A 134,217-nucleotide genomic window follows, 5' to 3' on the forward strand; every position below is an offset into this window, starting at 1 on the left:
GGATCCATGGCCTGGCATGGGGAGGGTGGAGCAGAGCTGGACTGGGCTCAGTGAAGGTCCTGTAGGGCCACAGTGGCACCAGTGGGGACTTGTAGGATGGCAGCGCTGCAGGGGGACAAGGGGACAGGGCTGGGGGTGACAAAGCTGCAGTGGGACAAGGGGACAGGGCTGGGGGGTGGCAAAGCTGCAGGGGGACACGGGGACAGGGCTGGGGGTGACAAAGCTGCAGTGGGACAAGGGGACAGGGCTGGGGGGTGGCAAAGCTGCAGTGGGACAAGGGGACAGGGCTGGGGGTGACAAAGCTGCAGTGGGACAAGGGGACAGGGCTGGGGGGTGGCAAAGCTGCAGTGGGACAAGGGGACAGGGCTGGGGGGTGGCAAAGCTGCAGGGGGACACGGGGACAGGGCTGGGGGGTGGCAAAGCTGCAGTGGGACAAGGGGACAGGGCTGGGGGGTGGCAAAGCTGCAGTGGGACAAGGGGACAGGGCTGGGGGGTGGCAAAGCTGCAGGGGGACACAGGGACAGGGCTGGGGGGTGACAAAGCTGCAGGGTGACACAGGGACAGGATGGCAGGGTGACAATGTGATACAGCTGCAGGGTACGGTGTGATACAGTGACAGGGCTGCAGGGTGGCAGCGTGGGTGCAGGGCTGCAGGGTGTCAGGGTGACAGGGCTGCAGGGTGTCAGGGTGACAGGGTGACACTGTGACAGTGACAGGGCTGCAGGGTGACACGGTGACAGGGCTGCAGAGCTGCAGGGTGACAGGGTGACAGGGTGACAGGGTGACACGGTGACAGGACTGCAGGGTGACACTGTGACAGGGCTGCAGGGTGGCAGCGTGGGTGCAGGGCTGCAGGGTGGCAGGGTCACAGGGTGACACGGTGACAGGGCTGCAGAGCTGCAGGGTGACAGGGTGACAGGGTGACTGACAGGGTGACACGGTGACAGGGCTGCAGAGCTGCAGGGTGACAGGGTGACAGGGTGACAGGGTGACAGGGTGACTGACAGGGTGACACGGTGACAGGGCTGCAGGGTGGCAGGGTCACAGGGTGACACAGTGACAGTGACAGGACTGCAGGGTGACACTGTGACAGGGCTGCAGGGTGACACGGTGACAGGGTGACAGGGTGACTGACAGGGTGACACGGTGACAGGGCTGCAGGGTGACACGGTGACACGGTGACAAGGCTGCCTGGCCGCAGGGCCAGGGCTTTGTGCCCTCTCGTGGCCGCCGCTCGGGGCTGCTCGGGGCCGCCTGTCCCGCAGCGGAGCCCGAGAGCCCTCCCAGCTCCGGGGTTGGTGCCTTGGTTTGGCTTTCCTGTTCCTCGGGTTCTGGGCTGCATTGGTTTGTAACTCTGAACTCCATTTGAAGTGCCAGCAAGTTCTCACAGCTCAGTCACACAGAGCAATCCTTTTCCAGCTTGACCAAGGACAATCATTACAAGGTTGTCCAGGCCCAAAAAGTGCAAACAACAGGGAATTAAAGAGAGAAAAACAAGGAGGATGGAACTTCATAACCTAAAGCTATAACTGGACAATTAACCCCAATATGCAAACGGACCAAAACTTACAGAAGTAGGAGACCTCGTGCATTTTGTGACCATTTTGGCTCATCTTGGTGTAGCCCTGGCCAGGCTCTTGCAGTGCCCAAGGTGGATCCATGGAGGCCTTTTAATAAATCCCTGCTTTATCCTTTAACTCTGCCCAGCCTCTGCTCTAGCTCAGCCTTCTGGAGGTGCCATCATCAGAGCAGTTCCATCAGCACAAACACACCCGCACCGTGCCACTGGCCAGCTCGGGCTGCCTTTCCACGAGCCAGTGGAAGCAGGAGCTGCTCCAGCTCCCTGTTTGGGTTGGGAAGGGGAATGTTGCTCTTGGAAAATGCCAACTTGTCAAAATGGAAACGTTTGGCAGGAGCAGATCCGTCCTGACAAACTCCTGTCCCAGCGCAGCCAGGGAGACTCCAGGAGTGTGGGAGGGGGGAGCAGGGCACTCACTCTTGGCGTGGGGGCTGGCAGGGCTGGTGCCACGGGGCCTCTTGGCACCGCCAGCTCCCCGCAGTGCAGTCAGAGGCTTCCTTTCTCACCTCCAAAATTTGGGAAAAAGGCTTAAAACACGAGTCTGCGGTCAGGGCCAGGCGCCGAGGGCTTGGGACGCGCCCAAGGTCACCCCAGCCCCGTGTCTGGAAGGGCTGGGGGGGGCCCTGCAGGAGGGTCCCTGGACTCAGGCCAGACCCCCCCCGGACAGGCAGCTCAGGCAATGGAGGATGAGCAGCTCACATGCAAGTTTTAGCAAAATCAGGGCTTTTTGATTGAAATAAATGAGTTCTGCAATGTTCTCCTCGTGTTTGGTGTCCTTGGCTGGCAGTGGCCACGCTCACACCCCCGTGGCCACCCAGGGGTGGCTGTGCCAGGCCCTCACCACCCTCGATTGTCCCCTCTGAAGCACAACAAGGGTTGTTTTTTCCCTCCCTGGGTCCTGGCAGGAATGAGCAGTCCTTGGGCAGCCCCAGGGCCAGGCTGGTGGCCCAGCAGCTCCCTGGGAGCTGTGGCCACGGGCAGGGAGATGCTCCATGGAGGAGCGTGGCCAAATCCTGGGCAGAGCAGTGGGATCAGCTCTTCCCATAAACCCTGCTCCTGATCCGGGACAAGTGACAAGTGCCACCAGGGGCCAAAGCCAGCAACATCAGCACAGCACCACCTGAGCTCCATGCTCCACCCTCCCCCCCCATCCCAAAACCAGCAGGGTTGGGACCCCTGCCACCCCGCTGGTCCCCCCCAGCCCCGTCACCTCCTCCAGAGCCCCCCGTGCCCACCACCACAGGCAGGCGGGAGCTTCCCCGAGTTTGTTACTACAAAGAAAGAAAGAAAAGGGCTCGGGGGATCAGCGGGGATGGCAAATGCTTTAGAAACACGGGGGATCATTTAGCAGGTCACCTCCACGGGCAGTTTGCCGGGCTGATAAAGGCGAGCGAACTTATCAAAGGCGTGCACAGCTTGATTGGAAGCGGCTGCCAATTAGCCCAATCCAATTAGGGCGGCTGTTTCCCTGATTGCAGCGAGTGTTGCACAAACACAGCGCAACTGCTCGGGTTCAAAGAGCAGCCCATAAAAGGCAGCTCGGGGAGAGGCGAGGCAGCGAGGAAACCCCATCCCGAGGGATGTCCCTAAAGCCACACGGCCCCGCCAGGTCGCTCTCCGCTGTCCCCACCACGGGGTCATCCACACAGGGATGTCCCCAGGAGGTTTGGCAGTGCCACCACCCCGCTGTAGTCCCATCCCAGGGGCTCTGCAAAGGCTTTTCCCCAAGCTTTTATATCCAAAAATATAAAGGGGTTTTGGGGGGGAAAAAACGCCATCGATGTCACGGTGCAGGGGGATTCCTCCCGGTCCTGCAGTGGGGAAAGGCAGGATGGAGAGGGAAAAGCCCAAGTGGGGCCTGCCAGAGCTGATGACAGAACCAGGAGCAGCAAGGAGCAGGAATGGATCACGTCTCCTCGTCGGGATCACGAGCGCAGCACATGGAGCTGATCCCCTCCACACCCCCTTCCCATCACCTGGGGCAAAGGGGACACCAAAAACTCATCAGCCAGGATTAAAAACCGAGCCACAAAGCCCAGCCTAGCTCCAAGGGGCTGGGCTGGGCTTGGGGGCTGAGCCCCAGCTCCAGCAGCACCGCAGCCGCTCCAAGGGGTTGGCTCCAGAATCCTGGCACGCGGCCACCGCTGGGGTGGAGCCCAGCCCCTGTTATTAAAATGTGTGACAGCAGCTCAAGATGGAAAGTGAAGTTGTACATTCTCCATCTGAAACTCCGGGAGGAATTTCAAGCAGGGGAATGCAATTTCCAGCCTGGAGGAGAGCCAGCAGCGCCAGGGCGAGATTTTTCTTAATATGGTTTTGCAAAACTCCAACACAGAGAATTGCCCGTGGCTACAGCGATTCCGGGGAGCTGCAGACAGCCCCGTGCTGGGACGAGGAGCAGAAACACCCCCGACTCCAGCAAGCTGCTGTCCCTGTCACCAGAAGGGGCTTTGGTCACCTCAGCTCCCCGCCCCAGCCCCGTCTCCGCTGGGATTTGGGGGCTGAGCCACGCGGAGCCTGCGTGGACAGGACAAACCCATTCCCCCGGCTCGGGAAGGCAGCAGCATCCCAGGAGGGAGGGTTTTGGCTGGGGGAGCTCCAGCAGCCCAAAAAGGATGTGGGTGCACCAGCTGCCTGTTCGTGTCCTGATGGGGTTTGGGACGGTGACCTGCAGGACCACGGGAGCCCCGGGCACCCCGAGGCTCCAGCAGCCAGGGCTGGCTCCCATCCAGCTGGAGCCACAAAAGGAGCCTCCCCCCGATTTCTGCTTTTGATTTGAAATCATCCCAATAAGGGGATAAGGCAGCCAAACCCCACTGGTTTGTTGTTTTTTTGTTGTTTTTTTTTTTTAAAGCTTCAATTTAAAAAATAACATACATGAAATGTGCAATTTTTATTGGGGCAGGCAGAGCCACAGGGCTCAGAGCAAACCCCATCGCTGGGACTCTGACACTGTCCCAGCCCTGCCCTGAGCCCAGTCCCCTCCTCATTTCCCATCTCACACAGACTGGGAGCAGTTATTCCCTCAGTGGTGGGGACACAGATTTCGCCTCATCCTGGGAGTGAAAAAATTCCAGGGATGGGAGGAGGCACAAAAGTGCCATTTTTTGTGTTCAATTTGCTGTAACCCAGCCAGCGGGCACGCAGGTCTGTGCCATCAGAGGGATTTGTTTCTCCTGGCTGGACGTGTGGAGCACCAAGGGCAATTCCAGCAGGAAAAGTCCCCTTTGGAAGGAGCCAGGGGATGGCACACACGGGATCAGCGTTTGCAGTGGGTGAGGGACGCAGCCAAAGGTGAGGCCTGGAGCCCATCCAGCTGCAGGCCACAGCTGGATTGGGGATTCCAGAGTGGCTCTGATGCCCTGGGGGATGTTAGAGCCCCAGGGATGAGGCAGGTTCAGTCCCTGAGGAGTTACTGGGGCCACTCTGTCTTTCCCGGGCCAGGGCTCACCATCATCAGCCTCTCCAACCCCTCTGATCCCCGCAGTGATTCCTGTCCCTCTGCTCCAGGAGCCTCAGTGGCCGGCCAGGGCTGTCCTGACAGCTCCTCACCTGCTCTTCACGAGCTCGGCGACTCCTGGAGCCACAATGACATTTGTGTTCATTGCTGATCTCATTTAGGGTTAATTACACGGCAAACAGACACCTCCCTAATGAGCTTGGAAGCATCCCAAGAAGGGCTGGAGCAGGGATGGGAGTGCAGGAATTCCTGCTGTTCCCACACCCGCTGCTCACCTGAAGCTCCAAAGCAAAAATGTCATTTGGGGTGGGAGAATGAGGCACCAGCTCAGCCCCAAGGGAGGAGGGGAACGCCAGGGAACCTCTCCTGGCCACAGCAGGTGAGATCCAAGGCCAGGCTGGACACTGGGGCTTGGAGCACCCTGGGATGGTGGGAGGTGTCCCTGCCCATGGCAGGGGTGGCACTGGATGGGCTTTAAGGTCCCTTCCAGCCCAAACCTCTCGGGGGATTCCTGATTCTCTAATTTCTTGTTTAAAATACGTCCACAACAGGCTGCCACCAGGGTCACTGCGTGGTTTAATCACACGTTTTTAGACTAAAACCTTGTCCCTGGGGCGTATTTCCCTGGTGCTGGGCTGGGGGCTGTGCCAAAGGCACTGGGACAGTGCTGGTGTGGGACTGGGGAGCCCGGAAGGTGCAGCAGCACCCCCTGAAGTGACAGAGGACGGCAAAGGAGGGGTGGCAGCCCCAGGAATGCAGTGGGAAAGCCAGGAGGAGAGGCAGGACTGGCTCTGTGCTCTAAGACAGGCCCAGCTCATCACCTGGGAGGGCAGGGCTGGAGAATCCTGTCCCAAGCCATCCCCAAAGCAGGCGGGAATCACGCAGAGCTGTTCCCAATCCAGCAGCGAGCAGCTGGGACTCATCCTCCTTCCCCTGAGTCACAGCCACGAGCTCCCCGTGGCCGTGCCCAATCTCTGTGGGAAATGGCTTTTTCCAAGCAAATAATTTACAAGTTTCCTCTTTTTTTTTTTTTTTTTTTTTTTTTTTTTTTTTCAGAGGGGAATAAAAATTCAACCCACTTAGGAGCAGGGGGTGTTTTCCTTGTTTGCCATTAAAAAAATCCTGTTGCCAGGTGCAGATGGCCACGTTTACGAGTCCGTGGAGGTCTGGCATGCCCCGTGCTAATTCCATGCACAGGTAGGGGGGAGCTTTCTTCTGGCTTGGGTTCATGCAAATATCCAGTGGCCAAAGGGAGAGAAAGGTGTGGGATTGAGGATTGGAACATCTGGAACGGAGCTGAGCACAGTGAAACACAAGTGAGGTTTGAAGGAGAATGTCCCAGATGGATGGAGGGGATTCAAAAGGCTCCCTGGAGGCAGAAAAGGAGGCTCCCAGTGTCCTTCTTTCAGGTGTTGGTGGGGTTGGGAAACAGGAAACAAAGAGGGACACAAAGCCCAGCACTGGATCAAACCCTGGCCAGCTGCAGCGCCAGCCAAACCTCCTCAGTGGGCAACGCAGAATCCAGAGTTTAATGTGTTAAAACACAAATGTCAGAAGTAGCAGCAGAGTCAGGCCAGAATCCTGAATTTTCACCTCCCCTAATTCAGGGATGGTCCCACTGCCTGAGCTCCCATCCCTGGAAATGTCCCAGGCCAGGGTGGTCAGAGCTTGGAGCAGCCTGGGACAGTGGAAGGTGTCCCTGCCATGGCAGGGGGTGGCACTGGGTGGGATTTAACCCGACCCAAACCAGTGACTCTCATTTCCCCAAGCAGTGGACGCAGCCTGAGCTGCCAAACCAGGGCCCCGCAGGCAGCAGGTCCTGCTGGAGCCACCACCCCTCGTTCTGGGTGAAAAACACCCCCTTTTGAGCAAAGCCTCGGCAGGCAGGAGCAGAACGGGAGCTCGGCAGCGAGGGCAGGGCCGGGTCCGGCCGCAGAGCCGCGCCCAGCCGGCGGGGCCGGTGCCGCTCATCTCTCATCATCTGCGATGCACATGCCGGAGCAATCAGCAGGGAAGGGCTGGAAAGGCTCCAGAGCGTGGGGCACGCTCGGCTCCCCGGCCCGGGGCTGCAATTCCTCCTGCTCCACCAATCCGGGATGTCCCACACACCTCCGGCACCGGGATCTGCCCCCGGGCAGCCCTCACCGCCCGCGGAAGCCCCAGCAGGGGCCGAAGGCTCCAGGGGGTGCGGATCCCCTTCCCCGGGGCTCTCGGCGTCTGGGTCCCGCGGGACCGGCCCTGCGGTGACCCCGTGGGTGCTGTCCCCTCCCAAACGGGCAGGTCAGAGCTCGCTGGGGCTGCGGGAAGGAGGCAGGGCTTGTCTGGAGCTGGGCTGACACAGAAGCCTGCAGGAACACCCGCAGTGGAACCTGAGGCTCCTCAGCCCGGGAGAGCCCCCGGGAGCCCAGGGCAGCATCCCGTGGCCTCCTGGTACCCACCAGCATCCCTCAAATCATCCAAATACCCGAGTGACACAGTTTCTCCTGGCACTCCCCACGGGAGGCAGCCGGAGCAGTAGGTCCCGTCCCAGACCTGGCCCATCCACCTGGGACCTGCCCCAGCTCCAGCCCCTGCCCCATGGAATCTTCATGGATAAAGGCCTGGAGCAGGGAAGAGCCAACAGCCCTCTCTGGAGGGAGCACAGCACCAGGAGATGGCTGTCCCCACCCTGGGTCTCAGCCACCAGCAGAGCCAGCTCCTGAGCACAGATAAAACCAGGAGAGCCCAGAAATCCAAAATGCTGGGACAGGTTTCAGGATCCCACCGTGGGGGTGAAACCCTGGCAGACGCTTGTCTGTGCCAAATTCCCTCCTGCACCAGGGCTGGTCCCCATGGCAGTGCTGAGGGACGGGAGCAGCGTGCCACGGGGGCCCAGGATGTTTTCCAGGCCTTTCCTCAGGATCTCATGTGGCCACAGACAGGAGAATTTTGGAGACAGCAGGCCAAAGGTGGTCAGGGGCTGAAACGCAGCCTGCCATGCTGGAACTGGGACAAGGCTTTGGGAGCTGCCCCGATGTGCATCCCAGAGCACCCCTGTCACTCGTGTCACCTCCCTCTTCCACTCTCATGGCTGTTGGAGCTCCTCGGAGCATCCTCTGCCTCCCCAGAGCATCCAGGGCTGCCTGGTGGGGTCTCAGGGGGCTCCTCAGAGCCAGGAGCAGCCCCAAGCTCAGAGCAGGACCCGGGGCCAGCCCCCCCCCCCCCCCCCCCAAAACGGGCCCATCCCGGGGCTCACGGCAACGCCCCGTGGTCATCCTGAACCTCAGATCTTCGGCGTTATTAACAGCACACGTGTGGGTCCGGCCTCCCCCGGGGGACAACATCTGGGGGAGAACATCTGGGGGACATTCATCACGGCCACCGCGGGCTGCAGCCCCCGCCCCCGGCCGGGGATGGGTCACATCTGAGCGCTTGATGTGGAGTCATTACCATCACAGACTTCCAGCCCAATTACTTGACGGATGAAATCAAGACCCGCTGGCCTCATTGTTCGCATCTGGAGCCGCAAACGCTCGCCTGGTCCCCGCCTGGCCGCGGCGCTGCCAGCGGTGGCTTCATCTGGAGGTCGTTTCCCCCGGCCTGGCACACGGGAACACATCAAACACGCCCTGAGAACGAGCCCAGGCCCTCAGCTCTACCCTCCAGAGAGGAGGAGATGCTCATTTCCCATCCCATAAACTCCGGGGAGGTTCCCTCTCCCGGCCATCCCAAGCCCAGGTGGGTCCCACCCCAAACCTGTTTGCAGCTCCAGTTTTGCAACCGAACTGCTGCGATTTTCCCCGACTGATTTCACACAAAGGAGCAATTATGCTTCGTTTCTACCCATTAACGCATCGCGTTTGCTTTAGGAGGGGAATAAAAGGAATTGCATCAGAAATATTTGAGGTGCTGAAGTCAGCACGCAGGTGTTGGGCGACTCTGCCAGCGCCAGCCCGAGCAGAAAACTCCTAATCCCGGCGATTGCAACACGTAAACACGGGGGCGGGGATGGGGCTCACACCCCGGGGTCAGCCCGGCCCCGGAGCTGTTGGTTGGAAGAGCAGAAGTTTATTTTCCTCACGGGTCCCTCGCTTTGCTCCGCTCGAGGAGCGGCTCCACTGCGGGGTGGGAACCAGGGATCTCCAGAGGGACCCCGAGTCCTCCAGGGCCACCAGGGTCAGCCTTGGGCAGAGCGGGGATGGCGCTGGGTGCTGCAGGAGCACGGTTCTGGTGTCCTCACGGTGTTTGCCTGGCATGAAAGATGCCCATCTATCCCATCCATCCCATCCATCCATCCATCCATCCATCCATCCATCCCTCCATCCATCCTTCAGCACAGCCACAGCAGGGACGAGGCAGGGCCCTGGAGGCAGGCACCGAGCAGCAGAAGGAATTCGGGTTTCTTTTTTCCCCCCCTCTAACCCATCTGTCCTTAATTTCTTTGGGGGTTTCACTCCAAATTCCTCAGATTCTGCAGCAAATGCTTTGCAGTCCTCGGCGGCTGCCCAGCTCGGAGCAGAGGGAAGGGAAAACCCCAGCCCTGCATATTCATATAACCCGTGCCCAGGGGTTATTTGTTGTTCCAGGGTTTTTTTTTTTTGGTTGGTGATCTGCTGGTCCATCCCCCTCCCTGTCCTGGGGGCTGTGCCAGCCCGTCCCTCCGCGCCGCAGCAGGGGACAAGAGATTTGGTGGCAGGGGACAGGGTGGCGGTGAGGGCTGCCCGGGGCAGATCCCGGTGCCGGAGGTGTGTGGGACATCCCGGATTGGTGGAGCAGGAGGAATTGCAGCCCCGGGCCGGGGAGCCGAGCGTGCCCCACGCTCTGGAGCCCCCCTTCCAGCCCGCATGTCCCCGTGGCCGCCCGGAGGCAGATGTCGCCTTGCCAGAGCTCTGCTGGGAGGTGTTTCCATCTCCTCCCGTCGTTTGTAGCAGCAAACCCCCTTGTTTTGCCCTAATTTCGCAATGCCGAGCTGGCGGCTCCGGAGCTGGGCTGGGCAGCGCAGCCGGCCCCGGTGCCCTGTACCCTGCAGTCGCTGCTAATTAGCCGCTAATTTTACAGACTGCTTTATGGTTTGCAGTCGCTGGGGCTTCCTCGTGGGCTGCAGCGCCGCGGGCAGAGCTGTCCCGGGAAGCAGCAGCGCGGCTCGGCCGCAGGTCCCCGGGGAGAGCCGGGCGGCTGGGGCAGGACCGAGTTATCTCCGCAGGATGCTGCGAACGGCCTGGGAAGCATCGGGAGGCACTCACAGCCTGGCCGAGGCTGAGCTCAGGTGGCCGCAGCTCCCTTTGGATGCTCCCGCTTCCCCGGGATGTAAAATATCCCCCCCCCCCCCCCCCGTTCCCCACCATCCTGCACAAACTCAGCCCCCGCACAACCCTGGGAGAAAACAACCCTGCCCCAACAGTGACCCACAGAGAGATTCAATCTGAGCCAAATTTTGCGGATTTAAATGATGCCTTAGATTACCGGGAGAGCACAGCTCCCCCCCGGAGCCTTGGTCCAAGCGCCGGGTTTGATAAGCATCAGGACACGGCGCTGGCCTCAAACGGAGAAATTAAACAAATGCCTCACATATTTGGGCGACTCACACACGTGAGCAGCTGCAGTTGAAGACAGGATCCGTCTCGCCCTGATCGCTCTCGCCCCTCGGCGGGTATTGGCAAATCCCAGCCCCTCCTTGTTCCCGTTTAATCCCCGCCTGGCACCGCCCCTCCTCTCTTTTGGGGGGGCTCTGCCCGGCTTCCCCAGCCCCTGACCCCTGACCCTGACACCCCTGTGCCCACCAAGCCTGCCCCCGCCAGCCGGAATTCCCGGGAAACCAGCTCAGACAGCAGGGGAGCTGCGGGGGTCAGCGCCCCACACCTGGACAGACCGACGGACAGACAGACAGAGGCAGCAGCTCCTGCCTGCCTTACCCCCCTGCCGGAGCCTTGGTGCTTCACCCACCAGAGGCAGCAGCTCAAATTAATCCGAGATTAAGTAATTTGGAGCCCAGCTTTGGGTGGGATGCTGCGAGATTGGGTTCAAAGCAGGGAAGTTGATTTCCAGCAGGGCTGTGGCGCTGCTGGCAGGAGCAGCCCCGGCCATAAAATCCCAAGACGTCAGAGGGGAGCAAAGATAGACTGTGATGCAGAAAAGATGCTCAAATTTAAAATAATCTGGGAGGAATGAGCACAGCCCTGCAGACACATGGCCCCAGCATCGCTCCCAAGTGCAGCTTTTCCTCTTTAAATAAACTCCACCACTTATTCCCTCCTGGTGGCTTTCAAGCCTTTATTTTTCCACCTAATAATGGTGCAGTTTAAAATCCTTGTACCCTCCCAGGTGCTCTGGGAAGCTCCCACCTCATCCCAAGCATAACTTGGAGGTCACCTCTGAGCACCCGGGGCAAATGTGGGCCCTGCAGAAATTCTTGGCAGTGTTCCCACAGCTCCCCTACTCCTGAAATGAAAGGATCAAGCCCCAACAACCCCTGCATGTGAATTAAAACGGGCTCTATTTACTGCTCAGGCTAATTGAATTCGATGAACTCCAGGCTGGAGGATAAGCAGAGCCTGCCCCCGTTCCTGGGTTTATTCTAATTTACCCTTCTGGCAAAAACACCAGCGTGGCTCCCAAGCACAGCAATTTGCTCCTGGGCTGTTTTCATCTGCCCTGACAAGGCTGGCTGGGAATTCGGTGGGGTTTTTGGGAGTTGTGCTGTGGAAGGGGTGGTGGATCCGGTGCAAAGGCTCCCTCTGGAGCTGGCATGCAGAGCCCCAGGGCAGTGGCAGTGCCAGGCTGGGGTGGCAGCGCCCGGGGTGACACCAGTGTCACACGGGGGTGGCACCAGCGATGGCAGCAGCTTCTCAGCCCAGTCCACACCCCACATCTCTGCAGGGCAGGACCCTCAGCCTCACCCTCTGGCTGCTGCGGGATCCGTTCCCCAGTGCTGTCCCCGCTGTTCCCACCCCGTGGGGGCACAGCCAGGGCAGGAGGGAGGGAGGGCACAGCTCCCACCCGAAATCTGGGGCAGCCAAGGGCTCCATGAGGGACAGGACAGAGGCGTGGGTGGGGAAGGAGAGCACAGCACCCTCCCTAACGCCGTCAAGACAAACTTAATTCAAAAAATTCGGGCAGGAGGCTCCAATAAGCCCGGAGGACCCTGCCAAGAGTCGCACTCCCCACGTCCAAGAGCACAAAAGCTGGACATGTAAGACATGAAGAAAGCACTGTCAGGGCAGGCCAGTGCCAGCCAGCAAATCTGTAACAGTGGGAACATGAAATATTAATCACTGGTGCATAAAACAATAGGAAAAAGCTGCCTTTTGGGGCAGCCATCCATCCTCACTCAGCAGGGAACATCCAGAGACACTAATACCAGACAGGTTCTGCTCAAATATCTGCCTGCCCTAATGGTCACGCAAGAAGCATTCGCTTTGAAGTTGAAAATAGACTGTAAATGTCTTTTGTGTGAGATGAAACATGATAAGACATGAAACCAGGAGGCTAAACTGTAGTTAATCACGGCGGCTTTACAAGCAACAAATCATTACTGCAGACAGTCAAGGGGATCCTTTGAAAGAGCAGCCACGTGGGGAGAGAGCCCCGGCGGGCATCGCCCTCCGCCAAGCCGCCGGGGTTTGTGGCACACCGGGGTGGCCACGGGAGCGGCCGCGGGGCTGGCTGGATGCTCACGGGGCTGGGATGATGCTGACGTGGGGCTGGAGCAGCGCTGGGAAGGCTGGACTGGTGCTGGCAGGGCTGGATTGGTGCTGGCAGGGATGGATTCATACTGGCAGGGCTGGATTGGTGCTGGCAGGGCTGGATTGGTGCTGGCAGGGATGGATTGGTGCTGGCAGGGCTGGATTGGTGCTGGCAGGGCTGGATTCATACTGGCAGGGCTGGATTGGTGCTGGCAGGGCTGGATTGATGCTGGCAGGGATGGATTCATACTGGCAGGGCTGGATTGGTGCTGGCAGGGCTGGATTGGTGCTGGCAGGGATGGATTGGTGCTGGCAGGGCTGGATTGGTGCTGGCAGGGCTGGATTGGTGCTGGCAGGGATGGATTGATGCTGGCAGGGCTGGATTGGTGCTGGCAGGGATGGATTCATACTGGCAGGGCTGGATTGGTGCTGGCAGGGCTGGATTGGTGCTGGCAGGGATGGATTGGTGCTGGCAGGGCTGGATTGGTGCTGGCAGGGCTGGATTGGTGCTGGCAGGGCTGGATTCATACTGGCAGGGTTGGGCTGGTGCTCTCAGGCCAGGCTGATGCTGGCACAGGGCTGGATTTATACTGGCAGGGCTGAACTGGTGCTGGCACAAGCCTGACCCAGCACTCCCAGGGCCAGGCTGATGCTGGCAGGGCTGGATTGGTGCTGGCAGGACTGGATTGATGCTGGCAGGGCTGAACTGGTGCTCTCAGGGCTGGAATGATGCTCTCAGGCCAGGCTGATGCTGGCAGGGCTGGATTGATGCTGGCAGGCCTGGATTTATACTGGCAGGGCTGAACTGGTGCTCTCAGGGCTGGAATGATGCTCTCAGGCCAGGCTGATGCTGGCACAGGGCTGGAGTGATGCTGGCACAGCCTGGAACTCCTTCCCCGGTGGGTCCTTCCCCAGGGCCACGGGGGGGGATGTGGTTTGGGGTCACCCAGCTCCACGCTGGAGCAGGGGAGGGCAGTAGAGCTGTGACATTCCCGTGCTGGCTCTGTCCCATGGCATGGGGGGGGATCAGTCCCACCCCAGGCAGACCCTGGGACAGCCACAAGGAAGCCACCCCCAAAAACTTGGGATGTGCTGGGATGAGGAGGGAGCCTGTGGTGGACACGGCTCTCCAGGCATGGAATCATGGAATTGTTAAGGTTGGAAAAGACCTTTAAGCTCATCAAGTCCAACCAGCAGCACCAGCGTGGTCACCACATCCCCAAGGGCCACATCCACACGTTCCCGAACTGCTCCAGGGCTGGTGACTCCACCAGCCACTTCCAGGGCTTTACAGCCTCCTCCAGGACAAAGTTTTCCTATGATCCCACCTAAAGCTCCCGTGTGCTGCCCCGTGCAGCCGGTGCTGAGCACAGGAACACGCCTGGGACAGGTATTTCCCACCTGGGACAGGTATTTCCCACATCAAAAATGAACCTCGCGATTCCAGGCGATGCTCACTTGGGAGCAGGAGATAAGACCCCAAAGCAAGTGTCTAAGTATGACTGATTATCAACTAAACCCTCACTAATTGCCTTAAAAAGTCACATCTCAACAGCCAGGCAAGGGGTAAAAAAAAAAAAAAGGATTAAAATTTTCCTCAGGCTAAACATTTTTCCGGCGTGCTCAGACTCGCTCTGGATGTCTCCAGTCATTATCTCCCTAATTAACACACACCACAAACCGAAAACAAATTTCCCCACCTTGTGGCTCTGGGAGGTTCAGGGGGATTAACCAAACCTGGGGAATGGGATCAGCCAGTGGCAGCCCCAGAGAAGGGGGGTTTGGGACAGGGAGATGAAGCTGTTATTGCTGAATGAACTCGAATAAAACTTGGATTTTCTCCAAGCCCCGGAGGTGGAGCTGGAGGTGCTGGGGACAGGTGAGGTGGTGGGAGGCTCCTCTCCTCCTGCCAGCCCCGTGTCACTGGGAAATCATCATGGGGTAGGATATTTTAAATTTTCCATCCCTCTATTTCCTGTAATTAACACAACACCTGCATTTTCACAGCCCCCAGAAAGAACCCAAATAATCCCTCTGAAGCAAAGTGATGCCAAAGGCCACCAAAGGGATGGGAGCTTGGGATGAAGGCAACCTTTGCTGGGAATGCCAGAGCATCCCAAATCAGGCTGTGCTCCTGGCCAGAAGGATGTGTAACCCCCCCCCAAAAGTGCTGCTTTGGGGTCTTGGCCTTTTGGAGCGGGAAAAACAGTGGATCAAAGGATAAAATTAAATAAAATCACACAAACGTGAAAGGAGCCATCCCTGTGATGCCGGGCAGCCACTGGAAACACGGCTGGGAATTCCAGGGGTGCAGGAGGAGCAGGAGCAGCCAGGCACTGGCTCCAAGGACCAGCGGTAATTGGAGCTTCCGAGTGCCTCCAGGTCATTTGCCTTTTCCTTGGATAACATAATTTCTATAGGGCTTGTTGTCTTATTAGAGAATTAATCTAAATCTCGGCGGGCTCTGGATGCTTTGCCGGCGGCTGGAGCCATCCCAAGGAGGGTCAGGGGCAGGTCCCGTGCGTGGCATGCGAGGAAAAAAAAAACAAAAAACCGACAAAACTCAAAAGGGAGGTCAGCTGGAGGCTACGGGGGAGGAAATGAGTGATTTCTTAAACAATCAGGGAAGTTTGTGTCGGCCTGGAAACGTAATTTAATTTGTGTCGTTAAAGCCGGGCCGGGGCGGCTGCTCCCGACCAAGCAAAATCCTCTCGTTAAGGCAGAATTGTCATTAGTGGGATAATGAAACGAGGGGGAATGGCAGAGGGAATGTCCGGGCCGTGGAGTGAGGGGGGAAGAGCAGAATTCCGAGTGCCCGGGAGAGGGAGGGACCGTGTGTGCCCAGGGCTGAGGGTGCTCGGGGGGATGGGATGGGATGGGATGGGATGGGATGGGATGGGATCCGTGGGATGGGATGGGATCCGTGGGATAGGATAATGGGATGGAATGGGAAATGGGATGGGATGGGATGGATGGGATGGGATGGGATGGGATGGGATGGGATGGGATCTGTGGGATGGGATCAGTGGGATGGAATGGGATGGGATGGGATCCGTGGAATGGGATCCGTGGGATGGGATGGGATGGGATCTGTGGGATGGGATCAGTGGGATGGGATGGGATGGGATCCGTGGAATGGGATCCGTGGGATGGGATGAGATCAATGGGATGGGATCCATGGGATGGGATAAGGGGATGGAAAATGAGATGGGATGGGATCCATGGGATGGGATGGGATGGGATAATGGGATAATGGGATAATGGGATGGGATCAATGGGATGGGATCCATGGGATGGGATAAGGGGATCCCTCCTGCAGGATTGCATCCTGAATCCTCAGCACCCGGCGCTGCCTGGAGCTCTCCGCCCTCAGGTCTTTAATATTCCCACTAAAATCCCATCTCCAGCCAGATTTCCATGAAAATGCCCCACCCCTATTTAAACCATCCCCGAGCGTGGGGGGAGGTTTGCCTCCGGGGATATTTCCTTGTCGGTGTAGGGGATCCCACAGGAGCATCCTCCTCCTTCCCTTCCCTCCCTGGAAGGGTTGGGAAAGGCTCTTGCACCCTCCCGTGCCTGCATCCACAAACTGCAAGGCAGCGTGGATTCCTGGCTGGATCCACTGCGGCACGGGCAGGGCTGGAGCAATCCCAGCTGGATCCCCCTGGCACGGGCAGGGCTGGAGCAATCCCAGCTGGATCCTCCTGGCACGGGCAGGGCTGGAGCAATCCCAGCTGGATCCCCCTGGCACGGGCAGGGCTGGAGCAATCCCAGCTGGATCCCCCTGGCACGGGCAGGGCTGGAGCAATCCCAGCTGGATCTGGATCCCCCTGGCACGGGCAGGGCTGGAGCAATCCCAGCTGGATCCCCCTGGCACGGGCAGGGCAGGGCTGGAGCAATCCCAGCTGGATCCCCCTGGCACGGGCAGGGCTGGAGCAATCCCAGCTGGATCCCCCTGGCACGGGCAGGGCTGGAGCAATCCCAGCTGGATCTGGATCCCCCTGGCACGGGCAGGGCTGGAGCAATCCCAGCTGGATCCCCCTGGCACGGGCAGGGCTGGAGCAATCCCAGCTGGATCCCCCTGGCACGGGCAGGGCTGGAGCAATCCCAGCTGGATCTGGATCCCCCTGGCACGGGCAGGGCTGGAGCAATCCCGGCTGGATCCCCCCTGGCACGGGCAGGGCTGGAGCAATCCCAGCTGGATCTGGATCCCCCTGGCACGGGCAGGGCTGGAGCAATCCCAGCTGGATCCCCCTGGCACGGGCAGGGCTGGAGCAATCCCGGCTGGATCCCCCCTGGCACACGCTGCCCACCATGGGGAGGAAGCTCTGCTGTCCCCTCGCCACTGGCACTCCCAAGGTTTCCTCCCATTGCAGCATCTCAAGGGAAACCACTCCAAAAATCCCTTCCCTCCAGGGCTCACGTGGATGTCACCTGACCTGGAGAATCCTGGAATGGTTTGGGTGGGAAGGGACCTCAAAGCCCATCCAGTGCCACCCCTGCCATGGCAGGGACACCTTCCACCATCCCAGGGGCTCCAAGCCCTGTCCAACCTGGCCTTGGGCACTGCCAGGGATCCAGGGGCAGCCCCAGCTGCTCTGGGCACCTGTGCCAGGGCCTCCCCACCCTCCCCCAAAAAATTTCTCCTTAATGCCCTAAAATCCAAGGGTTAATCAGTGAAAAGGCAGATTGGACCTTCAGACTGGAACCTGGTGAATAATTAGAGCTGGGGGTTGACCCGAGCTGAGGGCAGGGGGAGGAGAGCTGGCACTGGCTCCTGAGCTCCAGAGGGGACTTCACCCCCTTGGAGCAGGGAACTGGAGCCTAGCAAAGCCCAGCTCAAGCCTCCAGGGATCTGGGATCCAGCTCCAAGGGGGTGGAGATCCCATGTGAGACTGAGGGTTGTGGCTTCCAGTCCTGCAGACTTTGTGTGGGGAAGTTCTGGTGAGAAACTCATCTCCCTGTGCCCAGAAAATCCTGAGAGCCCAGGAAGTACCAAGAACACACTCAGAACAAGCTAAAACCAGCTTCATTTGGGAAAAAGTGCTAAGTGGAGAGAAAAGGAAACCTTCCCAGGGGGGCTTTGGCTCTGGGGATGCCCAGAGGCCTCCCACGCCTCAGCAACCCCCTTTCCATGGCAAACCTGGGGAAATGGGAAGAGATTCCAGGTAAAAGCACACACCCCCCACCCCCCCAGCCTCCCCAGCCCTGCAGCCAGGGAGCAGAGGAGGAGCCCACGGCGCTGGGATGCCATTCCAGCCTGTTCAACACTCCAACACAGTGAATCAGTGCTTTATTTCAGCATGGAGACCTGCAGTGAGCTCCAGGGAGTGAGCTGGGGTTGGCAAACCTCCCCTGGTGCCCTCGGATCCGTGGGACTGGGGGAAAACACGTGGAGAGAAAAGCCCCCAAGGTGTCCCCGAGTGCAGCTGCACCAGCAGCACAGCCCCTCTAAACCCCACGGGCCAGCAACAGCCTTTTCCCTCTTTAAAGATCCTCGTGTATCCATTCCAGAGGGGAATTTGGCTCCTGGGCCAAGGAGGGAAGGCCAGGAATGAGGCACTGAGTTCAGGAGAATCAGTGTGGCAGCCCTTGGGAGCCACGATTCCGGAGCCTGAGCGGGGCCAAGCGCAGCTCCTGGGCCCAATTCCAGCCTCCCCCCCAGCAGGGCAGAGCCAGGAGGAACCCTGGAATTTATTGCACAGTGCTGAATCAGGTGTAAGGCCAGGGCAGAGTTGAGGACCCTGGTGTGGAACCGTCTCTGCAGTGTGGAAGGTGGGCAGAGGGGGGAAACACCTGGATGCTGCCCAGAAAACATGTGGGACCATAAAACATCCTTGCCCCAGCACCCTGGGGTTTATATAGGGCAGTTCATACCATGATCCCAGCCCAGAATAGCTCCAGGGATTAAGCCTGGCCCTGACCTGGGCTAATCCCGTGTTACTCCCTGCAAGTGCTAGCAGAGCTTCCCTGGATTGCATCAGTGCCTGCCTGGGGTCTGGACACTGTCAGCAGCAAACCCTCCCCAGAGCTCAGCACGGGCACAGGAGCTCCTTGGATGGAGCTGGAACAGCCCCAGGGAGGAACTGGACCAGGGGAACCAGGAGAGAACCGGGACAGGGGAACCAAGAGAGAATTGGGACAGGGAAACCAGGGGGGAAATGTGACAGAGAAATTGAGGGGAACTGCTACAGGGAAAACAGGGGAACCCTGGCAGGGAAATCAGGGAATAAAACCTTGACAGGGAAATCAAGGGGAAACCGTGACCAGGAAATCAGGGGAAAACTCGGACCAGGAGCTTCCTTGGGGTTGCTCCTGCTCCTGTCCTCTTGGCAGGACAGTGCATCCCAAGGAGTGAAGGCAGGATTAGCCCAGGGCAGTGCCAGGTGCAGCAGCTCACTTACTTCTCCTTCAGGTCAGCTTGACCTAAAAAACAGGGGAGGAGCAATCAGGGCTCGTGTTTCTTCCTCCAGAACCACCAGCCCTTTTTACTTGGGGGTTTTGCTACAGAACATCATCACCATCGCAGCCTGGCCAGCAGGACAGCAGCTCATGGCTGTGCTGCTGCCTGGAATTTGGCTTCCTAAGGCATTTCCTCGACAGCCTTTTCTTCAACAACTTCCCCAGGGAGTGGCCAGCAAACGCCCCCAGCCCCTCAGTGCCAGCACAGAGGCTCCCTGCCCTCGCTCTGCACCCCCAGAGAAACCCCCCAAAACTCAACCCCTCAAACCCACGGAGACCCTGGGTGCTGGTCACAGGCAGGAGCCCCAGCTGAGCTCGGGGAGCCTGGAGCTGAGCAGGCTGAGCCAGATTTATCCCCGGCGTTATCAGCACGGCCAGGGCCGCCCTGCTGAGAGCAGCGCAGCACTCGCAGCGTGCCCAGAAATAACTCCCCGGGCTGGGACAGCTGCCAAGCCACAGCCGGTACCTTTCGGGAGGAACTTCAGCGAGCTGCTGAATATTCAGAAGCGGGACTGGCCCCTCTTGGGCCCATCGTTGAGGAACTCGTGGCCCAGCCCGTTGCCACACTTGCCACACGTCACCTGGAGAAGCAAAGGGAGGGGTTGGCAGCAGTCTGGCTTCGCACGGGCTCCTGGCGAACCAGCCCGGGGGGGTTTTTTGTTACAGCCCAAGGGTTCGGGGATCCGCACCTTTAACGCCCCGGGGCGCTCCTCGCGCTTGGCCACGCTGTCCCCGCGCAGCGTCTCGGTGAACGCCGGCCACGGCGACGAGTGCTCGTACTTGGCCCGGCTGGAGAACAGCTCATGGCCGCACTTGGCACACACGTAAATACCTGCGGAGGGCACAGCGGAGGGGACACGCGGGGACGCGTCAGCGCGGGGACACGGCACAGCCGCGGCACCCGGACCCCGGGGCAAGCAGGGCAAGCAGGGGGTGGAGAGGCAGGACCCCCACTCCCCCCACCCCCCGCCACAGGGCAGGATCCCCACAAGGGGCTCATACAGGAATCGAACCCCCGAGTCCCCATCGGGACCCCCCCCCCCTCCCCCATCGAGGAGGATTCCTCCACCGGGACCCCCGCCCGGACCCACGGCTGGAGGATGCTCCGCGGAAAGAAACCCCACTAAACCCCCGCTCAGCCGCTCACCCGGCGGGTTCCGCCTTGCCGGGTGACACCCCCTGCCCGCCCCGCTGGGGACCCCTCCCGGCCGCACCCCCGGAACCCGCGGGGAGCCCCCCCTCACCCGGCTGGAAGTGGTCCTTGAACACCTCTCCCCCGAGGAAGGAGCAGAAGGACATGGCTGCGCCCGCCGTTCCGTTCCGCTCCGTTCCGTTCCGTTCCGTTCCGCTGGCCCGGCCGCGCCCCCCGCCACGCCCATCCACCGGGCCACCCCCGTGTCCCGCCCCTCTCCGGGCCACCCCCGTGTCCCGCCCATCCACCGGTACATCCCCGTGTCCCGCCCATCCACCGGGCCATCCCCGTGTCCCGCCCTGGTCCCTCCTCCGGGCCCGCCCCAGCGGCCCCGCCCCGCCTCCCGCAGAGGCCGCTGCGGACCCGGCGGTACCGGGGCGGTCCCGGTACCGGGGGGGACCCCGCTCCGAACCCCCCTTCATCCCCCGGCACCGCCGTCCCGGCCCGCAGCCCCCGCGCGGCCTCCCCGGGGCGGCGGCGGAGCGAGGGCGGCCCCGGCGGGGCGGGCGGGGGGGCGCGGGGCGGAGCGCGGAGCCGGCTCGGGGCTGCGGATGCTCCGGCACCGCCGGTGCGAGCGGGGCGGGCGCCAGCCCGGCTCTGGGCACCTGGAACCGGCAGCGGGACCGCGACGGAGCCGCCGCTACCGGCTCTTCACCGCCGGTACCGCCACCGGAACCGGCACAGCTCCGGCACTGCTATCCCGGCACCGGCGTCAGTCCTTGGATCCCGGCACCAGGACCGACCGGCCTCACCGACCGGGACCGGCACCGGCTCTTCTTCCCCGGCACAAGGCCCGGTGCCCCCGGCACCGGGACTGACCCCCCCCGTTATCCTCCCCCGGCACTGGGACCACTCCGATTCCCCGGCATTGCTCGTCCTTCTTCCACCACCGGGACCGACCGACCCTTCCCGGCTCCCCGGGCCCCCCCGCCTGCCGCAGGTACCGGCGCTGCGGGGCCCCGGGGCGGGCGGCGGGGCCGGGCAGCCCCGGTTTCCCCAGCAGGGTTGGGGGCGGTTGGGACCGGGGGTCCCTCAGGGCTCTGGGGATGGCACAGCAGGGACCTCCCTGTCCCGGGAGCGCAGAGCCGGGGTCACCCGGGGGATGCGGGGTCTGACCGGGGCCCGTCGTGGGCGCGGGGAGTCCCGGGGAGGAGGAAGTGACAGCCCGGCATGTGGCGAGGTGAGGGCTTTGAAGGTGAACCTGGGCAGGTTCCAAAGGGGCTGAGCTGCTGCAGCTTCCTTCTCCTTCCAGAGATCAGCACCGCAAATCCCTTCTCGTGTAGTTTATCCAAAACCTCTCGCCCGGATGAGTCCCCGGGCTTAGGCTCTGCTGGAAGCGGCACCTTCCCTGGTGCAAGAGGGAAAGATCTTGGTGCCCTTTGGACAAAACCCGGCCTCTGGCCCTGCGGCCGCGGCCACGCTTGGATGGGTGCCCGCTCCCAAATGCCGAGGGACGCGCCCGGCGGCCCGGAGCTCCCCCCGGGGCTGCGGGACCCCGGCGTGGGGCCGGCGGTGCCGCTGCCCTCCGGATGCTGCCGCTTTGAATTAGGTCAGGCTGCATCCCGGGCGAGCTGAGCTCCCGCTGCAGCCCCGGGGATTGATGGCTCGTGGCAGGAGCCCGGGCAGGGGGAGGAAAGGGCTCCGCGCCGCGGCACCGGCACCGCACGGGAGGAGGGAGGGAGGGAGGGAGGGAGGGGGATGCGCTGCTTTGAAAGCACCGAGATCAGAGGAGCGGGATGTCAGGGAAAGCTCCAGATAGACTCCAGGGCCCCGCACACCTTAGGGGTGTGGATTTGCAGGCGGTGGAAGGAGCTGCAGCTGCCAGAAGCTCTCGGCAGCGTCATCCGTCGGATAACTGCTGCTCCCTGCGATTCCTGCCGTGAGGCTGTGCCGGCGGCAGCGGGATGGATGTGGGAAGTGGCTGGATCCTTCCCCATGGCTCAGAGCCCCTGTGGGCTGCAGGGGCCACGCAGCTCAGGAGACGAGCGGAGATTGGGAACGGCTGAGACACGGGAGTGAAGCAGAGCCCAGAGAAAGGCAGGGCTAGGCTCCAGCCCTGGGATGCACAGGGTGCTGGAGAGGCTTTGGGAATGGCTCCTGGGGCTGGCTGGCTCTCAGGCATTCCAAAGCCCACCTGGCTCCTTGCTCCTCCAGCAGCACAAAGCCCACTCCAGTATCCACCAGTAAAACCCCTGAGGTGCGGCGATGTGATGTGGAACTGGGAGCAGAGGATGGAGCTGGGATCCCACACGGCCCAGCCCACTGGCCAAAGTTACATCTGAGCTTGCAGAATTCCCTCAAAGCCACCCCAGGGCTCCCTGATCCCGGGATAATGAGGAATGCTCCAGGGACGGCGTCACAGCCGGGCTCTGTCACGGTGTTTTGTGCAGATAATTAGAGAGGGATTTCCAGCTCCTTTGGCTGGGTGAGGAAAGCGCTGCTGTGGTGCCACGTCCCCGCCAGCAGCGCCACTGCCACCCTAATTAACCACAGAGGGCTGAGGGAAGTTAATGAAGTTGATATTTCAATTAACTCCCTGATCCTACAACCAAAGCAAACACCGGGCAGGCGGTGCCCGCCCGGGAGCTGCCACCGTGCCAGGCTGTGCCATGCCACCTCTGCTGCCTTGGCCACGTGAAGGAGTGTTTTAGGGGAAGACACTCCAGGACACCAGCCCGAGCTGGGTCACAGCTTGTCTCTGTCAGGTCATGTCAAGCCCTGAATTTGAACCAAAGCTGGGAGCAAGGAGTGGAATTTTGGAGCTGGAATCCAGGGAGAGGCTCACTGATGGTCGTGGCTTTGGTGTGTCCACACACAGCGAGGGGGGACACTGTCATTAGGGGTCTTGTGTCCCTGCCCTGCACAGATGTGACCGAGCTGGGCTGGGTGTCCCAAGCACTGCTCCCCAGCAGTGATCCCACTCAGCCCCAGTCCTTCTCAGGGATGCCCTGGAAGAGGTGGGATCACCCCTGAGAGCTGTTTGCTGGCACCTCCAAAGCCACCATCACCCCGTGACCCCACCGAGCCCACCCAGCTGCCCCCATGACAACACTTTCAAGGACCTTCATGTGTGATTTATCCTGCAAAGAGCAAAAAGCTGCCCCTGATCCTGCAGGGCCACAGCCTGGGGACGAGCTGCAGGCTGGGAGGGGCTCAGTGCTGGAGCACCTCCACACTCAGTGCTGGCTCTCTGAAGCCTGAGGCAGCAGCAAAGCCTCCCCTGGGGCTGCACGTCCCTCTCGGGGTGCTGCTGGTCCAGCCAGGACACCCAGCAGGGTCTGTCCTGCTGCCCCCACCCTCCCCACAGGTGGCTGCAGCAGCAGCATAGCCCCCACTGCACTCACCATCCCTGCCAGAGGAGAACTCCCATACAAACCCAGGCTATTATTATCTCTGTCTTCCACCGTGCTAATGGTCTCTCAGGAAACAGACTTCTTTTTTTTTCCCTTTTTTATTTATTTTTTTTTTTTTTAGCTTTTAAAACCCACGAGTACGGGAGCACTGGCAACAGAGAGCTGGGCACGGTGGAGTGGAGCACAAGGAGCACCCAGGCCAGTGCTGGGGGGACACTGTCACCCTGACCTGGCAGGGACACGGAGCAGGGACCGGCCAGGACCCTCCGAGGACCAGCCCAGGGGTGTTCTGGTAGGAGCAGCCAGGGGTGGTGGGCAGTACTGGGGATACTGGGGATACTGGGAGTGGCTGGGATGGGGCCACCAGTGAGAGCCCTGCATGGTGAGGGGCAGTGTGTCCAGGCTGCAGTGCTGGGTGGGAGGTGGACAGGGCCCTGCGGTGTCAGGGGAGGGATCCCTCGGAACCACGGAACTTGGAATGCTTTGGGTTGGGAGGGACCTTAAAGACCAGCCCTGCCATGGACAGGGGCACCTTCCCCTGGAGCAGATCCCCTCTCAGGCCCAGCTCCACTGCTCATTTCCCCCGCTCACGCCTCGTTTTGCTGTTTGAGTGCCTTGCCGGTGGTGCCAGCAGTGCCACGGGCTGGCCAGCACCAGCCAGGCTCTCTGCCGGGGGCTGGGACCACCGGGACAATCACCCGTGGATGATCTGGGGTTAACAAGTGGCTCCTGTGAAGGAGAAGCAAAGCAAGAGCTGAGATTATGTAAAGGGGGCTGGAGGCAGCTGCGGCACAGGCTGTGATTAATTCCTGGCACTGAGGAGCTTTGAAGATCCAGCGCGGTGCGAGCGCGAGGCAGCCCAGGGTCCCTGGGATGCATTCCCGCTGCTGCTGCAGGGCTGCTGCGAAGGGGAAGAGGGCAGGGAGGGGCTGAGCGCTCCAGGGACCCGCTGGGAGCTGACTCAGCACCGCGGTGGCCCTGCAGAGCCCGTCCTGCAGATCCCTTCTCCTTCCCAAAATCACGGAGGGGACACGGCTCGGAGCGGGTCAGCCCATGGCTGGGGCAGGAGTGCAGCAGTGAGGGGTGGTGGTGGGGACAGGACAGCACTTCCTTGAGGCCATGGACCCCCTCAGGACAATGCAAACTTCGTGTTAGAAAAACTTTTGTCCTCTCTGCCACCGGTAAAGCCAGAGATTGCTGGTTTGGCACTGGGGCCGCAGCTTGGGCTGGCTCCATTTTGGATTCATGCAGTGCTCGAAGCAGGGGCCAAACCATGAACTTTTAGAGGAGTCAGGGAGTCCTGCCCGCTGGCCTGGCATCCCTGCTGGCAGCCCTGGGCTGGCACTGGGACCACTGGAATATCCTGGTGCAGAAAATCCCCGTTTGGCCGCAGCCCTGGCTGGCGGCTCCGGGCTCCCGCAGCCCCGTGGCTAATTGCCTGGCTGAGGTTTCTCCTCCTTGGACAAGCGGGTTCCCACATTGAGCTCACCCCACAAGCCATCCCAAAACAGGCTGGCAGGCGCCCAGCCCGGAGTGAGGGTCCCGGGGATGCCCCCGGGCGGTGCCGATGGCGGCGGCAGGAGCGGGGCAGGGATGTTCCTGTGCCCTGCGGTGGCACGGAGCCCTTCCAGCGCTGACCGCTCCTTCCCTGCCCCTCGGCAGCGCCGTCGGCGATGCGAGCGATGGCAGACCAGGCTGCGGTGGCAGCAGACGCCTCTCCAGCCCTGGCAGCGTGCCCGGGCTCACCTCGGCATGGGGACATCGAGGCACCAACGCCCCACGGCGGCGGCAGCCGGGAGGACGGAGGCGGCCGGGATGGCTGCGGGCTCCTTCCCACGGCGGACGGGGACACGAAGCGTCCCGCCTCGCCCCAGCCCGGGGGGATGCTCCTGGCCGACCTCCCGCGGGGCCCCCAGCCCCGGCTGAGCCCGGCCAAGTCGCGCACGGCTCCGTCGTCGCCCAGCGTGTCCCCGTCGGAGAGCCGAGCCGCGCTGCTCCGGCTGCGCGACGCCAGGCTGGAGGACACGAGGAGGCGGCTGTCGGAGGCCGTGCAGGAGCCCCTGAGCCGCCTGAGCCGCCTGATGGCCGAGGAGAGCAGCCCCACGGGCCGGGCCAAGGAGCCGGGGGGCAGCCCCGGGGGCAGCCGCGGGGCCGGGGCCCGCCGGGTGCGGGACTGGACGCCCTGGGAGCCCACCCTGAACTGCCGCTACGAGATCTGCTCCTACGGGGACGTGATCCAGGTGGTGGAGGTGGCGCAGAGAGACACGGACCCCCCGCTCCCACCGGCCGAGGAGCCGCCGCCGGCGCGGTCCGGGGGCTCCGTGCCGGGCAGAGCGCTCGCCACCATCGCCCTCCTCGCCTACGGCTACCTGGTGCTGCCGCTGCCGCCCTACGCCGCCGGGCTCTGCGTGGGGCTGCTCTGCGGGCTGCTGCTGGGCTTCCTCGCCATCCTCCTCCTCGTACCCAGGGCTCCGCCGGCCGCTCGGGGACCGTGGGGCCGCCTGCGCCCCAGGCTGCTCCCGGGGGAGCCGCGGGAACCGCCCCACCTCCAGGTAGGAGAGGGGCGCTCCGGGATGAGGGGCTGGAGGTGCCCGTGGTGAGCGCCAGCAGCCGGTCCCCTGTTCCCCCTTCTCCAGGGCTGGATGAACGAGCTGCACGTGTACGACCCCGAGCTTTTCCACCCGTCGCTCACGCACTCGGTGCTCGCCGTGCTGGACGGGGCCACCCTCACGCTGTCCTACCCCAAGAGCAACATCCCGCGCCGAGCCACCTTCGAGGAGGAGATCCTGGACGCCGTCTTCGTCGGCCACCGCTGCTACGACCTGACCGACGCCAAGGTGAGCCCGGAGGTCCCCACGGGGACCCCCCCCCCACGCCTGGCCCGGCCTCACCCCGCTCTCGGTGCTGCAGGTCTTCCTGTGCCCCCCCAGCCTGGCCCGAAAGCGGACGTGGAACAAGAAATATCCCATCTGCGTGCTCCTCGCCGAGCCGGCCGAGGGAGAGGGCAGCGAGGAGCACGACACGGAGCTGCAGGGGGAGGAGGGGACCAGGAAGGTGCCGGTGGCCGGGCAGGACATCCCGGGGGACGGCAGGGACAGGTGCCTGTACCTGTTTGGGCGGACGGGGCGGGAGAAGGAGGAGTGGTACCAGCACCTCGTGCAAGCCTCCCGTGGGACAGCCAGCAGCCACGGTGACACCAGGGCAGGTGAGGGGCAGCCAGCACGGCCTCTGCTCTGGGCCAGGACTGATCCAGGAGCACAGTGCCTTGGTGGGCAGCAATGAGCACGGAGGGACATGGAGGAGCCCGAAGTGTAGCCAAGAGGGTTCAGCCGGTCAGCACAGGGTGGGTGGCATGTCACTGGCATCATGGACAGGCATCATGTCACCCCTGATGGCATCCTGACCGAACAGATGGGATATTAGGAACAATTCTTTCACTGAGAGGGCTGTGAGGCCCAGGGCAGGGGTGGAGTGCCCATCCCTGGAGGGAGTTAAAGCCGTGTGGATGTGGCACTTGGGGACACGGGTTAGTGCTGGCCTGGGCAGTGGTTGGATTGATGACATTTTCCAAGCTAAAAGAGTCTGTGATTCCACACCCCCAGGCACGGGATGGGCTCCGCAGAGCAGCGGCAGCAGCAGCGGGGGCAGCGCCGAGGACATCCCAGCCACGGATCCCTCCAGGGATGTGTCGGGAAGCACCGAGGAGATCTACCTGGACTACAGCACCTACATGGCCCGATTTGTGCCAGCACAGGGGGCAGCCAGCCCGGAGCGGAGCCCCTCTCACGGAGCTCTGGGCAGCCCCACGCCCACAAAGGTGAGTGGGACAAACCCAGCACTGGGAGCGGGGCTGGAGGCTTCGCACGGAGCCACTTCCAGTCTGTGCATTGTTAGAGCAGCCAAGCCCTGGGGCAGGGGAGCCCAGCACAGCAGGTCCCACTGCTCACGGGGCCACCTCGCTGCAGGGGCTGGTGGCTGCTGTCCCCTCCCACGAGGACACGGCGAGCATGGCCTGGATGAACGCCCTGGTGGGACGCATCTTCTGGGACTTCCTCCGGGAGCAGTACTGGGCAGAGCAGGTGTCCAACAAGATCCAGAAGAAGCTGAGCAAGATCAAGGTGAGAGGCAGGAGCACCAGATCACTCGGGGGAGCCCTGTTCCCAAGGCCCCACGGTGAGTGGTGACTGTCCCCCATGGGGCCTTCCCTCCATCAGCTCCCGTATTTCATGAACGAGCTGACACTGACAGAGCTGGACATGGGCACATCCATCCCCTCGGTGCTCAGTGCCTCCAACCCCACCATCAATGAGCGAGGTAAGAGCCCCACAGAGGCACAGGGACCCCAGTGCTGGCTCTAGGATGGCTTTACAGAGCTGCCAGCCCGGTCCCCAGAGCTGGGAGGGCTTGGCAGTGCACAAGCAGCTCTGACCCCTGTGGTGCTGACCTGCTCTCGCCCTGTCCCTCTCCCTGGCAGGGCTCTGGGTGGACATGGAGGTCACCTACAGCGGCTCCTTGCAGATGACGCTGGAGACAAAGATGAACCTCAGCAAGCTGGGGAAGGAGAGCTCTGCAGAGGAGAGCGGCCCTGCAGAGGCAGGCAGAGAGGGGTAAGGAATCTGTCCATGGGTGGGCTCATCCCGCTCCTCCTGGCCCAGTGAGGCGAGGCCGCTGTCCCCAGAGCAGCCCTGGGGACCGCAGCGATCTCCTGGGGCTCGCAGGGCCAGGCCACGGCTGATCCTGCTGGCAGACAGCGATGCGGAGTCGTCCAGCGCCGGCTCCTCCGACGAGGAAGATGTCACCACTGCAGAGCCCGTGGGAGCCCCCGGGGAGAGGCTGCTCGCCCCGCCTGGCACCGAGGGGTAAGGGGGTGCTGGGGGTCGGTGCCATGGGGGGCACCGGGAGGGGCTGGGGGTGCACGGTGCCACGTCAGCACAGGGGCATGGGCACGGTGTCCCCGGCAGGACACGCACAGCACATCGTGGCAGCTTCCAAAGGGGACTCTGTCGCTGTAGGGCGCTGTGGCAGAGGGCTGGGGGACCCCAAAACCCAGCTGGGGCCCCTCTTGCTTTAGGCACGTCAGCGGGAACAGCACGAGCAGGAAGATCCTGCGCTTCGTGGATAAGATCGCCAAGTCCAAGTACTTCCAGAAGGCCACGGAGAACGAGTTCATCAAGAAGAAGATGGAGGAGGTGTCCAACACGCCGCTGCTGCTGACGGTGGAGGTGCAGGAGCTGGCAGGAACCCTGGCCGTGAACATCCCCCCGCCACCGACCGACCGTGTCTGGTACCAGCTCTCCTTCCCCCACAGGCACATCCTGCTGCCAGCACCCCTTGCTCCCTGCAAGGAGCCAGCTCCGGGGCTTTGGGCTCATCTTGGCCACCAACAGCCCAAGGCTGTTCCCCAAAGGGGCTCACAGACCTCAGGCTCATTCCTCTGGGTCTGCACCCAGGCCCTCACAGATCTGGGGACCCAGAGCTGTCACCTCCTCCCTAGAATCCAGCAGTGGGGCCGCCTGGGCTGTGCCACGTCTTTGGCAGGTGATGCTTTCTGCCTGTTTCCTTTCCCCTCACAGGTACAGCTTCCGAGTGCCCCCGCAGCTGGAGCTGAAGGTGCGCCCCAAGCTGGGCGAGAGGGAGGTGACATTCCTGCATGTCACCGAGTGGATCGAGAAGAAGCTGAAGCACGAGTTTCAGGTGCCTGGGCTGCTCTTCAGGGGCTCAGCAGACCCTGCTGAGGCTTGGGCGTTGCTGCCATCGGGGAGAGTCAGCCTCAGTTCGGGCCAGTTGTTTCTGCAAAAAGCCAACACCTGGTCTGGTCTGGCCAGCTTGGAGCAGTGAAGACACAGAACCCAAATAACGAGCTCAAGGGCTGAGGAAAAGTGATTTCCTCCCATCATTTGCAGCTCTGCCCCAAGCAGGGAGGGTTTGGGGTGTCAGGCAGACACCCCCCAGAAGGGCTGATTCCACTTGTCCGTTCTGGATTGGGGATGTTTGGGAGATTTGTCTTCCCAAGGGTTTGTATTCAGCCTCTCACCTCTGCTCAAAGAGCAGAAATGTCCCCACAGATATTTAGGCCCCCCACAAAAGCCACCCATTTGGATAGTTTCAAAATGCTGGTCCCTCCCCTCTGCTGTGACCGCCCCTGCAGGGGGTTGTCAAAGGTGGCCAGGGCAAAGAAAAACTGTCCCTGCTTGTCCCCACCCCGATATCCAGAGCTGGGACCCTCCTGGGGCTGCTGCTGTGGGGGTGGGAGCTCAGAACCTGCAGTTCACAGCCCCTGCCCCTGACCTGGGTGTGGCTCCTGCCAGGCCACCCCCAGGCAGTGTCCCCGTGGTGCTCAAAGCCACTGATTTGTTGTTCCGGATTCCTCTTTGTAGAAAATTTTGGTGATGCCAAACATGGACGACCTCATCATTCCCATCATGCGCTCTGGCCTGGATCCTTGGCCACCCACCTCGGCACTGCCCCGGGACCTGCCAGCCACGGGGGACAGGAGGCTCTGAAGCACAACCCCAGGGGCAGGGACACTGCCCAGAGCTCAGGGACCTCGCTGGGACACGGGGACAGCCGGGGCCTGGCCACTGACTGCATCCAGGGCTGTGCCTGGATTCATCCTCATCCTCTGCTTCTGCAGATGAGCCTCCTCAAATCCTGCAAGCACACGTTCAGGGCACAGCCAGGCTGCTGGAGACCCAGGAATTCCACGGGCACGCTCCAGGACTCCTGGTCAAGCAGGCAGCTCTGGACAGTGGAGGGCTGGGCTTCCCACTGTCTGGTTCCAAAGAGGGTGCAGGACACCTGGATCGTGGCACCGAAGGAGTTGGGATCATCGCCGATCCAAAATTCCAGCTCTGGGGCATCCCCCCCTCCCCACAGGCAGCTGGGCTGCAAGGAAAGCACGGGTGGGAAAGGATCCCAGGTGAATAAATCCATCGCTGCCCAGCCCTGCCTAGCAGCCCTCTTGCTGTGCACCAATTCCCACCTCTGCCGAGGGTTCCGGCCAGGATCAGGGGGCTTTGAGCAGGGAGGAGCCCCCGGGTTGCACCTTCAGCTTGGCAAAAGCAGTGCTGGAGGTGTGTGGGAGAGGCACTGAGGGGACAGGCAGGGAGCCAGGGCAGAGGCAGGTCATGGGGAGCCCCAGTGTTCCCAGTGGGCACTGGTGCAGAAGTGCTGGAATGTGCTCTGCTCTCTGCTGGATGAGAGGGAGGGGGAGACTTCGTGGTGATTTGGGTGAGTGGGAAAAACTCACTGGGCAAAGGAAAGGGAGGATCCAGAGGGCAGAGCAGGCACTGTCCATGTGGGCCAGTCCCAGATGCCACTTTTCCCATCCCCACCTGCTGAGGAGCCTGAGAACAGGCAAGAGACCCTTCCAGAAGGAGAGAGGAGCAGGCATGGCTTGGAGCCCCTTTATTGCAAGTGCCCAGCCAGGCAGCCTTGGATCTCTGTCCTTAGGGCTCTTCCTGCACACCTGGCTTCTCCTTCACCAGATGTTTCTTCTGGGGGCCCTGGAAGAGAGCAGAAAGGAGAGTTTGGATTTAGGGACACACAGACCTGGCCTGCATGGCTGTGTCTGGGCTGTGGCGACCAGAAAGGCAGCTTGGGCCAGCAGCTGAAAAATGGGGTTATCCCACAGCAGATCAATCCTATGGGAGCAGGTGGCAGGAATTACTCATGTCCCTCAACTTCCAGACAAATGTGATGTTTTACCACAGAATCCAAGGGGGAAAATGGCAAAGGAAAGAGCTGCACCCAGGTCAAACCTCCTCCTGTCACCGAGCTCCTCGTCACAGCAGCTCAGGGCTGGCAGTGACACAACAGGCTCCTGACACTGAGCTGAAGGAAATCAGCTTAACCTCTAAAGAGCTCTGCAAAGGCAGAGCCTAACCAATCCCCCTGCCAGCACTAAGGAGGCTTAGGCAGCTTCACATGGCATTTCTGGCTGACAGGCCAGATCCAGACCCAGTTTACGTCTGCGTGGGACCCAGGCAGTTGTTTCTTTCCCTACTCCTTCTCCCTCTCCTGGTTTACTCAGTGCTTCCTCCGCTTCAGACTCAGACTCGCACCAGCCTGGTGAAGGCTGCAAAACTATTCAGGAAACTGCTGTGTTTACATTATTTAATTATACTAATTGTTGCCCTGGATTTAAGAAAAATACACTGCTTGGCCTTCTTGAAAGCTTCTGACAAAAGCACCACAAATTTGCATCTGAATTTGACCCAAACTTTCTTTCCTCTGAGAATATTAAAGCTATAAATCATTCCAAACAAATCAAAGCAGTGCACAATTCCAAGTGAAAGGCACCATATGGCCAAGACAGTGCCCGCCAAGTTAACTGCTTGTTTAAAACTTCCCGTGGTGAATGGGAACTGGTTGCCCATATGGTCTTTTATTTGCTGGTTGAGCTGTCTTGGATCCCTCACACAACCATCCTGTTCTTCCTTAGCCCCATTTCTGCTGTGTGAACTGAACTCACGGCTGCCTTTAGGCAAGAGAGCCTCAAACATTCACTTGGCTGTTGTTGTATTGAGAAACAGGTCACAGAATTATGGAATCATAGAATCCTGGGATGGCCTGGGTCGGAGGGGACATAAAACTCATCCAGTTCCACCTCCCTGCCCATGGACACCTGGAAGATGCTTGGTTGGAGTCAGTCAGTTGCTGTGGCCCCCCGATGAGCTGGAGGCAGCCCGAGGAACTCACCATGAAAGCTCTCTTTTCCTGAGCTGTCTGGAAGCGGCCGTGGCCGAATTTGGAAGTGGTGTCAATGAATTTGAGCTCGATGGCTTCATGGGCCCGGCGGCTCGTGTGCACCAGGAGGGACTGGGAAAGAACAGCCACAACATCAGGAGCATCGCCACAGAAAGTCAGGACGGCTGGTCTCATGGAGGCAGGGTTGGAATAGCCTCTAAAGAAATATCTCCTCAAAAATCCGTGTTCTCAGAGCAACACCCCGGTGCTCAGGTGGTGGAGAGCTTGCAGAGCTGCTCTTTGCTCAGCATTGCACAGAATCAACCAGGCTGGAAAAGATCTCTGAGATCACCAGGTCCAACCTATGACCTGACCTTGTCACCCAGACCATGGCACTGAGTGCCACATCCAGTCTGTCCTTAAACACCAGTGACTCCACCACCACGTCCCTGGGCAGCCATTCCAATGCCCAATCACCTTTCTGTGACAATCCAAGGTTTCATTTCTGAAATGAACCACAGCCCTCAGAGCTCTGAAGCTCTCCAGCTCCATCCACCTGCCAACACTGCACCAAGGACCCGCCCAGTGTCCCTGCCCAGCACTTGGAGGGTTCTCCACGTGGGGAATGTGTTCCTGGGGAGCTGCAGCCCATCCCAGCCTGCTGCCCTCACCTTGCGGAGGGTGAGCACGCGCTTCCTGGTGCCCACCACGCAGCCCTTCAGCATGAGGAAGTCGTTGTTGACCTCCCCGTAGTGAGGGAAACCACCCTGTGGGGAGAGCAGAGGGGTTGGTGGGCAGGAGAGCTGGCGGGGAGAGTCACAGCCCTGTCACCCCTCGGCCCTCACCAGAGGCGTGATGGTCTTCTCGGTGATGTCGTAGTGCGTCGAGGCGTTGTTCCTCACCACTTTGCCATCCTCCACGTGGATCCCGTGGCCAATGCGGTAAATCTGGGAACGCACAGGCAGCGGAGATGGAGACTCTCCTGCCCCTTGCTGAGGAGCTTCACAGGCTGGCAGAATCCCCCACACAATCGCGTGGTTTCCACCACGGCGTGCCCTCAAGCAGCGGAAAAGCACCAGGAAAGACAGGGAGATGTCCAGGGCAACATCCAGGAGGATGCGGGGAGCTGAGGGCACCGTGGGAAGGAGGATGGTGACAGGATGGGAGGCCTGAGGGAGCTGCCCTGGGCCATACCTTCTTGTTGATCTCGGTGCGGTGGTGGTAGCCCTTCTGGCCAGCCCGGGCGATGGAGTAGCCCACGCGGGCCGGGTGCCAGGCCCCGATGCAGGCCACCTTCCGCAGGCCCTTGTGTGTCTTCCTGGGCAGCTTCTTGGTGTGCCAGCGGCTGGTCACCCCTGGGAGCGTGGGAACAGCGGGCAGGGTCAGCAGGGAGGGGCTGGGGAAGGACAGTCTCACCACTCTCCTGAGGGACAATCCCATGGCTCTCCTGAGGGACAATCCCATTGCTCTCCTGAGGGACAGTCCCATGGCTCTCCTGAGGGACAGTCCCATGGCTCTCCTGAGGGACAATCCCACCATTCTCCTGAGGGACAATCCCATTGCTCTCCTGAGGGACAATCCCATTGCTCTCCTGAGGGACAGTCCCACCACTCTCCTGAGGGACAGGCCCACCACTCTCCTGAGGGACAGTCCCATGGCTCTCCTGAGGGACAATCCCATTGCTCTCCTGAAGGACAGTCCCATCATTCTCCTGAAGGACAGTCCCACCACTCTCCTGAAGGACAGTCCCACCACTCTCCTGAGGGACAGTCCCATGGCTCTCCTGAGGGACAATCCCATGGCTCTCCTGAGGGACAGTCCCATGGCTCTCCTGAGGGACAATCCCATGGCTCTCCTGAAGGACAGTCCCATCATTCTCCTGAAGGACAGTCCCACCACTCTCCTGAAGGACAGTCCCACCACTCTCCTGAGGGACAGTCCCATGGCTCTCCTGAGGGACAATCCCATTGCTCTCCTGAAGGACAGTCCCATCATTCTCCTGAAGGACAGTCCCACCACTCTCCTGAAGGACAGTCCCACCACTCTCCTGAGGGACAGTCCCATGGCTCTCCTGAGGGACAATCCCATGGCTCTCCTGAGGGACAATCCCATTGCTCTCCTGAAGGACAGTCCCATCATTCTCCTGAAGGACAGTCCCACCACTCTCCTGAGGGACAGTCCCATTGCTTTCCTGAGGGACAATCCCATGGCTCTCCTGAAGGACAGTCCCACCACTCTCCTGTGTGACAGTCCCATCATTCTCCTTTAGGACAGTCCCATGGCTCTCCTGCAGTTCTCAGAGGAGGCTCTGTTGGGAGGAGACCAGGAGCTGTTCTCACTTCCCAGGGCTCTGATCAGACCGGGAGGTGCTCCATGCACACACCCAGGGACGCCCACCCCCCTGCACGTGTGGGGTTTGTGAGACATTCACACCATCACAGGATGGTTTGGATTGGAAGGGACCATAAAGACCATCCAGTTCCAAGCCCTGCCATGGGCAGGATCACCTCCCATTAGAGCTGGTTGCTTTGTGTACTGACAGTGCCTCTGAGCCTCCTGGGAGGAGGCCTTCACTGGCCTTAATGTCAGGGAAAATCTTTCCACCAGAGGTTACTTTGTCAGCTCCTCTGTATCTACATCAGAGGTGCCCCTGCTGAATTTTTCCCTTGCTGGAATCCCTGAGATTAAGGAAACCGAGCCCTGCCACAACAGAAGTGGATGTCACGCTTAAGATCCCGAGGCTTTTTGCTACTCCCTCTTCAAAAAGTTAGGGGTTCTCAGCGTGGTGAACACTGTCCTACCCCAAAACCACCTGATGGGCAGAGCCAGGTGTGAGAAGGACAGCCCCAAACCCCCGTACCTTTCATGCCGTGCCCCTTGGTGACGCCGATGACATCGATCATCTCGTTCTGGCTGAAGACACTGTGCACAGAGATCTGCTTCTCCAGCCTCTCCCGGACCCAGTCGACCTTCTCAGCCACTGTCCCCCCATTCAGCTGGATCTCCATGATGTGGGCCTTCTTCTGCCTCAGTGGGAGCAGCCTCATCTGCAGCACACAGTGCCTTAGGGTGACACGTGGCCCCTCACCCCACAGACAGGAGGGTGCAGCAGGGCTGGGTCACTCACAATTTGTGAGGGGCACAGGGGTGAGCAGAGCCACTGCTTCACCTCTCTGCCACTGTCACCCCCTTTCAAAGCAGCCCTGGGTCAGCAGCTCTTTGTTTCTGGGACTTTATGGAGCCAACTCCTTGTCCTTGAGCCCAGAGACCCTGTCTGGCCTTGAGCCAACTTAGCTCTCCCCCAGGCCCCAAAGCAGCCCTTAAATCCAGGGATCAGCATTAAAATGGGCCCCATGTGTATCCAGCAATCAGCATCTGGCAAAACTGTGCCTGCCCGTGGGGTTATTTTTGCCCAAAACATTTGACACCAGTTGCTAATTTGAGGTGATCATGAGGTCCCTTGCTGACACGGGACTCAGGACCTGCCCAGGCTCTGCCCTCCTCCTGCTCTCCTCCACGGGGTGTGTGTGGGCTCCCATTGGGATCTGGGGGCTCCCCCGTGTTCCCAAACCATGGCAGCCCTGGAGCAGGAGCTCTGGGAGGGGACTGGGAGGTCCAGGAGGCAGCTGGGAAGGTCAGATAGCACGTCCCATCACCATCTGAAAGAGCCTCTGCTCTCTCAGAGCAGAGACCCCACCTAAACACCCCCTGATCCCATTTCCAGGCCCTTCAGAGCTGAGGAAGCCCCCGAGCCCCCTGCCCATGCCAGGGGGAGGCTCTGACCTGTGTGTGCATAATGACACGGATGACCTTGCAGTATTTCTTCATGGCTGCAAAATCCTTCTCCAGCTGCCTTTTCCCAGCCTCATCCTGCCATTTTTTGCAGTACTTGGTGAACGCCTTCTTCTTGCTCTTGTGCCTAGGGACAGAAGTGGTTTAACACCCATCAGAGCTGATAAAGGGCTTGTGACAGCGCAGAGAGGGGACAGGTCACCTTGACAGCCACCTCCTCGGAGGCACAAGGAACCTGTGGATACCTGAGCCTCACCTGACTGTCAGGACCTTGAGGTGGGAAGAGGGAGGTGGATAATGAGCCGTGAAAAGGGCTTGTTCAAGGGTAATTCAAACCTTTCTGCATGAGGAATGCAGTTGTCTCCCACTGACTGACTCAGCGCCGTCAAAACTGGCACAAAATCAGAGGCAGGAGAAAGCAGGGATGGGAGGCTTGGGGTGGGTGGGTCTCCATGGAGCTATTACAGGAGATTCCTGCAGCCAGGAAACCACAAAGGCACTTCCCTGCTACCTGGGGGTACCCGAGCCTCACCTGACTGCCAGGGGCTTCGGGTGGGAAGAGGGATGAGCCGTGAAAAGGGCTGACAGGAGAAAACAGGGATCGGAGGCGTGTGGTGGGTGGGTGTCCATGGTGCTGTTACAGGAGACACAATTCCTACAGCGAGGAAATTCCTGTTCCCACTTCCCTCTCTGCTGAGGGGTGTTGATATTTATGAGGGCCAGGGGCCACATTCTGCATCGATTTTCCCCCTGGCAAATCTGGTTTCAGTCCAGCTCAAGGATTCCACTGAACTGGGGAGCCGAGGAGCCCGAGCTACAGGAGGGAAAAGGAACCTGCCATACGATATCGTGGAGAGAGCTAACTTGGTTCGGCTATTAGAATAAATTTACATATGCAAACGCTGCTCCCCAGCATCGGGCCGTCTGCAGTGTCCCTGTGCATGACTAAATAGGCAGCAGTTTCACTCCACAGGAGCTGAGCTGTTTGGGCATCCCGGAGAGCCTGTGGAATTCCTGCCAGAGATCCCTCACAGGCAGCGCCCCAGGAAACCCCCACTCTGGGAATCCCAGGATCACTGAGGTTGGAAAAGCCCTCCCAGATCATCGAGTCCAACCTGTGACTGATCCCCACCTTGTCCCCCAGCCCAGGGCACTGAGTGCCACATCCAGGGGTGCCTTGGACACCTCCACTGCTGGCACCAGTGTTGGATGACCCTTTTTGGGAGCACGTACCAGTTCTTGTAGAAGCGCCGCCGGCACTCGTCGCTGATGTGCTCGGCAAAAACAGTCTTGAAATTCCTCAAGCCCTTGGGTGTCTCGATGTAGCCCACGACCCCCACCACCACCATCGGCGGGGTCTCGATGATGGTCACGGCCTCCACCTCCTCCCGCTTGGAGATCTCTGCAAGGCAGCACAGGGAAGTGGTGCCCGGCATCCTCTGGGATCATCCCCTGGAGGATTCCCGCTGTCACAGACAGTGCTGGGGGCACGTTTGGTCTCAGCCTTCCCACCTCCCAAACCACCACTCGGCATCCCAGTGTGCAGAGTTCCAGGCTCAGCCCATGCTGAGCTGGCCTTTGACCGTGCAAGATCTAACCCAGAAGCGTGGGCTCCAACCACGCCTTTCCATAAACAGCCCTTCCCAAGGAGCCTCTTCCCCCACTTTCCCTCGTGGACAAGCCTTACTGAGGCCAGGCCGGTGCACCTCCCGCACAGTGTGGGTCATGCCAGCCTTGTAGCCCAGGAAAGCTGTCAGGTGGACTGGTTTGCTGGGGTCGTCCTTGGGCCAGGCCTTCACCTTCCCGCGGTGCCGGCGGCTCCGCTTGTGGGGCAGGAAGCCCAGGTGGCCGTGCCTGGGCGCGGAGAACTTGCGGTGGGACTGCGGAGGGGAGCCACAAAGGGAGGCTTCACTCCCAGCTCCCCAGGAAGATGGGGAGAAGGGAAACACGACAAGAACACAACAAAAATCCCCCCCCGCCTTTCAGATGGGAATGCCACAGAGACTCCGGAATCTTCCCTAACAGTGCGGGATTTTGTTCAAACTTTTGTCACGTATATGGAAAAATGGCATAGAATGCTGGAATGGTTTGGGGTGGAAGGGACTTTAAAGCCCATCCAGTGCCACCCCTGCCATGGCAGGAACACCTTTTACCATCCCAGGTGCTCCAAGCCCCGTCCAGCCTGGCCTTGGGCACTGCCAGGGATCCAGAGGCAGCCACAGCTGCTCTGGGCTGTGCCAGGGCCTCCTCACCCTCACAGGGAAAGGATTTCTTCCTAACACCCATTCTAAATCTACTCTCTGTCAGCGTGAATTTACTAAATTTCTGGACAAATTATGCCACTTCAATAAAAAAACTTCACATGATCTCCCTCCTTCAGCTTCTTCTGAAGGACTTTGAAGGAGAAGTACATTCTTTACTAGGTCTGTCCTTCCGTGCTCTTAATTATAACAATTTTTTTTGTATCCTGGCCTGCTTGGAATTCCTGGGCTTCGTGTCGTTAAGGCAAATGCCACAAAACAAGCGCAGCCAAGGACTGGGAGAACAGGGGAAAGGATGCCCAAAGGAATGGGCAACAGGAGCATGCAGAGGTTCTGAAGGCACCTTGAAAGCCAGATGAGGAGAGATAAACACATAAACCTCAACCACAAGCAGCGAAGGGTTAGTCCTGCGCCCACTGCAGCTCCTTCCTAGCTCAGATCAGCCCCAGCGCCCGGCCTGCGCTTTCCACCAAGCTCCTTTTCCAGCCCGAGTGGAATTCAGGATTCTGACCCCGCTCCTGGCACCACCAGGGGCATAACCCAGCCCTGCTCGCCGACCCTCGCACACAAGCGGCTCCAGCAGAGCTCTACCGACCATGGGACGTCTTCAGCCCGGGGCAGCAGCAGAGAGAGGCCGTCAGGAAGTGCCTCCCCACATTAATACTTAAGACGGGTATGAAGACACAAATTTAGCCACTCGCTTCACCCGCTGCGATATTCATTTCATTCCTGGCAGGTTGGACACGACAGTTGTGGTGTGGTAAAGGTCAGTGGCGGCTGGCTCAGTTTACGCTTCTCCCTCCTGAACAACTCTGGTGCGAACGGCAGGAATTAGGGGCACTTTCCCGAATTAGGGCAGTTTCCAAGAGGGGTAGCACGCACCCAGAGCTGTGAACACCTGCGCCAGGTACCCCCAGAGCTGTGAACTCCTGTCGTCCTGGTTATCAAGAGTTTTCTAAAGCCTTCTGAGTTTTCGTTCTTGTAGAGAACTTTCTCACACAACTTTCTGTAAATAACCTGTTGTTTTGCATTCTTTCACAGAGGCGGAGAAATTTGATGTACAGGTAGTTTGTGCAGTGTCGTTGGAGAGGTGGCACGTTCACCCTCCAATCCACTGGCGCCTTTTGAGAACTATAAAAGATTGGAGTCAGAAAAAATAAAGTAGTCTCTTCATCGTGACCAAGGCTGTGGTGCATCGTTTTTGCTTGTGTCATTTGGTGACAAACACCTGCACCAGGTACCCCCAGCACGGGCTGAGAATCCCTCTGTCAGCCCAGGGTTGTGATCCTGACTGGAAAAGAGATTGAGACAATTCATCTCAGAATCACAGAGCAGTTTGGATTGGAAGTGTGAAAAACGCCAATCACTTGGTTTTTTAAAATTTTAAAGTTTAATATTAATAAAATGGTTATAAAAATAGTAATACTATTAGAGTAATAAAAAATTAGAGTTAGGACAATTAGAAGACAATAAAAAGCAAAGAATTATGGACGTCCAGATGCTCTTGGGCACTTAAGCCATGACAAGCATGCCTTGTGAACAAAGGAATCACCTTAAAAGCAATAGCTTGTTGCATATACAAAACACTTTATGGTTATGCATATATTTTATTTAAAACAAGAACTTCTTCTGGTACTTGTCAAAAAGTTTCTGTTAATTCCCAGGCGCCTTTGAGCCTCAATCAGGCTTGAAGAAGTTCGTTTCTGTTGATAAGGAAAACCATAAATTCCTCTTCTCTGGAAAATTTAGGGGTTTCTGTAATTGTTATCCTTGTGCGAAGAATTCCTTGATTATCTCATCTCTGTCTTGAGATAGTTAAAAAGTATCTTACATAGTATAGTTTCTATTTTAACACCGTGTTATAACCTAAAAATACATTCAACACACTACTTGAGAGAATTAATACAGCGTAACTTTCCAACATTACACATATAATATTCACTGTAACTATTGCGTAAAGCCAATCATAAAATATGCATTTTTCACAGCAGGGACCCAAGGGCACCAGAACCACGGGCAGGAACCGATGCCAGGCAGAGCTTTATCCCCGTGCGGTCACCGAGCACAGATCCCCACAGAGGCTGCGGAGTCTCACTCACCGGGGATATCCCAAAGCCGTCCGCTCCCAGTCCTGCGCCATGTGCTGTGGGACGGCTCTGTGAGCTCTGTGAGCAGGGATGGGGACAGCCGGGACACGCTGTGGGCTTTTCCAACCCGCGCCGTCCCGGGATTCCGGGATCCCCTCACGGAGGAGGGAGCCGCGGACTACAACTCCCGGCGTGCCCCGGGGCCGCCGCCGCATTCCCGCGCCCGGCCCCCTCGGGGGGGGGGGGGGTCGCCGCCATATTGCCGCGCTCCCGCCCCCTCAGGGGTCGCCGCCATCTTTCCGCGCCGCCGCCGCGATGCCGGAGGATCACGACTGGGAGGCGTACAAGGTGCCGCCGACCCGCACCCCCGTCTCCGAGAGGACCACGTCGGTGCCCAACCCCGTCGACTACTTCCAGACCGCCTTCAACTATGTCTTCGACGCGCCCGTCACCTTCATCCGAGGTAGCGGCGGGACGAGACATCCTCTCCCCCACCCCCGGCCCCCGCCCCGTGGGAGTTGAGCAGCGACGCGGGGACGGGGACACCGGGATGGGCACACCGGGGCACGGGGCAAAGGCGTGAGGACACGGCCACCCGGACAGGCAAAGGGCACCCGCAAGGACACAGGGACACAGGGACACCGGTCCTGACAGTAACAGCACAGGCAGAGGGACAGGACACTGGGACATGGCACGTTGACAAGAACACAGCATGGACGTAGGGGCATGGGAGACAGACAGATACGCGGCGTGGACAGAGGGGCAGACACAGGGACATGAGACACAACGTGTAGACGAGCATACATAGACAGGGGACACGCAGAACACAGCACGGACACAGGGACATGGGACAGACAAGAACACAGCTTGGGTAGTAGGACAGACACAGGGACATGGGACACAGACAACACAATATAGGTAGTGGGACCGGGACATGAGATAGCACGGACACTGTGACAGATACAGGGACATCGGGACACAGCTCACACTGGGAGAGGTGCAGGGACACAGTAACACAGCGGGGACAGGACATGGGACACAGCACAGCGGAGCAGACACACAGCTGGGCATGAGCTGGGCACTGTGGACCCGCTGCTGCTGCTGGGGAAGGTGGCACCAGGGCAGTGCCAGCTCCGGGGCTGTGCTGCCCTCGGGGTGTGTGACCGGGCTGTCCCTGCAGACTGGATCGAGCGGTGGCAGAACAAGAACAAGTTCTACTACTACCACCAGAAGTTCCGCCGCGTGCCTGACCTGAGCCAGTGCCTGGAGGGTGACTACCTGTGCTACTACGAGGCCGAGGCTCAGTGGAGGAGGGACAGGTAGGGCTGCCCCTGGACTGTCCCCAGGCGAGGCCACAGCAGAGCACACAGCTCTGGGACCTGCAGCATCTTGGTGGATGCTGGGGTGCTGAGGCAGCACCTCCAGCCCACCCCATTAAACATCAGTGGTCCTGCTGTCCCTGTCTGGGCATGGTGGCATTAGGGACCAGGGCGCTGAAAATCCCAGGGCTGACATTCCAGAGGGTGTCCTCACCCCTTGGTTCAACTTTTCTGTCGTCTCGTGGCTGCTGTTGCACTGCTCACCATCTTTCCCGCAGGATGGTCGATCAGGAAATCGTGGAGATAGTCCGGGAGAGGGTGGCTGCGTGCAAGCAGAGGGAAGGGCCCAACCAGTTCCAGAACTGCGCCAAGGAGGTGGCGCTGCTGGCACAGGTCACCAAGGCCTACCAGGACAGATGTGAGTGTGGCAGCAGCACACAGGGCAAGGGCTCTAAACGCAGGGAAGGGGGCTCTGAAACACACAGGGCTCGTGGGAGGCACTGCTCAGGCCTCTCCTTTCCTTTTTCAGACGGTGACCTAGGTTACCACGGCAATGCACGGACATGCCTGATGAAGCAGAAGCACAGGATGATGGAGGAGAGGAAAGCAGCACAAGAAAATCAGTAGAGCTGCAACAGTTCCTCCCTCCACGGTGCTGGTATCCCAGTGCATGTTGCTTCCTTGGCCTCCACAATAAACAGACATCTGTACAGTTGGGCTCTGTATTTGTTCTTTAAAGAGCTCTGCAAGCCCTCAGCTCCAACACCTGGGGCTGCTGCCTCTGTTGGGGTTTGTTCTCTGGACCTTTTCCTCTCCTCCACGAGCCTCCAGAACATTCCGTGTGCTGCTCTGCCCTGGCTCTGAATTCCCTCAGTCCCAGTAAAGATGAAGTGCCCAAGGCCACGCTGGACAGAGCTTGGAGCAGCATTGTTTAGTGGAAAGTGTCCCATGGCAGGAGCATGGATGAGCTTCCAGGTCCTTTCCAACCCACCCCATTCAGTGGTTTGACCCAGCTGCCCTGAGCACCAACCCCCGTCACACCAAGCACCGACTCCTGGTTCTCTGATACTTTATTCTCCTACAAAACCCGTTAGGTGGTGGCCACAGCGGCTGCCTGGGTCCTCTGCACCGACACTCTCGTGTGGGTCTTGGCCAGATGATCAGTGAACTCCTGCAAAAAACACCAACGGGGTTATTCCCCCAAACCCCTCTCACGGGTTCCTCAGCACCACTCCCACCCCTCGTGTGCACTGGGGCTGGGGTGGCTCAACTCCATACCTACCAAACTTTGGGTACAGAAATTAAATTTTAGGGGCAAGGTTTGAGCTGTGAGTTACCAAAATGCTCTTACCTGGTAAGGAGACTTGGTGAAGACAGTCTCTTTCCAGAGGTCAGGAGTCAGGTAGCTGTAGGTTTTGGAGATGGCATCGAAGGTGGCTTTAGCTGCAGAGAGATGTCACACACTGCCCGTCAACAGCTGCAGAACCAGCCCGCTGATCCAACCCACAGCTCCAATACACCCCCGTCACGAAAATGTGGAATTTTGAAAGGACCAGGGAGACAGCGAGGGTCTCTCTGACGAACCCACAAAGCTCAGGTTGCTCTCTCTCTCCAGTTACGACGATTACACTACGGCACACAAGTGCAATCGCGCAGATTGGGAGATTCAGGAGTGTCCAGGGTGCAAACCCCACGTTTGTGTCATTAAGTGTGACACAACCTGCAGCAGGACTGACTGCACTGTCAGCAGAACTCACGGCTTCTCCTTCACCACCACCAAACGGAGGCGCTGTGCCCCACGAGCGGCAGAAGTGGCCCCAGGCCCCGTGCCAGCCCCAGAGCTCACCGAAGTTGCCGAGGGTGGCCGTGCAGCCCCGCGCCGACGTGTAGCAGTCATCGATGCCAGCCATCATCAGCAGCTTCTTGGGGACGGGGGCGGACACGATGCCGGTGCCGCGGGGGGCCGGGATCAGGCGCACCAGCACGGAGCCGCAGCGCCCGGTGACCTGCGGGGACACGAGGGCTCAGCCCCAGAGCACCGCCCCAAAGAGCCCCAGGGCCAGGCCAGGGGGACGCTCACCTTGCAGGGCACCGTGTGCGGCTTCCCGATCTTGTTGCCCCAGTAGCCGCGTCGCACGGGCACGATGGACAGCTTGGCCAGGATGATGGCCCCGCGGATGGCCGTGGCCACCTCCTTGGAGCACTTCACCCCCAGCCCCACGTGGCCGTTGTAGTCCCCGATGGCGACGAACGCCTGCAGGCAGAAGAGGAGTTTTCGGTGCTCCACGCAGGGCTAACGCCGTGGTGTGTGCTCAGCTGGGTCTCACAGCTCACCCCCAAACCCTACACACGGTTCTCAAAACCCGTTCTTCCCCTCAGAGTTCGTCCTTCAGCCAGAACCAGCCAAGCACTGGGATTCAATTCCCTGCTGCAGCCTCGCTCTGGTCAGAACTCCCCACGACAGCATTCCCTACTTATAACCAACAGTTCTCCCTGGAAACCCAACACTGCTGTGCAAGAACAACTGAATTTTGCCGTGTCAGAAAAGTCTTCTTAAAAAGAAGTTTGAAAGTCTTGCAGCCCGACTTCTGGGCCAGTGCTGGTTTAAAGAACATCTGCACATGTTCACTGATATTTTAAAGTTAATACATTTAACAAACTACTAATAGTCCTCACAGCAAAATACTTATTTACTAGATGTGACAGTAGAAGAGATTTGGAGTCATTAAAATGCCACTAAAAATGCAGACAGGGAAGCTGTGAACAGGAGGATCCAGAAAAACAGGATTACCTTGAACCTGGTGCGCTGCCCAGCACGGGTCTGTTTCTGCACAGGCATAATCTTCAGCACCTCATCTTTCAGCGAGGAGCCCAGGAAGAAATCGATGATCTCCGACTCCTGCAAGAGTCAGGCACTGAGCACACGGGAATCACGGAATCTGGGATGGTTTGGGCTGACAGGGACCTCAAAGGCCAGCTAATCCAACCCCCTCCCAAGGGCAGGGACACCTTCCTCTGTCCCAGGCTGCTCCAAGCCCCAGCCAGCCTGGCCTGGGACACTGCCAGGGACCCAGGGGCAGCCACAGCTTCTGTAGGAATGAATCTGCGCCTCACCACCTTTACAAGGAACAATTCCTTCCCAATATCCCATCTGATCCTACCCCAAATCCCTCTCCAGCTCTCCTGGAGCCCCTTTAGGCTCTGAGGTGTCCCCGGAGCCTTCCCTTCCCCAGGTGAACAACCCCTGATCTCCCTGCTGGCTCTTGGAGCATCTCCCTGACCCTTCGCTTCCACGTCCACAGCACCTCACCTTGATGGGAAGCGAGAAGAGATAGATCTCCTCAAGAGACTTGATCTTCATATCCTTGACCAGGCGACCGAGTTTGGTGACAGGAATCCACTGGCAGAGAAATCCACGGGCAAGAGTCACCAGGCGGCAGCACCAGCCGGGACCCGGCTGTGCTGGCCCACCCTCGGGGCTGGCAGCACCCCCGTCCCGCATCCCCGCTCACCTCCTTATCCTCGGCTTTACCTCCGCGGGCCCCGCGGCCTCTCCCGCGGCCTCTCCCGCGGCCGCGCCCGCGGCCCCGCAGCCCGGTCCCGAATCCACCGCGGAAGCCCCCGCGGGCCGCTCCCGCTCCTCCCGCAGCACCGGCGTCGTCCGCCATTTGCTGGAACAAAGCGGGACGTCAGGCGGGCCGCGGCGGGCGCGGATGGCGCCGGATGCGCCGGGCCGGGCCGGGCCGCCGCCGCCGCCATACTTACGTGATCCCTCAGCGTAGAAGGCCGCGCTGTGGCACCGCGCGCTATTTATACCGCGCGGGGCATCTCGCGAGAGCAGCGCCAGCCCCGCAAGCTGAATGAGGAATACACCGCGGGCGGGAATGGACGGTTCGTGCTGAATTATACAGAGCGCGGGGCGGGCGCGGCTCCCGCGCTAAAGGGGCGCGCAGGGCCGGAGCGCGCAGAGCGCGGCGGGGCGGCGGCAGGTGAGGAGCTGCGGGTGCGCGGCAGGGAGGGCACTGCCGCATCGCCCTCCTTCCCTGCGCCTTCCGCCTCTGGAGAACGCTGCTGGGAAATGGTTATGGTGCTGCCCGAGCCGGAGCCCGGCCGGCTGGGCTGCAGGGAGCGTCCCGGCACGGCGCTCCCGGGGGGCCGCGGTAGCGCCCGGCGCGGTCTGAAAATCATTCGGGGTCTGCCGTGTCCCCGGGTGAGATAACGGCGCCCAGAGCATCGGGAACATTAAGCTTATTGCCCGCTGTGTGTGGGCAATGAAACCCATGTTCCCATAAGCGCCGTGCCCCCCTGCGGGCCCCGCGGGGCTCGAGGGGCCGGCTCTCAGCTTTGTTCCCTGCTCCAGGTGCCGTTCGGGGCTGCGCTGCCGCTCCCACGGCGATCCCTTCCCCGGAGGAGCGGTGAAGAGCACGGGGCTGCCGTGATGGACGGCGACGCGGGAGTCGCGGCTGGCAACGATTCGTTTTTATATTTTAACGTGCAATAAAAGACGGAATGCGTAAAAGATGGAGCGTCTCTTTTTCTTTGTAATTATCCAAAGTTCTATTTCACGCTTCCTCGGGGCGGTTTTGCTGGAGAGCGCTCCGGATGGCGGAGGAGATGCAGCGCAGGAGCCGCTCGGGGCCGGGCTGCCGCCGCTTTCCCGGAGGAACGGGAGCTTTGATCCCGTTCCCGGAGCCGCGCCTTGCCCGCGCCCCGCGTGGCGCTGCCGGCGCCCCTCGCTCACGTCACTGGAGGGGCCGGAAGTGCTCCCTCACTTCCCGGAAGTGCCGGCCGGAAGCACGTGGGCCGCGGCCATGGCGGACTCGGAGCCGGCCGCCGCCGCCGTCCCCGTGCGCTTCAAGAGCAAGTGAGGCACCGGCGGGACCGGGCTGGGGCTGCGGGGGCGAGCGAGGGGCCGGGCTGGGCCGGGCCGCCGCCGCTCCGCTTTAACGGGGCCTTGCCGCGCGTCTCTTTCCCTTCCAGCTACGCCGCGACGCGGAAGATCGAGCCGTTCTACAAAGGAGGGCGAATCCAGGTAATCCCGGCTCTGGAGGGACACCGGGGAATGTCGCGCCTCCTGGCTCTAACGTCCCCGGTCCCTTTTCTGCAGATCAGCCGCGATGGGAAGTTCATGTTCTGCCCCTGTGGGAGCAAAGTCAACGTCATCGATGTGGAAACGGGAGCGCTCCTGCACAGCCTCCAGCAGGTGACCGGGATCGGCCGCTCCTGAGCGGTTTGCGAGGCTCCCGGAGAGTTTTCTCAGTGTGGATACAAAGCTCGCAGGAGTGAGGAGTGCAGGGAGGCTGGGAACGGACCATTAAGGTTTTGGGCGGTCCCCGAGCTGTGCTCGGTGTCAGCAGAGCCGCGTGGAGAAGGGAGCTCGGAGATCTCTCCAGGGACGGATTAACCGTGGCATTCCCATTCTGTTTTCCCAGGATGAGGAAGAGGATGTCACAGCATTCGTGCTGAGCCCTGATGACGAGGTGGGTTTGTGCTGGGGGCCGTGAGCAGCCTGGGACAGGCTGAGCCAGGAATGGGGGGAATTTTGGGGAGTCCGTGCAGGGCCAGGGCTCGGACTCGACGATCCTTGTGCATCCCTTCCAGCTGGGGATATTCCATGGTTCTGTTCCACACCCTGTGTGCTTCCTGAGGTCCCCGGGAGCCTTCTCAGGGGGTCATGCTCGGGGCTGTGGGTCACTCTCAGAGCTGTGGGTCACACTCGGGGCCGTGGGTCACCCAGAGCTCTGGGGCACTCTCTGGGCCATGGGTCACACTCAGAGCCGTGGGTCACACAGATCCGTGGGTCACACAGAGCTGTGTGTCACACAGAGCCGTGGGTCACCCAGAGCTCTGGGGCACTCTCAGGGCCATGGGTCACACCCAGAGCCGTGGGTCACACAGATCCATGGGTCACCCAGAGCCGTGGGTCACTCACAGATCCATGGGTCACTCACAGATCCATGGGTCACCCAGAGCCGTGGGTCACCCAGATCCATGGGTCACAGATCCATGGGTCACACAGATCCGTGGGTCACACAGAGCCATGGGTCACAGATCCGTGGGTCACACAGATCCATGGGTCACACAGAGCCATGGGTCACAGATCCGTGGGTCACACAGATCCATGGGTCACACAGAGCCATGGGTCACAGATCCGTGGGTCACACAGATCCATGGGTCACAGAGCCGTGGGTCACACAGATCCGTGGGTCACACAGAGCCATGGGTCACAGATCCGTGGGTCACACAGATCCATGGGTCACAGATCCGTGGGTCACAGATCCATGGGTCACCCAGATCCGTGGGTCACACAGATCCGTGGGTCACCCAGATCCGTGGGTCACAGATCCATGGGTCACACAGATCCGTGGGTCACTCACAGATCCGTGGGTCACTCAGATCCGTGGGTCACTCACAGATCCGTGGGTCACTCAGATCCGTGGGTCACTCAGATCCGTGGGTCACCCAGATCCGTGGGTCACACAGATCCATGGGTCACAGAGCCGTGGGTCACTCACAGATCCGTGGGTCACGCAGATCCATGGATCACACAAAGCCATGGGTCACAGATCCGTGGGTCACACAGATCCGTGGGTCACTCACAGATCCGTGGGTCACTCAGATCCGTGGGTCACTCACAGATCCGTGGGTCACACAGATCCGTGGGTCACAGATCCGTGGGTCACAGATCCATGGGTCACAGATCCATGGGTCACACAGATCCGTGGGTCACACAGATCCGTGGGTCACAGATCCATGGGTCACACAGATCCGTGGGTCACCCAGATCCGTGGGTCACACAGATCCTTGGGTCACCCAGATCCATGGGTCACAGATCCGTGGGTGTCACAGATCCGTGGGTCACCCAGATCCGTGGGTCACTCACAGATCCATGGGTCACAGATCCGTGGGTGTCACAGATCCGTGGGTCACCCAGATCCGTGGGTCACTCACAGATCCGTGGGTCACACAGATCCGTGGGTCACACAGATCCATGGGTCACAGATCCGTGGGTCACACAGATCCGTGGGTCACACAAAGCCATGGGTCACAGATCCGTGGGTCACACAGATCCGTGGGTCACACAGATCCATGGGTCACAGATCCGTGGGTCACGCCCGGCGCTGCCCACAGCCTGGGCTCCCCCGCGCTCCCCGTGCCGTGTGGGAGCAGCAGGAAGCCCAGGCCCGGCCCTGGCTGAGGCTGTCCCTGCCCCGCTGTCCCCAGGTGCTGGTGACGGGGAGCCGGGCGCTGCTGCTGCGCCGCTGGCGCTGGAGGGAGCCCAGGTGTGAGCGCACCTGGCGAGCCGTGCACACCGCGCCCGTGGCCACCATGGCCTTCGACCCCACGGCCACGCTGCTGGCCACAGGTAGGAGCCAGCTTTGGCACAGAGGGGGTTTCCTGCTCCCGGAGCACCTCCCAGGGCAGGGCCAGCAGAGGTTCAGGGCCCGGGGCCGTGCCCTGTCTGGGATCTGCTGGAGTTGCCACGGCTCTCTCCTCCAGAGCTCGGGTGTCCTTCTCTTCCCAGGTGGCTGTGACAGCACCATTAAGATCTGGGATATGACCAAGCACTACTGCACACACAACCTGAAAGGATCCTCTGGAGTGGTACAGTAAGGAGCAGTCCTGTTTGTCAGGCCCTGGCTGTGCTGGGATACTGGGATTGAGGTGCAATCCTTGAGTTAATGCAACACAAAGGTGCATTCCAAGCGGGGTCTGGGCTCTTCCTGCTTTCTGAGAGCAGGGTTACGGCTGATTCTGCCCAGAGAGGAAACAGTTTGGTCAGGAATTTTCATGGAATCACAGAACTGTTGGGCAGGGGACACCTCCCACTAGCCCAGGATGCTCTGAGCCCACCCAAGCTGTCCTGCTGTGGGATGTGCATCACTGAAAGGCTGGGTGGTTCATTCCTGCTGTGGGATGTGCATCACTGAAAGGCTGGGTGGTTCATTCCTGCTGTGGGATGTGCATCACTGAAAGGCTGGGTGGTTCATTCCTGCTGTGGGATGTGCATCACTGAAAGGCTGGGTGGTTCATTCCTGCTGTGGGATGTGCATCACTGAAAGGCTGGGTGGTTCATTCCTGCTGTGGGATGTGCATCACTGAAAGGCTGGGTGGTTCATTCCTGCTGTGGGATGTGCATCACTGAAAGGCTGGGTGGTTCATTCCTGCTGTGGGATGTGCATCACTGAAAGGTTGGGTGGTTCATTCCTGCCCTGTCCCTCTGCTCCTGCCCAGCCTGGTGGAGTTCCACCCCGACATCTCCCGCCTGCAGCTCTTCTCCTCCTCCATCGATTACAAGATCCGCATCTGGGACCTGAGCTCCAGCAAGTGTGTGGCAGTGCTGGAGGGACACTTCAGTGCTGTCACCTCGCTGGCCTTTGCAGATGGGAACAGCCTCCTCAGGTACCTCCTGGCAGGGCTTGGGCCTCCATCCCTTCACCTCCTGCAGCACCCGGGGGTCCTGGAGGGTCTGGGCGGGTTCTGCTGTGAGGGGAAGGGGTGGTGCAAGTGCTCAGTGGGTGTCAGCACCTGTGCATTGGAACCATGGAATGGTTTGGGTTGGAAGGGACCTCAAAGCCCATCCAGTGCCACCCCTGCCATGGGCAGGGACGCCTCCCACTGTGCCAGGGTGCTCCAAGCCTCGTCCAACCTGCCTGTGTTCCTGGCAGTGGCCTGTGCTGGCACAGGGAATGCTGCTGCCCTCTCTCCCATGGCCTTTCCAGAAGAGGTTTTGAGCTCCCACAGTACCAAATTTGCACCCAGACCCAAGCTGAACAGGTTTAGCACTAAAACCGAGCTTTTCATCTGCAGCTCTGGCCGTGACAAGATCTGCATGGTCTGGGACCTGGAGACCAGGCAGAGCAAACGAACCATCCCTGTCTACGAGGTGAAACTGCTTTTTGTTTCTTCCTTTGAGGCCCTCTGTAGTTTCTAGGCCATGGTCTCCCTCTTTAGGGTCTGTAGGTTGTGAAATCAGGTTTCTCCCCTTCCCAGGGGTTTTCAGCCCTGGGTCTGTGCCTCTCTGACTCTTGCAGACCGTGGAAGCCGCTGTGTTGTTGCCTGAAGACGGAGATTTCTCTCAGCTGGGTGTGAAGAAACAAGGGCTGCACTTTGTCACAGCTGGCAGCAAAGGTGAGTGTCACTTTTGGAGCCTGAAGGGTGGCACTTCAGTCACTTCACTGCTGTTATTCCTGGGCTGTGTGTTCTCCATGTGGCAGGAGCCTTGGCGGGAGAGCAGAGCCTGCTCCTGAGTTCCTTGGGCAGGAGTGGATGAGCAGGATGGAGCAGGCACAGATCCATGTCGTACTCAGACACATTTATCTCTATTTTCAAACTCGATGAGTTTGATCTGCACCAAAGAAGCAAAACCTTGAGGCTTTTCCAGCCACTGCATCCTGCCCAGTCTTGCCTTGGAGCCGTGTGGCTTTTCCCGCCGTGGTTTGGATGACGTTCCCTGGACATCCACTGTGAAAAGCAGTGGCTGTGCCACGGTTCCTCCTGTTTTCCCAGGCATCCTGAGGGTGTGGGATGTGGCCACAGCTGCCTGTGTGCACACCCAGCCCGTGCCCTTCGCGCTGCGGGAGGAGCCGAGCGAGCGCAGCCTCTCCCAGTGCCAGTTTGTGCCCGCCAGGAACGAGATCCTCACCGTGTCCATGGAGCACAACATCGTCTTCTATGATGCTCAAAGCCTCCAGCTCAGGAAGCAGGTGACAGCCCTCAGCCTCCCTGTCCCTTTGTCCGTGCTCCAGGAGCAGCTCTGCTCCTGGAAGAAGCACCAAGGGCGCCCTTGGCTCCAGCCTGTCCTGGAATTGCTCCTTGGGGCCAGAGAATCCCACTGGTTTGGGGGAAAATGCTGCCCAGAGACCCACAAAGGAAGGAGAAAGCAGAACAGACTTAGGCAGAAATGCCTCCTGTGTGTAGAAATTACACCCAGTATGAGATGAAAACCAGTCCCTCCCACCTTCTCCTTCAGCTGCCTTTTCCCTCTTGGGCTGTTCCCCTTGCAGCTCACAGGATACAACGAGGAGGTGCTGGATGTGAAGTTCCTGGGCCCTGGTGACTCTCACATCGTTGTGGCCACCAACAGCCCCCAGCTGAAAGTGTTTGAGCTGGCAACGTCCCACTGCCAGATCCTGTACGGCCACACAGGTGGGTGACAGTGCTGGCCTGGGGGCACCTGGGCAGCTCTTCCTTTATCCAGCTTCTCCTGGAACTCTGCTGGAGAGGAGTCCCTGAGTTCTGGTGCAGCAGGTTTGGGAGTTGTGTGGAGAGAGGATGTGTCCCATTGTCCCTGTCCCTGAGATCAGTTCAAACTGGAGCTGAAGGTGCAGGTGTGTGACACACTCAGTCCTTAGGGACCAGTTGTGTCCCAGACCTGTCCCCTGGCTCATTAACTGGGCTCATTAAGCACTGGGCTCATTAACTCCTTGCTGTTGTCCCATCTCAGCATTGCTCTGCACCCACCAGCTTTTATTTCTCCTGTTTAGAAACAATCCTGGCTTTGGATGTCTTCAGGAAAGGCCTGATGTTTGTCACCTGTGCCAAGGTGTGTCACTGTTCTCCACTTAATGAAACTCTTCATTCCTAGTGATCCTTGTGGGCAAAATTATGTTATTTTTGGAACTCCAGAAAGGGCTTTTTGTTCATACAATCCCTGTCTGCTGCGTGCCCCAAATAGGTTCTCCCACTATCCCTTTTTAACATTGTCCCTGGGGAAATGGGTTGTATTTTATTGGCCTGAAGGAGGTACTTCCTTCTCCAAGGAGAAGGTGTTAGAGTTCAGGAAAGTTGTTAGTGTGAGATTGAGGAGGGAAAAGGTGCCAAGAGCCCTGACAGACCCACAACCAAAGCTCTGATACAACCTGGAGAGTTGTATTTATTTCTGGAGAAATAAACCTCCATGCAGGAGCCCCGGAGTGGGGGCTGATCTTGCCACCTGCCGAGACAGAGATGAAGGTTTGGGCTGGAGCAGCAGAGACCAGTGGGGCTCAGGGATGTGCTGAAAGCACAGGGAGCTGCTGCCTCCCCAGGCAACTGAGGCATTTGTGTCCTTCCCCCAGGACAGAAGCATGCGGGTGTGGCGCATGGGCAGGGCTGGCAGGGTCACCTGTGTGGCCCAGGGCCTGGGCCATGCCCACGGCGTGGGCGCCGTCGCCTGCTCCAGGTAACACAGACTGGGGGAGGGAGGGAGGGAAGGGAATGTCCTGGTGGGTGCTGTCCCCCTCCCAGCTGTGCTGCTTCTCATCCCTGCTCCCAGCTTCTCGTGGTGCCTGAGTGTGAAGGGATCATGGGATGGTTTGGGTTGGAAGGGGCCTTAAATGTCCTCCAGTGCCACCCCCTGCCACGGGCAGGGACCTTCCACTGTCCAGCCTGGCCTTGGATACTCCCAGGGATGGGGGAGTCCCTCTGAAATGAGAGGGCTTGGAAAGCCATGAAGCCACTCCTTCCTCACCCCAGCAGCGGCTGAGTGTGGAGATCCCAGTCAGGGAGGAGAAACCACGGAATTGTTTCCCTGCCCTTGATGGTTTCATTCCTCTCAGGCTGAGGGAAAGCTTTGTCGTGACCAGCAGCCAGGACTGCACCATCAAGATCTGGAACATCCCGGAATCCCTCACTTCCAAAGCAAAAGCAGCCTTGATCTCCAGTCCAGAGCCCCTCCATGCCAGGGTGACTGAGAGGGGCCATGACAAGGTACAGCTCCACCTGAGCTTTCAGTGCTCCAGCCTCCCTCCTGCGCTGCAGCCTCCGTTTGTTCCGTGTCCCACAGCCAGAGCCAAGGCCTGACCCTCTCCCTCCTCCTCTTGTGGCTTCCCCAGGACATCAACAGCGTGGCAGTGTCCCCCAATGACAAACTGCTGGCCACGGGCTCGCAGGACCGGCTGGCCAAGCTCTGGTCCTGCTCCGACTGCTCCCTCCTGGGGGTTTTCTCTGGGCACAAACGTGGCATCTGGTGTGTGCAGTTCTCCCCTGTGGATCAGGTCCTGGCCACCTCCTCGGCTGATGGGACCCTGAAGCTTTGGGGACTTCGGGACTTCAGCTGCCTGAAGGTGATGAGAACTTTGCCTCTTGCTCTGGGCGAAACCTTGAGGTTCCTTAAGGATCCTTCCAAAACTTGGAGCTTATTTCTTTGGGCTTCATGAGTAAATGGGACCCTTCGGGGTCTCTCCAAAGGCCTGGCACTGCTGAGCTTCCTTTCTGTTTTGCAGACCTTTGAAGGCCACGATGCCTCAGTGCTGAAGATCATCTTTGTGAGCAGAGGGGCTCAGCTGCTCAGCAGGTTTGTGCCTGCCCAGGGCTCTGGGGAGGTTCCAGAGTTAAGGGAATATCTGAGCTCGTCATCAGCACCAAGAGGAAAGACTCTTGCGTCCAAAGAATCTTTGGGAAGAGTTATAGGAAGATGCCATGTTTAGGCCAGGCTTTCTGTAGAGATTATTTTAATCTTCCTCCTCCCCAGGTGTCCCATGTGGCTGCTGTGGCATTGCTGGGTTGGGACAAACTCAGTAGACAAAGCTAAGGGTGCATCTTGCCCTCCACGTTTTTGGTTATTTCTGCTCCTGTTTGGAAGGAATTGGGATAGGACAAATCCATCTGATACTTGAGGTGGGACATAGCAAGAATGGATTTGTGCAGTGATTCTTTCTGTTGTGTTTCTCTTCCAAAAGTGGATCTGACGGTCTCTTGAAACTGTGGACAATTAAAACAAACGAGTGTGTGAAAACGTTAGATGGCCATGAAGATAAAATCTGGGGCCTTCACTCCAACAGGAAAGATGACATGGTCGTGACAGCCTCCAGTGACTCCTGCATCACCCTGTGGCAGGTACAGCACGGGGGCTGCTTCCTCCCTGGGTTAACAATTGGGGTAATTGGAGAGCTCAGGCTCTCAGTGGCTTGTTTCTCGTGTGTTCTCCTTGTCTGCAGTTTGAAATTAGGCCAACAAGGCTGATCTTGGGGTTTGGGGGTATTTTTTGGCCATCCTGGATGTCCCCAGAGCAGCAGATGGGCCCCAGCACTGGAGCTTTGGAGGGAAGTTGGAAATCGCTGGATTTATCATTTAAATTACTTGACCCCGGGATTTTGCTGCAGAAACTGGTCTCCACATCACTCGATGGCTAAATCAAAACCCTTCTGTATTAAAGCAGGATTTGATCAAGTTTTATCCTGTTTTTTTTTAATAGGATGTGACTGAAATTGAGGAGGAAGAAGCACAGGCTAAACAGGAGGAGCAGATTATGAAGTGAGTTGATCTTGTGCCATAAAGAGCTGTGAAAGGCAAACTGTGCAGTGGAACTGTCCACACCTGGAGCCCTCCAGCTCCACCTGATCCCAGTATTGGAGTGAGGGAATTGAGGCATTTGTTGACGAGCACCACAAACTTCTTAACTGTTATTGCCAAATCTGCTGCTTTTTCTGTAGTTTTGTTTTTTTTCCAGCACCTAAAGATTGGTCTTACTGTCCACCCCTGATTTGTTTTCCAGAGAGCAAGAGCTTTCTAACCTTCTCCATGAGAAGAGGTACCTCAAAGCTCTGGGCCTGGCCATCTCCCTGGACCGGCCGCACACGGTGCTGACCGTGGTCAAGGGTGAGTCCAGAGCGTGCTCTGAAGGCATTTCCTGCCCTCTCTCCTTTCCTGGACACCTCTTCCAGCTAATTCAAGGCTACAAAGTCCAATAATTAGTCTGAAAGCCTCAGTTTCCCCTGAGTGACATCACCCAGGGTGTCCCTGCTGTCGTTTCTCTCTCCAGCCATCCTCAGGGAGCCTGAGGGCAGGAGGCACCTGGAAGAGAACATTGTTCGGCTCCGCAAGGATCAGAAAGGTTTGTGGCACGATCGAAGTGCTGAAAGCTCTCAGGTCAGACGCTTGTTCTGCCACCTGAAATTAGAGTCCTACAATCCTGGAATGGTTTGGGCTGGGAGATTTGTTCAGTTTTACCCTCTGCCATGGGCTGAGACACCTTCCACTAGACCAGGACCTGGCTTTGGGCACTTCCAGGGATGGGGAGTGCCGCTGTGTGGGAACTGAACTCCCTGAGAGCCCAGGGATGTTCTGCAGGGTGGGCTGTGCTGTGTGCCAGCCTGGCCAGGCTTCCTTCCCCCACAGAGGCCGTGCTGGCGTTCCTGGTGACGTGGAACACCAACTCCCGGAACTGCCACGAGGCCCAGGCCGTCGTGGAGACGCTCCTGAAGCACGAGGCACCCGACACCCTCCTGCAGTTCTCGGGGATTAAATCTGCTGTGGAGTCTCTGCTGCCCTACACGGGTGAGCCCTGTGGGGACAGGCGTGGGCTGGAGGTGCTGACCCGGATCAGGGATCGTGGAATGGTTTGGGGTGGAAGGGGCAGGTCAGTTAATCCACCCCTGCCATGGCAGGGACACCTTCCACCATCCCAGGCTGCTGTGTCCAGCCTGGCTTTGGGCACTGCCAGGGATCAGCCACAGCTGCTCTGGGCACCCTGTGCCAGGGCCTGCCCACCCTCACAGGGAACAATTCCCAATTCCCAATCTCCCATCCAGCCCTGCCCTCTGGCAGTGGGAGCCATTCCCTGTGTCCTGTCCCTCCATCCCTTATCCAAAGTCCCTCTCCAGCTCTCCTGGAGCCCCTTTAGGCCCTGGAGCTCTCCCTGGAGTGTTCCCTTCTCCAGGCTGGGCATTCCCAGCTCTCCCAGCCCGGCTCCACAGTGGAGGGCCGGGTTCTGCTGCCTCCCCCGTGACCCGGAGCCCTCCCGTCCTTGCAGAGCGCCACTTCCAGAGGCTGAGCCGCCTGCTCCAGGCTTCCACCTTCATCGAGTTCATGTGGCAGAACATGAGGCTGGCAGATGTGGCCCAGCAGGACCAGGGGACTCTGTGACCCCCTGCCCCCCCCCACCAACCAATTTCTCTTTCCCACCAGGATGGCAGCTGGATTTTTAGTTCCTCTGTTTTATAATAAACATTTTAATTTCTAAACCAAGTCCAGCATCCAATCTCCTCAGGGCTGAATGGAAGGAAAAGGTCATTTCTTTGGCCAAGCTGGGGGGTTGTGTTTTCACACCCTGAATGTTCACACTCACAAACAGCAGTTAGTTTGGGATTAAAAAAAGGCAGAATCCCAACAAGCAGTTGGGATTTAAAGGATTCATGGAGCTGGGCTCTTGCTTGGGCAAAGCAGCCTGGACCAAGGCGGGGGGTCTCACCTGTGCCCACCCAAAATTTAGCACCTGAGAGGAAGAGAAGCACAATTTAAATTCCCCAAATAGCAAACTTTTAAAGCATAAAACACAAGCAGGCTTCAGAGATATTTACATGTATTTTATTTCATAGACACAAATGTATAAAATTCAAACAACACAAATAACTCACAAGTTCATTATAAAAATATTAACAGATACCTGGGAGAATAAGTACAATTAAAGCCATCAATGTAGAGAAAAGTCTTAAATTTCCTATAAATCTTTTCCTAAATAATTTCTAGCAAATGAGTTTAGGATTAGAATTGTTGTGAGTTTCAGTAACTACCCAGTCCCCTGGAAAGAGGAATGTTTTGTCCATAAAAGTGACCTCTGTTCCCATCCCCAGGTGGGACACAAGCTGTGACTGCCCTGGTTGTGTTCCTGTGCCTGCACAGATGTGGCTGGAGGGAACAGGGATGAGGTTCCTCCCCAGCAGGTTTTTTATTCTCACAACCATTCAGCAGATCCAGCCCATCCCTGTATTTCATGGCCTCTCCACTAACCTATAAAAAAAACCCCAATCCCACATCAAAAGTCAAAAATATCTATAAAATCGGGGGTTCAGTAACTGCCATCACACATCCCATCCCCCTAGTTTGGTGACTAGCTCAGGGTGCCAGGGGTCACTGAGGCACTCTGGTGCCACTCCTTTGCCTTCCACGGTGGCTGTGCCAGCTGATCCTGGTGTCCCAAGCCCTGACACTCCAGAGGTGATGGATGTGTGTGTGTGTCCCTCGGGAAGGGAGAGTCCCAAACCTGACACTCCAGAGGTGTTGGATGTGTGTGTGTGTCCCTCAGGAAGGGACAGTCCCAAACCTGACACTCCAGAGGTGTTGGATGTGTGTGTGTGTCCCTCGGGAAGGGAGAGTCCCAAACCTGACACTCCAGAGGTGTTGGATGTGTGTGTGTGTCCCTCAGGAAGGGAGAGTCCCAAACCTGACACTCCGGAGGTGTTGGATGTGTGTGTGTGTCCCTCGGGAAGGGACAGTCCCAAACCTGACTCTCCACAGATTATGTATGTGTCTGTGTGTCCCTCAGGAAGGGACAGTCCCAAACCTGACTCTCCACAGATGATGGATGTGTTGTGTGTCCCTCAGGAAGGGACAGTCCCAAGCCCTGACGCTCCGGAGCCGCTGCCCACGGCTCCCAGGGGACTGCAGCGAGCGGGGTGTCAGGGCTGTCCCCGTGTCCCCTCCTCCCCAGGGCCACTGCTGCCGGCCGGGGAGCGGCTGGGGACCGGGAGGCCGGGCCGGGGAGCCGACCGCTGCAGGGCGCGCTTGGTGACGGTGCTGCACCGCTGCAGGATCTCCTGCGCTGAGGGCCGGGCTGGCACCTTGGGGACACCCGCGGCCAGCTCCGGCTCAGCGAGGGGCAGCTCGGCCGCGGAGCTCTCCACGAAGCCGGAGTCGTTCCTGTCTCTCGCACTGAGCTGCGGGGATTTGCTGCCGTGCCCGCGGCTCGGGCCAGGAGAGCTCCGGGCCGGCTCCACCTCGGGCAGGGACCGCGACAAGTCGGCTTTCCAGGCCAGCCGGGCGTCCCCGGCGCTGCTGCTGCTGCCCGAGCTCAGCGAGGAGCTGTCCAAATCCAAATCCAAATGCAAATCCAAATCCAGCTGCGGGGTGGAGCTGGCCCGGGGCAGAGAGCGGGATCTGCCGTGCGGCTGCGGGGAGCGGGGGCTCGGGCTGCAGACCCTGAGCCCGCAGCTCAGCATGGTCTGGAGCTTGTGGTGAGGGTTCTGGTAGGGCCGGAGGCACAGCGAGGGCATGTAGCCGGTGCAGCCGTTGTACCTGAGGGCAGGGACGGAAGGAACACTGAGAAAAACCTTCCAGCACCTCGGGCCAAGGTGGGGGGGAGCACCTGGGGAGCAGGTGTGTGCTGTACACGGGGTGTGGGGACAGGGAAAGCGTCCCCAGCCAAGGACAGCCAGCTCTGGGGGCTGCTGGGCATCCCACACGGGGAGGAACAGCAAGCAGCTCCCTCGGGGAGCCAGGGCTTTGGGAAAGCCTCCTCACCGGATCAGCCACCAGCCGTCGTGGGATGTCCTGAGCACCTCCACGACCACCCCCTGGTTCAGCGAGAGCTCGTCTGCCTTCTGAGCCTCGTAGGCCTGCACCACAAAGTACAGGCTGCCTGCAGAGAGAGGGAGAGGTTGGATTTTCCTTGTGGAGAAAATCCTCTGATCCCAGTGAGACACCAGCCCAGCTGCAGGGCAGCTGTCCCTGAGAGTGACTGGTTTGCTCAGGGACCCCAGTCTGATCCATTGAAGTTGGATATAAAGAAGTTTTTTTTTACAGAAAGGTTGTGGAGGCCCTGGAAGAAGTTGCCCAGAGAAGCTGTGGCTGCCCCTGGATGCCTGGAAGTGTCCAAGGCCAGGTTGGATGGGGCTTGGAGCAACCTGGCACAGTGGAAGGTGTTGGGGTTGGAACCTCAGATGGGCTTTAAGCTCTCTTCCAACCCAAACCACTCCATGATTCCATGACCCACAGGTCCAGGCAGGGACTCCAGGCAGTTGGGTAAAGTGGTGGGGGTTTGCAGAACTCATTCTTTGAAGGAGAAACAGACTTACCCTCCTCGTTTGAGCTGAAGGCATTCTGGATGTCCTCACAGGCATCGAGCTCTTCCAGGTACGAGGCTGGGAACCAGGCTATCTGCTTGTCTGCATTTTCCACCAGCCACCAGCCTACAAAGAGGAAGAATACCCAGATTTTAACAGCCTGCAAGTCAAGACATGACAATAATCCCTAGGTAGAGGACACAAGAGACAGGAGGGACACTCATTGTCCCCCCAGGTAAGCACACAAGTGCAAACACCTGAACCCCTGACACTACCTCAGCATTTGCCTAGCTATGAGTCCATCTGCCCATCTACCCCAACACTGAATCCTCTCAAACCTACCAGTCATGTCCTTGATGAGCACTTCCACAATCTCCTTCTGAGCCACTGTGAAGGGTTTGTTCTTTGTGTCTTTGGTTTCGAAGGCCTCGATGCAGCGGTAGCTCTGCGACGCCTGAGGGAGGGTGATGGACAGGGGCTGGGGGCTCTTCTCCCTTCTGAATACTGATGGCATGATCACAACACTGGGAAGTAAAGGTGCACGTCAAAAACTCAGCTGAGAGGTTGAGCTTAGTATTGGTTTTGGTAAAATCATTTCTGCAGTAGGCTGAGAAAAGCTTCAGGCATCAGAAACAAAATTAAAAGCACCCAGCTGAACTGCCCTGGAGTGGAACTGGTCTTTCCATTCTATCCATATCCCATAATATTTCTGTTTCATGAACAAACAAAAAAATACAACTCATATTTCATACCTGTTTTCAGGGAAGGAGGGATCGAGGTCTTGAGTCTGTGCCTTGAAAAACTGATTGACCTCTTCACCCCGGGAGATTTTCACATCAGTCTTCAGCAGCTCCTGGGAATACGTTTCCAGCAGTTTCAGGATCTCCAGGCACCTGTTCAGCTTCCCACCCTTCCTCTGCTGCATAGTTATTCCTTCAAAATGACAAGGGCACGGTTGGGATAGGGCAGCAATGGATCTGGACCCCCGGGAGCAGCATCTTTTCCCTGAACACCGGTTGCCCTCACCCACCACCCTTCCTGCCCAAGCCCAGACTGTACAAAGTCACTGTCCCTGCCTCCCTGTCATTTGTAACAGTTCCTGATAGGATTTTTTAACATCCAAAATTTCTCTCTTTTTTTTTTTCTTTTTTTTTTTTTTTTTACATGTAAAGTTTCAAGAAGCTCTAGGTCAATATTTGAAGTGTAGCATTAATTTGCCAAGTGCAACTATGTATTAAAAAAAGCCTTTCTGGGTCATTTTAAGTCTGTACTAGACCCAAACAAGCTGATGTGACCCAGTGATGCCATGGCAGGAGCAGGAGTGAGCCCCTGATCTGTTCCAGAGGAAGGTCAGGCTCAGAGACTTCAGTCTCTGCCATAGTTATGGCTGTCCCTGATCACTCTCTTGTTTGTTTGTCCCTCAGAGATTTGTCCTTACCTTTAAACCTGGGTAAACTCCTCAGTGACCCACTCTCCGTGGGGAATTTTCTCTTCAGCTCTTTCTAAAAGCAAGGAGAAGGAGAGAACAGTGATTCCTGACAGCTGACACACGGCCAGGCTCCTTCCCCTCCCCAGGACAGGAACCTTGAAATTTCAGGAATTGAAAATCACTTACATGGAATTTCTTAAAGTCTTCAAACGTCCTATAGATGAGAATGTTGTTCTGATCTGACCAGGACACAAACATCATGTAGTTCTGGGAAAAGAAAAGGGAAAATAAAAGCAGTTTAATCACAATGTTCAGTTTTGGAAGCTTCCAGGCAATCAGCATTTGCTGTGGTTCGGTTGAGGCTTTTAATGTCACATTAAAAAATTAAATAAAACATTAAACCGACAAAAATATTTCCTTAATTTCATAGTCCCAAATGGGTAATCATTGCTGAAACCAGGAGAATGTTATGGTGCTGTGACAAAAAGAGAGCAAAACCCAAGATATTAAGCTCATTAAAAAACAACCCCCCTTGTCCTAGACTCCAATCCCAATACTATAGGGAATAAGCAAACTTACCCCTGGAAGAGTAACTCAAAAACCTCTAGTCTCCCAGTTTGTAAATTATATTTAAGGAGGAAAGCAAAGCCAAAAAAAAGAATAAAAATTAAAGTACCTTCTGTTTTCTGCACTGCATGAAGCCCACAGCCTTCACATCCATGGGATACCTGTTGCAGCTCATCTTCCCCACGGCGGCTGCTCCTCTGTCGTAGGGAGCCAGAGGGATGTGTGAGGGAGGGATGAGAGCTGGAGGGAGCAGAGATGCTGCTCCAGCCCCGACTGCCGAGGTTTTAAATACCCTGGAGCAGGAGGCAGAGCAGAGGTGTTCCCGAGCTTCCTCCTCCGCCCAGCCCCCGTGCAGAAATTCCGCGATTTGCCAAACTGCCGCGTGCCTTTTACCTTTCCCCCCGCTTTTAACATGCAAATGCTGCCGGGTGCAGGCGGGACATAGTTCAGGGAGCCGGGGAGAAAGAACACACCAGTGCCGGGAAGGACGGGAAGGGAGCCGGGGCTGTTTACCAGCGCTGGGTTAGAGCAAGTCACAGGGGCAGCAGCACCTGCCCCGAAATATTTCCGGGACACCGGTGAGGTTTTTATGGCTGTATTACACGGACCTGCAACTCGGGCTGAGCTCACTCCAGCCCCAAAGCCTGATTTAGAACAGTCTGGGTTGTAAAACACAGATCAGGCACCATAAAACGTGAGTAATATTTGTTGCAAATATTTGGGGTTTTTCCCTGCTTTGTCCCACCTGCCGAGTTACTTTAAATAGATTTCTGACAGTTTTATCAACTTCTCCATTGAGGTGCCGATGTAATGAACAGACACATCCCCAAGATGTAACTAAAAGACTGAAAGCTCCTCGGGTGAAAATAGGTGATGGAAATTCAGCTCTGAGTGCTCTGCCCTGCGTCCAGCCAGGTGTCCACACCCTCCCAGGGCATCCTAAGGATCAGCTCCACTGCCCAGAGGCACAGCAGGAGAGATAATTCCAGCCTTGGCCAGCCTGTCCTCTCCCTGAACCTCAGGGCTGATGGACACCGTGTGATCAAAGCGCCTCTTCCTAGATAAAGCCTCAATTGAACCATTATCACTATAATTATCTTTATCATTATCATTATTGGAACCCAAACTGAGAGGCTCAGCCGTGCCTCCCTGTCATTTCCCAGCTACACCTGGTGTTTCAAACCTTCAGCAATGGCTGCAGATGATTTTTCATCTACCAAAAAAAAAAAAAAAAAAAAACAAAACACCCCAGAACAGGGAGCCAAACCAGATTCCTTCTGGAAAACACAGTCAGGAGGGTCTTGGTTTGTGATCCATGAACACGGGAGGCTGCTCCTACACAGCAGGGCAGCACTTTCTGGAGACAAAAAAAGCAGGTTTATTGCAGTTGGATTTATGGCTGCTGGATATCTGTCCTGCATTAAAAAGGGAAAGTTATCCAAAAAGCACTTTGGTTCGGTGTGGATTTTGGAGAGAAAATCTCTCCAACAGCATCTCCAAGGCATTTCCTGGCTCAGGAAGCTGCACAGGAGCTGCCCTGTGGAAAAGGGATGTGGAGCAGCTCCCTGCCCTCCACAGCCCTGGAATCAGACCCTCCATCCCTCTGTTACAAAGCCTCCAGCCAAACCATGTGCTGGCAAATCTCCCCAGATCAAACAGTGAGGATTTTATGGAGTGAGAGGAAATCACTTCATCCAGCAGATTTATTAAGAAAGTCCCAGTCTCTGAGGTGCCAAAACCCTGTGCTGACTCCCTGTCCTCAAACCTGCACTCCTTGGCTTCTCCTTGGCAGCCAAGCCAGGGCCAAGCTCACCCTCACGTGGCTCTGTTAAGTGGCTTTTGGAAATACCTGGGACCAAGACTCCCAGTGAAGCACCTTGGCTTGGTTTCCTGTCTCAGAGCAGACACAAACCGCAATGCATTTCCAAGAACGTAAAGGTTTAAACATATTTATCCTAACTGGGAAAAGCCAAAGACAAGGAAAGCCTTGGAGGAGCTGCAGGATGAGGAGACAGCTGGGGAGGCTCGGAGAGCACCTTGATCTGCAGATGCCATAAAAACCAGAAGAGTAGGAAACAGCCTTGGTTTTGCAGTGTTTCATCATTCTCAGGGAATTCAAGCAGAAAGGGGGGTGTGGAAAACATCGAATGGAATGTTACAACAGGAAGGTGAAGCTACACAGGGGTTTACAAGTCACCCGAGGCAGAAGGACCAGCCCTGCAGTTTGGAGAACTGATCTTCTGAAAAAGATTGGACTGACTGGGAGATTGCTGGTGATTGCGGTGTTGCAATTGAAGCAAATATGAGCAAAACTGCTCAAAACTCAATAACTGGTTATTGAGAAAATGTTTTGCGGAAGTGAAGGGCTCTGTGACACAGAAGTGAGTGCAGGGAGGGAGGGGAAAAGCCTGCCACTCCTCTGAGACACCAACACCTCTGGAGTCACCTGGAGGGCTCAGCTCCAGCTCTGCAGCTGTCACAGCAGTATCGGAGCCCTGGCGGTGTCAGGTGTGATGTCACGAAACTGCTCCAGGATGACCTCAGGAGCCACATCACATCTGCAGCGACACCGCCTACGAAACCAGGTGGCCCTTGGATGGGCACAGTGCTCCTCAAAGCTCTCCACAGCTCTGGCCATGCCAGGGCCATTCCTGCTGGCAAGGATGGGTAACCCACCAGCAGAGGCCACAACTCCACTGCTCTGCTGGATGCATTTGGACTCGCTTAAAAAAAAGAAGACAAACTTCTTTTTTTTTTTTTCTGGCATTATCAAGTTTACTTTTTGTCTTCTACAGTTTCCATGTCATCCTGCCATAAATCAGTGCCTCCTCATGGGTAATAATTAATGGCAGGGGAGGAGGGGTCTGCCCAGAAAAAGTGAGACTCAGCAAGAATTATTGGATGCTGCTGTTTCATCAGCGATATTTATTTACACAGCTCTGAGGGCAGCAGTTAATTTTCCTTTAGTTGTTTTACAAGGTACCAAAGAGATCATAAATTAACAGGCAATATGTAGGAGGGCACTGCCCAGCTTTGCCAAGATACAGGAAACATGGATTTTTCCATAATGACTCCCATAATTCTGCAGCCTGCTCCAAGAGAGCCCCCTGCAGCCCACCAAGGTGGAGCTCTGCTACTCAAGGAGCATCACTCCAGCCACAAACTGCTCCTCTGGGGACAGAAACACGTTTGTGTCACGGCAGGTGGCTAAGGAGTGTCACAGGGAGCCACAGCAGACTGCCTGGCCCAGACTGCCCACGGCTGGGAAGACGAAGGAGGTCACCCAGAGGCTGCAGGAAGGCCCCACAGTCACCAGGGCTGTCCCGCTGAGTATTTCCATCCCAAGATCAGCTTCCCTTCCATGACAAATAAACACTGATGCTCTGCTTTTCTTTTCACGTCAGTGTGGATCAGGAGTAACTTCAGTAGAAGCAGAATCTGAGTGCACAGATGCTTGGGGGCAGCCAGAGGCAGCTCCTCTCCATCTCCTCCTGAGCCATTTTCCAGGTCAAACAAGAAACAGCCTTGTCCCAAATGCTTGGAGAGGAGCAGCTGTGTTCTGAACATCTTTCCTACACACAGAAGGTGTGTCTGGGCTGCTGAGTGTCCTGTGCCCCTCATGGCTGATGTGTGGGACTCTGCATCAGGGATTTCTCCTTCTATGGCCGGCACAGGAGCGGCAAAGAGAGGAAAGTCCTCAAACCACCCTCAGGACACTGCAGCTGCGAGGGAGAGCTACAGAAAGGAGCTGTGGGCACAGCCAAGGGGGGCCTGGAACAAAGCTGGTGGAAAAGCTTCATCTTTCCCTTGCTCACCTTCAGGATCAAAACCTGCCCTTTACTGTTCTTGAAGGTCACCTGTGATGACACATGACCTATCAGCACCTTTAATGAAAAGCCCAGATGCTAAAAGCCGATTTTAAAAGTACAAAGAGGTTTTAGACTTTTAATAAATAGAGAAACAGACCTTTATTTAAAAAGAGTAATGAAAACCCAGACACTGGAGTTGACAAAAGTCTCCTTCACCTCATGAACAAAGGAAGCAGTTGAACTTTCACACAGGCTGGGATGAGAGATTTTGCAGCAACTAATCCAGAAGAAAATATTTCATTTCATCCTAATTCCAGCAGCTGCTGCAGGCACTAAAGCATTTCTCTGTGGCAGACCCAATTCAGGAACCCTTTGAGCCCAGGGAGCAGCTCAGCCCTTTCCCACTCCGTCATGGGAGCTTCTCAAGGTGCACATCCCTCTTCAGTGCAGGGGACCACTCATTCCTCACAGGCAGCTTTATTTCAGGATCCAAAATCAGAGCATCGCATCCAACTCCCTCAAACCTCCCTCCCAAGGCGTCATTTTCTTTGCAAAGCTCTTGGGATGGCCCCATCCAGCCCAGGGAGAGCTCGGCCCATCTCAGGAGCTTTGTTTGCTGCCTGGGGCACGCACAGCGGACTGGCTCCTGTTTACCAAGCACTTGTTGAAATGATTTCATAGTTCTTTTATAAAAGTGACATGTTTTCTTAAGGTTATGCAAAATACAAAAGTGTGATTCAAGAAGGAATTTTCCAGAAAGGGTAAGAATGTAACTTAAGCTGCTTCAAGAAGAGGAGGTTCTCTGAATTGTTTTCTCATGAAAAAAGCAGTGTTTGATGAGTGCATGGCACGAGGCCAGCGCTGTGTGGACATGCTGGGACTCAGGAACGTGATGTGAAGGGAGAAGAAAAGCAGGGTGGAATTTCCAAGGGGGTTTGAGGCTCTGCAGTGCTCAGCCTGTCCTACACATTCTGAAATCTGGTGGGAGAAAATCCCAGCAACACCAGTACAGCCAACAGCAAGTGCAGCAAGCACCAGCAAACATGGAGAAATACTGTTTTCACTTGGGGAAAATCTGTTCTTACATCATGCTAAATATAGTAAATTGATCAGAGACAAGACCATTCTGTTCCTTCCAGATTAGTCAGAGCTGCTCATCCCACTCTTTCCCTTTCCTCATTCCCCACGGCCATCGAGGAGCAGAGTATGCAAAGCCTTATCTCTCCTGGGAATTCCACCAGCACCAGGAGCTCTGGCTAAAAGTTCACCTGTATTTCAGAGCAAAGACAGCAACTTGTGGTCCTTGGCCCCTTCAGAAACAAGGCAAAACCAGATCCAATCTTCACTCAAAAGCCTGGTGGGAGAAGAGCAATGTGGAAGGAATTGTTTTTTCATCTGTGTGTAATTCTTAATGAGTCCAAGCATAGCAACTGTTACCTGAGGAAAACCTGTTCCACTGAAGGAGACTTCCTGTTGAATTCCTTTGACCTCCTTCTGCAAAAAAGGAATCATCCCAAATCAGGGGCCACTCTCCTTTTACAAAGCCAAGAGAAGAGGAGCTGCTCACTGAAGACTTTGTTTTTGAGGAGCACAAGCGAACCCCCAATTTTGCTGTGTTTATCCTCAGAATGGATGAACTGATTCCAGGGATGCTCAGAGTGGGTCTGGGAAGGAGGAGATAGATTGGAGCACGGCACAAACAGGACCACCTAAACCAACCTGCAGAAATAATTTGGTTTTCTCCCTGCCCCTGCCATCACCATTGCTCATGGATTCTCATTTTAATCAGCTAGAGGATCCACATATAAAAATGACACCAACTTTAAAAGAACAAACTCAGTGTCGGGTATAGATGCCCAGATTTGAGCAAGGCAGTGCCTTGTGCTGTCTTACACTTCAGACTGTTCTGAACACATTTCAACAGTTCTGGATGGATCTGAACTGAGACATCTCACCCATTCCCTGGCAGGGGGGCTGCAGGCTCCTTCGTCATAGCTGGGAGATAAATTCATACTTTTGGGCAATTTTGCAGGTGATAAAGTTCTTATACGCAGGCAGAGAGGATCAATATGATTCACTTACCTAGAAATAAACGTCTTTTTTTGTTGTTGTTTCTATTTCCTAGTTGGCTGTAATTTCCCAAACAAGTCTATGACTAATTCCTGGTGCTGACATATCACTGGTCAGATTTAGGCTCACATTCTTACATGTAAATACAAGACAGCTTCCTGCTGTAGTGCCCTGCAGAGGGAAACAGTTACATTCAGCTGGAACTATCTACAAAACCATCACAAAAACACTTGGTAAGGATCCTGACAGGCACAGGGTACATTTTTCCTCCCCAGAAAATCAAAGAATCATGGAATGGTTTGGGCTGGAAAGACCTTAAAGTCCATCCACTGCCACCCCCTGCCATGGGCAGGCACGCCTTGCACTATCCCAGGGTGCTCCAAGCCCTGTCCAACCTCATCTTGGGCACTTCCAGGGATGGGGCAACCAGGATCTCTCTGGACAACCTATTCCAGTTGCCTATTTGAAACTTCAAATAAATTACTGGATAAAACTGAAACTTCAAATAAATTACTGGATATTCAGTGGTGTTTAGATACCCAAATGAAGAAGGCTCCAAGAATATTATTCTTTGTCCTAGTCCATAATGACCAACCTGCAGGAACCTGGCGTCACACTGCTGGGAAAGAGTTGTGTGAATCCTTGGGATCATCCCTCCTCGGGATCATTTCCCCTTGTGTCTCCTCTCCTCAGTGCCACCCCTCCTTGCGGTCACCTGCTTTGCTCAGGGGCTGTATTTAGGCCAGGACCTTTGTCTTGCCCAAGCCCACTTGAGGATCCCTGTGCCATGGATTTTGCAGGGCTCAGCGGGGCGGGGAGGGTGTCCAGCCCCATTTCTTCTTCCTTCCCCAAGCCCCACTGTCAGCTGCCTGTTCCCAGCTCTCGTGTAGCAGGTGCAAAGGTAAGAGAAGAAGATCAAACAGCTCTGAGAAAAGGCAAACACAGCCTTTGATTCTCTCCAGCATGGGCTTTACTGCTGCTTCCTGCTGACTGCTGTCATCACCCGAGCTGCCCCATTCCAGGCATGGCTCTGAGGAAGAGGGACATACTCAGTGACATCTGTGACTTCAGTGGGCCCAGTCTCACAGACACGGGGAGCTGAAAAGCAGGTGCTTTGCTGGCAGCATCTGTGCCCAGGAGCCCTGGCCAGGGACACCTTCCACCCTCTCAGGCTGCTCCAAGCTGGCCTTGGGCACTGCCAGGGATCCAGGGGCAGCCACAGCTGCTCCGGGCACCTGTGCCAGGGCCTGCCCACCCTCACGGGGAAGGATTCCTCCCCGAAATCTAATTTGTGTGAGGAGTTTGTTTGGTAACAGGCTCTAGCACACTCCAGCTCCTCAATCAGCGCTGGGAGCAGAGGGTTGGGTGGGCTAGGGCTGTCCAAGGGGGAATGCTCCCTCATCCTTCCTCGGCTCTGCACCACATTCCTTCCTTGGGATGGAACTAATTTGGCTCTGCACTTGGGTTCATTTAGAGACAGCCAAGTGAATTTCCTCGCTCTGACTTGAATTGGAGCATTTCTCCATTTTTTAAACTTTTAAATCCAAGCTGATGCTGGACCTGAAGGCAAGTGGAGAAAACTGGGAGGACCTTTTCCTAAAGAGCCAGCTCTGCTCCTAGAGCTGAGCAGGAAAGGGGCGAGGGGAGCAACATGGAGCACAAATCTCTGTAACCAGCAGCTTCCTTCAACGCTTTTATTTATCAATAAAAATGCTGATATTTTAATTGAATCCATAAATTAAATCACAATCAAGGAAGCAAAGTCTGCTAACGGCCAGACCAGGAGATTGCTGTGACTTGGAAACATCTCTGCACCTGTTTAATTGCTTCTAGACCAAACAATAAAGCTCTAGAGGAAATTCCCTCAGTATCTCATTCTCTTTTTTCCTGACTTTACAAAAATTAACGAGGTCATGAGCATCTGTTAAAACATTTATTGCTGGGCAAGGAAAACAGACATAAAAATGTTGCTCTCCCTACTTGATCTTTCCTTTGCGTGTGAAATTTATCTTTACAGTTGTCTACAACTTTAGACAAGTTTAGACAAGTTTAGGAACTTCCAGCAGTTCCTCACCAGTTACTCACGTGTCTTCTCCCTCCCTCACAAAAATCAGCAAAGAAATATTCCCAAGAAATTGCAAATAAATAAAAATAAAGGAGCACTGGTAAATAGAGACCCCAAGATGGAGATCCAGACTATCAGCCCAGTGCTCCACAGAGCAGGAACAGTTCAGCCATTTGCACATGAAATACACCATGAGTTTAAGTATTTTTGAGGGCAAGTCTTTGAGGTATTTCTCTAAAATGATGCTTTTTCCAATACACATTTTATACCACACTGTGTTAAATAAATCACATATATATATTTATATATAAGGTGACTTTTTGGTCCAGCTCCATCCTGGACATACATTTGTTTGCATTAAACAAAATAATCATATTTTTCACTTGACCTACAGGTGATGGACAGGAAAAAAGTTGAGGTGGATACAAAATTCACATTGCTTACGGTAGGACATTTGTGGCTCTCAAACCTTTAAGAGCATGACAGAATCAAGCCAAAAAGAAGGATGAGAGCAAGTCTGTGCTGCTCTCCAAGTTTCCACCCTCTGACCTGTATTAAGAATTTTGTAAGGCCACAGCTAATTAACATTTTCAAGGGGTGAAAGAGCAAGCTCCTAAGTCTGATGCCAGGCTGGACAGTTGCCCAGGTCACCACGTTCATGTGCTCACAAGCCTGTGGCTCTCTGGAAATAAAAGAAAAAATGTGAAATGTCCACTCAAAACCAAGGTCCAGGGGCCAGGTCTGGCTCTCCATCACCCCGAGGAGACCAGCCACTCCCAGGCAGTGCCTGCCGTGGTGAAACACGTGCCAACACTCTCAGAAAGAGGAAAATCCTCCCTCAGTATGGATTTACAAGCATGTGGCAGATGTTAAAAACATGAAAACTTCATATGGGCGTGTTCCTATAAAGGAGCGTGAGTTGAATGGAGTTATCCACGTGTTTGTCTATAAAATTGCCCTGTTGATTGTATGACTCTGCTGGAGATAACGCTGAGGTGCCCGTCAGCCCCGCTGGCATGAAGGGGAGCTGCTGCGTACCACAGGATCTGCCACACACAGTATCTACACATCCCAGAATCCCAGAATAGTTGAGTTTGGAAGAGATCAACCAGTCCAGCCCCCTGCCCCGAGCAGGTGACACAGGAACATGTCCGGGTGGGTTTGGGATGTCTCCTGAGGGAGACTCCACACCCTCCCTGGGCAGCTGTTCCAGGGCTCTGCCACCCTCACTGCAAAGAGGTTCCTCCTCATGTCAGCATGGAACTTGTTGTGTTTTAGTTCCTGGGCACTGCTCCTCATCCTGTCACTGAACAGAGTGTGGCACCATCCTCTGACACCCCTGGGAGGGATTTGTATGGATTGATGGGATCCCCTCTCAGCCTTCCCTTCTCCACACTGACCAGGCCCAGCTCCCGCAGTCTCTCCTCATCACAGAGATGCTCCACACCCCATAGGAACACATATTTATACGTATTTTTCTGCTCATTTGGGAGGGCCATATGAGAGGAACTGGTCTTTGACACCCACTGAAGGGACATGGCAGAGTCCCCTCACACCCTCAGGAGGGACACGGCAGAGCCCCTTCACACCCTCAGGAAGGACATGGCAGAGTCCCCTCACACCCTCGGGGGATCATGGCAGAGTCCCCTCACACCCTGAGGGGGGACAAGGCAGAGCCCCTTCACACCCTCAGGAAGGACATGGCAGAGACCCCTCACACCCTCAGGAGGGACATGGCAGAGCCCCCTCACACCCTCAGGAGGGACATGGCAGAGCCCCCTCACACCCTCAGGAGGGACATGGCAGAGTCCCCTCACACCCTCGGGGGATCATGGCAGAGTCCCCTCACACCCTGAGGGGGGACACGGCAGAGCCCCCTCACACCCTGAGGGGATCATGGCAGAGTCCCCTCACACCCTCAGGAAGGACATGGCAGAGACCCCTCACACCCTGAGGGGGGACATGGCAGAGCCCCCTCACACCCTGAGGGGGATCATGGCAGAGTCCCCTCACACCCTCGGGGGATCATGGCAGAGTCCCCTCACACCCTGAGGGGGATCATGGCAGAGTCCCCTCACACCATCGGGGGCATCGTGGCAGAGCCCCCTCACACCTTGAGGGGGATCATGGCAGAGACCCCTCACACAGAGGGGAAGCAGAGGGAGAAGCACAGGCGGGAGTATGGTGCTCTCCTCGCACACGATGTTTAAACACAGAGTTTGCTGCCGTTTTTTTAGTAACAATACACCAGAAGCGGCACTCGGGTATGTGCCGGGTCCCAGCCCCCTCACGGCGCCCGGGCGGGAATGGCGCCGCCCCGGCCCGTCCTGCACCGCGGCGCCCAGCATGGCGGCGCCCAGCGAGGGCCGTGCGGGTCGGGGTGCCGCGTCCTTCCCGGGCACCGACAGCGGCTCCTTCCCCTTCGCCGTCCCGCACGGCGCGGCGGGAGAGCCATCCAAGAAGCCATGCCGAGCCTGCACGGATTTCAAGAGCTGGCTCCGCGAGCAGAGGAAGCAGGCGGCCCCGGGCAGCGCGGTGAGGCGCGGCGGGAGCCCTCCCTGGAACCCTGGCGAGTCCCTGCAGAGCTCCCTCAGTCCTCCATCCTTCCCCCTCAAGTGGGATGAGGCTGCGTGTTCCCTTCAGGGTGTGAAGGAGCCGGGGACAGGGTTCCCTTCGGCGGGAATGGGAAGGGGATCCCCATCTTCTCCCTGGGGTGAGGGGGCTCTGCCATTGCTCCCGCTGAGGGTGCGAGGGGGACTCTGCCGTGTCCCCTGAGGGTGTGAAAGGGTCTTTGCCTTGTGCCCACAGAGGGTGTGAGGAGGGCTCTGCCATGTCCCCTGAGGGTGTGAAAGGGTTTTTGCTTTGTGCCCACAGAGGGTGTGAGGAGGGCTCTGCCATGTTCCCTGAGGGTGTGAAAGGGTTTTTGCTTTGTGCCCACAGAGGGTGTGAGGAGAACTTTGCCATGTTCCGATTGAAGGTTTGAGGACGCTCTGCAGTGTCTCCTCAGAGGGTGTGAGGAGGGCTCTGCCATGTCCTCAGAAAGGATGTGAAGGACCTGTTTGCCCCCATCTCACCTTCCCACCCAGCGCAAAAGGGCTGTTTCCCCACCCACCCCAGTGTCCCCTCACACCCCTCTGTCCCTCTCCAGGACGTGGCCGTGGCGGAGGAGAAGGAGCCCCCTCCGGACTGTCCCCTGGACAGCGAGCAGCTGGGCCGCAGCACCTGGGCCTTCCTGCACACCATGGCTGCCTACTACCCCGACCGGCCCTCCAGGGCACAGCAGGAGGAGATGAGGGACTTCATCAACCTCTTCTCCAAGTTCTACCCCTGCGAGCACTGCGCGGAGGACCTGAGGGAGAGGTGAGTGGCCTCAGAGGGTTTTTTCAGGATCTGGGGGAAAGTGAGTTTCCTCAGCGGGTTTTTTGAGGCTCTGAAGGACAGGTGAGTGGCCTCAGCAGGTTTTTTGAGGCTCTGAAGGACAGGTGAGTGGCCTCAGTGGGATTTCTGAGGATCTGAGGGAAAGGTGAGGTTCCTCAGTAGGTTTTTTGAAGATCTGAGGGAAAGGTGAGTGGCCTCAGCAGGTTTTTTGAGGCTCTGAAGGACAGGTGAGTGGCCTCAGTGGGTTTTCTGAGGATCTGAGGGAAAGGGTGAGTTTCCTCAGTGGGTTTTTTTGAAGATCTGAGGGAAAGGTGAGTAGCCTCATCAAGTCTTTGTGCTGGAGAGGCTTGCCAGAAGTGCTGGGCTGCAGCAGCTAGTTTGCATATCAGCAGCTCTTCCTGCACTTGGGGTTTGTAGCTACCTGAACTGGTTTCTTCCATTATTGCATCAATCACAGATGCACTTACTCAAAAAACAAACACCTGTCCTCATGCTCTTGGGTTCTGTGCTACCTCAAGCCCTCCCTGAGGCAATTCTTGAGTTTTCTGGTTCAAAATGAGTTTGTGAACAGTTGTGGAATTAGACTGGGGTAATTTGGTTTTCAGGAGACAAGTATTCTTCTACCCTCTAAAATGCCCTGTATTGGCAATCTGAGTAGTGGAGGCAAGGACTGAAATGGGCTGAGGTGTTTGATTTGGTAGAAGATGGCAGGGGCTTGGGATGAGATGATCTTTAAAGTCCATTCCAACCCAAACCATTCTGGGATTCTGTGATAAGGTTTTCTGCTGCTCTCAGAACTTTCAAATAATTTGTTTCCCGTTCCCTCTTTGCAGATTACGGACAAACCAACCCGACACGAGCACCAGGAGTAACTTCTCCCAGTGGCTGTGTCTGCTCCACAACGAAGTGAACAGGAAGCTGGGCAAGTTGGAATTCGACTGCTCCCGCGTGGATGAGCGCTGGAGGGATGGCTGGAAGGATGGGAGCTGTGATTAACCCACAGGGATTGCTCTGGGAATCCAGCAGAGCAGTGCAGTCCATGTGGAGTTGCTGCAGGGAGAGTGGGAGTCAATAACTCTGTTTGTGTGGGACTGATTCAGAGCTGAACCAATGCCAAAAGGAGAATTGAAAATCCCACTGATATTTGGATAAGTAATGGTACCTGAAGGGGTTGAGGCTGCCAGAAACCTCTGAGATTGGGTCACTGACAAACTCATTTAATTATGACATTTCCTGATTTTGGGGACATTTGCTTATTTTTGTGGCTAGAATTCATTTTCCCTGAGCACAGTGGTGTCCTCTGCAGGCATTGCCTGATGTTTTAGAAAATGCATCTGATTCATTTTCACTTTCTGTTCTGATAGAGAAAACTCATGCTGGGTTTTGTGCCAAGTCTGTACCCCTGGATTTCTCTTTCCAGGATCTCCAACATTTGTTGCTACTCTTGCATCCAATTCCTTTGATAAAAGTCCTGAGGGCAGGTACATTTAATTCAAACACTAAAATATGGAGCCCAGATTTCTCAATTTGGTTTTGTGTTTCAACTTACCATGTCAGAGGACAAAACAGAGTCAAAATCATTTCAAGTTCTTCACGTAGGTCGTGATCTCATTCCTTCCTGCTCTCCTGGCAGGGAGAGGTTTGCACAAACCCTGACAACAACAGGTTTTTTTTTTTTTCCCTTCCCTGCTTCCTGCTGAGGTTTTCTTACCTATTTTATTGAGCTTCCTTATGTCATGCCCTACAGCACACCTGTGAATTTACCCTTGGGGATTTTTGGCAAGTTTTGACTGGGAAGGTTAATGGTGCTGCTGTAATTAGAACAATGGCACCTCTTATCTGAGCCTTTGGTCCTCCCACCACTGTGTGGGGCTCCTTAGTGGTTAGAGAACCAGCAACACCTTTGGAAACACATTTTGGTGTTTTGTGGCACAGCCAAGTCCTTTCAAGTCGGGTCTGTTAAATGAATGTGAGACTTTTATGGACTAACGATTTCTGAACTTTTTATGTCGTAACATTTCTAAACACAAACCCAAATGAACCATTAACGAGGTACTGCATGAAGAGTGTGATTGAAGGTGTCATTCAAGCTATTAAAAGTGCTCAGAAGATTTCCCTATCAGCATGTTGAGGTTCTTAGAACAAATAAATGGGTTTTGTCTTTTGGTAATAAACTCAGCCCCCAGAACAAAGATCCACTGGGATCCACTAGAGGGGAGAGGACCAACAAAAGGGCTGCAGCCCTCCCTTTTTGCAGGTAGGGCCCTGCTGACTCAGTTCTGCCAGGACACTTTTAGCAGCTGGGGGTGTGGGCAGGCGTCTCCCTCTGGGTTTGGTTGTGCTAAAGCAGGAATTTTGTGTTCTTCCATTCCAATCTGCCCTCCACTGTTCTCTGTGACAATTTCCTCGCCCACGGAGCAGATGATGAGATTTCTCCCTCATTTGTTTCAGTGTAAACGAGCAGGTTGGTGAAACATCTGTCCCATCCTTTGTCACCTTCATCTCCCAGGGGGCCAGGCTGGGGGGTTGCACTGCCCCGTGCCAGTCCTGGGATGTGCTGGCCAGGGTCAGGGACCAGGGGGACATGGGAGCCTCCCAGCACAGCTGTGCACTCCCTGCGTGCAGAGGGGGAAGTGAGGGTGTGTCCAACACTTTCTGGTCACTTTGTGTGCTTCAGCGAGGTGGTGGTGCCGTGCAGGAGGAAAAGCCTGTCCTGTCCTGGCAGGGGTGGGGAAGAGCCTTCAAGCTGAGTCTGTGTCTTTAGCAAATCCTGCCTGAAAATGAGGCCACCAACTGTGGCCAGGACGCTTTTAATTTCTATCTTTACCATGTGGCCATTTGATAAAATGCTTGCACTTTGTTCTCTCATGTTTTTGGCTTGGCAGAAGAGCTCTGGTGTAGTTCTCAGGCATATCCTCACCTCTGTGGATTTGACCACGTGAGGATTGGGGGGATTTGTTCTGCTGCTCATTTGTACCACAGGTTTTAGTCTTGGGTAAGGAGTTTCCATTGGAGGTCCTCATACTCATGTACAGAAAATTGTGAATTCTCTACTAACTGCACTTGATTAAATCTAGTTTTAAAAATCTCTGTATTCAAATTATATTTCCTGTTGATGTAAAAATAATAAAGCAACTGAGTTCACTGCTGATTCACTCCTACTGGGATCTTAGGGATGGGATCTTAGGGATGGGATCTTAGGGAAAGGGGTCATGCTCTGCTGGTGGGTCTCACCTCTGCATGCCAAGATACTACTGTTATATATACACAAAACAAGATATATATATTTAAATATAATTATATATGTGTATATTATAGTTTGGTGGCTCAGGCAAATTGTGTGATTCTGTGTGGATTGATCAGACAAGGTGGGGCTGCTCCTGGTCCTTTCCTCTTGTGCTGTTGGATTGATGCACTTCTCTGTTGGCCCTACAGCAATGCAGGAATTTTTCCAGCAGGTCCTGTCACATCGGAGTTTGCTTTTATATGGAGAACAGTGGGAATTTTTATGGGATCCCAGTGATTTTCTTGACTTGCTGACAGCGTGAGGGGCAGCATTAGAGTTGGGAGTAGCTCAGCTTTTGCTGGTTTGGAGCAGGGTGGCATCTCTGAAGGGCAGGGTTTGCAGTCCCATCTCCTGGAATGAGGAAGCTGCTTCCTCTCCACGTGAGGAGCCCTTGTGAGGAAGAGCAGAGTCAGGAGCTGCCCAAGGAGCTTGTGGGACCTTGCTCAAGAGCTGCTGCTGTGTGACAGGAACCTGACCAACCTTGCAGCTTCCCAAATTCCTCACTGGTTTCATGGGCTGGTTTGCATCCAAACCGTACTTCACTTTTTTTTTCCTTCTTTTTAAAAAAAATTTATTCCCTCCCCAAAAGCAAAGAACAGGGAGCCCTGGGGGAATCATCTGTTCCATGGATGGCAGGCAGACTTGCAGATGCTGGCAGAAGCAGCACTGTGCCTTTGACATTTTTCCAGGGATTAGCTGTTCTTTGTAGTGTGTTGGGTTTATGCAGGCTCCTGTTTACAGTAGGATTCCCAAGAGTTGCTTTGTTTTCTCGTGTCTTCTGCTTCAGTCTGTTCCAGGCAGTGTGGGAGATCCTTCCTGTTGGAGTTTTACAGGCTTGGAGAGGGAAGGGTTTGGATCTTTTTGTTTTGTTTTGTTTTTCTTTCCTCTCCTTCTAAGCACTGATTTTGTTGAGGTTTTATTCCATTCCTGGAATGACTGCTGAGGGTTTTTGTCTGAAGGATGGGGAGGAGCTGTCCAGCTGTCCTGACTTATTTGAAGTCAGGGTTAAGCACAGCCAACAAGGTGATGTGAAGTCAGCTCTTGATTTTGTAGGGTAATAGGGAAAGTAATAAAACATGAAAAGCAAACCACAGGTAATGGCACAGAGACAAATCAGTTAAATTGTAATCCAGGAGGGTGAGGGTCAGCCTTGGGACCAGCTGGGGCGTTGGTGAACACCAAATCCTGGTTCCAGGCTGGCCAACCCTCAGTTCAGGTGTTAATCACAGTGCAGGGAGCTGAGGGACGATGGTGGTTGCCATCTTCTGCAAAACTGTGAACAAAGGTTGTTTGCTGAGGCTAAATGGGGTTTTATGCTCTTCTCTGTGCTGATGCATGTAAAAAAAAAAAAAACCCAACCCAGATGGAGCTGATTCTTCTGTCATTTCTGAATATTTTTACTGCTGTTAAGACTTCCACAAGTAGAATCACAGAATATCCTCAGTGAGAAGGCACCCACAGGGCCCATCCAGCTCCTGAGTCTGACGAGCCACACCAGCCTTTGCCGAGCTGTGTTCCCCTTGGCATGGGACAGTCCTGGTGAGGAGTGGCTGATCCAGCCCGGAGAGTTCTGCTGGCATTTCTCTGGGCTCAGCACCTGGCACGGGCTGGCACCCCGACGGGGTACCTGGCACTGGGACCTGCTCTTGCTTCCTATGGAAAGGTGCCCTCTGCTTCCACGTGCTGTGCTAGTGCAGGCTGATGCTTTTCCTCCCGAGCACTCCAAACCCATAAGCCCCGTCCTGGTCCCAGTTTTCCTTCCCATCCAGCACATCCTGTGATTCTCCTTGGCTTCTGTTCGTGGCTGCAGTGTGCTTCCCACGGGGAACTACCGGGAAAATTCCCTTCGCATCTGACCAAGCCAACAGTAGAGGGCAACAGAGGATGTATTGCCATGTATCTCCTTGCACTTCCTTGACTTTTCCACCTCTAAACCGTCTCTGGAACAAGACTGCTCCAGATACCAAATGTTTTACCTCATCCTAGTCCCTTTCCTGTGACTTTGGGAGGAGATTTTGGTGCCTTCAGTCACTTTTCAAACGAGTGTGCAAGCCTCTTGTGTGATTACCGAAACGAGGGATGTGTTATTCCTCTGCCTGCAGCTAAAATCTGCACTTGGAAGTGGAATAAAACACTGGATGCTGTTTGCAGCACATTTCCTACCTGATCTTCAGCCCATAGCTGGTGATACATGGAGATGGTCTGGCTTTTTTTTTGGTCATTAACAGATTAGAAAGGGTGAATTTACCTCACTGGATAATTTTGTAACAGTGACAGGGCTCCTGCACAGAGCAGAGGTGGGTACAGGGAACAACACACAACAGTCAGAACAGCCAGAGAAGGGATCCAACTTCCTTGGATTCCTTGGCATTGTTGTCACCTGCTTTGCTCTGCATGGGAAAAGGTGGCAAAAAATCCCACAGAGTTTCATGGCAGCTTTACTTTGGGCTAGCAGATCTGTGAGAAGGGAATCAGCTGAGTTAGTTTAATGTCTGTCCCACCAGGCATTTCATGCAGCCCCTAAAACCTTCCATGTTTCCCAGAACACCAAGCTTTAGAGTTCTTCCAAGCTCAAGTCCCACTGCTGGATGGAGACTTGCCCTGTGAATTCTGAGTATGGTCAGGCAAAGCTGGGCTTTCCCTGCTTTTTCCATCCAGGTGTACATAAAAAAAGAAAAAGTGGATTCTGTGACTGTGCCTCATGTTCTGCTGCTTAGATGGGGTTAAAGATATACCAGGTATAAAATACAATGCCCTCATGGCCAGAGCACGTGGCTGGAGGCTCTAGAGATCAAAGTTCAGTTCTTTTTTAGTCATAAGCTTCTCGCTACACACGCAGTAAGTCACTTCATCTTCTGCAGCCACACTTTCACTTGTGCATAAGGGAAGTAAAATAGCTGTTAGGGCAGTCTTTGCCTGTATTTCCTGTTTAGATTAACATCTCTTTCAGGGAGGCTGTTTTAATGGGCTTGTGCTGCACAAGCCTGGGCCTGAGAGTGTTCACACTTATAAAAATCCCTCATCTCCATCCATCCCACAAATCTCTTTTCCATCAGGTTGCATCCTGCTCGTGAATCTGAGGACCTGCTGGGGTTGCGTTCCATTAACAAACAAAGCTTTTCTTATTTTCAGTGTATTTTGGCAGCAAAGCTTGATGTAGCTGTGGATGCTCTTCATGTCCACTATGGCCTGAGCTGCGCCATGTCCTTGTACCTGTCAGCTCTGCTCACCTGTGCCACAGCTGCAGGTGACAGGCACCAACACTGTTGGCTGGCACGTCCCCAGCACGCTGGGACCTGCCGGTGTGTTCCTAAGGAGGCCAGTTTGGGGAACAGCAAAGACCTTGTTCCTCTTTTTCAAGCTCCTCTCAAGGTGGGGAGCAGTGGCTGAATCAGATTAGGTTCTGGTTTGCCAAAAGCCCCGAAATTTTCATGCTGTGTGATATTTGGAGGAGCAGATGCTGAGTTCCCTCCTGAGCCATTGAGGGCACGGCTGCACCGCTGAGAGTTGTTTCAAAACCCTTTGGGGTTTGGTTCAGTTTGGGTTTTATGCAAGCCCTGAGATACCAACTCCCCTGTTCAAAAGCAGTGCTGCCTCAACTCACTGAGCTCTGTTATCCCAGCCTTCCCTCGCTGATTTCAGTTTGCAAAGTTTTCCACAGTTTTTTCTGGCACACCTATCCTGGGTTTATCCGTGCACAGTAAGTGCTGAATCCCACCTGAGAAACGTTTCACAAGCAGATGAGTAACCAGCTAATAAATGATCTTCGGATATTTTTGGATCTCTTAGGGTAGAAAGCATGAAGAGCTTTCAAGTGACAGTAAGGTACTGCTCTTTCTCTCTGCCCCTATGGACTTCTAAGCTCTTCTCAATATTCCCATCAACTCTCATTTTCATTTTCTCATTTGATGGCCGAAAGCAGCATCAGCCAAGCTCTAATGAAGGGCAAGCAAAGCATTTCAGAGCAACAACTAAACGTCTCTCAAAGTGCTGCTTCAAGCCTGCTGCCCGGGGAATGTGAAGGACAAGCTGTTTTCCCACCCACGCCCGTGTCAGGGCCGGCTCAGACCACGGGGAGCTGCTGAAGCCGGTGGCTGCAATCCGTGTCTGGAGCCTGCCCAGATCCCTCAGGTGGGCTCTGCAGCCAGGCTGTGTCCTGCATGCTGGCATTGCTTCGCTCCAAACACACACCGGTGGAGCTGCTCCCAGAACAAGGCGGTTTCACCTTGCTTTTCCCACACTGTCCAGCTCTGGGGCCCCACACAGAAGAAAAACGTGGATCTGTTGAGGTCAGTGCTCCCAGGGCTGGAGCCCCTCTGCTCTGGAGCCAGGCTGGGAGAGCTGGGGGTGTCCAGCCTGGAGAAGAGAAGGTTCCAAGGAGACCTTGGAGCCCCTCCCAGTACCTGAAGGGTCAGCCCTTGGCTGAGTGGGTCGGGCTGACTGGAACAGGTTTTGAAGAAGGAGAAAGCCCCACATCTTATCTCCTCCAGGTTGTCATGTCCATGTACTTAGCCCTGAGAAAACCTGATGGTTTTTTTTTTTGTCATAGAGACAAAGATAAGAAGTTGGCATGACCATAAGAAGCAAAAAGCAAATGCGGGTTTTCCACTACCTTTAATTAAACTCATGTAAAATAAAAACATGGGCAGCTCTTGGGCAGCTGTCTGCGTGCTGCTCTGCTTGTTTCCTGTCCTTGTTCCCTGTCCCTGAAATCCAGTGGGAATGGTAAATAGAGACAAAACTTGTTAAAACCTAACAAATGCTCTGAGAAGTGCCATTTCCAAACACTGCTGTTCTCCATTTGATGGGGAAATGTGGAAGGTGTAATATCCTTCCCCATTATTGGCTGGCTCTGTGTATCTGTTGATTTGCAGCAACAGGAAGCGAGACAGAAAGACAGTTTGTATGTGGGCTGGAGATACCTCCTGTGCTCTATCTGAGCAGGAGCAGGGGGAGAAAACTGGCACCCCATGATGTGGGCAATGATTGTATAAACACTGCACACCGCAGAAGCTGGGGGGATGAACCCCAAAGAAAGGACAAGTTTAGGAGCAGAGATTTCAGTGCACCACAGTCATGCCTTGAAGGGTATAAACCCCATACCTGTCTGGAAATGGTCATGATTTGTTCCAGGGCAACATCTCAAAGATTCAGGCTCAAAGATTCATTGTCCTGCTCCCTTGTGCTTTGCATTGTCCAAAAATTCTAGCTGGGACAGATGAGCTCGGCAAGACATGTTAGAAAGAGGGAGAAAGAAGTTGTTTTCCCAAAAACCAGGAGCAGAGCCCAGAGATTCCCTGTGCAGCATCCCAGGAACATGCTGCCTCCCTGGCACTGGCACCCTGGAGGAGCAGGGCAGCCCGTGCCATCACCTGGAACTCTGGGCTGATGGGTTTGGGATGGTTTGTGGCCAAAGCCTGATTTGGATTTTTGAGGAAATCCAAATTTGGGTTTGGGATGGTTTGTGCCCAAAGCCTGATTTGGATTTTTGAGGAAATCCAAATTTGGGTTTGGGATGGTTTGTGCCCAAAGCCTGATTTGGATTTTTTAGGATGCTGAAACAACTGCTTCTAAACTGCTGAAGCTGATTGAAAATCCCACCTCGGGTAATCCCTTCCAGTTAATTTGTTCTTTGTTCCTGACCTGCAATTCAGGGCTGAGCTGGCAGTGATGCTCTTGGCACTGGGGTCCCATCCCTGGCCAGCTCCACGAGCCAGCAGAAAGCAGGAGGGACCAACCTGCCATTCTCTTCATAGACATTTTGGTTTTTGCCTAGAAAAATGTGCTGGTTCCTGAGCTGGTGGCATTGAGGAATGAAGGGCTGAATTCTGCTTTTTCTGCTGGGAATCAGAAATAGACCTGGAGAGATGATGACTCACCTGTAATTGAGAAAAGCCGCGTGGCATCATTATGAGCTTCAACAGTTAAATCCCGATTCCAAGCTGCCAGAAAGAACAGACTGACAGAGCTGCAAAAGGCCAAAAGGAGCTGGAGACAGGATCCAGCACCCGGGAATCCTTGGCTCTGTGGGTGCATCGTGTGTGTGAGGGGTGTGACACACCTGCCCCACAGGCAGCCCGTGTGCTGTGGCAGTGACACGGTCCCTGCGAGGGGAATGGGGCTGCCGTGGGGCAGGGCAGCTGTGCCGGGGTCGGGAGAAGCCCCCAGCCCCACAGCCCCGTGCCGGCAGGGCGGGCGTGCTCCTCCTCCCCTGCGCCTTTCCCTGCAGCTCCCGTCCGGAGCAGGGATGATGTCAGGGTTGTCATGGCATCGGTATCTATGGAACCGGGATCAGCATCGCCGTGCTCAAAACCAGCTCGGGACAGGTCCTGGAGCCGCGGGGGGAACTCCCTCCGCAGTAATCAAGGGTTTCCCCTCTAAGCTTCTTCCTTTTCCTCCTTCCTGCTGTCCATGGGGAGGGAGCAGGGATGGGGCTTGGCCTCCTCCCTCCCGGGGCAGCTCTGGGTGCCTCCTGCCGTGCGTGAGGAAAGCGGGAGCTCAGCCCCATGCATTTCCACTTCCCTTTTCTTGCACCAGCTCTGAATGTGCAACAGCAAAAAGCAGCTGCCAAACCTTGCCCTCTGCTCTCGGCCACTGGCCCCGGTGAGTGGCCAGCAGAACCCTGGCTCGTGCCAGGTCTGAGAGCCCTCCTGGCTGCAGGGCTTCTGAGGGTCCCCAGGGGGGGACAGCCACCCTTTCTGGGGGGCTGGGCACAGAAGGGGTGTTTATTTTAGGGTCAGTGCCCGCAGCAGAGGTGAGCCGAGCAGCGTGGTGACCTCCCTGTGCTCCGGGCCATGGCATTGCCCCCCTGCCAGCAGCCCAGCTGCTCACAGGGAGCCTTTGCCATTGCCTGGTGACACTGCCACGGGCTGGTGACCCTTGCAAGGACACCCCACCCCTGCCCACGGCACGCTATCCTCAGAAGCAGCACTGTGACCACAGGACGGTAATTCTTGGAACAGCTCAGTGACCCTGGCAGTGGCAAGGTATCCTGGCTGTTGTGTGGTGTCCCCAGCCGTGGCACAGTGACCATGGCCACGGCATGGTGGCACTGGCTGTCCACAGCGATCACAGCTCTGCTGTGGTGCCCATGCCCACAGATCAGTGACAGTGCCTGTCACCGTGTCACAGTGTCCATGCCCACAGATCAGTGACAGTGCCTGTCACCGTGTCACAGTGTCCATGCCCACAGCTCGGTGACAGTGGCTGTCACATTCTCACAGTGCCTGTGCCCACATCTTGGTGACAGCGCCTGTCACCGTGTCACAGTGCCCAGAGCCCCATCCTGGTGACACTGCCTGTCCCACTGTGACACTCTCCATGCCCACAGATCAGTGACAGTGCCTGTCACAGTGTCACAGTGCCCAGAGCCCCATCCCGGCGACAGTGGCTGTCCCACTGTCACAGTGTCCATACCCACAGATCAGTGACAGTGCCCGTCCCACTGTCACAGTGTCCATGTCCACAGATCAGTGACAGTGCCTGTCACAGTGTCACAGTGCCCGGAGCCCCATCCCGGCGACAGTGGCTGTCCCACTGTCACAGTGTCCATGTCCACAGCTCAGTGACAGTGCCTGTCCCACTGTCACAGTGTCCATGTCCACAGCTCAGTGACAGTGCCTGTCCCACTGTCACAGTGTCCATGTCCACAGCTCAGTGACAGTGCCTGTCCCACTGTCACAGTGTCCATGTCCACAGCTCAGTGACAGTGCCTGTCACAGTGTCACAGTGTCCATTCCCACATCCCGGTGACACTGCCTGTCCCACTGTGACACTGCCCATGCCCACAGCTCGGTGACAGTGCCCGTCCCGCTGTCACAGTGCCCGGAGCCCCATCCCGGTGTCGGGGGCGCAGCTCGGGCTCGCAGCGCCGGGAGCGCGCACCTGCCCGTGCCCCACCACCCCCTGTCCCCCCCCAACCCGCCGGGTGGTTCCTCCCGCCGCCCGCACGCGGCGCTGCGGACGAGCCCACGAGGGAGGGGCGCGCGGGGGGGGGGGCGGGGGGGGCGGGCGCGCGGCCGGCGCGGGGCGCGCGCGGCGGGGCTCGGCTGGGCGCGGAGCGGGCGCGGGGGAAGATGGAAGGAGCGTCCTTCGGAGCGGGCCGGGCCGGGGGGGCCATCGACCCCGTGGATTTCCTCAAGCAGCCGCAGACCCTCCTCCGGGTGACCACCTGGGTAAGGCGGAACGGCCGCGGGGGCGCGGGGCTGGGCAGCGGCGGTGCGGGGACAGCGCCCGGCGCGGCGGGCAGTGCCCGGGCGATGGGCAGTGCCCGGGCGATGGGCATGTCGAGAGTCGATGGGCAGTGTCGAGGCGATGGGCAGCTCAAGTGCATCGTGCCCGCAGCAGGTGCATCGTTCCCGGTGTCGGTGCGCTGCCGGTGCTCGGTGCGCTGCCGGTGCCGGTGCTCGGTGCGCTGCCGGTGCGGCGGGCGCTGCCCAGCCCCGCGGGCAGTGCCGGCTCCCGGGGGAGCTGGCAGGGAGTTTCCTCGGGAAATAGGGCCGGGAGCGGCGGCGGGATGCGCCGCTGCCCCTCTCGTGAGCGGCGCTGGAGGACGGGGCTCGGAGCAGGAGGCAGAGGACATTTTCCTGCCTTCCACGCTCCGTGCATGCGTGTGTGTGACAGAAATCCGGGAGCCAGCCCTGCCCAGCTCCCCCGTGCTGCTGAGAGGATGTCATGTTTGTCGGACGTTTCCCATCTGTGAATTCCCGCCGTGGAGCAGGAGGTGGAATGGGCTCTGCAGGGCTCAGGGAAGGCTTTGGTGGTCCGTGCCCAGGGTGCCCCTGTGGCCGTGGTGCCCCGATGCCCAGGGCTAAGGACAGCCCCTAATTTGCCTCCCCCAGCCTGGCTTTTTGTTGAGATCTGCAGGTGTGCAGGGCCTTGGGAGGTCAGGAATGCCAGGTCCTTCCCAAAAACCCCGCTGTGGGAAGGATCTGCCCGGCTCCCACCTGCCTCCAGTGCTTGGCTGGAGGCTGTGGATGAGCCTGGGGCTCGTCCTCGCCCGTGCCACACCTGTGCTGGCTCTGTGACACTGTGGCAGCGCTCAGTGAGGCAGGGAGCTCACAAAGCTGTGCTGAGGAGGTGCAGCCCCAGCTGGCACAGCTGCTGGCTCCATGGGGGCTCTCCAGCCTGGGGTGCCCTGGGAGAGGCCCCGAGCAGCACAACGGGCAGCACATGAGCAATTCCAGCTGCAGTCACATGCTCAGAGTTAAACCACACGCTGCAGTGTGTGGCTGACGGGAGCTGGTGTCCTTCCCAGGGCTTGGAGAAGGCCCACGACTCCATTGCTGGGGAAAAACGGGGCCAGGGATGGATCTGGGGCATCCAGCTTGGTGTGGAAGGGGCATTTTGGGCAGGGTTGAGGCACAGGCAGCAGTTGTTTCCTAGAAGAAAACTTGGTCTGGATCCTCCTCCTTGGGTGGCAATGGCAAACTGCTGGCAGTGGTGTAAGGTTTGGGTACAGTTAAATAAATCTGCCCCACTGCTGGTGAGTTCAGCCCCTCCTAAAATAAATGTGTCGCCTTGCACGCAGAGGGCTCCCCACCCTTGTTGGACGGAGGGGATTGGACACTGCTGGGCCAGAGTATGGAATGTAGGTACAAAATAAAAAGCCCAGCCTTAGGAAATATTCCTGTATATATTCACTGGTTTGTTCAGTGGTGAAGCCCCTCCTTTCCTGGCTCTGTGTTCCCAGGGAATCAGTGACAAACGAGTGCTTACAACTACAGAAATGCATCAGCTTAACTCCAGACAAGTGCAGGGCCACCAGTGTGGACAAACTGGGCTGAGCGTGCTGCTATCCAATAAATGCTTGTAACATTCAGAGTTGGCCAAAGCCCTCTGAGCAAAAAGGGAGTTTTTTGCTCTTTTCAGTGGGCTGGGGGCTGGGCTGGGAGCCCTTTGGAGCCCTTTTCCCAGGTCTCACACTCCCTGGTAGGTCTGTCAGGGTTCATCCCTGCTCCAGCCTGGGGGTTCAGAGCCCCACTTTGGTTGTCTCAGCCCAGTTCCCCGTGTCTTAAACCAGTTCAGCATTTGTGGCTCCTGTCCAGTGCGAGCTGGGGCTGCAGTCACATCATTCCCTTCCTGCTGCTGTGCCTCGTGCCTGGCTTCCAGGCCAAACCCGTGCCAGCATGCCAGATTGGGTGGGGGAGGCAGCCAAAGGCTTTGCTGGGGTCTCTGCTGCCTTCCTGGCTGCTGTCCTGGGTGAGTGGCAGTGCTGTGGCACGTGGTGACATCCGTGCTGGTGGCCGGGCAGGAGCTCGAGCCGATGCCCACCGTGCCACTCCCTGACCGCCAAAGCCAACAGAGCCTTGCCAGGCTTCCCTGCCTGCTGTCCCAGGGGGGATGAGCTGCCTGTGCCAGCACAAAACAGCCCTGGGTGGTTGTTGAGCTAGCCCTGGGCCGAGGTCAGGCTTTTGCACGTGGTTTTCCTTCCTGTGCCTCGGTGGCGCAGCTTTGCACCGGCGTTAACCGGAGCAGGCGGATCCCACGGCACAGACAGGAGCCTTGCTCTGTGTCTGATGTCAGCTGCTCTTGGGCAAAGCAAGAGCTGCCAGGATGGGCTGCTGTGGGTGGGGGTGATGGAGAAATCCCACAGGGATTTGGGGCCAGCCCCAGGTGGGTGACTCGTGCTGATCTGGCTGGTGGCCGCTGCTGGGGCTTCCCAGCACCAAAGGAAGGTCCAGTTCCCTTTTGGGACTCCAGTGCCTGCCTGGGGGACCTTGTGCTGGCAGGCAGGCCTGTGAGGGACTGGCAGGTGAACGGTGACCCACACAGAAACCCCCAAATGTCAGCGGTGCCCAAAGGGGATTCCTGGTTCTGCCTCCCCCTGAGAGAGTAATTCGGAGTATCTGAGGGGGAAAAACACCACTCCTGGCTTGAGCTGTAAAATCAAAAGCTGGAAAGAACCATTTAACAGTTCCTCATTCATCTCTTCCCTCTCTGTCTGATGCAGTTTGTCAGATGAAGATGTGATCGCTCTTGTGGTTTCCTTTTGAGACATTTTTTGCACAGCCAGACAGAGTCGATATTCATGACGAGTGCCTGCACAATCATGAGCTCCTTTCTCTGTGACTGCCCGTGCCAGCCAGACTTTTCAAGTGGCCACTCAGCTTCACAGGGCAATTGTTCATTTAACATACCCTTAGGTTTGGCTTTTTAAAGCAGTTTTGGAGAATATTCTGGTAAACCTTTTCAGCAATTCCTGTGGTTTCATGCAGAGCAGCAGCAGAAGTGCAGTGCCGGGTCGCATCAGTGCACCCTCATCCATCCCATCCCATCCCATCCCATCCCATCCCATCCCATCCCATCCCATCCCATCCCATCCCATCCCATCCCATCCCATCCCATCCCATCCCATCCCATCCCATCCCATCCCATCTCTCTGCCTCCCTGGAGCTCAGCAGCAGTGCAGGGAATTGGCTCTGGATGGCTCCTCAGGGGTTTCACTGGCTCCCGAGCACTCGGGGCTCTTAGGGAAGAGCTCCAAGGCTGCTCTGGCTCTCCAGGAGCCCCCAGCAATGCTCAGAGTCATTAGTGTGATCTGAGCTGCCTCAGACTTTGCTCCTGACCACTTTTCAGAAGGGTCATCAGATTTCTGCCTTAATTTTCTCTTTCTGCAGGCTATGCATTAAAGGCAGAACTTAAATTTATCATTTTGGTAATGGAATTATCGGGGAGCTTTGCTGCATCTGAGCTTAAAATGGTTCTGAATTGTCATGCTCCTGTCATCTCTGGTTTCAAGCAGTGCTGGTGTGCCATGTGCTCAGATTGCAGGACGAGATTGGGAGCCTTGAATGAACGCTGTGTCTCAGCCAGCATCTCTTACCACATCAGAAAAAGTAATTCAGGAAAAAATCAGTCAGTGGACATCCTCCCAAGCTGATTAGCCTGGTGGCCGTGGCCCTAAACCTATTACAGCCAGCATCATCCCACCTCGCTCTGTGCCAGAAACCACAGCAGGCCTTCCCTTCGTGCTCGTCTCCGCGCTCCCCTGGGAGATCTGGCAGAGCTTTGGGCTTCACAGCCTCCAAGAAATGGTGCAGATCAGTGCTGGAAACTTCCCTGTGGCTGGCAGCTGTAAAGATAAACTGGGGAGGGAGCTGGGGGGCTGATTGTCCCCCCGTGCCAAGGGTCCCCGAGCGGGGGATCTGCGCCAGGCCCGTGCACAGCACAGGGCTTAGAGGGGCTTAGGGGAATGCTCGGTGCTAAGCAGGATTTGGCCTGTGCTAATGTGACCTGGATTGTTCTTCCCTTCTCGTTTGGTGGTCCCTCCTTCCCTCGCTGGGCTCCAGGAGGGCAGGGAGCTGAGCAGGGAGGGAGTGAGGGATCACCAGAGCTTGGCCTGGCTCTCTGCACCCGTGGCTTGTGCCCAGCACTGCTGGTCAGGAGCCACGGCAGAGGAAACGAGCTCTGGGCTGGTTTTCCTCGTGCCTTGCATCTCCTCCACGCTGACATTAATGTGTGTGTAATCCAAGCCGGGTTCTGCAGGCTCCTACAACCCCACACCTTCTGCTGGTGTTTTTTATAGGTCCCAAATGCAAGTGCAGCTCCTCAGCAGTGCAAACATCTCACCTTAAAATGGCTGACAGCTCGCACCGAAGCGCTCAGCTCCTGCTCTCCTCTCTTATTTGCTTCTTGTTTTCCTTGCCTGGCTCTGCTCAGGCTGCGAGGTCTCCTGGAGCACATTTTAGGGGATGGGCTGCAGAAAGCTGAAGGCAGCGGGGAGGAAAAATGTGTGTGTGTGCTGGGGTCCAGGCTGCTGGAGCTTCAGCAGGGAAGGGGGATCTGCAGAGCACAACTCCAGAAGAAAGGCAGGCAGCCTGGCCAGCCAGCGTCCTCCAGATGGCAAAAATGTGGTGGAGGGAGGGCAGGCACAGCTCCAGCTTTATCCACACCTGCAAGGTGTGTCCGCCTGGGCACATCAGGGTGATGCTCCCTGCGAGGGCCTGGCGGGTCCAGCAGAACTACAGAATCCTGGAATGGTTTGGGTTGGAAGGAGCCTTAAAACCCATCCTGTGCCACCCCCTGCCATGGGCAGGTGCCGGAATCACCCCTGGATTGGGGTGACCCCGGGTGGTGGTAAAGTCTCTCCTCCAACCTGTGCCTTCAAAGAAAGACTCAGTAGTCTTCAGTCGTCTGGTCTCAAGGCAGTTTATTGCAATAATCTCAAGGCACACAGACTCCCTGACATTGTCCCTGACTCCTTTTCCCTCTGCATCTCTCTCAGTCTCCCTCACCCAAGGGGCTGGTGCCATCTTTTATATCACACATTACGTGTTAAATGTTTATGGTTTTTCCCCAATGCCTATCACTTATATTGAACAGTGGCTTTCTACTCTAAACCAATCTGGGAGTGCCAACATCACCAAGAACATGGGGAATAGGAAGGAGAAAGAAGGAGGACAGGGCACACCCAAATCCCTCCATCTCAGAACTTCTGACCCCCATGTACAAAACTCAGACCCCTCTGTACAAGGCCTAAAACCCCCCTGTACAGCACTCAAAGATCCTTCCTTTCACTTTGTGGCTACTTCTATTATAACATCTAAAGTTTTGTGATTTCTTGTTCTTCCTGCAAGGCTTGTAAATTGTTCCATGGGTCAAATTCAAAACCACAGGGGTTTCCAGCTGCCTGCCAGGGTCTCAGAGGCTTCTGACCTGGGCCTGGAACATCCAAGAGTGTCTGAGGGACACCTTGGGTTCCAACAGGCAGGGACACCTTCCACTGTCCCAGGGCACTCCAAGCCCTGTCCAGCCTGGCCTGGGACATTCCCAGGGATGGAGCAGCCACAGCTTCTCTGGACACCTTGCACCAGGACCTCGCCACCCTCTGAGCAGAGAGACTGTCCCATTGTCCTGTCCCATTATCCTGTCCCACTGTCCTGTCCCATTATCCCGTCCCATTGTCCTGTCCCACTGTCCTGTCCCACTGTCCTGTCCCATTGTCCTGTCCCACTGTCCTGCCCCACTGTCCTGTCCCATTATCCTGTCCCATTATCCTGTCCCACTGTCCTGTCCCATTGTCCTGTCCCACTGTCCTGCCCCACTGTCCTGTCCCATTATCCTGTCCCATTATCCTGTCCCACTGTCCTGCCCCATTGTCCTGTCCCACTGTCCTGTCCCATTATCCTGTCCCACTGTCCTGTCCCACTGTCCTGTGTCACAGAAATGCTGCCTGGCCTGGAGAGTTGTCTCTTCTTGCTTGGAAGCAAACTTTAAACTGGGGGAACTGGGCTGCTGGCTTTCACCAACAAGAGAGGCCCCAGTTCCTCCCTGCTGTGGTGCAAGCCCAGCTCCCTTTGCCCGAGCAGCCCCTCCACGTCCCCGTGGCTCTGAGGGCTCCTGGCCTGTGTTGTGCTCCCTGCAGGGTGGGACTGAGGCTCCTTTGTGTGCTGAGGTGCAGCTCTGGATGGGAAGGATGGGAGAGGAGAGCTTTCCTCTTCCCATTGCCCTGCAGCCACAGGCAGGGCAGCACTCATGGAGCTGGGGCTCCCAGCACTCAGGAACCCCCACGCCAGGAGCCCCCGAGCTGCCAGCACATCCCCGTGGCAGCTTTGGCAGGATGCAAGGATGGAAAATGCAATTTCCCACCGGGCTGGCTGGGGAGAATCCAGTTTTCTTACCGTGCCTCGCACCAGTTCAGCCAGGAAAAGCAGAATTTGTTGCTGGTGGCATTGAGTGGTTCAGCTGGAAAATGGAGTGTCCTGTGAAGGCTCCTGTGCAAATCCTCTGAGATGCTGCTCAGGCTCACCAAACCTCTCTAGCAGTGCAAAATCTGACCTTGTATTTTCTCTTCCAAGTCTCTGATGAGCTGGCTGGGGCTTTGAGCCACTGTGGATTGTGAAGGTGATTGGGAAAATGCACTTGTTCTGTGGGAACTTCAAAAAACACGGGGGGTTTATTTCCCTGCCCACATTTATTTCATCTACCCACGTTTTCCTAAAATAAAACCATTTTTACATCTATACTTAGAAAGGCAACACCAAATTTATTCTCATTAGAATGTTTCACCAGCACCAGTGGGCTTTTTAAGAAAAACCATAACATCACAATCCTGGGGTGAGGGAGGGGTAACCCATGGAAAGGCACGTTTTGACAGGAATATTCCAGGCAGTGCTGATGTTTTGAGCTCATCTGTTAAATGTGTGCACTTGGAATTCGTTGCTCCTCTGGCCTCCCAAGGAAAAGCTGCGTGTTTTGTGTACTGAAATGTGGTTGTGAGGCCCTCATGGTTTGAGCCACTTGGGTTGTCTGGTGGCAGGAAGGAGGCTCTGCTTTCCAAAATCCTTTGGAATTGGAAGTTAAGTGATAAAACTACTTTTATTTTTTTTTTTTAATCGACATTGACAGCCCCAGGTGTGCAAAGCTGGTGGAGGCACCACACACCTGTGCTGTGACATCCTTAATTGTATTTAATTTATGGGAGCTCTCCCTCCCTCCCACCTGTCCCTATTGGACACAAAATGGGTGCACAGAAGCTTGGGACGTTCAAAAGAGAAAAAGAGCAAATTTCATTCAAACATCTGGTGTTTATAGAATTCCAAATGTGACTGTGGATTGGAGGGTGGAATTATCACTTCTTTAACCACACTGGTCCAAAGATCAATCCATCATTTCTCTCCTCCCACAGAGAGATATGGAAACTATTCTATTTATACATGAAATTGTGTGGGAACTCTGACTCTCAACTATGTAAACGTTATCAGAACGCTAAAGAAGTTTTATGAGAACTTTAAAACTTTCAAAAGAACTAGAAAAGTTACCACTTTTAAAAATCAGGACAGCACCCACCAAAGCTCTGGGCTCCCAGCAGCTTGGGGAAGGTTGTTCATCCCTGAGGACTGAGTGGAACCCCTCGGAGAAGCTGAGTTCAAGTTTGCTGGCCTGCCAGAGAAGTAATTGCATGGAATCAGAGGTCCTCAATTATTCATGTTTTCCAGAATCACATTACTTCTTCCCCAGGCCTGTTTCATAAATGCTGCTGCTATTTCTGATGGTAAATAACAATTTTGCATTATTTATGAGCAGATTTTTACAACTGCTGATGTTACAGCTGCTGCCAAAGCCCCGGGAAAACGATTAGTGCTGCTTGTTGTTGTTTCTTCCTTACACACAGCCCCTCCTGTCGTGAGCGTGGGGATGGTGAGGATGAGGATGGTGGGGATGGGGATTGTGGGGATGGCAATGGTGATGATGATGATGATGATGATATGATGGTGATGATGGTGATGATGATGATGATGATGATATGATGGTGATGATGATGATGATGATGATGATGATGGTGATGATGATATGATGGTGATGATGATGATGATGATGATGATGATGGTGATGATGATATGATGGTGATGATGATGGTGATGATGATGATGATGATGATGATGATGGTGATGATGATATGATGGTGATGATGATGATGATGATGATGATGATGGTGATGATGATGATGATGATGATGATATGATGGTGATGATGATGATGATGATGATGATGGTGATGATATGATGGTGATGATGATGATATGATGGTGATGATGGTGATGATGATGATGATGATGGTGATGATATGATGGTGATGATGATGATATGATGGTGATGATGGTGATGATGATGATATGATGGTGATGATGATGATGATGATGATATGATGGTGATGATGGTGATGATGATGATATGATGGTGATGATGATGATGATGATGATATGATGGTGATGATGGTGATGATGATGATATGATGGTGATGATGGTGATGATGATATGATGGTGATGATGATGATGATGATGATGATGATGATGATATAATGGTGATGATGATGATGATGATGATGATGATGATATGATGGTGATGATGATGATGATAATGATGATGATGGTGATGATGATGATATGATGATGATGGTGATGATGGTGATGATGATGATGATGATGGTGATGATGATGATGCTCCCCAAGCACAGCACCAGCGAGGAACAGGGTGCAGGTGCCGCAGGGTGACTTGGGTGGCCCCTGAGCTCGTGGCTGGTGCTCAGGGCTGACCTGAGCCAGGGATGGATGTGGGACAGGGCCCCAGGCCGTGGGTGAGCTCCCAGAGGAGGAGGAGGAGAAGGTCTGTCCCAGTGTTGTGTTAAAGAGTGGCTGGACCTTGGGGGTGTTTGCCCACCGTGGGTTCTGCTCCATTTCCCCCGCTCTGTGTCCCTGGGAGCTGCAGGAGGTGACACAGGTGACTGTGAGCCACCAGCTGGGCTTCATCCAGTGCTACCTCCGTGTCACCTGTCCCTGCCTCGTCGTGCAGGTGCAGGGGGACCAATCGTGCCCTGTTCCTGTCCCCAGCTGCTCCTGGGAGAGCTGGAGGAGCCTCTTATCTCTGCTCTGCATGCCTGGCCTCCAGCTGTGTCCCGGGAGCCAGCAGGGAGCCAGCAGGGAGCCAGCAGGGCTGCTGGTGCTGGCACGGGGGAGATCAGAGCTTCCCAGTGGGAGGGAGATGTGCCTGCACTGCCTGCTCCCCTCCCTGCTCACGGCCCCTTCCCAGGGATCCAGAGCAGGATCCAGAGCCCAGAGTGGGGTCCAGAGCAGAATCCAGAATGGGATCCAGAGCAGGATCCAGAGCAGGATCCAGAGCAGAATCCAGAATGGGATACAGAGCAGAATACAGAGCAGGATCCAGAGCAGAATCCAGAATGGGATCTAGAGCAGGATTCAGAATGGGATCCAGGGCAGGGTCCAGAGCAGGATCCAGAGCCCAGAGTGGGGTCCAGAGCAGAATACAGAGCAGGATTCAGAACGGGATCCAGAGTGGGATCCAGAGTAGAATCCAGAGTGGATTGTGCTGGTCCTGCTGCCTCCCCCCTGCCTTTGGGAGATAAGGGAATTCTGTGGGCGTGCAGCAGGTGAATGGTGTCACCTGAGGCTGCCATCGGCTCCTTCCCCACCTGCAGGGGTGTGCCAGGGGTGTGCCAGGGGTGTGCCAGGGGTGTGACAGGGGTGTGACACCCACGGTGCCAGCCCCAGCTGCCCCTGCCCTTCTGTCCCTCTTGGGCCCAGCCAGGTCACTGGTAGTGCATTCAGGAGCTGCACCTTTCAGCCCCTGCTACGCCAGCTGAAAAATCACCCTGCTGCTCCCAGGGCAGCCTGTGCCCCTGTGCCACCTCCCCACACATGTCCCCTGTCCCCTCCAGCAGCCATCCAGCCCTTCCCTGCCTCAGCTGCTCAGCTCTCCCCTGTCCCTGGGGACACCAGGGGCTTTGTGGGGCCCAGCCTGACAGCAGAGAGCAGCACAGCACAAAGTCTCTGCAGGCACCTGCCCCATCTGGGTGTTTTTTTTCCGTCCCCAGCGTGTCTGGAGAAGCAGGTTCTTACACTGCTCTGCCCAGCAGGGCGCTGGAAGGCAGGAGGAGGTTCCACCTCCCAGAGGAGGAACACCCAGGTGCAGTTTGGAGCCACCAGGGAGAGGAGAGCCGGGATGTGTCTGACAAATGCCACGTTGCCATGGAGGCGAGGATGGGATTGAATCCGGTGGCGCTGCTGTTGGGAAACGGAGCTAAAAATGCCAACAGCAGCAACCTGTGCTCTCCCCTTGCTCCTGCAGATCTTCTCCATCGTGGTGTTCGGCTCCATCGTCAACGAGTGCTACGTGAACAAGGACAGCCAGCACCCCGAGCTGCTCTGCATCTTCAACGAGAATGAGAGTGCCTGCAGCTACGGCATCGCCGTGGGCGTCATCGCCTTCTTCGGCTGCATCTTCTTCTTCGTGGTGGACCTGTACTTCCAGCAGATCAGCAGCGTCAAGGACCGCAAACGGGCCGTGCTGCTGGACCTGGGCTTCTCAGGTACCCTGCCATGCCCGGCCCTGCCCTGCCCTGCCCTGCCCTGCCCTGCCCTGCCTGGCCCTGCCCTGCCCAGCCCTGCCCTGCCCTGCTCTGCCCTGCCCTGCCCTGCCCTGCCCTGCCCTTCCATGCCCTGCCCTTCCATGCCCTGCCCTGCCCTGCCCAGCCCTGCCCTGCCCTGCCCTGCCCTGCCCTGCTTGGGTCTGCCCTGCTGTGCCCTGCCCAGCCCTGCCCTGCCCTGCTCTGCCCTGCCCAGCCCTGCCCAGCTCTGCCCTGCCCAGCCCTGCCCTGCTCTGCCCTGCCCTGCTCGGGTCTGCCTCGCTGCTGTGCCCTGCCCATCCTCTCTCGAGTCTTGCCCGCTCCTCCCGTGGCCTGACACGGCCCATGTGCCTTGGCTGGGGACAGCACGGGTGGCAGGGGAGCTGTCCCGTGCAGCCGTGGGCTCAGTGAGCACTCAGGAAGGTGGCTGTGTCCTCACTCTGCAGCTGGAGGCAGGTTTGGTCAGGCCACCCACAGGGGTGAGGCTTGGTGGTCACACCTCAGAGCCCACACGGGGGTTTTACCTGCCCACACCTCCTGCTCTGGCTCTCCAAAAGGTGGTTTCAGCAGCTTTGTGCACGGCTTTGGGGCACAGCAGGAGCAGCTCTGTGCAGCTGGGGCTGGGGTGCCCTGGGACCTGCTGTGCCCTCGAGCTGAGGCTCATCCCTGCAGACAGGAGCAGGCAGGGTGCTCCGGGCTGGGAGGGAGCCTGCTCTGCTCTGCCCTGCCCTGGCAGCTGCCTGGCTCCCTCTGCAGCTGCTGCTCTGCTCTCCCAGGCTCTGTTGGCACTCTGAGGTGATTTATCCAGCACAAGGTCGCTGATGGCTCTCTGTCCCAAATGAAGACATCCATCATCACCTCCCTGCCTTGCCTGTTGTTCAGGCTGTCCTCTCCTCGCTGCAAAGCTCATTTCCATGGTGCTGGAGCATCCAGCCCTTGTTTGATAAAATTTACAGCCCCTTCGTGGGGCTCGGTGCCTGAAATCCTTGGATTCCAGCGGAAGGGGAACATCACATCCATCTTGTGGCTGCTGGGATCCTGCCTCCATCCTGACAGCCCCTGCTCCCTGCCAGCCACGGGGGAGCTGGCCCTGCTCTCACACTCTGCCCACTTTCTCCTTTTTCCCTGTGATGGATCCGCTGAGAGGAGAAATGAGAGAATCATCGGATCCTGGACTGCTTTTTTGGAAGGGACATTAAAGCCCATTCAGTTCCACCTTCCACTAGACCAGGATGCTCCAAACCCAGTTAAACTCTTCCAGGGACCCAGGGGCAGCCACAGCTTCTCTGGGCACCCTGTGCCAGGGCCCGTTCCACCCTCACAGGGAAGAACTTCCTAAAATGCATCTGGGAAGTAACTGGGCAGCAGCTCTGGGGCACAGGTGGGGCTTCAGGGCTACGCTGAAAGCAGCATTGACAACCTTCTCTTCCAGCTGCTCTTCCAGCTGTTCCCACAGCCAGGCGTTCGCTGGAGCCCAGGCTGTGATTAGGGTGGTAACACATCTTCCCCGCTGTTTGCACTCTGCTGCCTGCAGACCCTTAAACGATCATTATCTCCCGGCTCCCGCGGTGCTTCCCGGCGCTCTCCTCTTCCCGGAGTGCTGGAGGGAGTGGAGCCGCTGGTCCAGCTGGAGCTGGGGCTGGCACATGCAGCCTCACCGGTCCCTGCCAGCTCAGCCCTCTCGGAGGGATTTAAAATTCGTGTCACCCCTCCGAACACGAACCTGGAGGAGCTGGCCACGCCTGACCCCATCTCCCGCACTGGCAGCGGCACCTGCCTCGCCCGTGGCACTGGGGGGAACCCTCCTGCTGCCCAGAGCTGCTCTGGAGGGGAAAGGCTTCTCCCTGCCCCGCAGAACCTCCTGGAAGGCAGCAGAGGCGAGCCCGGGCTGCAGGTGCTGACGGTTCCAGGATGGGGAAGGTCGGTGCTGCAGAGGGATTTGGCAGCTGCAGTACCCAGCGCAGCCGTGCTGGCTCCGGGCTGTGCGTGATGTCATCTTAACTCCTGGCAGCCCGAGAGTGCCACCAGGGCTGGGGTGGCACTGGGGACACAGTGGCAGCGGGGGATCAGTGGCAGCGTCCTGCCGGGGAGGACGAGCTGCGCTGGGTCCAGTGTTACACACAGGAACAACTTCCCCTCCACAAACCAGTGCCAGCCCCGTGCCCCTTGTGCCAGCCCCGTGTCCCTTGTGCCAGCCCCGTGCCCCTTGTGCCAGCCCTGTGCCCCTCGTGCCAGCCCCGTGTCCCTCGTGCCAGCCCTGTGCCCCTTGTGCCAGCCCTGTGTCCCTTGTGCCAGCCCCCTGTCCCTCGTGCCAGACCCATGTCCCCAACCTAACCAGTGCCAGCCCCATGTCCCTTGTGCCAGTCCCATGTCCCCAGCCTTGTCCCTGAGCATAACCAGTGCCAGTCTCATGTCCCTCGTGCCAGCCCTGTGTCCCCAACCTTGTCCCTGAGCCTAACCAGTGCCAGCCCCATGTCCCTCGTGCCAGCCCCATGTCCCTTGTGCCAGTCCCATGTCCCCAACCTTGTCCCTGAGCCTAACCAGTGCCAGCCCCATGTCCCTTGTGCCAGCCCCATGTCCCTTGTGCCAGCCCCGTGCCCCTTGTGCCAGTCCCATGTCCCCAACCTTGTCCCTGAGCATAACCAGTGCCAGTCTCATGTCCCTCGTGCCAGCCCTGTGTCCCCAACCTTGTCCCTGAGCATAACCAGTGCCAGTCTCATGTCCCTCGTGCCAGCCCTGTGTCCCCAACCTTGTCCCTGAGCATAACCAGTGCCAGTCTCATGTCCCTCGTGCCAGCCCTGTGTCCCCAACCTTGTCCCTGAGCCACCCTGCTGCTCCCACAGTGTGAATTAACCTTTGGGAGCTGCTTTTGTTTCACCTCGGGGTTTTTAACTTCCAAACTACCCCCAGGGTGATTCTGAACAATGGCTGAGGTCCAAATGTAGGCGTGGGAGCTGGTTCCCATTCCAGGGAACAGCTGCTGGGAAAGGCCCCTTGTAACAGCAGGGGAACAGAAAACAGCCCTGAGTTCAAGGGGTGAGGTCAAATGTAGTGCTGGCAACAAGTCACTGTCCTGAAGGGAAGTGAAAATGCTTATGCAGAGATTTGGGTGGGTTTGGTGGCAGGACTGGCTGTATTTGGTGAGGTGTCTGTCATTTGGAAAATGAAAGCTGTGAAGGAAGGATTCCTTCCGTGGCCAGGCCTGGTGGTTGGGAATTCCCAGGCCCAGCCATGCAGGAGGAGACAAGGAATGTGTCTTAAGCTGCACTTAGGAGCAAATTCTGAATTAAAGGCCTTGAGCCCTGCACCTCCAGCACTCGGTGTGGATGCTCCCAGGCACAGCATATTTTATATTTTATAGCATATTTAGGGAAAACTGGCAAGATAAATGGGAATAAATGGGAACAAAGGGAGGTTCTGCTCTCCCTGCAGTCAGACAGGCACTGGCAGCCTGGCTGCTCATCCTGATGTGCTGATGATCCTTGGGAGCTGCTGGGCAGCTCAGCATTCCCGACATCCACATGTGCACTGACACCCAGAATCTGAGACGTCAGGAATGATGGAGACCCTGAAAACAGCACCATGGGAGGGTCCAGATGGTGCAGCTCCTCTTCCCAGAGCTGGAAAACACTCCTGCTGCTGGCCCTGTGTGCTCCTGGCTTTTCCTTGGCTGTGCCCTGAGCTCCTTGGCACCGGGCAGTGCTGGTGGCTGGGGATGGAATTAGGGCAGCTGCAGCCGTATCTTGCTCAGCCAGCTTTGCTTCCAGGCAGGAATAATCAAATAATCACCAGAGTGTCTCTGCTCAGCTCCACAGGCCCAGGGGGATTCTCTGCAGGGATGAGCAGAGCTCTCACGTGTCATGGAATCACGGGATTACAGAGTGGTTTGGGTCGGAAGGGGCATTAAAATCCACCTCATTCCACCCCTGCCACAGGCAGGGACACCCCTCACTGCCTCAGGCTGCTCCCAGCCCTGTCCAACCTGGCCTTGGACCCTGCCAGGGATCCAGGGGCAGCCACACACTCACAAGGAAAAATTCCTTCTCAATCTAAATCCACCCTCCTTCAGCTTAAGGCCATTTCCCCTTGTCCTGTTACTCAATGCCCTTGTGAAAAGTCCCTCTCCAACACGTCCAGGGAGGATGTGCTGTCCCTGGGGCTCACTGAGATCAGGTTGAGGTGTAGCTGGACTGAACTTTGGGTAGGCAGCACACTGAGATGACCCCACAGGCTCCTTCCATCTCTGCTCTCGTGTTCAAAGAGCTCCTTTTGGGCCACGGCTCCCGAAATTCCTGTTCCTATTGGAAGCCTGGGTGGTTTGTGCAGCAGCAAAGGAGAGGTGCTGGGCAGGGGCAGCACTGACCAGCTCTGTTCCTGTGGGAATTTTGAATTAATTCGAGACCTCTGAGTTGCTTTAGATGATGATTAGATTTATTTTTCTTATCTTCTACACAGGCAGGAAGGGTGAGTTCGGCTCACATCTTCACTGCATGGCTCAGAGGGTCACAAGAGATCTTTTAAGGATTTTTTAACCAACAAAACACTGCCAACAAGGAGATTTATGCTTTTGACCCAATCCTTACACATTTCATCTTATGGACCCATGCTACAGTGTGAGCTTTCTTAGCCAATCATGTTATGACACACAAACTTACAGTACTACACTGTAAAACTCTAAACTTTCCTCCACTTAGCTGAACGTGTCTCTGCTTTAAACCACAAATCCACATTCTCACTTCCAGCACCTCCGTTCGGGAGCCTTTCCCGAGGTCTCGGATCAAATCCTGGGTTTGATTCCAGCCTTTGGCTTATAGTCCCAGAGTTGTGAGAGCCGCCTGAGTTTCAGGTTCCCACGTGTTCCCCTGCAGGTTTCCTGGCCTTCCTGTGGTTTGTAGCCTTCTGCTTCCTGGCAAACCAGTGGCAGAGGACGACGCTGACCAGGGGCTTCTCGCAGGGCGCCGACGCCGCGCGGGCGGCCATCACCTTCTCCTTCTTCTCCATCATCATCTGGGTGAGGGCTCTGCGGGGGCTGAGGGGGGCACAGCAGAACTGGAACCTGCCCCGAGCTCCTGGGGGAGGCCGGGCTTTGCCACAAGTGAATCCAGGGGCCGTGCTGGGGAACCTGCGGGCTCTCCACACGTGGAACTGGTGGTTTCTCACCAGGGGAGCTCCAGCTCAGTCTCCTCTGCCCGGGGGATTCCAGGTTTCCTGTGGGAAAACGCCAATCACTTGGGTTTTTTTTGTTTTGTTTTGTTTTTGTTTTTTTTTTTAGTCTTAAAAGTTTATTAGTAATAAAATAGTTATAAAGACAGTAATAAAATTAGAGTAATACAAATTTGGACAGTGAGGATTAGGACACTGTGAGACAATAAAAAGCAAAGAATTACGGATGTTTTTGGGCACTGAGCTGCCAAAAACATGCCTTGGGAACAAAGGAATCACCCTTAAAAGCAACAGCCTGTTACATATTCATATATCTCACACATGATGCATAAATTCCTTGCAAATTAAGAATTTTTCTGGTTTTTGTCAACTCCTTCCCCTTAATCCTGGTGGTTCCATAAAGACGGAGAGAAGGTGGAAGAATGTTTGTTTTTTCTGATGAGGAGGCTGTAACTCTTCAGGTTTTCTGTGGCTGTTATCTCTGTGCAAAGAGTTTCTTGATTATCTCATCCCTTTTCTTGAGCTAGTAAAAAATATCTTACATCGCATAGTTTCTATTTTAACATTATGTTATAACCTAGAACTATATTTAACACACTACTTAAGAAGGATTAATACAGTATTACAAAATAACCCTCCATAATACATATAGTATTCAATGTAGTATTTGCAAAGAGCCAATCATAAAATACGCATTTTTCACACTCCCCTTTCTCCCGAGGCTGGGAGGTTTTGTTCCCGTTGAAAACGTGTCCCCAGCCACGAGCTGCCCTGATTTCAGGACCTCGTTGGAGGCAGAGAGCCCCCCAGGAGCAGATCTCTGCACTGAGCAGCTTCATGGGGTGGCCTGGTGGGACTTTGGGAGCTCTCAGGCTCGTCAGCTCCCTCCTGGGACACGCCAGGCTGGCCCCTCTGCTGCCCACCTGCAGAAGGGGCTTAGAAACCCACCTTGCTCCCATTTTCAGCTCCAGCTGGGCACAGGGACTCCAGCCAGGGCTGTGTGAAACCCTGGGGCTCACCTGCACCCCAGCCGGGGGGCTCCTGCCCCAGAGCTGTGTGTGCAGAGGCGGGGGTGGCTCCGGGTTCACTCCAGCCCTCCTCCAGCTTCCCCTGGGCACTGAGCCCCGGGATGTGCCCTAATTCCATCTTGCCTTGAGAGAAGCGGGGCAAAAGGCAGCGCCAGGCTTTCCCCCGGTTTAACTGCTCCCTGCTTTGTGATGGTCCCAAGGAATCTCTTTTAATCCCAGCTCTGCCCCATCCCGGCTGCCACCGGGAAGGGCGGTGGGTGGGATGTTCCCCATCCCATCAGCATCTGCCCCCAGCCCGGGCGGGCCGTGGGGACGCCGCTGTCACCCTGTCCCGTCCCAAAGGATGGCCAGGATGGTTGGGAAGCCATTCCTGGCCCCTACAGGCACTTTTTAGCCACCTCAGAGCGTCATTTACCAATTAATGGAATTGTTAATGAAGCCTCCTGGAAGGAGAGCCAGCGCGGGGCCCTCCCGGCTTTGCCGCCCACATTTCCCACCCTTTGCAGCCTCAATTCCAGCAACCTGGAAGAGGCTGAAGGAGTCTCGGCAGAACTGACCTATTTTCCTGGGCTGGCTCTCGGCAGCTCTCCCTCCCCACAGCAGGCGCTTTTATTTGGGCCAGCAGTGCCAGATGTGCACGGCCAGAGCCCCCCACCCCAGGCACAGCTCTGGGGGTCACCCTGCCCCTCAGAAATGGCTCCTGGAGGGTTGGGGTGGGCTTTGGGGCTGGATTAGCTCTGGGGTACAGCGCAGTGGGGCGGCAGTCTGTGGGGTGCTGCCGTGGGCTCCGTGCTTTGCAGAGAGATGGGGGATGTGGGGTGCTGGGGGGATGTGGGCTCCGGAGGGCTGCAGGGTCCCGGGGGGACTTGGGGTCCTGGTGGGATTGGAGGTCCTGGGGGTTTGGGGAACCCTGAGGTGGACATGGGGTTCTGGTGGGATTGGAGGTCCTGGGGGTTTGGGGGACCCTGAGGTGGACATGGGGTCCTGGTGGGATTGGAGGTCCTGGGGGTTTGGGGGACCCTGAGGTGGACATGGGGTTCTGGTGGGATTGGAGGTCCTGGGGGTTTGGGGGACCCTGAGGTGGACATGGGGTTCTGGTGGGATTGGAGGTCCTGGGGGTTTGGGGGACCCTGAGGTGGACATGGGGTCCTGGGCGAATGTGTGATGCTGGTGAGACTCAGGATGCTGGGGGGGGACGCGGGGTCCTGGGGGGGCTGGGGATTCCTGGGGGTGGTTCCGGGGGTGCTGTGGGGTGGCAGCCCTGCCCCGTGTGACGCTGTCCCTCGCTGCCCGCAGGTGGTGCTGGCTCTGCGGGCGCTGCAGCGGTACCGCCTGGGCACGGACATGTCCCTGTTCGCCACCGAGCAGTTCGGCACCGACCCCAGCGCCTCCTACCCCGGCTACCCCGGCGGCAGCGGCGTGGAGAGCACGGAGACCTACCAGAGCCCCCCCTTCACCGAGACCTTAGAGCCCAACCCCAAAGGTTACCAAGTGCCAGCGTACTGAGGGGCTGCGGCGGTGCCACCCCCGCCCGCTCCCAAATGTCTCCAGCCCCATTTCCTTGCCGTGGCGAGTCAGTGCCGGGTCCCTTTATTAGCTCGTTGTGCAGTGAATTCTGTACAGTGGTATTGGTTCTTGTCTTACCTGTCCCAGGGTTTCTAAAAGCAGTGTTCCCTCTAAGCCAGGAGGAAGGAAGGTTGGTACCACATCACCTACACGCGGGGAAGAGGAGGAAATGCCCCCTCCGAGCCCTGCTGGGAAAGCCCAGGACGCCTTTTCCTCTTAGAAAGCAGCAGCTGAGGAATCTTTATCTCGTTCTTCCAGAGCTAACACAGAATCCATCGAGGGTGGGTGGGCAGTGGGCAGAGCTGGCCCTGGCTGCTCCCGCTGTGGAGCTTCCAGTCCAGGTTCCAGGAAAGTGCCAAATTCACAGGGAAATCAGGGGTGTCTGTGTTGTTTTCCTTTGTATATATTTGCTGTGCAAAACAAATATCCGAACGGGTGTTTCCAAACTTGGTGTAGAGGAACAGAGGGGGCACAGCAGGCCAGGGCTGGGATCAGTACCCAGAGTGCTTCTACACTTCAACAGCTTCTGGCTGAGGGTTTAAAAAGTTACTGTTTGGAAGAGGAAACCAGCAGGAGCTGGTTGCTAACTGGGGATAGCCTGTGATCGGTGGGAATGTGGCGCTTTGTGGTTCCGTTTCCTCGTGGGGGACTGGGAAATTTGTAAATTCCTAAGGAATTTTTGGTTGGCAGCGCTGACACGTCCTCACCCCGGAGAGGTGAGGACCAAGGTGAGGAGGGGCTCAGACTCGACATCCGAGGCCATTAGGAGCAATATTGGACTTGTATTTTTGTTCTGGGAGCAGCCACCATCTGTCAGCTGCAGCAGAACCCCGGGTGGGGACACGTGTGTCACCCTGCAGCCTCCAGAAATGAGGGATTCAGGCAGGGAACTGGAAAGGCTTCACGGGCCATTGGAGTCCATCCCGCGTGGGCTCACAGCCCTGTTTGGAAATGGTGTGGGAAGAGTCAGTGAAAAGCACCCAGGAAGGAGGCTCAGGTTGGGGGTTTGACTGCAAAGAACAAGGAAAAGGAGGGAATGTGTAAAATCCAGCAGGTCCCTGTCAGCCAGCTGCCAGCTTTCCCTGCCCGTGCTGCAGCTGGTCCAGGCTGAGCAGAGGAGCTGAAACTTGAATTCCCAGCCCCGTGGGTGGCAGCTCCGTCCCTGGAGGCTCCCGGCACTCCGGGCTCCTGCCGGCAAAGCCACCACTGCCTTGCGACCCCGTGAGCAGCAATAGCCACCCCCAGTCCCCTCCCTGTCACAGGTCCTGGTCACAGCCATCGCCACAGCTCATTCCTGCTGCTGAGCCGCAGATCAGCGCGCTAATTAATGAGCAGCAGATAAATGCACTAATTAAGCAGCCAATCACCCCGAGAGGTCGCTGCCGGTGGCGAAGCGCGTTCCTTGCCTTGGCTCCAGGTCCTGGCTGTGCCCAGCCCCTCGCAGGTGCCTGACCACGGACACCCCAGCCCAGTGCAGTATCAGCCTCAAGGAATTCCGAGATCTCTGTGGTTTGTGGAGTCAGTTTTGCTGGGAAAGAAAAAAAAAAAAAAAAAAAAAAACCCGAGGCTTTTAATACAGGGTACGGTAGAACTGTAGCAATATTTTCCTTAGAGGGAACACTGAAACTTTAGCAGCACAAACAGTACTTGTGTTAATATTTTAGCAAAATTATAATCAATTTAAATGTTTAAATTGATTGTACGTGAGATAATGTTCGTTGGGTACAGTGTATTTTTTCTAACTATAATATAACCGTTCCAGAGTTTCCGTGTAACCGTAAAGAGCTAAAGCTGTGTCTGCCTGCGGGACACGTCCTGCCCCGTGTGCCCCCCGTGCTGAATATTACACGCTCTGAATGTCCCCCCCGAGGCCTGCATTGCCTTTCTTTGCCCCCACACGCACATCCCACCACGCTCTGACCTCTGGAGCAGCAGCAGGGACACGGGGACGAGGCCAGCACAATTCCTGGTGCTTCCCGAGGGTTGCTTCAGCTTCCCAGGGCTGCCTTTTCCTTGCAGGAGGCTGCTGTGCTGGGCAGGGAGCAGGAGGAAGGGCTGTTCCTGGCAGCACAGGAGATGCTCCTGGATTAAACCAGAGCTGGGAATAAATAACCTGTCCAGCCTCATCACCCAACAGGCACCTGGAGGGAGCTGAGCCCTGATCCTCTGCACCCAAAGTGGCGGTGCCAGGCAGTGCAGGGCTGGCACCTCTGCTGGGGTGGCACTGGGACGGGCAGCTGGGACAGGCAGGAGCCACAGCTGGAGCGTTTTTCCAGAGAATAGCACTGGGCTGGTGTCCCATGTGGCTGTGCCAAGGCCGTGTCACCAGGCAGGATGGGACAACCCCAAACTCCCTGGCCGTGGTGAAAGCCTCCACCCACCTCAGCCTGCCTCAAACAGCCCCATCTGGGGCTTTGTTGGTGGAGCCCTGGGTGACACCCGTGCCTGGAATCCTGCCCCGAAGCCTTTGGGAGCCCCCCCGGTGTCCCCACAGTGCCGGGTGTCACCGGTGCCCTGCGGTGGCTGTGGCAGCCCCTCGGTGTGCCCCCCAGGCAGAGCAGGGTGTGCAGGTGGGGCTGGCACCAAACACACCCCAGGGGGGCCCTGGCTGGAGAACCAGAGCCATGGCTGCAGTAACCGTGGGGTGCTGGGGGTTCAGGGATTTGGAACATCACTTTTCCTCTTTTTTCCTCTTTTTCTCCCAGCCGTGGTTACAGCAGCACTCACCCCCTTGTAACCACCCAGGCCACATCCTAAGAGGATGCCAAGGCTGTCCCAAAATTGTCCCAAAAGCATGCCAGGATTGTCCTGAGCGTGCCAGGGCTCTGCCACCCTCACAAGCTGTTTGTAGCCCTCTGTTCTCCCCAGAGGTCAGCAGCACCTTGAGCTCACAGAGGGCTCAGCTGTGCTCAGCCCAGCCCAAAAGCTTCTGCACAGTGTTAGCACTAAATTTGGGTGTAAAGAGCAGAATTCCAGCATTCTGCCTTTCCTGGGGCTGCATTCTGCCCCAGCCATGCTCCTGCTCCAGGAGGCTCTGTCCCACCACCACTGTTCCTCAGCGCCGAGGTAACCACATCATGCACTGTGCAATTCAAGCACATTTAAAGATTTGGAATTTTTGCCAACATTTCAAGCTGTTCCCAGCAAAGGTGGAAGCTTTGTGATGTTCGATAGAAAATATTCTCCCCCCTGCATTACCTGCTCTGTGTCAGGGGCTGGAAAGCAAACCCCTCCCTTTACAGGACAGCACTTGGGATCTCACTGCTCTTGTGCCTGGACACTGGGATGAGATTCCCATCAGTTCATGCCACAACAGCGAGTGACACCCCCAGCATTCCTGTGCCCCTGCCCATCAGTCCCTGACAGGGCTGTTCTGTACCTTCCCTCCCAGTGCCAGCCCCCACGGCGCAGGGCTGGCTCCTGCCTCTGTTCCTTAGGAAATCCCATCATTATCCCTTGCAGTGGGTATTTCTCTCAATAAAAACTGCTGTGTGTTTCACAGACCCCTCCCAGCCCGTGCTGTCCCCAAGCAGGTGGCTCTGGTCCCCCCTGGTCCCGTTCTCAGTTGCATTTTGCCCCCGTGTGTGTCACAAACCCCTCTCCCCCTCAGTGAGGCTCAGGCCCAGCCCTCACTGCCTCAACTTGAAGCCCCAGTTCAGCTGCCTGGATTTTGTTGCAATACACATTCAAACCTCAGCTCCTTTCAGAGTTTTAATCTCCAACAGCTCCCACCTGAGGGTTGGGAAGTTCAGTTTCTTTGCCAATACCTCTGTCCAAGCAGACGCTTCCAGGAGTTGCAGTTGTCACTAACCTCTGTGCAGTGTAGTATAAAGTGGACTGTGTATGGAAATAAGTTAAAAATGTTTACAATTTTGTATATATTATATATATAAAAATATCTTTTGAGAGAACAATCTGTGATTCTGTATTTTCGGTGTCTGTGTAACCAACTGCAACTTATTTTCAATAAAGAGCTAAAAATGAATAGAAAAAAAGAGAAAGATTTGGTAATAACTTTATTGAATCAGGTGAGCATAAGGAACAAGGAAACTGCAACATCAGGCCCCAGAGATGCAGCAGCTCGAGGGAACTCCCAGCAGCACCCCCAGGGAACTCAGAGCTGCTGATGGAGAAATAACTGAAACCCAAGGGAAGACACAAGATGCTCCTGCAGGGAAGACATTTCACTCCCTGAACTTTACAAACCAAAGGATGGGGAGAGTTGCTGACTGGAAGTGGTGGCAGCACCCAGCCCCCCTCAGGGGTCAGGATCAGCTCCAGGATCCTGAGCAAGGCAGGAACAGGGACTGCCAGGGGCTCCTGCACCCAACTCACCCTCCCCAGCCCCTTCTGGGCCAAATCCAACGTGCACAGCTGGTCAGAGCAGTCTTAAATATTCAAGAAAAAAAAAAACCCAAAGCACTTTGCAGCCTGAGAGCAAGCAAAAATAACACATGTAAGGCAAGGAAGAGTGGCTGTAGGCAGGAGTAGCTCTTGGGTAATACTCTGAGCTTGATTTCATAGAAATGATGATGCTAGAAAAGCCGTGTTTCATCACTACAAATTACATAAATTAAAGTCAGCTTTATTCCTACACGTTAGAAATAACTAAACCTGGAGATGGGAGAGAATCAGACACTGAACTACAGCCAGGGGGGACTCCTGGCACTCCATCACCTCAGAGCTGCTGCTGGAGGAGTCACTTCAGAGGAGGAAGAGATCCACCTCTTCCTCTGAGGTGGAATTTGGGGGTGCCAAGGAACAGGAGCAAACGGAGGTGCAGGTGTCAGACTACTGTAAACAGATAAATGCACTTAAAGGCACTGCAGAAAACATGGTCAGTAATCAGCAGCATTTAATAATGTCCCAGGATGCTGTTGGGAGCTCCCACCAGTAAGACATCCAAGAAATTAGAAACATGGCAGTCATTAAATAAAATTCCCGTGTGCTTTACAGAGAGTAAAGCTTTAATGCTGTTACTGTACATGCAGGGCTACAAAATCAGTTTCTTGAAAGAACTTTACAGAAAAATGTCAGAGGCAACTTCAAATCTTGCACAGATCAGCCCAATTCTTCAAGCAGCAGAATGGACTCTGTTTGCAGAAAGGGAAACTCTGCAGCCCAGTGTTTGCAGCTCTCCTGGTCACACACCCCAGTGAGCAGCACTATCTTGCACCTTTTACCCCTGACTAGTGTGATCTTCACTGAAATAGCACAAAAAAAAAATCAGAATGTTATAAGGGAAGCCACTTCCATTCATTTCAGTGATCCATAAACTTCCCCCACCCCAAAACCAGAAAGAAACCCCCAAACCAGAAGCTTATTCCCCTATTGTGTCCCCTGTCATTCTGCAGATCCAGAAGGATTCCCAGCTATTGTGTGTTCCAGGAGGAAGGAGCCCTGCCTGCCCCCCCTGCAGCTCAGCCTAACCCTAGCCCAGTTTGGGAGCTCAGACAGCGGGTGGGGACGAGCTCTGGCACATTCCCCTGATCCCTTTGCCCAGGAGGGCTTCCCAAGTCACCTGCTCCTCCACTGCCTCAAGGGCACCAGCCCCCAGCTACTGCCAAACCTCGTTCCAAAGTGCACATCCACAGCCAGAGCCTGGGTGGTGGCCCTGGGGAGAGCTAACTGATGATCCTGCTGATTGCCTGCAGCGAGGGGAACTCCTCATCCTCGATATGCAAAGCTTTGTGGGTCACCACGTCCTGCTGGGTCAGCACCTGCCTGCACGTGGGGCAGATGTAGCAGTCGAGGTCGGCGGGGGAGTCCGTCTGCCAAACATTCTTTTTGTTCTTTTTGGGTTTGTTGGAGCTTTGTTTCTCCTTGATCCGGAAGTCGTTGTGAGCAGAGAGCAGTTCCTGCTGCTTGGCTGTGTCTGGCAGCAACACCAACAACTCCTTGAAAATCTTCTTGAAGTTTTCCCCCAGCAGCTCCCGGCAGCTTTTGTAATACTGAGCTGCAGAGATCAGCCCCTGCAGGGGACAGGGAAAGGGCAAGAATCAGAGGAAAATTAATATTTATCTATTAAAAATCCCACTAGAATTCAGGCATCCCAGAAAGGGAGGCTTTGGGAACCCACTCACCTGCCTGAACTGCCCAGAATGAGTTTTAAATTTATTGAACTTGGACTCGTCGCTCTGAAGAAATTCTTTAATGGATTGTATGAGCTGGATGTTCCTCTGCTGGAAGTTCTCAGGTATCAAGTATGATCCGTGACAGGATTTTGGCCTGTGTTGGAAAAGACCAGAAGTGACCCTGACACTGGTTTGTGTCACACAAAGATGTCCTGGGACATAAATCACAAGGCTGCTCTGGTTTACAGCTGCACGTAAACCTTCCTCCACCCAGCTACACAAAAGCAGCACACAGTTGTCTTGTCAGGATAATAAAATATGGGATTTCCATATCAGATTCCAGCTTTACACAAACAGAATGTTTAAAATCCAAGTCTAACGTGGTCCTGATGAGCTGCTCTGTGAGCTGGGTGCACTCAAAAGACCTGAGCAAAGACCTCACTGTGAATAAACCAACAGGTAATGCAGGTTCTCTATGAAACTGACACAAAGTTTTCCCAAAAACTCCTCTTTCTGTCCCAGAAGGGACCAGAGAGCAGCTCCTGGAAATATCAGAGCAGTGAAGGTCACCAAGGAGAACAAGCCTCAGCACCTTGCTGCTGGGACTCTCACAGGGATGTTGGAGCTGAAGATTCCCAAATAAATCTAGGCTAGACCAAGGTCTGAGCAGCCAAAAATTGCACAGGTTTGCAGTTCCTCAGACTGGGTTGTTTTATGCAATTCTCCTGAATCCAACCCACAGCAGCCTGGGACTTCCCAAGGGGAACCTTCCCCCAGCTGGCCCTACTCAGAGTCACCCCCTGGGTGCTGTTTGAAGCCCCTGTGACACGAGGGAGGTGTGAGGTGTCCCACAGCCCCTGGCAGGCCCTTGACTCACTCTTTCAGAGCTGTAGTGACGGGTTCAGAGATGGTGGAGGATGGGATGACAGCGAAGCCCGGCGGGGGTTTGCTGACAGGCACCGACAGGCCCGGAGGCGGAGGAGGATTCTTCAACAGCACCACAGAGTTAAAGCCTGAGGGAAGCAGGGAAAGGGCAGGAATTAGACCCCTCACAGACCCCTGGATAAAACCCACACCAGTGCCCGACACACTCTGCAGAAGCACCAAGAAGAGTTTGCAGTGCAGACATCACTTTATTAGAGAAAACCTAAAAAAAAAATCTTCAAAAAGCACTTGAGAGTGGCTGATGTTCCTCTACAGAGAAAGTGCTTTAATTATTCATTTACTTTCTCAATGGAAAATAATTTTGCAAGCCCACTCCAAGTCACAATGAAAAACACTTTTGCATTATTAAAGTGAACACAAACCACGGGAGGAGGCAGCAGGCCCAGCCTGGCCTCTCCCAGCAGGAGCTGCACAAACAGCGGTGCCGGCACCTCCCGATGCAATCCCACTGCCATGAAAACCACTCCAGGCCACGTTTGTTCCTGTCTCCCTGCTTTCACAAGGTCATGGCTAAAAGCATGGCAGGAAACCTCTGCCAGCACGGGAGGAAGTGAAGTGACAAGTGCCAGCAGGGACAGGACACAGCCAGATTCCCTTTGCCTGCAGTGGCTTCCAAGGCAGATCTCGGAGCACAACACACGGGTTTGTCAGCCCTGGGGACAGGGAAAAACCAGCTCTACATCCATGAGCCACTCCCAGCGAGCAAACACCTCCAGCTGTGGGGCAGAGGTGATTCCCAGAGGACATTCCAGCACCGTCTACACCCAGGCAGCCTCTATCTCCAGAGCCCAACCTGGCACTTGGTGGCAGAACCACAAGAGAGCCAGGAGGAGTTTACACAACACATCCACGTGTTCTCTGGGCTCTCCCCAAGCAAAGCTGGCCATGCTCAGCAGTGCTTCCCTGTCCCTGGAAGTGTCCAAGGCCAGGCTGGAGCAACCTGGTCAAGTGGAAAGTGCCCTTGCCCACGGCAGGGAGTGGAATGAGATGATCTTTGAGATCCCTCCCACCCAAACCATTCCGTGACTCTGAGATTCATTCCCTGCTTACCTGGTGGCGGGGGCATCCTGGCTGATCCTGAGCTCCCAAGAGCTGGGAAGTCTTCCTGAGGTAAAGGGCATTTGTTAGTCACTGGGGGCTTTTTAAGGCCGGGGGGCTCTTTGGGTGCAGCACAGCCAGCTGATGGCTTCTCTGAGTGCCCGTTGACGACAGCGGTGGCTCTGTCGGGGCCGTGAGCAGCAGGGAACACCTTGCAGGGCTGCTCTGCCTCCAGGGGCTTCTCTGTGGCTGGCCTGGGCAAGGGCATCTCCTGGGGCGGCCGTGGGGAGGATGGGCTCTGCTTCTCAACCCCCATCTTCTTTTTCTTGCCCACTTTCGTAAAAGTTTGTGAGGTAGAAGCTGCCAGCAAGGACGAGACGTCGAACATGGTCGGGGTGCTGCGGATCTCCTGGGTGGTCAGGCCACCACTGCCGTCCTCGTCGTCCGACTCACAGAGTTTATTGCTCTTCTTACTTCCTTTGGAGGTGTTCAAGGATGGTTTTTTGGCTGGCTGGTTGACACAGGGGCTGCTCATGGCTTTGACCACGTTTTTACTGGAACCATTGTTCCATGCAGATGTGATGTGAGTTACTGTCCTATTGGTGGGCTTCACTTTGGACACCAGGGCTGGGAAATCCTCCTCCTGGAAGGCTGCTTTCCTGGCAGTGGCCGTGTACATCAGAGACATCCCTGATGAGATGGTGGGAGCTGCAGAGGAGGACAAGCTTGGGAAATCTTCTTCTTTAAGCTTAACCAGTGCTGGCTGGGCAGAGCTGTGGGGAAGGGAGAGGGTTGGAGTTACTAAGGCAGCAGAGCCCCAAGGGACAGCACAAACCCACAACTCTCCACACTTCTCCTCAGACTGTCACATCCTTGTGGGTCCCTTCCAGTGAGGATATTCCCTGATTCTATTCCATGATTCTAAGATCAAGCCAGGAGCTGAAGCAATGCCTGATGCTGCTCATGCTGGTGAGCAGTACAGAAACAGCTCCAGGCAGGAGGGGACGGGGCAGGGGAAACCTTGGAGGGATCAAATGATCTGGAAAATTATTCTGCCCATAAATGCAGAACACACAGATCAGCTTCTAAAGGTGCTTTGTCCCTGCTGCAGCCCGGCAGACTCACCCTTGGAGAGGTCCTGCTGCAGAGCCGATTGCTGGAAAGTCCTCCTGGCTGAGCACTCCGTTAGCAGCTGCTTCTTTTGGAACAGGGACAGAAAGAGCAAAGACATTGCTTTCAACCCAAACCCATTCATTCCAGAGCAGGGGCTATCAATGGCCATGACAGCAGCACTACCAAGGCCTATTTTCAGCAGCTGATGATGCCATTAACTGACATTCCAGAAGAACAAATTAAATCCATGCATCACTATTTCCTTCAATTAACTGTGTTGCCCATTATGTCACGGCATTCAGGAAATTCATGATACTTTAAACCAGTAAAACATGGCTAAGGCAGAACTTTCTGAGGGAACCTTCCAGGCACTGAGATGCCCTGCAGCACCTGTCCAACACTCACCTGTGACATCGTTTGAAGACTTTGGCACACGCTTGGAGCCGAGCACGTCGGGATCCCTCAGATCCTCCTTTCTCCCCCTGCTGCTGCTGCCTTCCTCTTTGTCCTCCACCCTCTTCTTCTCTTCCTGCCGTTTGGCTGCCACAGATGCCCTGACTGCTGCTGCAACATCCCGGTCTTCTTCTTCCCTGCAGGACAGGGCAGACTCCCTTGGTCAAACAGCAAGGATCACGGAGCAGCTGCCTCGCTGCAGTCTCACCTCTGCGGTGCCAGCTGCGGTGACATCCCTGATCTCGTGCTGCCACCTGCTGAGAAGCCCAAACCAGTCCCACCACTCCAATCCACCCCAGCCAGGCAACATTTCCCCCCTGGATTTCCAAGTTCCATGTGTGGGAATAACAATCCAGGCCAGAAGGAACCGGGGTGAACTGGGAGATGCAGGGGGCACCTGTCTCTCCCGTTCATTTCCAAATGTATGGAATCATTCTTGGAGGCCACAGGAACTCTTTTGAGACATGGCTGGGCATGAACTCTCAACACATGCACGATCCACATGCGACACCAACGGAGGAGTGTTTTGGGATGGACTTTTTCCCCCCTGTGCAATCACCAGTAATGAACCAGCTGCCCGTCCAGCGAGAAAAAGAAGAAAATAAGATGTGCAGGATGTAAAAAGCACTCAGGTCTGGTGTGGATGAAGAGACATAGAAATGCAAAGTTTCATTTCAATACTTAACCCTCTTCCTTTTCCAAAGCACTCAGTCTGGCCACACAGAGATCTGTTAGTTCAATGAAAAGCAGGGTCCTTAGAACAGGAATTTCATGACTACCCAGACCAAAAACTCCATTAAACCTGCACAGACTTGTCACCTACTTCAGAAAATCCTATTTAGAGAAGTTTGCATAAAAACAGCTGCTGGAATTAATTCAGGGTTCTGAGTTTATTTAATCCAAAAGTTGAGGGTTACATTGTTTGCTTCCTGACCTGAAACCTCACACAAAACAATTCCATGATGACCCAGCACGTAGCCAGGACATAGGCTTGGACTGGAAGCTCTCAGCTAAGGATTCACCATGGAGGCTTCCAAATTTTGTATCACTTCCTTCCTCCTAATCCACCAAAATATTGTGAATTGGCAGGTAAAAGCCATAACTAAATGGGAGTAAAACTCCACACAGGTTGTGCTACTCACCTCTTGTACCTCCAGCTGCCTCTCCTGTTCTGCTGGTTCCCTCGGCTGCTCAGCCTGCTCGCCCTCCCTTGCCTGTTGAACCTGTCAACCTCCTCGTAGTCATCTCCACCTACAACACCTAAAACAGGGGGGAGGGATGATCACTCTCAGTTATTTCTCTAGTGTGGGCATCACACTGTGCCTGAAAAATGCAAAAATACACCCGTACAAATAAATTATCTTCATTTCTTTCTGATGACCAAGTCAGCAGTTCTCCTAAAATTACCTGTCCTCATTAAACTCACACCCAGGGAAAAAATCCTACAACAATTCAGGCAGGAAGGGATGTCTGGATATCACCTGCTCCAGCCCTTTACTCAAAGCAAGGCCAGCTCTAAAACTACATCTGAGGGCTTTGTCTGGGCAAGTTCTGGTTATCCTCAACCTCTGCAACCTCTCGGGTTGGAGAGGCTTTCTCAAACTCTACAAGCTCTTGGGTTGGAGAGGCTTTCTCAAACTCTACAAGCTCTTGGGTTGGAGAGGCCTTCTCAACCTCTACAAGCTCTTGGGTTGGAGAGGCCTTCTCAAACTCTACAAGCTCTTGGGTTGGAGAGGTCTTCTCAGCCTCCGGAAGCTCTTGGGTTGGAGAGGCCTTCTCAAACCATACAAGCTCTTGGGTTGGAGAGGCCTTCTCAAACCATACAAGCTCTTGGGTTGGAGAGGCCTTCTCAAACTCTACAAGCTCTTGGGTTGGAGAGGCCTTCTCAACCTCTACAAGCTCTTGGGTTGGAGAGGCCTTCTCAACCTCTACAAGCTCTTGGGTTGGAGAGGCCTTCTCAAACTCTACAAGCTCTTGGGTTGGAGAGGCCTTCTCAACCTCTACAAGCTCTTGGGTTGGACAGGCCTTCTCAACCTCTACAAGCTCTTGGGTTGGAGAGGCCTTCTCAACCTCTACAAGCTCTTGGGTTGGACAGGCCTTCTCAAACCATACAAGCTCTTGGGTTGGACAGGCCTTCTCAAACTCTACAAGCTCTTGGGTTGGAGAGGCCTTCTCAACCTCTGCAAGCTCTTGGGTTGGAGAGGCCTTCTCAACCTCTGCAAGCTGTTCCAGGGCTTGTCTACCTTCTTTGGGAAGAATTTCTTCGTGGCTATGAAATATTCACCAAGCATTCTTGAAAACTCTTAAAGAATAAGACCCATAGAATGGTCTGGGTGGTTGGAGGCACCTTAAAGAACACCTCGCTCCTAAGCAAGGACACCTTCCACCAGCCAGACCAGGCTGCTGCAAGCCCTGTGCAAGCGTGGGCGCTTTCAGGGGCGGGGCAGCCGCAGCCGTGCCTGCCCGCCCTGGCGGGGCGCCCCTCCGTGCCCGCGGGGTAGCGGCCGTGCCCAGCTGACCGTCGGTCCTGCGCGGGTGCCGGGGGGCGTAGGTGAACTGCAGGTCGATGTGGCGGTTCTGGCGCGCCTCGGCGCGGCTCTTGCTGTGGCAGGCGCTCTTGTGGGCCTTGTAGTCAATCTCGGTGCGGAAGGCGTGCGTGAACTGCTCCGAGCTGCAGCGGCCCTCCTCGCACAGGAAGTGCTTCTCCCTGAAGTGCTCCCGCAGGTATTCGTAGTCACTGGGAAGGGAAAACACACAGCTGACCCTTGCTGATAGTAAAAGGGTTTTAAAATCATGGGGGTTTGGGGAGTTAGGAAAGTTAGGCTTAGTAAGCCCTGGGAAAATATAGGCCTTGTACTTGCTAGAACTGCACCTGTGTAGCTAGTATATGATAAATGATAGAATTATTAGATGCGATGATTGTTTAGTAATTAAATATAATTACTGTTTAATCATAGGAATAATAATGAGAAACTGTGGTCAGGGGCTTGAGAAAGATCACGAGAAACCCACACTTGAATAAGGTCAATGTATACAATAGAACAACATAAGTTTAATAATTAATATGTAAGTTATATAACTATAGAAAATAAAATACGTTCAGCTCAAAAGCCATGTCGGAGTCAGATTTGGGTCTGTACCCCTGATTCCCAGAGCTCTTCAATAAAAGCACCTGAATAGAATCATATTCTGTGATTGTGGGTTCCTGAACACTAACATTCCCACTCTCTGACACAGCCACTCCTACAAGGGTGATGCCTTAAGTTGGAGCTTTCATGGTTTCCAGATTCGGGACTGCATTGGTTTATAACTCTCAACTCCATTTGAAGGGTCAGCAAGTTCTCCTCACAGCTCAGGCACACAGAACAATCCTTTTCCAGCCCCAGAACCAAGGACACGGCTGCAGCTTCAGCCCCAAGAAGTGCAAACAGCAGGGAATGGAGGAGAGCAGCCTGGGAGGGTGGGACTGCAGCACCTGAGCTGCAATTGGACACTGAACCCCAGTGTGGAACTGGAACAAAACTTAGAAAAGTGTGAAAACTCCTGAGCCAGGGTCCATCTTGGGTGGAGCCTTGGCCAGGCCCTTGTACTGCCCAAGGTGCATCCTTTGAAGGCCTTTTCATAAACCCCTGCTTTATTCTTGAACTCTGCCCAGCCTCTGTTCCAGGCAGCCTCTCCAGGCATCAAGGGGAGGTGAGGACAAGCCCTGGTGGTTCATTTGTCCTTTACCAGGGATGTTTTCCAGCTGACATCACTTCTGTACAGCCAACACAGACCTGGATGCACTATCCACATGTCAAACCAAACTCACTGGCTGAACAGAGCCGACCCCTCCCAAAGGGCTCTTCTGATGGCACACAGCTACTCTTACAGGCTTCAGTGGTGGCTGGTTGGGATCAAGGAATCACAGATTTAAGGTAGGAAAAGACCTTTAAGACCATCAACCTGCACCACCACCATGTTCACCACTTGTGTCACGTCCCCAGGTGCCACATCCACATGGTTTTAAACATTTCCAGGGATAGTGACTCCACTATTTCCCTGGCTAACCTCTTCCAGTGCCTGACAACTCTTTCCATGAAGGAATTTTTCCCAATATCCAATCCAAACCTCCCCTGATGCAACTTAAGAACACTTCCTCTCCTTCTGTTCCCCATTAGAGGCAACACACCAGACAGCTGCCATCAGGCTGCAAAATTAACTTTTAATAAAGAAAATTTTAAAGCATGAACTAGACTCAAAATGAATATTTTGGCTATTTATTTAAGGAATTGCACCTAACCTGCTGCCACTCCTCCACTCTGCTTTCAAACACTACTTACCCCCTAAATTCAAAGCATACCCAAAATTTAAAATCTAAGCCAGAAAAAGGAAATTTAAGCTGGGAAAAGGACTCATATCAATAACGTGCTTGCCTGTAGTACTCCTGAGCCCCCTCGGAGTCACAGAAGTGGCAGAAGTAGTGATCCCTGCGCAGGTGTTTGAGCAGCTCGTCGTTGTCCAGGTAGCGCTCGTCGCAGAACTTGCAGAGGGGGTGGCCCCGGTGGGAGGTGTCATCGGGGTCCCCGTGGATCCGGTGCCGGGCCAGGTCCTTCCTGGAATACCATTTCCTCTCGTAGGTGAAGATCTGGAGGGCAGGTATTGTGTTAATACATTGGTATTTATAGCTTTGAAATGTTTCCGACGGACACAGAACCAAACAGAACAAGCCAGGCCGTGCCCAACTTCTCCATCTGGAAGATTTGCTTCAAGAAGATGCAGTTTGACCACCAACAGCTAAAATTTTTGGTGGATAGGAAGCAAAATTCAAGTGATGGATTCAAATTAAATCTAACTTGCATTTCTCTGAACACTGGAAACGAACTTAATTCACATTTTTTCCCTTTGGAATCTTTTTATGCTGTAACGAGTTTAAATTATAACCTCTGGAGCAGAAAAGGCCTAACTATGTATTTATCAACAAACAGTATTTTGTTTCCTCAAATTTAGAAACCCCAAGGGAGCTGCTTCACTTTTCTCTCACAGTAACTACCCCAAATAGCTGCACACAGAGGAGCCACTTCAGTGAACAACTTGTGCATCACAAGCCAACCCTCTGTCCCCACTACCTCGTGAGCTGTTTTGGTAGGAAGGGTTCTGGAGATGCCAAAAATATCAACCCAGCCTTGAGAACAGAATATCCTTTATTTCTGGCCTTGACAAGGACTGGGAAATGGCTCTGGGAAAAGGTTTGTTTGGCTTTGCCAAGGCTGATGGACTGAAGCTTCCACAGGTTTAAGAGTTTCTTTTCAGTGGGAACGAGTAACATGGGACTTTTTTCTTTGAAATAAAAGCCTCTACAGTATTCTGAAATTAAAAAGCAACAGTTTTAATATTGTTTGTGAGAGAAAATGGCAAACAAGTTCCCTCAGTGCTGGCTACATACCCTGAGCATGAAGCACCTCACCAGAAACCAAAGGAGGTCCTGCCCTCCTTTCCCACTTCCCTTCAATCAGCTCCAGGAATTCCAAGACCACAGGAAAGACTCAGCTCAGTTCCCCAACTTATTAGGGTTCATTTAGGTCAACCTGTTCACTCCTGGATCCCATCCCTTTTGGCAGCAAACTCCAGTTCACCTGGCACAAACCAACTGTGGCACCACCACCGCGGGGTTTAATTTAAAACCTGGAGAACCTCCAGGCCCTCTTCAGTAATCAGTTCATGGAAGGAGAAAGGCTTAAAATAAAGCAACTGGCCTCACTGCAGGAAGAGGGAACTTAAAGAAGTCTGTTCTGCCTTCCCATCTTCCCAGGAACTCCTGGAGGTCATGGAGGGATCTCCCCTCCATCCCACACATCCAAGCAGAGGCCCAGCTCACCTTTAGGTGTTTAACACAGAGTTTGCAGCAGAAGAGCTCGTGCTGCTTCCTCATGTGCTGCTCCAGATCTGCAAAGGTGTTGAAGGGCTTTGCATCCGGGCACAAGGGGCATTCGTGCTGCAGCAGCTTCCTGAGGGACGAGAGAGATTCCCAAAAATGATCCAATGACCCAGCACCCCGACACCTTTAGCAAAACACAAATGTTCCATCCCTGGCAGAAGGCTCCAGCTTTAAGGCTGCCCCTGCAATCTGCAGTGAGGGTTGTGACCTGCTTATTGCAAGAACTCTGCTGGATGGCAGGAACAGGATGGAACCAAACTACACCGAGGTTCCAGCTGCTGGAGAAGAGCTGAGCAGCCACGGAGTAGAAGCTACACTGTCACTGCAAAACTGAGTAAACTGAAACTGAACAGAACTGAGTAAACTGAAACTGAACAGAACTGAGTAAACTGAAACTGAACAGAACTGAGTAAACTGAAACCGAACAGAACTGAGTAAACTGAAACCAAACAGAACTGAGTAAACTGAAACAACCCCTTCCCCTGCTGGAGATTCCTGCAGCATTCACATCCAATTCCATTATACTTCCCACTGTCAGAAACTGAGGATTACAGTGGGGAGAGATAAATTAAGGACTTGTATTAAGAAAGGAGGGAAAAACGCCACCCCAAAAGCCCACCACACAATGATTCCCAGGAAGAGCTGAGCATTGGTCCCACTGGGAGACTCCCACTCACTTATTCCCATAAATATCAAGCCATGCAAAACTGTAAATGCACCAACGTTACATTCTCAGCCCAAATCAGGGTGAATATAATGCCCAACTCGCCAAGGAAAAGGTCCCACTGCCTGCATGGCTTCATCTTTTCCACTCCTCTTTCCATTATCTCAAATCCTCCCAATTAAGGTTATTACAAAAAATACTTGTAGAACACGATACTAATGCCACGTTTTTATTCTGCACTGGTTTTTTCACTTCACCTTTTTTCCCTCCCATTTGGAATTAAGATCTTTGTGTGAAGACAATGTTACTCTTCATGCAATACTTGGCACACCTTGGTTTGGTTAGTCCTTATTCAGCACAGCAGTAATTACAATTGTAACAGTAATTAAGTCTTTTATCAATTTCCACAGCAGCCATGCAAGGAATGGGAAGGCTTTCAGCACGTTTGCTGCTGTTAAAGACGCCAAAAATGACATTTATTGAGAGAGCAAAGCTTGTGCGTTGTGTTGACGAATCCAAGGCCGCAGCCCCGAGGAGCTGCTGAGCGCTCAGTGCCCTGCTCCAGGCTGTCACCTGGCCAAAAACACCTGCAGGGCAGGTGACTCAGGTCCCAGCACCCCGCCCTCCCGCAGCAGCACTTCCTGCCACGTGCTCGGGGACATTCCAGGGAGGAGCCAGCGCTCACCTGTACAGCGCGTACACCTCAGCGTCCATGAAATAAATGTCGTATTTCTTCTCATGCTGCAGCTGCTGCAGGGCTATGGAGGAGAAGGACGGCAGCTTCCGCCCGAACACCACCTGTGGGAAGAGCATTGGGATGGGGATTCCAGGCAGGCTCCTCGGCACCACCTCTGGGAGCTGCCCACGCCCGCAGCGCTGTGCCAGCCTCAGCTGTCACCTCCCCCGGGCACTGTCCCCTGCTGTCAGCAGGGCCACAGGACACCTTATCAAGCCGCCAGGGAGACGTGGATCGGCCCAGCCCGGCCTCTGGAGTTTGAACGAGATTAGGAAACGCTTCTGGTCTGTTTTGCTCCCACAGCTGTTCCCAGAGTAAATATCCTCAAGCAGCACGAGCCCTTCCACAGCCAATGCCTGGCAGGAGCCCTGCCCTCAGCTCCTCCCCGTCTCCTGGGGGATCACACCTGGAGTCTCCAAGCGACAAGAGACTCAGTGCCTAAGGGTGGCAGAGAAACCACTGATTCTTCTTCCCTTAACTCCCAGGAAAGCGAGGAGCTAAACACACAGCACCTCCCGAATTAGCTGTAGCACACAGCCCTCCCAGGGCATTTCCTTGCTCCCAGCTGCCCCGGCTGGGCTCGGAGCACTGCAGCTCCCACCTCCAGCACACATTCCCAGCCTGGGAATTGCTGCGGTAACAGCTGGAGTTACCAGCCCCAGCCCAGAAAGGCTGAGACATAAATACACTAGGGATTTTCAGTTCTTACAGCAAAAGCTACATTAGAAATCTAGAAGGAGATTCCCAGAGAAGCTGTGGCTGCCCCTGGATGCCTGGCACCAGGTTGGACAGGGCTTGGAGCAGCCTGGGACAGTGGAAGGTGTCCCTGCCATGGCAGGGGTGGCACTGGGTGGGCTTTAAGGTCCTTTCCACCCCAAACCATTCCAGGATTTTACAATTCTATGATCCCCCTAGGAGCTGATGCCTCCTGGAGCAGGGAGCCAAGGCTCCATTCTCTGCTGCCAGAGCGAGCCCTGCTGACTTCACACCATAAACATTCGCTCCAAACTCCATTTTCTTCACATTTGGTTTCCCACTCGCCCAGGCGGCGGCGGCGGCGGCACCCCCGGGAGCGGGGCAGAGGGCGGATAACCCGGGCCGTCCGTCCCCGCCGGTTCCACCCCAGCCCATTCCCCGTCCGGCCCTGCCCGGGAGCTGCCCCGCCCGGCCCGAGGCCCCCCCAGCCCCGGGCCCGGCCTCACCTGCCGCAGCTCCTCCCGGCACACGGCGCAGTAGCGGACGCCGCAGAGCGCCCGCATCCGCACGGAGCAGCGGTAGCAGATGGGGTGCTCGCAGCGGCCCAGGGCCACCACGTCCAGCTCCCCGCAGCACAGCACGCAGGGCCCCTCCGCCGGGCCCGGGCCCGGCCCCGCGCCGGCCATGGCGGCCATGGCGGCCTCGGCCCCGCGCCGCCCCGCCCGCACCACTGAGCGCGGGCTAGAGCGCCGCCCCACCATAGAGACGCGCGGTCACAAAGCGTTCACCGGCCATAGAGCTCCGCCCAGAGCGCCGCCGCGCTGCCGGAACTGATTTCCCCCCGCGGCGACAGCACCGCCCCACTGATGTCACCGCGCAGTCCTCCACGGCCGGTCATAGAGACGCAGCGCGGTGACCATAGAGATGCGCGGGGCGGAGCGCCGCCGGCGGGGCCGCTCTGGCTCCCTCTCGGTGGTGGCTGTGAGGCGGAGGAGGACCCCGCGGCTGTTCGGCGGTCCCGGGCACATTTGGGGTCCCCAGGTCCTTGCTGGCTGTGGGGACACGAGGGACCTCAGACTCTGCACCTCAGTGTGTGGGGACATGGGGACCCCAGACTCTGCACCTCAGTGTGAGGGGACATGGGGACCCCAGACTCTGCACCTCAGTCTGTGGGGACCCCAGACTGCACCTCAGTGTGTGGGGACATGGGGACCCCAGACTCTGCACCTCAGTGTGAGGGGACATGGAGACCCCAGACTGCACCTCAATCTGTGGGGACATGAGGGACCTCAGACTCTGCACCTCAGTGTGTGGGGACCTCAGACTGCACCTCAATCTGTGGGGACATGAGGGACCCCAGACTCTGCACCTCAGTGTGAGGGGACATGGAGACCCCAGACTCTGCACCTCAGTGTGAGGGGACATGGAGACCCCAGACTCTGCACCTCAGTGTGAGGGGACATGGAGACCCCAGACTCTGCACCTCAGTGTGAGGGGACATGGGGACCCCAGACTCTGCACCTCAGTGTGAGGGGACATGGAGACCCCAGACTCTGCACCTCAGTGTGAGGGGACATGAGGGACCCCAGACTCTGCACCTCAGTCTGTGGGGACATGAGGGACCCCAGACTGCACCTCAGTGTGTGGGGACATGAGGGACCCCAGACTCTGCACCTCAGTCTGTGGGGACATGAGGGACCCCAGACTCTGCACCTCAGTGTGAGGGGACATGGAGACCCCAGACTCTGCACCTCAGTCTGTGGGGACATGAGGGACCCCAGACTCTGCACCTCAGTCTGTGGGGACACAAAGGACCCCAGGGCCGCTCCTGCTCCCTGTGGATGTGGGCACACGGGGGATCTCAGCCCATTGCCGTGCCCGCTGCTGGTTGATGTGGGATTTTCCCAATACAAAACCAGCCCTGGGGGGCCAACAGACCCTCCACGGATTCATCAGATCGCCAGCTCCGCCGCTTGATTTAATTTTAAATTTTATAACCCAGCTGTGCGTTTCCCCAGGTAACCCGGGGGTGACTTTGGAAACAAAAGTGTTAAAAACGTACTTGAAACATTGCAGTCACCGGGATTTTGTATTCACTAGAGCAGGAACACAAAGGAGCTCAGTGTAATGTGAATAAACCTTTATTTGCTGCGGGTGGTGAGTCCCACACAGGTTCTTGTGAAAAAACACAATCACTTGTTTTTAAAATCTTAAAAGTTTATTAGTAATAAAATAGTTATAAAAAATAGTAATAAAATTAGAGTAATACGAATTTGGACAGTGAGGATTAGGACACTATGAGACAATAAAAAGCAAAGAATTACGGATGTTTTTGGGCACTGAGCTGCCAAAAACATGCCTTGGGAACAAAGGAATCACCCTTAAAAGCAACAGCCTGTTGCATATTCATATATCTCATACATGATGCATAAATTCCTTGCAAATTAAGAATTTTTCTGGTTTTTGTCAACTTCTTCCCCTTAATCCTGGTGGTTCCATAAAGACGGAGAGAAGGTGGAAGAATGTTTGTTTTTTCTGATAAGGAGGCTGTAACTCTTCAGGTTTTCTGTGGCTGTTATCTTTGTGCAAAGAGTTTCTTGATTATTTCATCCCTTTTCTTGAGCTAGTAAAAAATATCTTACATCGCATAGTTTCTATTTTAACATTATGTTATAACCTAGAACTATATTTAACACACTAATTAAGAGACTTAAAACAGCCTAACTTCCTAACATGACACATATAATATTCATTGTAATATTTGCAAAGAGCCAATCATAAAATAGGCATTTTTCACAGCCCTGGCCGGAGGCAGCCCAGGTGAGCTGCCCAGGTGTCACACCTGTGGAAGAGGCTTCGGGAAGGTGTGGCCGGCCCTGCCCTCACAGCTCAGCGCCGAATTCAATCCCCTCCGCTCCCGAGGCACAGGTGGGAATTGCTGCTGCTTGGACAGGAGAGGGTGCTCCAGGAGCAGGGAAAAAAATGCTTTAACAGCAGCCATGTTCCTCTGGAAGTGGGGAAAAGGGGGAAAAAAAAAACCCAAAACAACAACAAAAAACCCAAATAAAAACAAACAAACAAACAAGCAAAAGAAAAAAAAAAAAAAAAAAAAACCAAAAAAAAAAAAACCGAACCAAAAAGGACAAACGCTTCTTTGGCGACAGCGCAGAAGGACACACAGGAAGTTTTTTTTTTTTCAAAGTTTGCTCTCTCCCACCTCTTTTTCCTCACGGATCCCTGCTGAGTGACCAGCGTAGGATCACTGAGTCATAAAACCTTGGAATGGTTCGGGTTGGGAGGAACCTCAGAGCCCACCCAGTGCCACCCCTGCCATGGGCAGGGACACTTCCCACTGTCCCTGGGTGTTTTAAGCCCTGTCCAGCCTGGCCCTGGACCCTCCCAGGAACCCAGGGGCAGCCTCAGCTTCTCTGGGAATTCCATCCCAGCCCCTCCTCACCCTCACAGGGAGGAATTCCTTCCCAGTATCCCATCCATCCCTGCCCTCTGGCAGTGGGAAGCCATTCCCCCTTGTCCTGTCACTCCAGTTCATGATGAAATTCCTACTGAATTCCTAGGGTCTTCCTGGAAGATCTGATTAGCACCTTTATGGTTCCTTTCTCTTCCCTGAATTCGTTGTCATTTGAGTCAAAAGTTGCTCTTCTTTGAGCCATAAACAATCCTTTCAGGACAAAGCAACTCATCAAACAGATCATTAAAACATCCCATGATGTTCACCAGCCTCGGCTAACGACATCTGTGCCATCAAATAAATTAAGTAATAGCTTTGTTAAGTGTTTGGGAGCAGATAATGAAGGATTTGAACGATTTGGATCATTGGGTACAACAGGTAATATTTACTTTCTCCTGGAGAGCCCCATTTATCCCTCTTGAGCGTGGAGTGGGATAACACACGTCTTGCTAATCAACCCTGAAGTGTGTTTGGGTGGGGCTGCGTGCAGTAATTAGGAATGACTGGTGATGCTGGCTGTAATTACTCCAGGAAATGTTCCCCGAATTAATGACACTGTTGAAAATGTTTTTGTGCCCCAACTGCATCACCCAATTTTGGAGAGCAATTAGCATGAAATGAGCTGGAGGCTGCTGGCAGTGATGTGCTGCCCTGAGTGGCACTTGGCTGGGGAGTGACACGGTGGCTCGGGATCATAAACACACCTGAGGAGCTGGGATGGCAAGGGACATTACTCACTGCCAGGACAATGGCACACGAGCTGGGGTGTTTCAGAGTTCAGCTCTGGTTGGTGACATCACTTCCCACCACCAAGGACCTCATCCAAAGCCCTGGTCTTGCACAGTGTGTCCATAGCAGTGTGGTTTCCCCCAGGAGCGTGTGGTGTTCCTGGTCCTGCTGTTCACCAGGCAGGCAGCAGCTCCTCAGCTGGGGCATTTTCTGCTTTTGGGATGATATTTGTTATAATCAGTGTCTGGGGGGGGAGACCACTGAAGATTCCGTGTCCCTTCACGGTGCAGGTGAACTTCCCCCAGCACTGACAGCTCCTGCCAGGTCAGATCCCATCCTCAGTTCTCTCATCCAGGGAGTTCATTTGGAACAAAACCCACGTAAGGATATCATCGAATGGCCTGGGCTGGAAGGAACCTTAAAGTTCATCTGTGCTCCTTCCAGCACAGGCTGGAGGCCAGACCCATCCCTGACCTCTACATCCACCCTGGGATGGCCCATCCCAGCCCAGATCCCAGCTTTTGGCATTGCCAAAGTCAAGTGTCCTTAACTGCTGCCACTGGCTCTTCCTCCACAGCACTGCAGAGAGCAGCTTGGAGCAGCCCTTCCATGGCACCACGGCCTCAGGCTGCACCAGGGAACCTTCAGGCTGGATACTGGGGAAATTCCTTCATGGAGAGGGCTGTCCAGCCCAGGGCAGTGTTGGAGTCCCCATCCCTGGATGTGGCACTTGGGGACACGAGTTTGTGGTGGCCTTGGCAGTGCTGGGAGCATGGCTGGACTCAGTGGTGTTGGAGCTCTGTTCCAACCTCAGTGATTCTGTGATTCCATGATTCCATATCCTGCTAACGCTGCTACCATGACTTTTCCAGCAGTTGGACACATCTTTCCACAGCTGTAGAATGCAAAAAAAAACCCCTCTCTGTTCCATTTTGACATCATCACACAAGACATTCCCACTCTCCTGTCATTTCCACCATCATCAAGCAGCACAAAGAATTGCTAAAAAGCCAACACTGAAACCTTCAAACTTCACCAAATCCTGTTTCCAGCTCCTCACCCTTCTGGAGAACCATCCTGCTGGTGCCTGTGAGTCATGTGTTGAGATTAATTTATTTTGTGGTGCAGAGAGGTTTTTATAAGCCTGTTTGAAGGGATTGAATCATTCTTTGCTGATGATTTAAAGATGCTGGTTTATTTCTCTGGTGATTGCAAATGAAAGCCGGATCTTAGCACTGAGTGTGACCCCAAAACATAAAGAAATAAAATTTTATGAATTAACTGGGTTCTAAATTTCTTAGTTGGTGCTTGGTTCTGTGTGTTGGCAGGCAAGGAATGTTTCCTTCCCAAGAAAAAGGGTTAATATTGACACTTGGGGTAGTTGATTTCCATGTTTACTCACTAAATATCCCATAATAACTGCAGGAAAAGGCCCTTCTCCAGTCATTTCATCAGCAAAAAATACACTTTGGAATAATTGATCAGTCTGGAGATGAGCACAACAAACTCATTCCACTCAGCAGAGCCACAGATCTATAGTTCAGCACTGAGATCCTGTCCAAGTGTAGAACTAAAGGTTAAGCCTTGGATTAATTTCCCATTCCCAGCTTGGTGCCGACGCGGCTCATTTGCAGCCAAGGCTCTCAGTGCAGAACGGGGAAACTTGTCTTCATTTGATAAAGTTTCTGCTAAAAGTGATGATTTTCTCAGTGTTTTGTTTTAAGGAAAATAAGTCTCAGCCAGCCCCTGAGCAGTGGCTCCTCACAGGTACCTCATTGCATGGAATCCTGGAATGGTTTGGGGTGGAAGGAACTTTAAAGTTCATCCAGTCCAACCCAGCACCTTCCACTGTCCCAGGATGCTCCAAGCCCCATCCAACCTGGCCTTGGACACTGGCAGGGGCAGCCACAGCTTCTCTGGGCACCCTCCCCACCCTCTGAGTCAAGAATTCCTTCCCAGTATCCCATCAAACCCAGCCCTCTGCCAGCAGGAATCCATTCCCTTGTCCTGGCTCTCCAGGCCCTTGTCCAAAGTTGCACCAGGGGAGGTTCAGGTTGGATATTAGGGAAAATTTCTTCATGGAAAACGTTGTCACGCCCTGGCACAGGCTGCCCAGGGCAGGGGTGGAGTCACCATCCCTGGACGTGCTCAGTACATGTGTGGATGTGGCACCTGGGGACACGGGTTAGTGGTGAACGAGGAGGGGGTGGGCTGATGGTTGCACACGGGGATCTTAGAGGACTTTTCCAACCTTAACCTGTGCAGATTTGCCTGAAGGCAGGTTTATTCCCATCTACACCCCTTCAAACCCTCCAACCATCTCACACGTGTGCGCTGGAGAGCCTCAGCTAATTACATTTCAGGAAAACAGGAGAGCTCTTGGGAGTTGTGTGGGCTTTGGTTAAGAGATCTCAGGACTGTCAAACGAAAGATTCATCTCTCAACTCTTTCTCCTCGCAGCAAACTCTGCAGAGCAGAGCCAAATTTACTCTGCACTTCACACATCTGGGTATTAACTCGCTGGTGGGGTTGGGAATTACTTCCAGGAGAAAGCCTGACTCATGGACTGGAGGGGGCTGAGGATCTGCTCACAATTTCAGATAGCAGCCCATGGCATCTTTTCTCCCTGCTTCTCAGAGTTTTTGTCTTTGCTGCTTTCCTGAGGCACTGCTGTCATCCCACATCGTGGGGAATTTCTCATCATGGTTCCTTGGTGGTGTTATGTCACACCCAAACCACTCTGTGATGCTGCTGCTGCAGCCCTTCAAGTGTTTGAAGACTTTTGATCTTCTGCCAAGCGCAGGAGAGGCAAAAAACAGGGCAGGGTGAGCAATGGTGTCTCACAGTCCATCCTCTCACCCCAGAAGCCCCACCAGGGCTGGATTCTCCAGCTGATGAGTCACCTCAGGAGTGAAGGGTCACTCCAGCAGCTTGTAGGATGATGGACAACTTCATTAAGCTGGAGGTGAGGACCCCTCGGTGGGTTTGGTGAGTCTGGACCTCTGTTTGGTTTTGGTCTCCCACCAGTGATTCAGTGCTTCCCTCTCTGCACCTGGGTTTGAAGCAGAAATAATTCCACTGACTCACCTGGGGCTTAGCTATTGTCTGTAAAGGGCTTTGAAATGCTAAAGGATCAATGCCTTGAGAGTGTGGGTGATTGTGGTGTGAGCTCAGCACAGAATCCAAGTGAGGAAACAAATTCCCTTGGCTTGGAGCAGCAGTTCTGTGAAGCTCTGCACAAGTATCACAAGTCTGTGGGATTTTTCCTTACCTTTGTGTTAATGGATCCATTGTTTCGTGTAAAGGTTTCTCCTGCTCTTGTTCTATCCTGTGTGACATTTACAGTACTCTTTGTTCCATTAGCAAAGTAATTTGAGATAGTTTATTATCCTATGGAGACTTCACTGCCTTCTGTTTAACTTCCACGTGACTGGACCCTGAAGACAAAACCTCTTAAAATAGTGTGTGAGGCTAAAAATAGTGGGGAATGAGTTGCTTCTTAGGAGTCAAATAATTAACTTAGTGCACTTTAGCAAGATCTGCAACATTAGGAAACACCCCTTGTTATTTCCTCTTTCTCTTCAGAGCCACCAAAGACTGCAGCAGCTTTCTCAGGAGTCAAGGTGTGTTTTACCTCACAGCTTGAAACCGTAATTTGTTTGTAGCAACTACAGCTCCTTTATTTCAGAGGAACACACAAATAGCGTTTAATCAGGTTCTGAATCACCGGGGGCAGGAATTGCTCCGTGATCCGAGTTTGTTACACAAGGACACGCTTGAGATGCAAGAAAATGGCAAAGGTTGCTATTGCTGGGGCTTTCTGGTGTGCTGCCACCACAGCACCTGAGGGACCGAGGCTGTTTGGGTCCCCCGGGCTGAGTGCCTCATCCCAGCCCCACACAAACACTGTTCTGATTCCCCAGGAGCTCAGCAGTGGGATGGGTGTTGGAAAACATCAGGATTTACTGAGCCACACGTGTGAGAATATCTTTTTCTTGCCATCAAGACTTTGCTCACTCCCAGGTTGAAGTAATGCAGGAGGCAGCAGGGATGTGAATCTGGGAAAGGAGGGGAAGTGCAGGAATTTGGTGTCTGGGCAGAGATGGAGCAGTGGGGAATCAGAGCAGCGACCTGGGCAGCAGGGTGTTCACACAATGTGACAAAAAATGTCACAGTTTTGAGTGGGACCTGCAGTCCCAGCTCGCTCAGCTGCTGAGCTTCCAGCCCTGTCTGAAAGTCACCTCCTCACAGCAGTGCCAGCTGTGCTCTGCCTTGGGAAGTGCCTGGCACTGCCTGGTATGGCATGGGCAACAGAACTCACCCCTTCTCCAACCTCCAACTTCAGTTTTGTGCCTCCAGCTGATTTCGCAGCGGTGCAGCTGCTTTTGGCTGATCTGTGTCCGTCTCTCCAAGGCCAACCTGCACAGGAGGGCAGAGCCAGGCAGTGGCCAGGTGAAGGCCCTTGGAGCAGCAGGCTCCAAGTTACTTGGGCCAAACTTCTGTTCCTTGGGTGGTCTTTGGCAATGTGCTGAACGTTTTGTGTGCCTCAGTTTCCCAGCCTGAAGAACAGAATGATCCCAATTAGCAGAGGTGGTTGAGTTTGCAGAGTGCAGGAGGGCAGGCTCTGTTCCTCTTCATCCCAAGTGATGTCACCTCCATCCTCTCATACTCCCACAGGGACATTCTGGAGAGCCCAAATGGCCAAAAAAATGTTATGAATAGAGCAGGCATTAATGCCCAAGAGTGCAGAGGCCCCATGGCAGGGCTGGCCTCTCCGATTGCTTTGTTTTCCTGCTCGGCTGAGTCGCTAACCTTCCAATAAACACCAGAGTCATTATCATAAAAATGTGGAAAATGCTGTCATTAAACCCCACCGGTTTCGCTTTCAAGTGCCTCTTTCTGGGACATCAAATTCATTTAGCTCATTCTCCAAAGCCACAAATCCTGAGTGGCTGCAGTAATGTGTGTGGTGGGAGGTGAGAGCACAGCAGGAATGAAATCGGGTGGAGAGGCTCTTCGGAGAGCTCGGCTGGGTTTATTGCAGGGGTGAAGATGTGGTGCCTCCAGTTGCTCACCCCTCTCTCCCCTCAGCCGAGGGGTCCCTCAGGATGCTTTCCAGAAACCCCAGCTCATGCTCTGGAGCTGTGGTGGAGATGGTGGGTGCAGTGCAGAAATTGGAGGTACCCTCTGGAGAGCCTGAGCATCCAGCAGGATGGGAGTTGCAGCAGAGCCTTCCTCTTACAAAAAGAGTGATTTTGTTCCAAAATAAAAGAAGAAAACCTTAAATCCTTTCAGCAGCAGAGCCATGTGGTAAATCCCTATGGTTAGGTTCCTCAGAGAAGCTGTGGCTGCCCCATCCCTGGAAGTGTTCAAGGTCAGGTTGGACAGGGCTTGGAGCAACCCAGGATGGTGGAAGGTATCCCTGCCCACAGCAGGGGGTGGGACTGGATGGCCTTTAAGGTCACTTCCAACTCAAACCATTCCAGGATTCTGTGATTCAATGATGATCCCATTCCCCTTCCCCTCAGCAAATGTGGAATGACATCATTAAGGGTTCATCTGAGCACTGGGATGAACCCCAGCACTGGGAGCTGTGTCAGTGTGGTTGGGAAATGTGATGCTGGAGCCAAAATCAGAGGGTTTAAATAAAAACATAAAAATGGGGTTTCCAAAAGGGCTTGGGGTCAGCTGGACCCTGCCCAGGGTCAATAAACACCTGCAGCTATGGGAATTACCTGAGAGGCTGAAATCTCATATTCCTGTGAGTCTGTACAAGACTTCCATAGGAACCAGGACTTGTTCAAAAGTTTTTTATCTCCCAAAAATAAGCAGGATTTTGCTCCTCTGGGGGAGTTCCTGGCACAAGCCCACCCTGGAGCAGCACGGTGCCATGTGCCCGCTGACGTGCTACGGTATTTGCGGAGCATCGGCTTCTGCGAGGGGAAGAAGAATCCTAAAATTATCTTTACTTACTTAGAATATAAATAGAAGACAAATTGCTTATCAGCTGTTTCGTTGGAAAGATATTTAAAAATACTTGGGAGAGGAAACGTGCGCTCTGCTGGAGATCCGGAGCCGTGCTGGATCCCAAGGGTCTCGGCGCCTTGAGGACAGAGCTGCTGGCTGGCAGCAGGGATCATTCCCGGGAGGAAAGAGTTCAGTTCATGGTGAGTTTATCAGGGTGACAAGTTACCCAAGTCACATCAAAAACCCACAGAAAAGACACTTCAGGCAGATCCCTGGGAATGAGGAAATCTTCTGTTCCTGGCTGGGAAGGTTGAGCCCACGTCAGAGTGTGGCTGCAGTGAAACAGGAGCTGCTAAACCTGCCTTTGTTTGGGCACAGGGCAGGTGCAGAACAAGCCAAGAGGAGCATCAGGTGCTTCCTGATCGATCCTTCCCTCGTGGGGAGGAGGGAGTGTAATGGATTTAACTGGAGGGAGGAGGGCCCTGCAGGCAGCGCGGGTCCCGTGCCGGGTGACCGGGGGATGTGCTGTACCGCTGCCATTCATTAATGGTTCTAGCAAACAGGAAAGTGCTGAGGCCCTTCTAATGTCCAGAGCACTCAAGGGGTGACAAAAATAGCCCATCCAGCAGGGATTGGCTCGGAGTGAGATGGGAGCCGGCCGCATCCTTACTGTAAACCTGGGCGCTTCCAAGAACTCGAGCCGTGGCTGAGCTGGACTCTGCTCTGGTTCATTACAGGAACGAGCTGTGCTCTGCACAGACGTAACTTCCAGCATCCTCTCACAAAAGGCTGGATCCCTCTCTTGCCCACTGGGATTTGCATTCACTCCCAGGCTTCTCAGAAGAGGAAAATCGAGAGGCTCCACACTGACATTGCCCATCCCCGCATGCCCTGATCCCTGCCGGGCCAAGGGGCTGGCTCCTACAGGAGCAGGACATTGCTTGGCTGAGATCCCACACTCCAAGGGATCCTCAGCATGGTTCTGTGCCCACTGCGAGCCTGGAAAAGCATCCCCCAGAGTGGAGTGGCACAGAACACCAGCATCTGCAGGCTGGGCTGATAGAGAAAGTTTCCACTGGGAACTTGTGCTTGTTGGGTGGAAGAAGAGGGGGCTGGATGGTGAAGGACTGGGGGATCCCAATGATGGGAAGCAGCCTGAATGGGATTCCTTTGGACCATGTTAAAATAAAATCCACAAGGAGCAATTCCAACCTCTGCCCAGAGAAGCTGTGGCTGCCTCATCCCTGGAAGTGTCCAAGGCCAGGTTTTACAGGGCTTGGAGCACCCTGGGGTAGTGGAAGGTGTCCCTGCCATGGCAGGGGGTGGAATTGGATGGGCTTTAAGGTCCTTTCCAAACCAAACCATTCCATAATTCTAAAATGCTGAGATTAAAATTAACCTCTGTGTGGCCTGAAAAAAAAAAAAACAACAGAAATTATTTAGTCCTAGTTCAGCATATAAAGCCAAGAAGTTCCCTAATAAGCAGGAGGAACTGGAATTGCTCTCTGATGAGCATGAACTTGACCTGCTCAGTTTCATTAAAGAATCTGGGGGGGGGGGGGGGGCGATATCAGCTGACTGCAGAGGCAGAATTGATGGTGATATCGTACTTAAGAAGATCTGAGTGGCAGAAGAGGAGGGCAAGCAGCCTGACAAAGCCACTGCAAATAGTCCTGAGCACTTCACCGCGGGGAACACGGAGGATGCTTACGGATGCTTGGGATGCTCCAGGCTGCTGGGGAATGCCCAGAGGATGCTCGAGGCCATGGGGACGATGCTGAAGGCTACGGGGAGGATGCTCACGGACGCTCGGGTTGCTCTGGGTTTCAGGGGGATGCTCAGAGGATACTCAGGGCCGTGGGGAGGATACTAAAGGCAACAAGGAGGATGCTCACGGGTGCGCGGGATGCTGCGGGCTGCAGGGAGACGCTCGGGGATGCTCCGAGGATGCTCAGAGGGCCTTGGGGAGGGTGCCGGCATCCCGGGGGGGGGGCTGCCGCGGGAGGACGGCCGGGGGCTGCCGGGGCGGAGCCGCGGGGCCCCTCCCGACGGCGCTATAAACCGGCGGGGCGCGGGCGCGGGGCAGCCGTCGCTGGGGTGCCCGGGGCCGGGCACAGCCCTGCCCGCACCGTGCCCTGCGCCATGGCGAGGGGACAGCTGCCGGGGGGCGCCTGGGGGGCCCTGGTGCTGCTGGGGCTGATGCTGCCGGCCGCCCCGGCGGGCGCCTGGTACAAGCACGTCGCCAGCCCCCGGTACCACACGGTGGGTCGCGCCTCGGGGCTGCTGATGGGGGTCCGCCGCTCTCCCTACCTCTGGCGGCGGGAGCTGCCGGCCGAGCCCCCCCGGCACGCCGGGACCTCCGCCGGGGACAGCCCCCCGCCCCCGGGGGAGAGCCCCCCGGCCGCCGCCCCGGCCCCGCCGCCGCCCGGCCCCGGCCGCCTCCTGCAGCGCCTGCTCCGGCGGGGCTGGGGCTGGGGCGGCCCCCGCCCGGCCCCCGCCCGACCCCCGCCCGGCCCCCGCCAGCCCCAGGTAACGGACGGGCGTGCGGGAGCGGGGCCCCGGGGGGATCCGGGGGGATCCGGGGGGAGCGGTCGGTCCGCGGTGCTCCGCGATGCTCGAGGGGCGCGATCCGCGCACGGGATGTGGAGTCGTGCGGTCACTCCGCGGCACCCGGCGTGCCGGGGGGTCACCGGGTCACGGGGAGTGTGGAGCCTTGCAGGGGTTTCATCAGGAAATTGGGGTTCAGGGCGCCTTGGAGGGCGTCACCCGGTAAGTGCGTGTTTGTAGGGGCTGCACTTTACCTTTAGGGCAGAAACAGATCTGGATGAAGTGTCCAAGGTCAGGTTGGACAGGGCTTGGAGCAACCTCGTGTAGGGGAAGTTTTCCTGCCCGTGGCAGGGGGAGGAACTGGAGGATCTTTAAGGTCCCTTCCAACCCAAACCATTCCAGGACTGTAGGACTTCTGTGCATTTTTGGTGCATCACAAACCCGCACTCTGTGGGACCGAGCTGGCCGTGCCCGAGGGGTGTCCATGGGCTATCCATGGGCTATCCATGGGGCTGGCAGCCCGGTGATGCCGGGATGCTCCCAGCATGGCCCTCCCCTGCTCAGGACCCTTCTCCTGCCCCTTGGGAGGCTGTGTGGGACTGGCCCCGAGTGGAACTGCCTCGGGGCCGGCTCCAGGCTTTACATTTCTTTCCTCTTATGTAAAGCTGGAGCCAGCATCCAGCTGAAATCCACCGAGGCTTTTAGCTGTTGGATCAGCCCCTGAAACATGTAGCTGTATTCCTCCCTCACTTCATTTTTTTTTTGAGGAAATCTGGGATGAGAATCATTTTGGGAAAGCCCAGACAGGTCAGCCCAGCTCTGGATACGTCTGTGCTGTCCTGGGCACCGCAGGCTCTGACCTGGGTACACCCTTGCATCCCTCTGATTTCCCAGCCAAATTCCCACTGGGAGCCCTGTGGGCAAGTCCAAACGTGGAATTTGGGTCTGTGTGGGGTTTATCTGAGTGGGGTTTATCTGAATGGGGTTTATCTGAGTGGGGTTTATCTGAGTGGGGTTTATCTGCATGCAC

The 134,217-nt window shown here is 55.6% G+C and overlaps 11 protein-coding genes, 1 long non-coding RNA gene and 2 other non-coding genes across 20 annotated transcripts in view; 8 read left to right on the plus strand and 6 right to left on the minus strand.

Moving 5' to 3' along the window:
• Positions 1 to 17,976: 17,976 nt before the first annotated feature.
• Positions 17,977 to 20,846, minus strand: MSRB1 (methionine sulfoxide reductase B1). Of its 2 annotated transcripts, XM_053957248.1 has the most exons (4): positions 20,407 to 20,550; positions 19,852 to 19,994; positions 19,629 to 19,743; positions 17,977 to 19,126 (listed from the first exon to the last, which is right to left on the minus strand). In XM_053957248.1, the coding sequence occupies exons 1-4, from the start codon at positions 20,459 to 20,461 to the stop codon at positions 19,101 to 19,103; spliced, it is 339 nt and encodes a 112-aa protein (XP_053813223.1). In that variant the 5' UTR covers positions 20,462 to 20,550; the 3' UTR covers positions 17,977 to 19,100. The 2 variants fall into 2 exon arrangements, with proteins under 2 accessions (XP_053813223.1, XP_053813224.1); XM_053957249.1 differs by lacking the exon at positions 17,977 to 19,126 and having other exon boundaries at positions 19,663 to 19,743; positions 20,407 to 20,846.
• Positions 20,847 to 23,907: 3,061 nt separating this feature from the next.
• LOC128796017 (testis-expressed protein 2-like) lies at positions 23,908 to 30,662 on the plus strand. The gene is made up of 12 exons (XM_053957245.1): positions 23,908 to 23,999; positions 25,370 to 26,259; positions 26,344 to 26,544; positions 26,618 to 26,912; positions 27,310 to 27,524; positions 27,673 to 27,825; positions 27,922 to 28,021; positions 28,182 to 28,314; positions 28,426 to 28,566; positions 28,779 to 28,991; positions 29,281 to 29,401; positions 30,085 to 30,662. Exons 2-12 carry the CDS (start codon positions 25,381 to 25,383, stop codon positions 30,208 to 30,210), a joined length of 2,577 nt encoding a protein of 858 aa, XP_053813220.1. The 5' UTR covers positions 23,908 to 23,999; positions 25,370 to 25,380; the 3' UTR covers positions 30,211 to 30,662.
• Positions 30,663 to 31,099: 437 nt separating this feature from the next.
• On the minus strand, positions 31,100 to 40,676 carry RPL3L (ribosomal protein L3 like). Its single transcript, XM_053957247.1, has 10 exons — positions 40,548 to 40,676; positions 37,875 to 38,067; positions 37,421 to 37,589; positions 36,179 to 36,314; positions 35,256 to 35,442; positions 33,590 to 33,750; positions 33,241 to 33,342; positions 33,067 to 33,162; positions 32,408 to 32,527; positions 31,100 to 31,212 (listed from the first exon to the last, which is right to left on the minus strand). Exons 2-10 carry the CDS (start codon positions 37,912 to 37,914, stop codon positions 31,156 to 31,158), a joined length of 1,068 nt encoding a protein of 355 aa, XP_053813222.1. The 5' UTR covers positions 37,915 to 38,067; positions 40,548 to 40,676; the 3' UTR covers positions 31,100 to 31,155.
• A 105-nt stretch (positions 40,677 to 40,781) lies between these two features.
• NDUFB10 (NADH:ubiquinone oxidoreductase subunit B10) lies at positions 40,782 to 42,566 on the plus strand. The gene is made up of 4 exons (XM_053957250.1): positions 40,782 to 40,998; positions 41,716 to 41,854; positions 42,133 to 42,272; positions 42,384 to 42,566. Exons 1-4 carry the CDS (start codon positions 40,851 to 40,853, stop codon positions 42,479 to 42,481), a joined length of 525 nt encoding a protein of 174 aa, XP_053813225.1. The 5' UTR covers positions 40,782 to 40,850; the 3' UTR covers positions 42,482 to 42,566.
• Positions 42,567 to 42,906: 340 nt separating this feature from the next.
• On the minus strand, positions 42,907 to 45,550 carry RPS2 (ribosomal protein S2). Its single transcript, XM_053957246.1, has 7 exons — positions 45,367 to 45,550; positions 45,165 to 45,254; positions 44,646 to 44,753; positions 43,935 to 44,108; positions 43,701 to 43,860; positions 43,206 to 43,297; positions 42,907 to 43,025 (listed from the first exon to the last, which is right to left on the minus strand). Exons 1-7 carry the CDS (start codon positions 45,520 to 45,522, stop codon positions 42,945 to 42,947), a joined length of 861 nt encoding a protein of 286 aa, XP_053813221.1. The 5' UTR covers positions 45,523 to 45,550; the 3' UTR covers positions 42,907 to 42,944.
• Positions 43,386 to 43,521, minus strand: LOC128796459 (small nucleolar RNA SNORA64/SNORA10 family). Its single transcript, XR_008433814.1, has one exon. It is a non-coding gene; the product is annotated as a small nucleolar RNA SNORA64/SNORA10 family (small nucleolar RNA).
• Positions 45,551 to 45,849: 299 nt separating the features above from the next.
• On the plus strand, positions 45,850 to 46,375 carry LOC128796022 (uncharacterized). The gene is made up of 2 exons (XR_008433701.1): positions 45,850 to 46,064; positions 46,215 to 46,375. It is a non-coding gene; the product is annotated as an uncharacterized LOC128796022 (long non-coding RNA).
• Positions 46,027 to 46,148, plus strand: LOC128796461 (small nucleolar RNA ACA64). Its single transcript, XR_008433816.1, has one exon. It is a non-coding gene; the product is annotated as a small nucleolar RNA ACA64 (small nucleolar RNA).
• Positions 46,376 to 46,644: 269 nt separating the features above from the next.
• Positions 46,645 to 56,803, plus strand: TBL3 (transducin beta like 3). Its single transcript, XM_053957995.1, has 22 exons — positions 46,645 to 46,718; positions 46,835 to 46,886; positions 46,962 to 47,057; positions 47,287 to 47,334; positions 49,079 to 49,220; positions 49,380 to 49,464; positions 50,090 to 50,257; positions 50,666 to 50,741; positions 50,890 to 50,986; positions 51,365 to 51,561; positions 51,862 to 52,003; positions 52,342 to 52,400; positions 52,915 to 53,018; positions 53,395 to 53,545; positions 53,671 to 53,901; positions 54,061 to 54,131; positions 54,517 to 54,673; positions 55,032 to 55,090; positions 55,332 to 55,435; positions 55,599 to 55,670; positions 55,955 to 56,113; positions 56,589 to 56,803. Exons 1-22 carry the CDS (start codon positions 46,666 to 46,668, stop codon positions 56,699 to 56,701), a joined length of 2,436 nt encoding a protein of 811 aa, XP_053813970.1. The 5' UTR covers positions 46,645 to 46,665; the 3' UTR covers positions 56,702 to 56,803.
• A 317-nt stretch (positions 56,804 to 57,120) lies between these two features.
• On the minus strand, positions 57,121 to 71,231 carry NOXO1 (NADPH oxidase organizer 1). Of its 5 annotated transcripts, none has more exons than XM_053957958.1 (10): positions 68,087 to 71,231; positions 67,504 to 67,662; positions 61,722 to 61,809; positions 61,232 to 61,312; positions 61,055 to 61,118; positions 60,369 to 60,549; positions 59,959 to 60,140; positions 59,629 to 59,742; positions 59,075 to 59,192; positions 57,121 to 58,849 (listed from the first exon to the last, which is right to left on the minus strand). In XM_053957958.1, exons 3-10 carry the CDS (start codon positions 61,785 to 61,787, stop codon positions 58,234 to 58,236), a joined length of 1,422 nt encoding a protein of 473 aa, XP_053813933.1. In that variant the 5' UTR covers positions 61,788 to 61,809; positions 67,504 to 67,662; positions 68,087 to 71,231; the 3' UTR covers positions 57,121 to 58,233. The 5 variants fall into 5 exon arrangements, with proteins under 5 accessions (XP_053813933.1, XP_053813932.1, XP_053813929.1 ...); XM_053957957.1 differs by having other exon boundaries at positions 61,722 to 61,852; XM_053957954.1 differs by having other exon boundaries at positions 61,722 to 61,905.
• Positions 71,232 to 71,347: 116 nt separating this feature from the next.
• Positions 71,348 to 76,078, plus strand: GFER (growth factor, augmenter of liver regeneration). Its single transcript, XM_053958016.1, is given in 4 exon segments — positions 71,348 to 71,898; positions 71,900 to 72,091; positions 72,705 to 72,916; positions 73,768 to 76,078. Coding segments are annotated over 4 exon segments (603 nt in total). The 5' UTR covers positions 71,348 to 71,862; the 3' UTR covers positions 73,931 to 76,078.
• An 8,212-nt stretch (positions 76,079 to 84,290) lies between these two features.
• On the plus strand, positions 84,291 to 106,753 carry SYNGR3 (synaptogyrin 3). Its single transcript, XM_053957244.1, has 4 exons — positions 84,291 to 84,394; positions 94,806 to 95,046; positions 99,951 to 100,093; positions 102,570 to 106,753. The coding sequence occupies exons 1-4, from the start codon at positions 84,296 to 84,298 to the stop codon at positions 102,777 to 102,779; spliced, it is 693 nt and encodes a 230-aa protein (XP_053813219.1). The 5' UTR covers positions 84,291 to 84,295; the 3' UTR covers positions 102,780 to 106,753.
• An 84-nt stretch (positions 106,754 to 106,837) lies between these two features.
• Positions 106,838 to 121,257, minus strand: ZNF598 (zinc finger protein 598, E3 ubiquitin ligase). 2 transcript variants are annotated; one of them, XM_053957243.1, is made up of 12 exons: positions 120,982 to 121,257; positions 119,729 to 119,841; positions 118,320 to 118,449; positions 116,878 to 117,089; positions 114,982 to 115,199; positions 113,605 to 113,722; positions 112,415 to 112,599; positions 112,022 to 112,091; positions 110,909 to 111,669; positions 109,791 to 109,926; positions 108,923 to 109,067; positions 106,838 to 108,811 (listed from the first exon to the last, which is right to left on the minus strand). In XM_053957243.1, the coding sequence occupies exons 1-12, from the start codon at positions 121,234 to 121,236 to the stop codon at positions 108,464 to 108,466; spliced, it is 2,691 nt and encodes an 896-aa protein (XP_053813218.1). In that variant the 5' UTR covers positions 121,237 to 121,257; the 3' UTR covers positions 106,838 to 108,463. The 2 variants fall into 2 exon arrangements, with proteins under 2 accessions (XP_053813218.1, XP_053813217.1); XM_053957242.1 differs by having other exon boundaries at positions 112,022 to 112,094.
• An 11,449-nt stretch (positions 121,258 to 132,706) lies between these two features.
• Positions 132,707 to 134,217, plus strand: part of NPW (neuropeptide W) — a 1,727-nt gene continuing 216 nt past the window's right edge. Inside the window, exon 1 of the mRNA XM_053957887.1 lies at positions 132,707 to 133,169. Coding sequence (XP_053813862.1) covers positions 132,783 to 133,169 — 387 coding nt within the window. The 5' untranslated portion in view covers positions 132,707 to 132,782. The remainder of the gene's footprint in view (positions 133,170 to 134,217) is intronic.

The sequence above is a fragment of the Vidua chalybeata genome, chromosome 16 (genome assembly GCF_026979565.1).
Source record: "Vidua chalybeata isolate OUT-0048 chromosome 16, bVidCha1 merged haplotype, whole genome shotgun sequence".
Lineage (NCBI taxonomy): Eukaryota > Metazoa > Chordata > Aves > Passeriformes > Viduidae > Vidua > Vidua chalybeata.

Coding starts and splice junctions, on each gene's coding strand:
- MSRB1 (XM_053957249.1), bottom strand. CDS start 20,776: ATGAAGGGGGGTTCGGAGCGGGGTCCCCCCCGGTACCGGGACCGCCCC. Junction 19,995..20,406: donor CAAGGACCACTTCCAGCCGG/GTGAGGGGGGGC, acceptor TGCCCTCCGCAG/GTATTTACGTGTGTGCCAAG. Junction 19,744..19,851: donor AGCGCCCCGGGGCGTTAAAG/GTGCGGATCCCC, acceptor TTGCTTCTCCAG/GTGACGTGTGGCAAGTGTGG.
- LOC128796017 (XM_053957245.1), top strand. CDS start 25,381: ATGCGAGCGATGGCAGACCAGGCTGCGGTGGCAGCAGACGCCTCTCCA. Junction 26,913..27,309: donor CCACGGTGACACCAGGGCAG/GTGAGGGGCAGC, acceptor CCACACCCCCAG/GCACGGGATGGGCTCCGCAG. Junction 28,022..28,181: donor CCCCACCATCAATGAGCGAG/GTAAGAGCCCCA, acceptor TCTCCCTGGCAG/GGCTCTGGGTGGACATGGAG.
- RPL3L (XM_053957247.1), bottom strand. CDS start 37,914: ATGACCCACACTGTGCGGGAGGTGCACCGGCCTGGCCTCA. Junction 33,343..33,589: donor GCACCGAGATCAACAAGAAG/GTATGGCCCAGG, acceptor GTGCGTTCCCAG/ATTTACCGCATTGGCCACGG. Junction 33,163..33,240: donor AGAAGACCATCACGCCTCTG/GTGAGGGCCGAG, acceptor CTCTCCCCACAG/GGTGGTTTCCCTCACTACGG.
- NDUFB10 (XM_053957250.1), top strand. CDS start 40,851: ATGCCGGAGGATCACGACTGGGAGGCGTACAAGGTGCCGCCGACCCGC. Junction 41,855..42,132: donor GCTCAGTGGAGGAGGGACAG/GTAGGGCTGCCC, acceptor TCTTTCCCGCAG/GATGGTCGATCAGGAAATCG. Junction 42,273..42,383: donor CAAGGCCTACCAGGACAGAT/GTGAGTGTGGCA, acceptor TTCCTTTTTCAG/ACGGTGACCTAGGTTACCAC.
- RPS2 (XM_053957246.1), bottom strand. CDS start 45,522: ATGGCGGACGACGCCGGTGCTGCGGGAGGAGCGGGAGCGGCCCGCGGG. Junction 44,754..45,164: donor TCTTCTCGCTTCCCATCAAG/GTGAGGTGCTGT, acceptor TGACTCTTGCAG/GAGTCGGAGATCATCGATTT. Junction 44,109..44,645: donor GGCAGCGCACCAGGTTCAAG/GTAATCCTGTTT, acceptor TTCTGCCTGCAG/GCGTTCGTCGCCATCGGGGA.
- TBL3 (XM_053957995.1), top strand. CDS start 46,666: ATGGCGGACTCGGAGCCGGCCGCCGCCGCCGTCCCCGTGCGCTTCAAG. Junction 49,221..49,379: donor GGCCACGCTGCTGGCCACAG/GTAGGAGCCAGC, acceptor TTCTCTTCCCAG/GTGGCTGTGACAGCACCATT. Junction 52,004..52,341: donor GATCCTGTACGGCCACACAG/GTGGGTGACAGT, acceptor TCTCCTGTTTAG/AAACAATCCTGGCTTTGGAT.
- NOXO1 (XM_053957953.1), bottom strand. CDS start 61,387: ATGCTGATTGCCTGGAAGCTTCCAAAACTGAACATTGTGATTAAACTG. Junction 60,550..61,054: donor GAGTTTACCCAGGTTTAAAG/GTAAGGACAAAT, acceptor GTCATTTTGAAG/GAATAACTATGCAGCAGAGG. Junction 59,193..59,628: donor CTTCAGCTCAAACGAGGAGG/GTAAGTCTGTTT, acceptor CTCTCTCTGCAG/GCAGCCTGTACTTTGTGGTG.
- SYNGR3 (XM_053957244.1), top strand. CDS start 84,296: ATGGAAGGAGCGTCCTTCGGAGCGGGCCGGGCCGGGGGGGCCATCGAC. Junction 84,395..94,805: donor TCCTCCGGGTGACCACCTGG/GTAAGGCGGAAC, acceptor TTGCTCCTGCAG/ATCTTCTCCATCGTGGTGTT. Junction 100,094..102,569: donor TCTTCTCCATCATCATCTGG/GTGAGGGCTCTG, acceptor CGCTGCCCGCAG/GTGGTGCTGGCTCTGCGGGC.
- ZNF598 (XM_053957242.1), bottom strand. CDS start 121,236: ATGGTGGGGCGGCGCTCTAGCCCGCGCTCAGTGGTGCGGGCGGGGCGG. Junction 117,090..118,319: donor TCTGTGTTAAACACCTAAAG/GTGAGCTGGGCC, acceptor CCTGCCCTCCAG/ATCTTCACCTACGAGAGGAA. Junction 113,723..114,981: donor GCACCCGCGCAGGACCGACG/GTCAGCTGGGCA, acceptor CCCCTGTTTTAG/GTGTTGTAGGTGGAGATGAC.